General features: G+C 42.3%; 2 protein-coding genes and 1 pseudogene across 3 annotated transcripts; 2 read left to right on the forward strand and 1 right to left on the reverse strand.

The window, feature by feature from the left end:
- The first annotated feature begins 24,946 nt into the window (after positions 1-24,946).
- Positions 24,947-71,374, forward strand: azi2 (5-azacytidine induced 2). Of its 2 annotated transcripts, XR_004561946.1 has the most exons (9): positions 24,947-25,093; positions 28,065-28,295; positions 33,196-33,312; positions 39,607-39,706; positions 40,376-40,509; positions 40,813-40,877; positions 45,669-45,793; positions 69,506-71,094; positions 71,201-71,374. XR_004561946.1 is itself a non-coding variant. In XM_034175283.1 (8 exons), exons 2-8 carry the CDS (start codon positions 28,077-28,079, stop codon positions 69,946-69,948), a joined length of 1,203 nt encoding a protein of 400 aa, XP_034031174.1. In that variant the 5' UTR covers positions 24,947-25,093; positions 28,065-28,076; the 3' UTR covers positions 69,949-71,374. The 2 variants fall into 2 exon arrangements, 1 of the variants encoding a protein (XP_034031174.1); XM_034175283.1 differs by having other exon boundaries at positions 69,506-71,374.
- Positions 71,375-75,644: 4,270 nt separating this feature from the next.
- On the reverse strand, positions 75,645-96,201 carry cmc1 (C-x(9)-C motif containing 1). Its single transcript, XM_034175284.1, has 4 exons — positions 96,104-96,201; positions 85,551-85,640; positions 80,136-80,226; positions 75,645-76,211 (listed from the first exon to the last, which is right to left on the reverse strand). Exons 1-4 carry the CDS (start codon positions 96,120-96,122, stop codon positions 76,091-76,093), a joined length of 321 nt encoding a protein of 106 aa, XP_034031175.1. The 5' UTR covers positions 96,123-96,201; the 3' UTR covers positions 75,645-76,090.
- A 46,605-nt stretch (positions 96,202-142,806) lies between these two features.
- Positions 142,807-144,179, forward strand: part of LOC117514722 — an 8,180-nt pseudogene continuing 6,807 nt past the window's right edge.

The raw sequence follows: 144,179 nt of genomic DNA on the forward strand, positions 1-144,179 counted from the left end.
ATATACAAAGGCACAATTACAAATATTGTATCAATGTAAAAATATTTATATACTTGACCACAAATACCACGGTTTAACAAACCTGATGGAAGCAAAACAGGTCCCTGAAATCCATATAATATGATCTTTGAAATGTAGTCTCTGCGGTGAAAATGCACCAAGCATGTTAAACGTTAGCACAGTACATCTTATTACTAATAATGATTACCGACACTGTCTGTTGCCACTCTCCACTCTGTTTGTAGCCACCCCCCAATTCAGTACCATACCACAAGGACATAGGGTTCAAACTTTCCCTCAGTACTCATCATGTCCCACAGGGTGGCCAGAGGGTAGTATTCAGATCTCAATGCTTACCTCCCTTCCTCCCGTGGGAAGAGAGGGATCTTTCCCCCATGCTTAAAATATACAGCTGTTGTTTACTACAGAGAGCACTTGAAAACAGGATGTAACTGTTGGTATATTACAGGTTAGGCCTTTACTGCTATGGACAGGACCTGCACCTGGATATATGATGCAAAATGGTACATATATAAAAAAAAAATGACTGAAAAATTTAAATAAATAAACAGTGAAGGCGTTCAAGTATCTTGAGGTCTTGTTCATGAGTGAGGGGACAATGGAAAGTGAGATTGGCCGGAGAACCGGCACAGCAGGGACGGTGTTGCATTCGCTCTACCGTACTGTTGTAGCAAAATGGGAGCTGAGCCAAAAGACGAAGCTCTCGATCTACTACCCAATCTTCACTCCTACTCTCACCTATGGTCATGAGGGTTGGGTCATGACCGAAAGAACTAGATCACGGGTACAACCGGCCGAAATGGGCTTTCTCAGGTGGGTGACTGGTGTCTCTCTTAGAGATAGGGTGAGAAGCTCAGTCATTAGTGAGGAGCTTGGAGTAGAGTCACTGCTCCTTTGTGTTGAAAGGAGCCAGCTAAGATTGTTTGGGCATCTCATAAGGATGCCCCCTGGGCACCTCTCCGGGGAGGTGTCCCAGGCACATCCATCTGGAAGGAGCCCCTGGGCAAGAACAAACCAGGACTAGGTGGAGAGATTATATCTCCACACTGGCCTGGGAATGCCTCGGCATCCCCCAGTCAAAGGTAGTTAATGTGGCCCAATAAAGGGAAGTTTGGGGCCCCCTGCTAAAGCTGTTGCTCCCGCAACCGGATCCCGGATAAGTGGTGCATGCACATTGTCATATAACATTGTCACAATATTCTGAAAATGTGTTGATTGTGTGACTCATCACAGTGATATACCGCAAGTTAGATACATATTTCTAATGTCTAGTCTATAAGCTGTGATTTACTTATATATAAACGGGTAAAATATTTAAAGCAACACATGAAACATAACATATTTTTAAGTTCCACCTAGACATGCAGAGTGAAAAGTTAGCTAGGACCTTCAAGGAATTGTAGTCTCATCATCAACCCTTAATATAATGTACTGTACTCCAAATCAATAAGCAAAAGTAGCTTCAGTAGTCACCAGGGCTCTGTGTATAGGAACGAGGCTTCACAAGCAACTTGTCTGTCTTTATTTGATGTTAAGGGCACTGTGCATATGTTTTTAAAAAAATGCCAAAATGGCCCATAATACCACGTTCACCCCTTCTAATCTGTATCTATCACAGCCCAAAATTTCAGGGCTGAATTCACAGTTACTTATGGGAAATTTGCACACCCACTCATTCACTCACCTGCTGGCTGACTGACTCCATTAATTCTATGCCTGCCCTGCTAATCCCAGGGACTACATCACAGGGAACTTCAATTTAAAATTACAACTGTCTTTACATTAGGTTATTACAAGATATAAAGTGTTTTTGAACACTTTATATCATTTGAGAATCTGCAGATACTCTCATGCAGCAGTGCCAAAGTAATTTTAGATGCTCTTGGCTGTAATGCTTTAGAACAATAAGAACAATGGAGTACTTCTGGAGAGCGAGATGATGTACAACAGGGTCCAACCACTGAGAACACAAAGTCATTGTGATGTCCTTATCCACCCTCTTCAGTGTATTGTTCTATATAGAACATTTGACACAGATGTGCCACTTTGTGATTCAAGACAATAATTCAGATTTAAATAAAGTTGATATATCTATGGGCAATATTGTAAAACACAAATGAAATACCGTTCCATTCATATCACATTCCTGCAACTGAAAGATTAACTGCACTATTTTATAATGGAAATATATTGCCCGTAAACTCACATAACAAAACCATATCCTTATTTGTAATAAAGCCCACACAGAAAAATAACACTGGCAACCTGTTCATGTTCAGAATGGTAATTAATCTTGGTAGATTGTGAAAATGTAAAGAAAAAATAAACCTACCAAGGCTAAAGGAAGCTACAAAAGCAACATTGAAATATTTTAAATAAACATGTCTTCAATAAGAAACATGTCTCCTCCTGCCAAGTGGAGGAGTTCAACTATGTTGGGAGTCTTGTTCACTCGTGGGGAGTAAGGTGTAGCAGGAGACTGATAGAAAGAGCAGTGCTGCGTCTGAGGTTCTGTGGATGCTGTACCAGACTGTTGTGGTTAAGAAAGAGCTGAGCCGGGCCTCTCAAATTACCAGTTGATTTATGCTCTTGTCCTCACCTGTGGTCATGAACTTTGGCTGATGACCCAAAGACCAAGGTCGCTGATACAAGCGGTGGAAATGAAGTTCCGCCACAGGGTATCCGGGCTCACACTCAGGGAAGGAAGGAGTTCAAAAATCCAGAAATGTCTTGGAGTTGAGGTATTGCGCATTCACATTGAAACGAGCCAGCAGAGGTGGTTCAGGCATCTGGATGCCCCCTGCTCATCTCTCTAGAGAAGTCTTTCAGGCATGTCCAACTGGGAGGAGACCCCAAGGAAGACCCAGGACACGCTAGAGGGATGACATCTCTCAGGTGACTTGGGAACGCTTGAGAATATCCCAGGTGGAGTTGCAGGACTTGGCCGAGGATAGCGAAGTGTGGGTTGAGCTGCTTGGTCTGTTGCCACTGTGACACGGACCCCCATAAGCAGCAGAGGATGAATGCATGAATGAATGAATGAATGTCGAACAAAAATCATGTTTATTGAATGTTTACAGGCATTGTCTTCAAACTGTTTCCACACTGCTTTATTTCTGTAGCAAGGAGCTACACGTCCATTGTTAGCCTTGTCTGATCACTATAAAGCACATCAGCTTGCTCTCAAACTGCCATTATTACCTCTGCCAGCCATTTGACCTGCTGACCTTGTGTGATGAAATCCCTTCAGCAGCCATCAATCACATGTTGTGTCCAGCAGCAGCGCTCTGAGAGGCCAGCCTGTTCAGATCCTCCAAGCTGGCTGCACTCTCAAACCTGAAGCCCTCAATGATCAAGGTGTCACCATCCTCCTCGATAATACCCTGACATGGCTGCTGAATCGCCTGTCACAAGAACAAGATGACAACATGCACACTGAGCCAAACTGTACATGCTATACCAGAGCAAATAAAATAATAAGGCCACGCAACTCATCCATCCATATTGATAACAGCCACGAATGTGAAGTGTGTGTGGCCTATTGTGTGCAGAAGCACGTGCATTGTCAAAAAGTAACTGAAATTTTGAAATGGCCTTTGCAGTCTCTCTTTAACTATAGAAAGGACAGTTCCAATGGTGATGTTTTTAATTTTTTTGCCAAAATAAATAAAACACTGCCATCTACTGGTGCCCAGACACACACACTTTGAGCGAATAATGCCATGAACACTACTGGCCAGTAGATGGCAGTAGAGACCATGAAAACTTCCATATAATCCGTGTCTGCTACATTTAAGATGTGTGGAATTTCATAAACACAAACTCAATTTCAGACATCTTATACTTGTGTATATATATATATATATATATATATATATATATATATTACTCTTGAACAAAGACGACAGACAGTGTTTGACATAAGCAGGACTCTAAAGTGCAAACAGGAATCGATTACAGTGATTCCAATTGAAAATAACTGAGAAGCAACCTGGGCTTCTTCTGGCATTTTTACATAAAACAAACAATAACAATGTCTATAAACCCAGAGAATATATTCAGGAGAGTTTTAGGCACAATATACAAAGAGTTTAATGCTGTTGTCCGTGTGGAGCCTGATCAGAGCATCTCAAATGCATTTCGTCTGTCATGAATGTACTGAGGTTACCCATAATGCACCTGGACACAGCATGTCCACACTAAAACCTAAATTAGTGCATTACTTTAAAACTAAAACATATATCTGATATTTTCACTTTAGAAAACTTCAGCTGTGACGTTAATTTAAATAACTTGTCCGAAATTAGTTTCGTTAAAATTTTAACCATAAGTTAAAACTGTATGCCTCTGGATGACTTGAGTGATATTGCCAGCGTATCAGTATGGGGTCAAAAGAAATGAGCTTTTTTTCTTTTCTCCTTTGTTTGCAGAAGATAGAGCGTTTTTCCCCCCGAGAACTAGCTCTCCTCTGTTTGCAGAGGATAGAACTCCACATCTACTACAAAACATTTAACAGGTAGGTACTCAACTGATTTTAGACTTCATAAATGTTTGTAACTGTTAAGCTTTGTTCACTACGTCTGCAAAAATATTTTAGTGGTCTAAAAATTATCGGACCAAAACTTTTATTGGAAGATAACTGGTCCGATGATGGTTTTCAAAGTAATCTGAAATGCTAATCTGATAATGAAAACATTATCTTTGATAATTGGCGGTTAGCAGATTAGCGGAACTGTGGAACCACTGTGTAAAGGATCTTACCATGTGGGCTCAGAAACACTTCAGAAAACCATTGTCAGTTAACACATTTTGACACTACATCTACAAGTACAAGTTAAAACTCTACCATGCAAAGCAAAAGCCATACATCAACAACATCCAGAAACACCGCCGCCTTCTCTGGGCCCGAGCTCATTTGAAATGGACAGATGCAAAGTGGAAAAGTGTGCTGTGGTCTGATGAGTCCACATTTCAAATTGTTTTTGGAAATCATGGGCATTGTGTCCTCTGGACAAAAGAGAAAGAAGACCATCCAGATTGTTACCAGTGCTAAGTTCAAAAGCCAGCATCTGTGATGATATGGGGGTGTGATAGTGTCCATGGCATGGGCAACTTACACATCTGTGATGGCACCATCAATGCTAAAAGGTACATCCAGGTTTTGGAGTAACACATGCTGCCATCCAAGCAACGTCTTTTTCAGGGATGTCTCTGCTTATTGCAGCAAGACAATGCCAAGCCACATTCTGCACGTGTAACAGCTTGGCTTCGTAGTAAAAGAGTGCGGGTACTAGACTGGCCTGACTGCAGTCCAGACCTGTCGCCCATTGAAAATGTGGCACATTATGAAGCACAAAATACGACAACAGAGACCCTGGACCATTGAACAACTGAAGTCATACATCAAGGAAGAATGGGAAAGAATTCCACCTACAAAGCTTCAACAATTAGTGTCCTCAGTTCCCAAATGCTTATTGAGTGTTGTTAGAAGGAAAGGTGACGTAACACAGTGGTAAACATACCACTGTCCCAGCTTTTTTGAAATGTGTTGTAGGCATCCATTTCAAACTGAGCAAACGTGCACAAAAACAATAAAGTTTATCAGTTTGAACATTAAATATCTTGTCTTTGTTGCATATTCACTTGAATATAGGTTGAAGAGGATTTGCAAATCATTGTATTCTGTTTTTATTTACATTTTATACAATGTCCCAACTTCACTGGAATTGGGGTTGTACAAAACAGCAAATAGTTCATGGATACTCCAAAAAAACAAAAAACAACATGATGGCATGTTGCTTTAATGCGCAAAACAAACAATTTAACTGATGTACCTGGTCATACTAGAGCAGACCTGGGCAAACTGCGGCCCGGGGGCCACATGCGGCCCTTTGCATGTCTCTGTCCGGCCCTCATGAGGTCTGTGATTATTATTACATATATTAAAAATGTCAAGCTTGTGTGTTGCAAATCATTAGAGAGGTTTATTTAGGTATATTTAAATATTTACATATTATTATTACAATAATAAAAATTACCTATAAAAGCTATTACATAGGTAATTTTTTGTAAAATTTGTAATGGGAGACATGGTGTGGCCCTTGGGCATAATTCAGGTTCCCTATGTGGCCCCTTGTAAAAATTAATTGCCCACCCCTGTACTAGAGTGTACACCTGCGTAGGTACACATACATGTCTCTGCAGATATACACAATGGCAGGTGTAAGATGCAGAAGTACAAAAAGCCAGTGTTGCACAGACCTCCTGACTATCGCTCAATACCTTGTGCATGCTGTGTATCACAACAAGCTGATTGTTTGAACTGTCCATCTTTTAAATTCTTCACCACAAAACCAGTCATTCCTGTTCAATTCTGCTGACATTTGCAATTTTACTTGTGTATCTCATAATAATGACAATTCTTCAGTGGACTTTACAAACATGTAATGCCCTCTACATGCATGTGTCCAATGAAGAAATGCTAAATAAATCCCAGAAATAGCAACAGAGACACAGAAACATATAATAGCTGCCATGAGACAAAACAGAAGCTTAACAACACACTTTCTGACATTTATTTCACAATATTTTCACTACTATAATATTTGTTTATCCTTCCAGTGATGGAGAAACTGGTGATAACTTTCCACTGCCACCCAGTGGATATGTGACCTGTGCATGTCCAAATATGTTCAGATGGAGAAGTGAAAAATCCTCTTAGATGAATGGGAAAATCCTTTTAGGATACTCTGCTGTAAATGAGTCATTTTTTATTAAGCTCTCTGAGAATCATTGTGAACACAGTGGCTTTTAGAGGAGAAAAACTCCCTGGCTCTGACTGTTTTGCAGTTTCACCAAGTTTTCAGTAAAACTAATGCATTCACTTTTTAATACCTCTTGTCATATGCCCATACCCATCAAATCTCAGACTGCTTTACTAACCTTTGATGATGGTTTCATTTGTAAGAAATCATTCGCTGCGCATGTGTTTTCCTTGTGAGTTGATTTCTTAAAACTTAATCATCATCGTCATCGCTGTGGTAATCCTTCTGTGGAAAGGGAGATGGTCTCTTAGTTGATTCCTGGAGGGGACGTGGAGTCGGAGGTGACTGAGCAGGCACAGTCTTGATGCACATGGTTTCTGATAGACACTGCACGTGGTTGCTGTGGGAAGCTTCTGCCAGTCAGGATCTTGCTCTGTCTTCTTCCTCGGTGTTATTCATGCACATTTTTTAGAAGACTTCCACTCCCGTGTTGATCCCTGCTCACCATCAGGCTTGGTCCCTCACGTGTTCTTACCAGGTCTTCCAATTGATGGAGCAGCTCTTGAGGTTGTGCATCAGGAGGTGCATGTAGCTTTTCATGTGCCCTCCTCCGGACCATTTTCCTTCACTCTGCACGGAGTAGAAGTTCGATTTGGGAAGTCAGTTGTCATCCATCCTAACGATGTGACCCACCCACCGAAGTCAGTTCTTGATGATGATACACTCGATACTCTGGAGCCTGGGTTCAGCCAAGACGCTTGTGTTGGTATAGTAGTCTTTCCACCTGACATGGAAGACACTCCCCAGGCAGCATTGGTGGAATCACTCAAGGGTCTTCAGGTGGTCCAGGTCTCAGATCCACAGAGCAGGGATGGCATGATGACAGCTTTGTAGACAAGGATTTTTGTTTCATCTCATGCGATTTATCCCGTATACAATGACAATGAAGGCTTAACTGAATTGAACTGATCTCTGTTGTTGAAAACACGGGTATGAAGGCAGCCAAAGGCAGTTCCTGCACACTTGAGTCAGTGTTGGATCTCGTCGTAAATGTTGTCATTCAATGACACGTGGCTTCCCAGGTATAGAAAGTGCATCATGTTCTCCAAGACCTGTTCATGCAATTTCGCAGCAGGAAGCTTTGGACTGACCATGTTAGGTGGAGTTTGATACAGGATCTGTGAAGACCAAGCTTGGTGTAGGCTTCATTGAAGGTTTCAAGGATTTTCTGAACACCTTCTTCTTTAAAGGATGACATGCTGTTGTCATCAATGTACTGGAAGTCCAAGAGTGAAGTGGTGGTGATTTTCTTCTTGGTTTTCACTCATCTGAGGTTGAAGAGCTTTCAACATGTCCTCTTGCAAGTTTTACTTCCATCAACAAAGTTACAATTTCTACAGTGTCTATCTGTTGGTAGAATTACTCAGATACCTTGTAAACTGCTGACAATAATGACTGCCGACTCTGTCTGTAGCTGCCTTCCAATTCGGTACCATCCAGCAGGGATGCAGAGTTCAAACTTACTTTCAATACCCACCATGTTCCACAGGGTATTTATATCTCAATGCTTGCCTCCCTTCCTCCCATGGGTTAGAGTTAATATAAGACTGTTATTTTTTACAGAGAGCACTGGAAAATGGGATGTAACTGTTATACGAATATGAAAGCTGCTGATCGCTTATAGACAGAGCTCATAGTCAGAGCGGAAGTGAATGCGTTTGCTTCAGCAGCGGAGGTGAAGTTCAACTCCAAAAAAAAAAAAAAAAAGACGTCACCTACACTGCTCACTTCAGAGCTCTGAAGCAGAGTTGAGTAGCGGCTCATCTCAGCTCACCTCCGAGCTTACGGCCGGTGTCCTGACAGAACACCGGAGGAGAGCAGGAACTTGCTAACAGATGGTCCGCTCGTTAGCTGGTAAGCTTTCATTCTGTGTGTTTTTTGAGATGCTGTTTAGATATTTATGGAGTACGTTCATGTCTGACTTGCTTTTTGCAATCGTATTTTTAGATTCTGCTATGTAAAGAAAATACGCGTTTCGGACTGAGTGTCATGGAAACCAGTCCGATATGGGAAAATATCCAACCGGTAATCAGCCAATCAGAGCGTGTGTAGCCATATAATAATACAGCTTATACCCCTCTCACAATGGGCCAACGTAGAGCTGCGTAGAGCAACATACCGACTACGCCGAGTTTATGCAGCGCTGCATGGCAATATGCCGAGGGATGCAAAGGCATGGTGTGCAGTAGCGCATGTTTAATTTTTTTGCAGACTTTTGGCGCAGAGTACTGGACGCAGTGCTCTACGCAAGTCTACGCAACACGATATGGAATTCTATGCGACACTGCGCTACTGCACACCATGTCTCCGCAACTGTACGCTACCTACGCCAGTCAGGCAAAAAATAATTTTCGTTTTTTTATCAGTAAATACCTGCATTGCTAGATTTTAATCATCCCAGTGGACTCTGTTGAACTTTGCTGGCAGTGAAGCTTCAAAACCACGCAAGAAGAGGCAGGCCAAGCTTCCCCCCTGCGCGCAGCCATTCCTGCTTGCGAGGTGTCAGTCCCATCGTTAGGAGGAACAGCTACCCTGTCATTAGGAGGCTGCTAACTAGAGCACAATAGATTCTAATTAGAGCAATTGTTAGTCACTAGCCAATAGCAGTCTGCCTCTCGGTAGGAGGGGTCTGGTTAGGTCTAAAACTCCAGCTTTTGCTGGCTTCTGTTATTCTTCTCTACAAGAGTCAAGACAGACATCAGACTACCAGAGCAAGAATTTTAACTGAGGAAGCTTCTGCGATTGGAAGCGAAACGCCCTTGCGTCAAGCAACCCAGTCCAGTTGAAGATTCAAGCTTCTCTACTATGGAAACCACCTGGACAACTGAGGGCCTTCGCAGAAACATTCCTGCATACTAGATACGCAGCACAATGCAAATGTATGCAAAGGGGCTTTATGTCTTTACTGCTATGGACAAGACCTGCACCTGGTGTTGCAGACAAAACAGTCCCCTCTAAAAATTGGTCCGCCCTGCCTTCACTGCGCATGCGTCATTTGGGACCACAGCAGCACATCTGAGACAGACTCTCTTCACCTAAAGCGATCAAAGGGATTAATGTGATTATTAACCATCAGATGACAAGATAAATCTTAAACCACGATAATCTTAAATCATTCTAAAGTCAGTTCAAGCAGAAACAAGGCCGCTTTAAGCAGAAAATCGGTAAGTTGTTACTGACGCTCTGAAATTACGTAGGTGCTGCAGCAGCTGTGGCGCTCTGATTGGTCCGCCATCTTTTATTATGAAAAGTGCTGAATTTATGTGGAAATGATTGTTGTACAAAAGCTTCAGATATCTGTCGCTGTGATAGATGACTGGAGTGCAGTTTTAAACAGAAACGAGGTGATAATCCGTGAAATGCTGGTGACGTTCAGAATAGATGCTGCTGAGCTCCAAAATGACACGTGTGCAGTGAAGGCAGGTTTAACCAATTTTTAGTGGGGGGCCATTCCGTCGGCGAAACTGGATAACACCCCAGTGTGGGGCTGTACATGTTGAAATCTCAAGTTTCTGTTTACAGCAATTAAATCTTATATTACATAGAATTGTACCAAGAGCTACCAGGCTACAGGCTGGTTACAATAAAAGCCTGATAGACACCATCTCCATGGTATAAGCGAAGGTGAGTCTCTGTGATGAGGCTGTGCAATCACTTATACTGAAATGATTTATGTGAAGTTTCACTGATACAACAAAAACAGTTAGTTAAGGTAGTGAATGAGTGGCCACTAGTCCACAAAACTATGTAGACTGATCAGTCTTCCAAAACTAATAATCCATCCAATCGTTTGCTATATCTGCTTACTGTAATTAAGGGTCAGTGGGGAAAAAAAACAACACACATACATCACTACTGTTCAATTTTGCTGACAACTGCTATGGAGCTATGAGGTAAGAGCAAAGGGGAAGAAACACCAATCAAAACGTCATGATACAATTGTACATGAACAATTACATTCAAAAAAGGTAAATGAGAAGGTCTGGCAAATAAAAGCTCAAGTTGGGAAAAGGATGTGGACTGTGTCATTGTCGCATAACTCCACGAGGTTTGCTTGAGTATTTTTTGCACTCCCATAATTCATTGTGCATACCGTATTGCAGTGTCTCTGGCTGGAGGGTCTAGCTGACTTACACTGGCCAAGCAGCTCCATTATGTCTCTCATCAGACACTGAGCCTCATCCAACACTGCAATAAAAAAAACAAAAAAAAAAACACATAACTTTGAACCTTGTGGAAGTCAGGATCTCTTTTAAGCTTTCTTATTGCTACACGAAAAATGCAAATTTAAAGTCACAGGTTGTCCATGTTGGTCTTACATGCATTGGCCTTTAAGACATTTACATCAAGCTCCTCCTCAGTTGACATATTATTGCTCTTCACCACCTCCGCAGTCACGGCAAAGGACGTTTTTCACACTTGGCCCCGCTATCCTTTACAGTAAATAAGATAGTATATAAAATGTGAAGATATAGCACATTCTATCGAGCATACATTTATTACAGCAGGGTGGACGATCAATGTTTCATGCGCGCATTACACTAGGTTTACAGTCCTTGAAGATGACAGTGTACTGATTGTGTAGTCGTAGTATCAGTAACGTGCAGCTGATTTTCTTTAGCTGAAGACCCTTTTCCAATGTTTTGCTTGAGGTTTGTGCAGAAGCAGAACAAAAGGAAACCAGCCTGGCCCTTTTTCAACAACCCTTGAACATGATGTTTAAAGGATTTATTTGAGACCACTATTGATGAAATCAGGCTTGCCTCTCACAGTGCACTGAACACCATAGTAACTAGCATAAAGGGTAAAACAATGTGTTCTTCAGTGTGTCTCCAAATTCAAGTCAAGGGTATTGCTGTAGGTTAAATGTTCTTTGTTGGTTGCATCAACAACAGTGCTAAAAGTGAAGATGTCTTTACTTTGTCACAAACAAGGCAACTCTGCCAGAAAGAAGTGGAATTGGCTCCAGGTAATGGGGAGAGGTGCTACCCAAGATAACACTAAACTATGATGACCAAAATCAGATTATAACCAGAAGCACTCGGAGAGCGCAAACCTCCGCCAAGGCCATAGGGTCACTGACGTCACATGGAATACCCTTTGACAAACAGACTTATTTCACGTCGTTTCATGCATCTACTGTCATGTTTCAGATTCAGTGGTTAACCCTCTGGGGTCCGAGGGCATTTTTTGGACAGTTCACTCACCTGGCATAAATGTTTTATCATTGCTGTTAACAGCTCTCCCTGCATCCCACAATCAAGATTTATGTCTCTTTTTTCAGGACAACCTGTACTTTCAAAAGATATACAGTGAGGAAAATAAGTATTTGAACACCCTGCAATTTTGCAAGCTCTCCCACTTAGAAATCATGGAGGGGTCTTCATCTTAGGTGCATGTCCACTGTGACAGACATAAACTATAAAAAAAAAAAAAAAAAAAAAAATCGGGAAGTCACATGTATGATTTTTTTAATAATTTATTTGTCTGTTACTGCTGCAAATAAGTATTTGATCCCCTACCAACCAGCAAGAATTCTGGCTCTCACAGACCTGTTAATTTTTCTTTAAGAAGCCCTCTTATTCTTCACTCTTTACCTGTATTAATTGCACCTGCTTGAACTTGTTACCTGTGTAAAAGACACCTGTTCACACCCTCAATCAATCACACTCCAACCTGTCCACAACAGCCAAGACCAAAGAGCTGTCTAAGGACACCAGGGACAAAACTGTAGACCTGCACAAGGCTGGGATGGACTACAGGACAACAGGCAAGCAGCTTGATAGAAGACAACAACCATTATGATTATTTATTAGAAAGTGGAAGAAACACAAGATGACTGTCAATCTCCCTCAGTCTGGGATTCCATGCAAGATCTCACTTTGTGGGGTAAGGATGATTCTGAGAAATCTCAGGACTACACAGGAGGACCTGGTCAATGACCTGAAGAGAGCTGGGAACACAGTCACAAAGATTACATTAGTAACACATGATGCTGTCATGGTTTAAAATCCTGCAGGGCAGCAAGGTCCCCCTTCTCAAGCCAGCACATGTCCAGGCCCGTTTGAAGTTCACCAGTGACCATCTGGATGATCCAGAGGAGGCATGGGAGAAGGTCATGTGGTCAGATGAGACCAGAATAGAGCTTTTTGGAATCAACTCCACTTACCATGTTTAGAGGATGAGAACAACCCCAAGAAAACCATCCCAACCCTAAAGCATGGGGGTGGAAACATCATTCTCTGGGGGTGCTCTTCTGCAAAGGGGACAGGACGACTGCACCGTATTGAAGGGAGGATGGATGGGGTCATGTATTGCAAGATTTTGGCAAACAATCTCCTTCCCTCAGTATGACCCCAAACACACAGCCAGGGCAATTAAGGAGGGGCTCCATAAGAAGAATTTCAAGGTCCTGGAGTGGCCTGGCCAGTCCCCAGACCTGAACTCAATAGAAAATCTTTGGAGGGAACTGAAACTCCAAACCTGTAGATTTGGAGAAGATCTGTATGGAGGAGTGGACCAAAATCCCTGCTGCAGTGTGTGCAAGCCTGGTGGAAAAACTACAGGAAACATTTGACCTCTGTAATTGCAAACAAACTGTACCAAATATTAACATTGATTTTCACAGGTGTTGAAATACTTATTTGCAGCAGTAACATACAAATAAATTATAAAAAAAAAAAATCAGACATTGTGATTTCCGGAATTTTTTTTTTTTTAGATTATGTCTCTCACAGTGGGCATGCACCTAAGATTAAAATTTCAGACCCCTCCAGGATTTCTAAGTGGGTCGTAAGTTGTAGGGTGTTCAAATACTTATTTTCCTCACTGTATGCTATAGTTGTGTTTATAAGTGTAATAAAGGTTTACAATCAGAAATAAGAAAAGAAAAAGTAAAGCGGAAATAATTTTCCACACACATTTATTCAAAACACAAAGCAAACTATAATAAACTAGTAACACATCACTCCTAAAAACAATCTTTGGTGTGTCACGTGAGGTGAATCTGCCCTACGATTGGATTTTGGAAAATCATGCGACGGTGAACCAATTCCGATTGGACACTCACATTGCTCACATCATCACACAGCTTCTATGAGGAATACAAAGATGGTGGACGGTGGCTCAAAAGTCCGCAGAGTTAACTTTTCAGCAAAAAAAAGTAAGTTTCTATCTCATATTATTAAAGAGTTATTTATAATTTAGTAAAGCTTGGTCTCAGCCATCGTATACGACGGCGTCGACTCCAGAGGGTTAAACCCTTTGATCTTCAGCAAATGTATTTATAAAGAGAAACTGCATGAACTACACAAGTTTTTTTCATTTTCTAATAAGTTTATTCAATGAGGAGAAACAAATGCTAAATTATTGCTGTGTCGTAACTTAATTTTTGTTCAGCCTTTGTGACCCGCCTTCATGAAGTTAGATGTGAAAATGTTGAAACTGGCCCTATCCTGCAATGATAAAGAAGCCTTAAAAAAAATTACTGGATCCGGATCATTACCAGAATCTAATGACTTCTAAGTTAGGCCAAGATACACCACTGGTAAAAATTTCATTGAAATCTGTTGAGGATTTTTTGAGTAATCCTGCTAACAAACCAACCAACCAACCAACCAACAAACAGACAAGACCGAAAACATAACCTCCTTGGCGGAGGTAATTATGATTGCTCTTCACATTTTTGAAACGTTATGCTGTTGATTTGCATCCTACCTCTGCTGGTGTAGTACTAATGAATATTTTGACCATTTTAATTAAGTAAAAAAAATACATTTATTTCAATATCTGGGCGTTGGATCACACTAAGTGTGAATGCATTCCAGAGAGCACAATTTTTCATTCAGATAGATCTCACAACAGTCTTAGCTAAAAAACTGTACAAGATTATGGCCTATGCCTCCCAGTGTTATGTGTAATGTATTGCCGATAGTCCACCATAATCAAGAACGTACCGGTTCTTGATTATGGTGACATTATGAATCATATTTGTCTAATAGATTACAGTTTGTTCATGTAAATGGGGAATCTTCTTCACAGACTAAAGTTAATTATGGAGTTCCACAAGGTTCTGTGCTAGGACCAATTTTATTCACTTTATACATGCTTCCCTTAGGCAGTATTATTAGACGGTACTGCTTAAATTTTCATTGTTACGCAGATGATACCCAGCTTTATCTATCCATGAAGCCAGAGGATACACACCAATTAGCTAAACTGCAGGATTGTCTTACACATAAAGACATGGATGACCTCTAATTTCCTGCTTTTAAACTCAGATAAAACTGAAGTTATTGTACTTGGCCCCACAAATCTTAGAAGCATGGTGTCTAACCAGATCGTTACTCTGGATGGCATTTCCCTGATCTCTAGTAATACTGTGAGAAATCTTGGAATCATTTTTGATCAGGATATGTCATTCAAAGCGCATATTAAACAAATATGTAGGACTGCCTTTTTGCATTTACGCAATATCTCTAAAATCAGAAAGGTCTTGTCTCAGAGTGATGCTGAAAAACTAATTCATGCATTTATTTCCTCTAGGCTGGACTATTGTAATTCATTATTATCAGGTTGTACTAAAAGTTCCCTAAAAAGCCTTCAGTTGGTTCAGAATGCTGCAGCTAGAGTACTGACAGGGACTAGCAGGAGAGAGCATATCTCACCCGTGTTGGCCTCTCTTCATTGGCTTCCTGTTAATTCTAGAATAGAATTTAAAATTCTTCTTCTTACTTATAAGGTTTTGAATAATCAGGTCCCATCTTATCTTAGGGACCTCGTAGTACCATATTACCCCATTAGAGCGCTTCGCTCTCAGACTGCGGGCTTACTTGTAGTTCCTAGGGTTTGTAAGAGTAGAATGGGAGGCAGAGCCTTCAGCTTTCAGGCTCCTCTCCTGTGGAACCAGCTCCCAATTCAGATCAGGGAGACAGATACCCTCTCTACTTTTAAGATTAGGCTTAAAACTTTCCTTTTCGCTAAGGCTTATAGTTAGGGCTGGATCGGGTGACCCTGGACCATCCCTTGGTTATGCTGCTTTAGACGTAGATTGTGGGGGGTTCCCATGATGCACTGTTTCTTTCTCTTTTTGCTCCGTATGCATCACTCTGCATTTAATCATTAGTGATCGATCTCTGCCCCCCTTCACGGCATGTCTTTTTCCTGGTTTTTTCCCTCAGCCCCAACCAGTCTCAGCAGAAGACTGCCCCTCCCTGAGCCTGGTTCTGCTGGAGGTTTCTTCCTGTTAAAAGGGAGTTTTTCCTTCCCACTGTTGCCAAGTGCTTGCTCATAGGGGGTCGTTTTGACCGTTGGGGTTTTTCATAATTATTGTATGGCCTTGCCTTTCAATATGGAGCGCCTTGGGGCAACTGTTTGTTGTGATTTGGCGCTATAGAAGAAAAAAGTTGATTGATTGATTGATTGATTGATTATAATGCCTCTGCCAGCTCACTACAGATGTTGGAAACTGTTTACACAGAGCTTTAAGTGGCAGTAAACATCTCACTCACCACTGTACTCTGTATTCTCCGGTCAATTGGTTATCACTAGCCATACGTAGACTTTTGCAGGTACAATTTAATTTACAAGTCAGTCCTTGGACTATTGCCCTCATGTATCTCCTCCTACATGCCCTGCAGACAGTGTGGTCATCATAGCCTGCACTCCCAGGCCTATTACATGCAGCGTTCCTTCAGTACGTACAGAGCTTGCAAAAAAGGCATTTTCTTACTCTGCCCCTTCAACCTGGAACACTCTACAACAGGATCTGAAGTTGTTCAGTTTGATTCCAATGGGAGATTTTATACCTATTTTAAGGGCACTTGAAAAATCCCTGGAAACTTGTTCCTGTTTTTAGTATTTTAATCTGCTTCTGTTTGGCACTTTGATTTTACTGTTTTTACTGTTTTATACTGATACTGTATATTAGTATCTGTCTGTAATTAGATACTGTTTGTATCTAACTCACTCACTCATTACTCATCTTCAACCGCTTATCCGGGATTGGGTAGCGGGGTCAACAGCTCTAGCAAGGGACCCCAGACTTCCCTTTCCCGGGCCACACTGACCACCTCTGAGTGGGAGATCCTGAGGCATTCCCAGGCCACTGTGAAGATATAATCTCTCCACCTAGTCCTGGGTCTTCCCCGGGGTCTCCTCCCAGATGGACGTGCCTGGAACACCTCCCAGGAGGCATCCTTACCAGATGCCCGAACCACCTCAGCTGGCTTCTTTCAATGTGAAGGAGCAGCGGCTCTACTCCGAGCTTCCCACGGATGACTGAGCTTCTCACCTAATCTCTAAGGGAGACACCAGCCACCCTCCTAAGGAAGCCCATTTCGGCCGCTTGTAGCCATGATCTAGTTCTTTTTGGTCATGACCCAACCCTCATGACCATAGGTGAGTGTAGGAACGAAGATTGACCAGTAGATCAAGAGCTTCGCCTTTTGGGTCAGCTCCCATTTCGTCACAACAGCATAGTAGTAATGCAACACCGCCCCTTCTGCACCGATTCTCCAGCCAATCTCACGCTCCATTGTCTCCTCACTCGTTAACAAGACCCCAAAGTACTTGAACTCCTTCACTTGGGACAAGACTACATTCCCTACATGGAGTAGGCAATCCATCAGTTTCCTGCTGAGAACCATGGCCTCAGATTTAGAGGTGCTGATCCTCATCCCAGCCGCTTCACACTCGGCTGCGAACCAATCCAGTGAGTGTTGGAGGTCACAGGCTGATGAATACAACAGAACCACATCATCTTGGTCCACATCAGTCAGTGCGGACCAAGGTAGCTTAGCCGCCGTTAGTTCCCGTTAGATCCCGAGCAGCCGGGAAAGCAGGCCGACTGGGTGACTGTGAGGAGGAAGCGTAGTCCTAAACAGATGCCCCGTGTACACCGCCAACCCGTTCACATCTCTAACCGTTTTTCCCCACTCTGCGACGCACCCGCCGAGGAACAAACTCTGGTTATCAGAGACTCTGTTTTGAGAAATGTGAAGTTAGCGACACCAGCAACCATAGTCAATTGTCTTCCGGGGGGCCAGAGCAGGCGACATTGAAGGAAATTTGAAATTGCTGGCTAAGGCTAAGGCTAAATTTGGTAAGAGTGTAATTCACGTCGGCAGTAATGACACCCGGTTACGCCAATCGGAGGTCACTAAAATTAATATTGAATCGGTGTGTAACTTTGCAAAAACAATGTCGGACTCTGTAGTTTTCTCTGGGCCCCTCCCCAATCGGACCGGGAGTGACATGTTTAGCCGCATGTTCTCCTTGAATTGCTGGCTGTCTGAGTGGTGTCCAAAAAATGAGGTGGGCTTCATAGATAATTGGCAAAGCTTCTGGGGAAAACCTGGTCTTGTTAGGAGAGACGGCATCCATCCCACTTTGGATGGAGCAGCTCTCATTTCTAGAAATCTGGCCAATTTTCTTAAATCCTCCAAACCGTGACTATCCAGGGTTGGGACCAGGAAGCAGAGTTGTAGTCTTACACACCTCTCTGCAGCTTCTCTCCCCCTGCAATCCCCTCATTACGCCATCCCTGTAGAGACGGTGCCTGCTCCCAGACCACCAATAACCAGCAAAAATCTATTTAAGCATAAAAATTCAAAAAGAAAAAATAATATAGCACCTTCAACTGCACCACAGACTAAAACAGTTAAATGTGGTCTATTAAACATTAGTTCTCTCTCTTCTAAGTCCCTGTTAGTAAATGATATAATAATTGATCAACATATTGATTTATTCTGCCTTACAGAAACCTGGTTACAGCAGGATGAATATGTTAGTTTAAATGAGTCAACACCCCCGTGTCACACTGTCAGAATGCTCGAAGCACGGGCCGAGGCGGAGGATTAGCAGCAATCTTCCATTCCAGCTTATTAATTAATAAAAAAACCCAGACAGAGCTTTAATTCATTTGAAAGCTTGACTCTTAGTCTTGTCCATCCAAATTGGAAGTCCCAAAAACCAGTTTTAGTTGTTGTTAACTATCGTCCACCTGGTCGTTACTGTGAGTTTCTCTGTGAATTTTCGGACCTTTTGTCTGACTTAGTGCTTAGCTCAGATAAGATAATTATAGTGGGCGATTTTAACATCCACACAGATGCTGAGAATGACAGCCTCAACACTGCATTTAATCTATTGTTAGACTCGACTGGCTTTGCTCAAAATGTAAATGAGTCCACCCACCACTTTAATCATACCTTAGATCTTGTTCTGACTTATGGTATGGAAATTGAAGACTTAACAGTATTCCCTGAAAACCCCCTTCTGTCTGATAATTTCTTAATAACATTTACATTTACTCTGATGGACTACCCAGCAGTGGGGAATAAGTTTCATTACACTAGAAGTCTTTCAGAAAGTGCTGTAACTAGGTTTAAGGATATGATTCCTTCTTTATGTTCTCTAATGCCATATACCAACACAGGGCAGAGTAGCTACCTAAACTCTGTGAGTGAGATGGATTATCTCGTCAATAGTTTTATATCCTCATTGAGGACAACTTTGGATGCTGTAGCTCCTCTGAAAAAGAGAGCTTTAAATCAGAAGTGCCTGTCTCCGTGGTATAACTCACAAACTCGCAGCTTAAAGCAGATAACCCATAAGTTGGAGAGGAAATGGCGTCTCACTAATTTAGAAGATCTTCACTTAGCCTGGAAAAAGAGTCTGTTGCTGTATAAAAAAGCCCTCCGTAAAGCTAGGACATCTTACTACTCATCACTAATTGAAGAAAATAAGAACAACCCCAGGTTTCTTTTCAGCACTGTAGCCAGGCTGACAAAGATTCAGAGCTCTATTGAGCCGAGTATTCCTTTAACTAGTAATGACTTCATGACTTTCTTTGCTAATAAAATTTTAACTATTAGAGAAAAAATTACTCATAACCATCCTAAAGACATATCGTTGTCTTTGGCTGCTTTCAGTGATGCCGGTATTTGGTTAGACTCTTTCTCTCCGATTGTTCTGTCTGAGTCATTTTCATTAGTTACTTCCTCCAAACCATCAACATGTCTATTAGATTCCTACCAGGCTGCTCAAGGAAGCCCTACCATTAATTAATGCTTCGATCTTAAATATGATCAATCTATCTTTATTAGTTGGCTATGTACCATAGGCTTTTAAGGTGGCAGTAATTAAACCATTACTTAAAAAGCCATCACTTGACCCAGCTATCTTAGCTAATTATAGGCCAGTCTCCAACCTTCCTTTTCTCTCAAAAATTCTTGAAAGGGTAGTTGTAAAACAGCTAACTGATCATCTCCAGAGGAATGACCTATTTGAAGAGTTTCAGTCAGGTTTCAGAATTCATCATAGTACAGAAACAGCATTAGTGAAGGTTACAAATGATCTTCTTATGGCCTTAGACAGGAAACTCATCTCTGTACTTGTTCTGTTAGACCTCAGTGCTGCTTTTGATACTGTTAACCATAAAATTTTATTACAGAGATTAGAGCATGCCATAGGTATTAAAGGCACTGCACTGCAGTGGTTTGAATCATATTTATCTAATAGATTACAATTTGTTTATGTAAATGGGGAATCTTCTTCACAGACTAAGGTTAATTATGGAGTTCCACAAGGTTCTGTGGTAGGACCAATTTTATTCACTTTATACATGCTTCCCTTAGGCAGTATTATTAGACAGCATTGCTTAAATTTTTATTGTTACGCAGATGATACCCAGCTTTATCTATCCATGAAGCCAGAGGACACACACCAATTATCTTACAGACATAAAGACATGGATGACCTCTAATTTCCTGCTTTTAAACTCAGATAAAACTGAAGTTATTGTACTTGGCCCCACAAATCTTAGAAACATGGTGTCTAACCAGATCCTTACTCTGCATGGCATTACCCTGACCTCTAGTAATACTGTGAGAAATCTTGGAGTCATTTTTGATCAGGATATGTCATTCAATGCGCATATTAAACAAATATGTAGGACTGCTTTTTTGCATTTGTGCAATATCTCTAAAATTAGAAAGGTCTTGTCTCAGAGTGATGCTGAAAAACTAATTCATGCATTTATTTCCTCTAGGCTGGACTATTGTAATTCATTATTATCAGGTTGTCCTAAAAGTTCCCTGAAAAGCCTTCAGTTAATTCAAAATGCTGCAGCTAGAGTACTGACAGGGACTAGAAGGAGAGAGCATATCTCACCCATATTGGCCTCTCATCATTGGCTTCCTGTTAATTCTAGAATAGAATTTAAAATTCTTCTTCTTACTTATAAGGTTTTGAATAATCAGGTCCCATCTTATCTTAGGGACCTCATAGTACCACATCACCCCAATAGAGCGCTTCGCTCTCAGACTGCAGGCTTACTTGTAGTTCCTAGGGTTTGTAAGAGTAGAATGGGAGGCAAAGCCTTCAGCTTTCAGGCTCCTCTCCTCTGGAACCAGCTCCCAATTCGGATCAGGGAGACAGACACCCTCTCTACTTTTAAGATTAGGCTTAAAACTTTCCTTTTTGCTAAAGCTTATAGTTAGGGCTGGATCAGGTGACCCTGAACCATCCCTTAGTTATGCTGCTATAGACTTAGACTGCTGGGGGGTTCCCATGATGTACTGAGTGTTTCTTTCTCTTTTTGCTCTGTATGCACCACTCTGCATTTAATCATTAGTGATTGATCTCTGCTCCCCTCCACAGCATGTCTTTTTCTTGGTTCTCTCCCTCAGCCCCAACCAGTCCCAGCAGAAGACTGCCCCTCCCTGAGCCTGGTTCTGCTGGAGGTTTCTTCCTGTTAAAAGGGAGTTTTTCCTTCCCACTGTCGCCAAGTGCTTGCTCACAGGGGGTCGTTTTGACTGTTGGGGTTTTTCCGTAATTATTGTATGACTTTGCCTTACAATATAAAGCGCCTTGGGGCAACTGTTTGTTGTGATTTGGCGCTATATAAATAAAATTGATTTGATTTTATCTGCAAAAAGCAGTGATGAGACCCTGAGCCCACCAAACTGGAAATCCTCCTCCCCCTGACTACGCCTCGATATCCTGTCCATGAATATCATAAACAGGATTGGTGACAAGGCGCACGCAGCCCTGGTGGAGGCCAACCCCCTCTGGAAAGGAGTCCGATTTACTGCCGAGCACCCAAACACAGCTCTCGCTTTGTCGCACTGAGAAGGGACTCCCTCACTCCATACTCCCGCAGCACCTCCCACAGTGTCTCCTGGGGTACCCAATCATACACCTTCTCCAAGTCCACAAAACACATGTCGACAGGATCGGCATACTCCCAGGCACCCTCCAGGATCCTCGTGAGAGTGAAGAGCTGGTCAATTGTTCCACAACCAGGATGAAACCGACATGGTTCCTTTTCAATCAGAGGTTCGACTATCGGCTAAACCCTCCTTTCTAGCACCCTGGAGTAGATTTTACCAGGGAGGCTGAGTAGTGTGATGCCTCTGTAATTGGCACACACTCTCTGGTCTCTCTGGTTCTGTAACTGTTGTTTGTTACATTGTACTGTACGTCTGACTGAAACAGGTCTCTCTCGAGACTTTGTGTCTCAATGAGACTACATGTATAAATTATGGATTAAACTCCCCCCAAAAAACATAGATTTTATTTTCGTAATAGAAACCTGTAAAACTGAATTGCTAGGTAGGTCATGTGACTGTGATGACACAATGTAACACAAAGTATTTGGTCAATCTTTATTAATATGTGTTAATGCATGTTAATTCATGTCTAAACTCTTGAAAAATACCTGTACTCTGAGCTCCTGAACTATGTTTTACCCTTTATAAAACTTTATAAAGGCAATGACACGATGTTGCTTTGGAGGTTACATGACTATGATGACATGCCATCTTTTAATAACAATAATAATACTAATCCAGGTACCACCTCCACTGAAAAAGCCTTCTCTCAGTCCTAATCATGTCAAGAGGTATCGGTTGTCCGGTTGTCTCATTTCTCTCATTCCTATCTAAAGTGCTCGAAAGGACAGTTTTCAACCAGGTGACAACAGATTTCCTCTCACAAAATGACCTTTTTTGATCCAAATCAATTAGGCTTTAAAAGTGACCACTCCACTGAAACGGCTCTGCTATCTGTGAAAGAAGCCTTAAAAATGGCAACACGCCACCTCAGTCTGCTGTAATTACCTTGCTTGACTGATCAACTGCTTTCAACAAGGTTAACCACTACATATTGCCATTCATACTCTCGACCCTGGGCATATCGGGTAAAGGGCATGCTTGAATTCCATCTCACTGGCTTTTATTAATATATCATGGCTGGGACAATCATCAGCATCCCACTGTCTCTCCCCATTGATTGCTGGCCCCTCCTCTTTATCTTATACACCATCTCTCTGCATTCGATTATCCACTTGCATACCTTCTCATATCAATGGTATACAAATGATACCCAATTCTATGTCATTCCCACCACATGACTCCACAGTCTCACCATGGATCGTTATGTCCTTACGGATGAAGGGACAAATGTCTCCAAGACTGAACTGCTGGTACTCCCAGGCAAACAAATTCCATATAACAGTATTAACATAAAACTGTCTCTCTACCTCTCACACCAACCAGAGTAGCAAGAAACCTGGTTGGCATCATTGATGACCAACTATCTTTGTCAAACCATGTTGCCTCTCCTGTTTATGCCACTTCACACTATTTGTCATATGGAAAATCACGCTGTACCAAACAAAATATGCAACTGAACTGCTGGTCCAAGGTTCTCGCCTCAACTACTGTTCATCATTATTCTAAAGTCTCCTTTAAATTGTAAAAATAGCATTTATTCTCATGTTGAAGGCCATTCTTTGAACTGTAGCTCGACTGTCATTCCCCACTTTTGAATTACTTTGGATGAAATGTTTCAACTCAGATGCATAGTGTGATAGGGTGTCATGGACTGAGGTTACCCCACACCACATTTGTATATTTGCTACCTGCGCATACAAAGAGTTTGTTCTGCACTGTTTACCCTTTCTGTGTGCAGAAAGGAATGAGACCTGGTTTCAATTTATGGAGAAAAATAACCTGTCTGTAGAGATTTTGGTTCACACACAGGACCTCAGTCCACAGGGGTAACCTCAGTCTTGCTCAATACTGGCATCTGTTGGATGGGTCAGGAATGTGTATACATATTAATTGATGAATTTCATTTAAAGTCTGCAGTCAGTACAGATTCTGTATGTGGTAAGGTTAGACTTTACTTGTGTGAAGCACCTTGAAGCAACTTTGTTGTGTTTTGGTGCTATATAAACAAAATAAATTGAAATGAATATGTGCACATATGTTGTGGTTTCAGAAAATTAAGATTTAAATGCAAACTCAAACCCACAATCATTTGTGTGTTATGCACCTTGTTCAAGTTTTAAGCTTAGCTGTAGCTGTAGTATGTCCATGCCGTCAACAACAGCATACAAACGTGTTCATTTAACTTACCAAGAGTTATAACTCTAGCAAAGTGCATTGCAAATTTGTATAAAAGGTAAGGAAACTAACAGTTTCAAAAATAAGGAACTCTTAAGAAATGGACAATGGTGACCAAGAGGTACTGGCTATCACTACCTACGCACTGTCACGTGTTAGCAAAAAGAAGCAGCTTTTCCTCTAGTCTACAATGTACAATCTTGTTCAAAACAGTATGAAGTACTTTTAACAGTGTTTCTTGACACTTTCTTTTTCCTGCCATGTTTGTTTAAAGCTGGAGGACAGCTACATTTGTGCTGAGTCACGCTCTGTGTGCTACTTTAGCCAAGGCTAACTAGCTAAAAATGGAAAAGTGCAAAGTCGAAAAATTTTGTAAAAATTAAACTTTCCGATGTAAATGTTAACACCAAAACTTATACTTACTTGACTTCTGTTTCACTCACACCCAAATAGCGTGATTTTAGGCTCTACAGGGCCACCATAAGTCAAACAACAAAGAAACATGCATTTGTATTCTCTCCAAAGGATGGAATAGCGTGATCCTTTTTTGAAGTCTGGAAATCAAATTCTTTGCTTTACTAAGATAAGCCTGTGCTTATTGGTATAATATCTCTCTTTTCCACAAAAATTCTCACCTCAATTCACTTCGTGCTTTTATTCTGAAATGCCTTAAGAAGTCAAGCGACACCCGGAAGTTTTTGTTTTCTTCACCTGTCACCTCGGACAGCTATCAGCACCGTCTCTTTGTTTTTTCTAAGAAACGACTCTCGTGTCTTTTCAAGATTAAATGTTAATCCTGTATGACCTTCGGAGACCTTACTGAAGACGGCGTTTAAGAAGGTCAGTATAATTTTAAATTAAAAGACAGTAGGCTGCAGTTAGCTAAGCGGTTGCTAACAGCTATCACCCTAACAGCGATCATTTTTTGCGTTGCAGGAGGAATTTTGTGTGTTTCGTGGGTTTGTTTCTTGTATTGTGGCGTTTTCCGGGTGTGGTGTTCCTCCTAGTGCGGTGTTCCTCCTAGTGCCTGTTTGAGAAGTCATTGTGGTAGCAATGAGCTATCACCTTCACGTTAGCAACAATGGCCAACACTCATTGTTTACATCTTGTTTTATTTTCCTTTTACAGTTCCAACAAAATAAGGCATACTTGTTTTTGTATTCTCAATTTACTTTTATTTTAAAAAGAAGATTCGACGTCTGTGATTATTGACGATTGCTTTTGTTTACTTTGTGGTTTGCTTTCGATTTCAACCCGTTTTCGAGCTAAAATTGGTATTGAGGGTTGTTGATTTTATCTCTCTTTTTTTTAACATGAATCTGATAATCTGTCAAACTATTTTGTGCAACTTTCTTTTTGCAAATTCTCGAGCCCGTGTGTTTTGAACAATTGGCTCCTCGGTGTTTGCTGCATCATGGCATGCTGACACCATCAGTGTCTGCAGCTGAGTAAAAAAAAAAAGAAACTACTAGAAAGAGACGGTAACTGGACTACATTTATATAACGCTTTTCCATCTATATCAGAAGTTCAAAGTGCTTTACAATGATGCCTTGCATTCACCCATTCACACAGACACAGTCACATACCAAGTCAGGGTGCTGTCATGCAAGGTGCTCACTACACAGCAGGAGCAACTTAGGGATCTTTCCCAAGGGTCCGCAGTGATTATCCACCCAGACTGGGGTTTGAACTAAGGATCCTCTGGTCTAAAGCCCACACTGTTAAACCACAAGACCAGGGGTATTCAACTCATTCCAGAAAGGGCTGAAAGGCTGCAGGTTTTCTTTGCAACCACCCACTCCACCAGGTGGTTTCACTGATTAACTGATTTCATCTGCTCAAAGTGATGTTAATCAGTGAAATCACCTGGTGGAGTGGGTGGTTGCAAAGAAAACCTGCACTCTCTCGACCCTTTCTGGAGTCAGTTGAGTACCCCTGCACCAGACCATCACCTCCCTAAATAACCTAGATCAGATCTCATTAGATTGCATACCTTCAACAGCGTCTCTATGAACTAGCACCTTCTCAACACACACTCCTCACTTGTCAACACATTACCATCTGCCTCTTTTACCACCGTAACCTGCTGTACAGCCTTTCCAGCTCTGTCCATTTCTCTAGCCAGTCAGTAAAAGTCCCTTTTTCCTTCCTTAGTGTTTGACTTCATGTACAGTTTGCTATATGCCTTTTGCTTAGCCTTTGTCACTGCTCTTTTCACTTCACGCTGCATCTGCTTGTACTCTTGTCTATGTTCTTCATCTCTCCAACTATTGCAATTCTTTTTCACCAACCTCTTTCTCCCTATGTTTTCGTGAATATCTAGGTTTCACCACCAAGTCTACGTGTCTTCTTGTCTCTGCCCAGATATCACTCCTGCAGTACTTTTCCAGTTGTCCAAAATGAATTCACCTCCATCCACTGCCCATCTCACATTCTCCCTGAATTTCACACAACAGTCCTCCTGCTTCAGCTTCCACCATTTGTGAAATCTGTCATCTGTCCATCCACATTCCTGTCCTTGATACCATATCTATCCATTACTTCCTCATCACCTCTGTTCCCTTCACAAACATGGCCATTGACCTACATTCTCCACCACTGCACCTAACTCACTTCAAAAATGTTCTTTCTCCTTCCTCTCGCAACCTACCTGGGCATATGCACTGATGATCATCACCCTTTCAATTTCCAACTTCACACTCATCACCCTGTCAGACCTTCACTTAACCTCCAACACACTCTTAATATACTCTTCCCCAGCACTGTTTTTTCCTCCTATCCACACCATGCTACAACAACTTAAACCCACCTCCCATGCACCTGGCCTGATTCCCTTCTACTTGGTTTCTTGTACACACAACTCTCTCCCTTTACCAGTCATACTGCTAACATTCAAAGGCCTGACTCTCACTTCCACCCTTCTGCCGTTCCTCCTCTCCCTCAATCTCTGGACATGTTCTCCTCCTCTTCTTCTTTTTTGTCCAGCGGTAGCCCAATTTTTGCCATCACCCTTCTTGACAACAGCACCAGTGGAGGCTGTTATTAGCCCAGGCCTCAGCCAAGCTGGTATGGAATTTGTGCTTTGCATGGTGATGTGGCTTTTTTACACTGGATTCCCTTCCTGACACAACCCTACTCATTTATGGGGGCTTGTGACCAGCACTCAGAATGAACTGGCTGCACATCTCATGTGGCTGAGTTGAATTGTAAAAAATGGAGGAGGTTGTCCCAACCAATGTCGACATGCAGCGCATACGAACTCTGCAAGCTTTATTGTTTTCACATCTATTTTTATTGTTTCTCTCAACTACTTGTTACTTTACAAAGGAAAGTTCTTGGGTAAATGTATGGTATTGAAATTATAATTGGAGCAAATTTTGATAAGATAAAATATTGCCAGATTTTGCTCTCATTGTAATTCGGCCTAAGAGGTGTGCGAGACTGCAGCTTTTGCTTCAGTGTTTGATATGAGAAATATGTTTTCATATCTCAAAAACATGATGCGATTGGCAAAAACTAACACCAGATTCAGAGTCAGCACCCCCAAATTACCCAAAATCCATTGGAAAAACTCCATGCAAGAAAAATCATGTTGACCAGTGTTACCTTTATTGACATGTTAAAACATAACGGTGCACATACAACATGTAGGTGTACCATTAATTAGTAGTACGAATTTCATATTTCAGTAATGTTTTAGGTACTGATTTCTAAAAAAAAATCATTTTTGATGATTTTTAAATTTTTACAGCGATTTAAATCATAGCTGCCCTGATTTCCTGGTTTTCTTTGTATTGTGCTCCCATGTAGGCCTGTGCAGGGATGGAGCCCCTAGCAGTGGATGATGACATCTGCATCCTGAAACATGAGACAGCCTATGGTACAGCCGGCGAAAGCCCTGTGTCTGTGTGCGCTGGTGATGAGTCCGTCGCATCCCACTTTGCCCTGGTGACAGCCTACGAGGACATCAAGAAAAGGCTGAGAGACACTGAGAGAGAGAACACCTTGCTGAGGAAGAGGGTTAAACAACTAGAAGATAAGGTATATATGTTGACTACCAAAAATATAACCATAGGTTTGATCCTTTTGTCATTTATTAAGTGCCAGAATTTTACATCTGAAGTGAGTATTTGATGCTTTTCTTTGCTTTATGTCATTGATCTCTGAATAACTTTAACCTGTTCAAAGAAACACTGTATCATATTATGGTCTTGGAAATTGTATTAAGATTCTCTCCCCTGTTTGTTATATTTTAGACTAAGCATTTAATCTTAACAATTAACAGATTCATTGATAATGAAGAATAACTGTTTTGTTACACCTCTAGAGAGTACAGAGAAGAGAAAAACTTTTGAGATGAAGGTTAAATTGCCAGACAGCAGAGTTTCAGTATGGACAGAGACAAATGTAAACTTTTTGTTTTTTGTTTTTTTGCCCCCATTATGCAGGTCATCAAATTTATAAACAAATACAAAATGTCCAGTGAAAGTTTGGTGAAAAGTCAGCAAATTCCACTTCACATTGCAAAGTGCTTGCCTGTGGGACATTCTCGAAGCCAACATCATTATTAATGTTGGCCTGTTGTCAAAGGTGTAAAACAATGAGAAATCAGTACTGTCTGAAAAATGAAGAGGATACCTGGAATATTCAGGCATTGTGAGACAATGTGTTGGAACTGTGTGCACAAAGAGAAGAGTCTTTGAGACTTTTTTATGAGCATTTGCAGAGATTTTGAAACAAGAAGGGTCTGAGCACTGATGTCAGCACCCTTTGCAAAATGAGGGGAAAGGGTGCGGTAGTAGAATGAAACCAGTGTATTGGGATTGGGTCACCTGTTACTGGATTATCTGCCAACAACTGGACAAAATTCTAACAAAACAGCAAAGTACAACCCTAATTCCAATGAAGTTGGGATGTTGTGAAAAAATGTAAATAAAAACAGAATACAATGATTTGCAAATCCTCTTCAATCTATATTCAATTGAATACACCACAAAGACAAGATACAGTGGGGCCAGCAAGTATTTAGTCAGTCCCTGATTGTGCAGGTTCTCCTACTTAGAAAGATGAGAGAGGTCTGTAATTTTCATCATAGGTACACTTCAACTATGAGAGACAAAATGAGAAAAAAAAATTCAGGAAATCACATTGTAGGATTTTTAAAGAATTTATTTGTAAATTGTGGTGGAAAATAAGTATTTGGTCACCCACAAACAATCAAGATTTCTGGCTCTCACAGACTTGTAACTACTTTTTTAAGAAGCTCTTCTGTCCTCCACCTGTTACCTCTATTAATGGCATCTGTTGGAACTAGTTATCTGTATAAAGGACACCTATCCACAGCCTCAAACAGTCAGACTCCAAAGTCAACCATGACCAAGAACAAAGAGCTGTCGAAGGACACCAGGAAGAACATTGTAGACCTGCACCAGGCTGGGAAGAGTGAATCTACAGTAGGCAAGCAGGTTGGTGTGAATAAATCAACTGTGGGAGCAATTGTAAGAAAATGGAAGACATACAAGACCATTGATAATCTCCCTCGATCTGGGGCTCCATGCAAGATGTCATCCCGTGGGGTCAAAATGATCATGAGAACGATGAGCAAAAATCCCAGAACTACACGGAGGGACCTGATGAATGACCTGCAGAGAGCTGGGACCAAAGCAACAAAGGCTACACACTATGCAGAGATGGACTACGCAGGACTCAAATCCTGTAGTGCCAGGCCTGTCCCCCTGCTTAAGCCAGTACGTGTCCAAGCCCGTCTGAAGTTTGCCAGAGAGCATATGGATGATCCAGAAGAGGATTGGGAGAATATCACGTGGTCAGATGAAACCAAAATAGTTTTTAGTAAAAACTCAACTAGTCATGTTTGGAGAAAGAAGATGCTGAGTTGCATCCCAAGAATACCATATTTACTGTGAAGCATGGGGGTGGAAACATCATGCTTTGGGGCTGTTTTTCTGCAAAGGGGACAGGACGACTGATCCGTGTTAAGGGAAGAATGAATGTGGCCATGTATAGTGAGATTTTAAGCCAAAACCTCCTTCCATCAGTGAGAGCATTGAAGATGCAACGTGGCTGGGTCTTCGAGCATGACAATGATCCCAAACACAATGCTTGGGCAATGACAGAAGTGGCTCTGTAAAAAGCGTTTCAAGGTCCAGGAGTGGCCAAGCCAGTCTCCAGACCTCAACCCGATAGAAAATTTGTGGAGGGAGTTGAAAGTCCATGTTGCCTAGCGACATCCCCAAAACATCACTGCTCCAGATGAGGTCTGCATGGAGGAATGGGCCAAAATACCAGCTACAGTGTGTGCAAACCTGATGAAGACTTACAGGAAACATTTGACCTCTGTCATTGCCAACAAAGATTATGTTACAAAGTACTGTTGAACTTTTGTTATTGACCAATTAATTATTTTTCACCATAATTTACAAATGAATTCTTTAAAAATCCTACAATGTGATTTCCTGGATTTTTTTTTTTCCTCATTTTGTCTCTCATAGTTGAAGTGTACCTATGATGAAAATTACAGACCTCTCTCATCTTTCTAAGTAGGAGAACTTGCCCAATCAGGGACTGACTAAATACTTGTTGGCCTCACTGTATTTAATGTTCAAACTGGTAAACTTTATTGTTTTTGTGCAAATATTTGCTCATTTTGAAATGGATGCCTGCAACACATTTCAAAAAAGCTGGGACAGTGGCATGTTTACCACTGTGGTACATCACCTTTCCTTGTAACAACACTCAATAAGCATTTGGGAACTGAGGACACTAACTGTTGAAGCTTTGTAGGTGGAATTCTTTCCCATTCTTGTTGATGTACGACTTCAATTGTTCAACAGTCCGGGGTTTCCATTGTCGTATTTTGCGCTTCATAATGCGCCACACATTTTCATTGGGCGACAGGTCTGGACTGCAGGCAGGCCAGTCTAGTACCTGCACTCTTTTACTACAACCCCTGGCAAAAATTATGGAATCACCGGCATCGAAGGATGTTCATTCAGTTGTTTAATTTTGCAGGAAAAAAGCAGATCACAGACATGACACAAAACTAAAGTCATTTCAAATGGCAACGTTCTGGCTTTAAGAAACACTATAAGAAATCAAGAAAAAAAATTATGGCAGTCAGTAACGGTTACTTGTTTAGACAAAGCAGAGGGAAAAAAATATGAACTCACTCAATTCTGAGGAATAAATTATGGAATCACCCTGTAAATTTTCATCTCCAAAACTAACACCTGCATCAAATCAGATCTGCTCGTTAGTCTGCATCGAAAAAGGAGTGATCACACCTTGGAGAGCTGTTGCACCAAGTGGACTGACATGAATCATGGCTCCAACACGAGAGATGTCAATTGAAACAAAGGAGAGGATTATCAAACTCTTAAAAGAGGGTAAATCATCACGCAATGTTGCAAAATATGTTGGTTGTTCACAGTCAGCTGTGTCTAAACTCTGGACCAAATACAAACAACATGGGAAGGTTGTTAAAGGCAAACATACTGGTAGACCAAGGAAGACATCAAAGCGTCAAGACAGAAAACTTAAAGCAATATGTCTCAAAAATCGAAAATGCACAACAAAACAAATGAGGAACGAATGGGAGGAAACTGGAGTGAACGTCTGTGACCGAAATGTAAGATACCGCCTAAAGGAAATGGGATTTACTTACAGAAAAGCTAAACAAAAGCCATCATTAACACCTAAACAGAAAAAAAACAAGGTTACAATGGGCTAAGGAAAAGCAATCATGGACTGTGGATGACTGGATGAAAGTCATATTCAGTGATGAATCTCGAATCTGCATTGAGCAAGGTGATGATGCTGGAACTTTTGTTTGGTGCCGTTCCAATGAAATTTGTAAAGATGACTGCCTGAAGAGGACATGTAAATTTCCGCAGTCATTGATGATATGGGGCTGCATGTCAGGTAAAGGCACTGGGGAGATGGCTGTCATTACATCATCAATAAATGCACAAGTTTGCGTTGATATTTTGGACACGTTTCTTATCCCATCAATTGAAAGGATGCTTGGGGATGATATCATTTTTCAAGATGATAATGCATCTTGCCATAGAGCAAAAACTGTGAAAATATTCCTTGCAAAAAGACACATAGGGTCAATGTCATGGCCTGCAAATAGTCCGGATCTTAATCCAATTGAAAATCTTTGGTGGCAGTTGAAGAAAATGGTCCATGACAAGGCTTCAACCTGCAAAGCTGATCTGGCAACAGCAATCAGCGAAAGTTGGAGCCACATTGATGAAGAGTACTGTTTGTCACTCATTAAGTCCATGCCTCAGAGACTGCAAGCTGTTATAAAAGCCAGAGGTGGTGCAACAAAATACTAGTGATGTGTTGGAGCGTTCTTTGTTTTTCATGATTCCATAATTTTTTCCTCAGAATTGAGTGATTCCATATTTTTTTTTCCCTCTGCTTGGTCTAAAAAAGTAACCGTTACTGACTGACACAATTTTTTTTTTCCTGATTTCTTATAGTGTTTCTTAAAGCCAGAAAGTTGCCATTTGAAATGACTTTAGTTTTGTGTCATGTCTGTGGTTTGCTTTTTTTCTACAAAATTAAACAACTGAATGAACATCCTCCGAGGCCGGTGATTCCATAATTTTTGCCAGGGGTTGTACAAAGCCACGCTGTTGTAATACGTGCAGAATGGTGCTTGCCATTGTCTTGCTGAAATAAGCAGGGACGTCCCTGAAAAAGACATTGCTTGAATGGAGCATGTAAAATTTAAAAAATTCCCAGACTCACTTTTGCAAGTAGACACTTTGCAGCATCCATCTGATGCTGCCTGTTCAAATAAAAAGTTTAGGTTTTTTTTTTATTATTATTTTTTTTTTTATTGTCTCACTTTCATCACTGAATAATGTTGCTTGTCATTGTGTCTTAGCATTTTAATCTGTCTCTGCTGTAGCTCTTCAGGCCAGAAGCCCCTCCATCAGAAGGCCCCCAATATGTCAACAAGGCCTTCAGTGCTTACAGAGGCATCTATATCGAGAAGGAGGACCTGCAGATGGAGCTTAACAAACTGGTATTTTACTCACGCACTCACTCATCTTCAAGCGCTTAATCCAGTTTAGGGTCACGGGGGGCTCACAAACAAACGCAGGCACACCTACGGACAGTTTAAAAGTTTCCAGTCCATCTAACCTGCATGTCTTTAGATGTGGGAGAAAGCCGGAGCACCCAGAGGGAACCCACACAAATACGGGGAGAACATGCACGCTCCTCACAGAATGGCCACAGGTGGGAATTGACCCCATGACCTTCTTGCTGTGAGGCAACAGTGCTAACTACTAAGTACCAGTGCTGCCCACTGGTACTTAATTTTGGTTTTTTGGTTTTTTTTTTTTTTTTTGAGCATGTATCAACATGTATATTAGGAACAATCAGTGCGAATGCATCAATCTGTACTAACCTTTTTTCTTAATAGCCACAGCTAATAGTGATAGAACAGTACAGTAGTGTTCAGAATAATAGTGCTATGTGACTAAAAAGCTTAATCTAGGTTTTGAGTATATTTCTTATTGTTACATGGAAAACAAGGTACCAGTAGATTTAGTAGATTCTTTCACCAAGACATCAAATCTAGGATTGCATCTCAGATGTGCTTTCTGGCAAATTGTACACTCAACAAAAATATAAACGCAACACTTTTGGTTTTGCTCCCATTTTGTATGAGATGAACTCAAAGATCTAAAACTTTTCCACATACGCGATATCACCATTTCCCTCAAATATTGTTCACAAACCAGTCTAAATCTGTGATAGTGAGCACTTCTCCTTTGCTGAGATAATCCATCCCACCTCACAGGTGTGCCATATCAAGATGCTGATTAGACACCATGGTTAGTGCACAGGTGTGCCTTAGACTGCCCACAATAAAAGGCCACTCTGAAAGGTGCAGTTTTGTTTTATTGGGGGGGGGGGATACCAGTCAGTATTTGCCTCATGCAGTGCAACACATCTCCTTCGCATAGAGTTGATCAGGTTGTCAATTGTGGCCTGTGGAATGTTGGTCCACTCCTCTTCAATGGCTGTGCGAAGTTGCTGGATATTGGCAGGAACTGGTACACGCTGTCGTATACGCCGGTCCAGAGCATCCCAAACATGCTCAATGGGTGACATGTCCGGTGAGTATGCCGGCCGTGCAAGAACTGGGACATTTTCAGCTTCCAAGAATTGAGTACAGATCCTTGCAACATGGGGCCGTGCATTATCCTGCTGCAACATGAGGTGATGTTCTTGGATGTATGGCACAACAATGGGCCTCAGGATCTCGTCACGGTATCTCTGTGCATTCAAAATGCCATCAATAAAATGCACCTGTGTTCTTCGTCCATAACAGACGCCTGCCCATACCATAACCCCACCGCCACCATGGGCCGCGCGATCCACAACATTGACATCAGAAAACCGCTCACCCACACGACGCCACTCACGCTGTCTGCCATCTGCCCTGGACAGTGTGAACCATTTGCCCACTCAAGTCGGTTACGACGACGAACTGGAGTCAGGTCGAGACCCCGATGAGGACGACGAGCATGCAGATGAGCTTCCCTGAGACAGTTTCTGACAGTTTGTGCAGAAATTCTTTGGTTATGCAAACCGATTGTTTCAGCAGCTGTCCGAGTTGCTGGTCTCAGACAATCTTGGAGGTGAACATGCTGGATGTGGAGGTCCTGGGCTGGTGTGGTTACACGTGGTCTGCGGTTGTGAGGCTGGTTGAATGTACTGCCAAATTCTCTGAAACGCCTTTGGAGACAGACTATGGTAGAGAAATGAACATTCAATACACGAGCAACAGCTCTGGTTGACATTCCTGCTGTCAGCATGCCAATTGCACACTCCCTCAAATCTTGCGACATCTGTGGCATTGTGCTGTGTGATAAAACTGCACCTTTCAGAGTGGCCTTTTATTGTGGGCAGTCTAAGGCACACCTGTGCACTAATCATGGTGTCTAATCAGCATCTTGATATGGCACACCTGTGAGGTGGGATGGATTATCTCAGCAAAGGAGAAGTGCTCACTATCACAGATTTAGACTGGTTTGTGAACAATATTTGAGGGAAATGGTGATATTGTGTATGTGGAAAAAGTTTTAGATCTTTGAGTTCATCTCATACAAAATGGGAGCAAAACCAAAGTGTTGCGTTTATATTTTTGTGTGTGTGTGTGTGTATATATATATATATGTATGTATATATATATATATATATATATATACGAGGTCTATTAGAGAAGTATCCGACCTTATTATTTTTTCAAAAACCATATGGATTTGAATCACGTGTGATTACATCAGACATGCTTGAACCCTCGTGGGCATGCGAGAGTTTTTTCACGCCTGTCGGTTACGTCATTCGCCTGTGGGCAGTCTTTGAGTGAGGAGTCGTCCACCCGCTCGTCGATTTTTTTTCATTGTTTAGGAATGGCTCAGAGACTGTTGCTTTGTTTGATAAAAATTTTTTCAAAACTGTAAGGCACAACTGAGTGGACACCATTCAATAAATTCAGCTGGTTTTCGGTAAAAATTTTAACGGCTGATGAGAGATTTTGGTCTGGTAGTGTCGCTTTAAGGACGGTCCACGGCGCCTGACGGCAATCTGCGCTTCGAGGCGGCAGCGTCTCGCCGTTTCAAGTTGAAAACTTCCACATTTCAGGCTCTGTTGACGCAGTAAGTCGTCAGAGAACAGAGAACTTTCAGAAGAAGTCGGCATGAGGAGTTTATTCAGACATTCCATTGTTAACGGTCATTTTGTAATGAAAGAACGTGCGGGCAGAGTCGCATGTCGGGCTGGACCCGACCGCGGGGGGTCGCGGCAGGAAAAACACCTCCGTTGGAAATCTTAACGGGCAAGTTGGAACATGCCCAAGCTGTTAAACAATTTCTCAGTTACTCACTTGTTGAAAGCCATTAAAAGCCGCCTGAATTCTACAAATGGTTTTCAACACGGAGGTGTTTTTCCTGTCGCGGCGCACACAGATTTGCCGAGTCGTAACGGAAACGACTCGGCGAATTTGCGCGTACGTCTTTCGTTAAAAAAATGTCCTTAAACAGTGGAATGTCCGCATAAATTCCTCATGCTGGCCTCTTCTGAATCTTCTCTGTTCTCTCACGATGTCCTGGGTAAATTAAGCCTTAAATTAGGATGTTATCAGCTCGAAACAGGACGTCCCGCTCCGTGGGAAGTCCTTACACCGACAGAAACACCCCATAATCTCTCATCAGCCGTTAAACTTTTCACAGAAAACCAGCTTAATTTCTCGAATAGTGTCCACTCGGATATTCCTCACAGGTCCAGAAAAAATTTTGATAAAGCAACGCGCGCCGTCTCGAGCAGCGTGTGAAACAAAGGAATTCAGCCGAGAGGGCGGGACCACATCTCACTCAAGGCCTGCCCACAGGGAAATGACGTCACCGACACGCGTGAAAAAACTCACGCATGCGCACGAGGGTTCAAGCATGATTGGTGTAATCGCATGTCATTCAAATCCATATAGTTAAAAAAAAAATAATAAAAGGGTCGGTTTATTATCTAAGAGACCTCGTATGCTGGTGTTCTAAAGAGGTCTCCCAACCAAGTACTAACCAGATCCTGCTCTGCTTAGCTTCTGAGATCTGACGGGATCAGGCTGACAGAGCAGGCCAGCTGCATAACATATACAGTAGTGTTCAGAATAATAGTAGTGCTATGTGACTAAAAAGATTAATCCAGGTTTTGAGTATATTTCTTATTGTTACATGGTCTGTTAGAAAAGTATCCAACCTTTTTTTTTTTTTTTCCCCCCCCCCAAAAACTTGATGGACTTGAATCAAGCGTGCTTGCATGAGCCAACCTTGAACCTTCGTGTGTTGTTGCTCCAGTCGTTCTGCCATTTTCCTTGCATTGAAAATCCACCAAGAGCACTACACACGACCTCACACAAATGCTGCTTGCCAGCAACTGACGCAATCGACAGGCGTGAAAAAATTCATGCATGCACACGAAGGTTCAGGGTTGGCTCATGCAAGCACACATCAGGTTTTTGCAAAAAAAAAAAAAAAAAAGGGTTGGATACTTTTCTAACAGACCTCGTGTATATATATAAGGCAATCCGAATTAAAGCAGAAATGCCACTTTCAACAGCCTGAACCTCATTTCTGGCATAAAATATGGTCTTTTACTCGCTAATATAACTTTGGTGTCGTTAGGAGCCTATGGTTCAAACGACGTGTTCAGTTCAAATCTGAGTCAAACATCTTTGTTCTTTTACTAAGGTGGATTAGAACTTTTTGTGGTACACAGCACAAACTACTGTACAGGAGGAACCCAGTGGTCAATATGTGTCACCGATTTCAAAATGCAGCTTTTTTTTTCCTCTTTTGGGGGGTGGGGTGGCATGTGCTGTGACATGTCAATCATCTGTGTCCAAACAAATTTCAGGGGAGTCCAGCACAGCCCTGGCCTCTGCTCTAGCACCACCCATGCCAGGAAGTGTTCAACACTTCCTGACATTTCCTGTTTCACTGTGGACTCAAAATTTGGCACTTCCTGTTTCAGTGTGAACTTGACACAGAGTTCCCGCGAGATTCCACAAGATCCCGCCTGGTACTCCAGGAAGTGTCAATCCAGGAAGTGTTCAACATTTGACATTTCCTGTTTCACTGTGGACTCATAATTTCGCCCTTCCTGTTTGGCACTCGGTGTACCATGACCAAGCTTCATGCCGCTGCGCGTCGCTTCGTTCGTATCAACCCCACTTGACAAGTCCATACTTTTACATTAACCAAGGCAACGTATCTCACAATGGTTAACTCATCTTTGTTGGTAACACTGCTCTTACTCCTGAATCAGAGGAAGACTTGCAATACATTCACGGACCAGTTCAAAGGGCTGAAGATGCAGATCTAAGACCACGATTGTAGTGAGTGTTAGATTGACTTATAGATTAACCTTCTAACATAGTTTCAAAGAAAACACTTTCTTGTAAACAACACATTCATCGAAGGTTAGTAAATCATTGTTATGAATGTGTATGAATGACTGTGGTTGTAAAAAAAAAAAAAAAAAAAAAAAAAAAAAAAAAAAAAAAAAATGAATTTAACAAAAATGGCCTTAAAATTTCATAGCTTATCCAATACAGGAACACAAACTGAGGCCAAAACATGAAGGTATTTATATTTTCTTTAATTTTGCTTTTCCATTTTTCAACTTTCTGATGCAGACTGTCATTGTCTCCTATAAAATGTAGTGAGTGAATATATGGATAGATGAATGAATCCATCCACATTATTAACACGATAACTCAAAAATGGTAAATGCTGTCATCTTGCCAAAGCCTGGGTCTGTTGGCCACCAAGGCCACCACTGCCTGTTTTATTACCATAGTTATGCCGCGTTCACACTGGGCGCCACGTGACGCCACAAACTTGTGTCCCTCGCCTGGCGATGGACGTGCCATATCACCCAGTGTGTCGCTCTGCTTGAGCCACGTTCACACCAGACGCCACAAATTCATCATTTGCTGCAGGAGCTGCGTCTGGATGATGGCCGTTTTCAGTGGTACTTCCACTTCTCCAGAACCCAGTTTGAGGACCTCCTGTCCAGTTCGCGCACGCACATGTGAACAAAGAAAAAAAAAAAAAAACTGGTTGCTGCCGCAGTTCCTCGCTCTCCCCTCCAACTCTGTCATAATTGTGTTATAAACTAGTTACCATTTGTTTTATTATATATCTGTGTAGTTAATAAAATTATCTTCATGGATGATTTCTTCGCGTCCGCACGTGAGAAAAAAAAACTGCTGCTGCAGTTCATCACTCTCCCCTCAAACTGTCATAATTGTGTTTAATAAATAAAGGACAAAAGGGACATTAGTCCTGCTCACAGGCTGATTGCCAGAGACAGGACATGTCTACATCAAGTATAAACTCCAGACATGTCACGTCACTACATATCCCGTCCCTGATTGGTCATCGCGGTGCAACAAGATGAAAAAGGTCGGATTTTTCAACTTGGGAAAGAGGGCGACGCGACGTGATGCAATGCGATATTGCACCACAAACGCGCCAATCGGTCACAATCGCTTTATTCATGTCCATTGCGTTGCATTGTGTGGCTTGGACTTTTGTGGCGCCACAACGCGTTCTTCCATAGGGATTACATGGCAACCTCTCGCCGCCGTTGCTTGTGTGGCTTCTGGCGTGAACGCGGCATTACACCCATGGCAGCTAATTATTCAAGATTGTGATATCATCAGAGCTTTGCACAAGTGCAGTAATCCTGCATGCATTCTTGACTTTATTCTTATTCAACATCACTCTTTCCTTCTTGTTCATATCAGAAAAAGGAAAAGAGTGAGAGTGAGAGGCTGCTGACAGAGCAGCTCCAGGCCAAAGAGTTGGAGCTGCTTCAGCTGAAGACTGAGATGGAGACCAGCCAAGGTACAGGTAGAGCACCAATACTGCCTTCTCCTTAGCAATCGTTTCAACATTGTGTCAGCTACAAAGTTTATAATCCGTTCTGTGGTGAAGAGAGTTCATAGTGTGTTTGCTGGTAATAAATTGAGAAAGCACACGTGGAGTAAAGCTCTGCATTTTAGCCGAAGCACAGATTGAGCTCAGAAGAATCCAACTTGTACAGCAGCTGCTTTGCACTGAAGTCCAAACAGTGTCTCTGTGTGTCATAAATACAAGTGTCCTGTCATAAATATCAGCCAAAACCATTTAATAAATGTGATGCACTTGTATGACTATTTTAGATTTTTTTTCTAGTGCAGGTCATTGTGAGGTTTGTGATGCAGTCCAGTAACATTCCAGTGTCTAAAGTTACCTCTACCAAGGCCATACACACCATCACTCACAGTAGAAAAGATTTATTTTTAAATTGCACGGTTCCACCCATTTAAAATGTGTTAATGCCAAAATGTGATTTCAGTAAAAAGTTTCTGTAAATTATCTGGTAGTTGCTTGTGTCTGGCTTTATACATTACCAGAGCTGTCTGCAATTCTACCAGATCTGGGAGTTTTAAGACAGGAGTTTATGAATAAAGTGTTAGTTTGATCATGCAAACCTGCCTTATGAACCATCATCATTTGTCTGTGTGCTTCCAGTAATGAAGAGCATGAACAGCCCTCAGGATTACTGGCAGGTGGACAGAGTCAACACTGAGCTAAAGATCCGCAAACTGCAGGAGGAGCTGGAGAAGGTGACGCTGGAAAACAGCAGACTGCTGGAGAGAAGTGTGGTAAGAGAAGGTGGGAAGGAAGACTTCAAAAGAGTATAAATGGGCAGGGGGGCAAAGACAAAGATGGAGGAGGTGAGATGAAAGGAGATGAATGAAGGAGTGCTGTATAATGGCATAAAATGTGTGGCGTCACCAGAGGAAATATGTTTGTGAAAAGGAGAAGGACTATAAAGCTGAAAAATGGTCTAGTGAAGGAATGGGAGAAGAGTTCAAAAGTTGATGTGCTTCAATTTAAACATTGACCTATTTTACAGTAATGATGATATTAAGCATAAAACTACTGTGAATGTGTTTCTCTTTTAGGAGGAACCCCACGGGCCTAACGGCCCAGGCTTGGACCAGCCCTGTGACCCAAAGTTTAATCCCAGGTATATTCATTTATGATTACTGACAACTGGCTGACAATTATGCCAAAAGACCTTTTCTGAATTGAGTCCACAAAGCAAGCATGTCTGTTATAGTCGGGCCGAGGCCTAGAATGCCTAAATTTCCAGAATGTGGAAAAATTCTTTTGAAATATCCCGAATCTGCCTTAAAATTAAATGGTTAATATTACAGTCCAGAGCTGCCTTTTTCATCACATTTTGGGGTAAAAAGTTGATTATTTTTCAGAAATAAGTTGAAATTTTCAGAAACAGTGGCTTCTCTGATGGCAGCTGTTAAGAAGCCAAGTGAGAAATTGCATGTCTGTATTTATGATTGTCCATGATCAAGACAAAGATCCAGACTTTCAGTGACTTCATGCACTCTGCCATCAGTTGGGGAGACATTCAATTATCTTGGCAGTGACATGTCTCTGGGTTCTTGGACTTTGAGTTTGAGAGACAACTGGGACGATCTTATGGAGTCCTGAGGTCACCAGGCAGAGGTGTTTTGTGAATGAAGGTCCAAATGTTTTGCATCCTGGTGCTTCATGTCTTATTGTATGGCTGTGAGATTTGACAACTAAATGTGTTTGGTACCAAATCTTTTAGGAGGTTCTTGGGTTACCGCTGAAATGACTTTGTGTCAAACAAGTGTTTCCTTCAGGAGACATAGATGAGGAATATCACTTGGACTTTGAGGGAATGTCAGCTACAACATCTTGTCAGTGTGTCACATTTTTCTGGGTACAACACAGCACAACTCAGTGTTGAGGATCCTAACAACTGGAAAAGACCTAGAACATGTCAATATATCACCTGCCTGTGACAGATGGATGGCTGCTTTTGGGAGGTGTGCATGGACCAGTTAGATGCCTGTGTGGTTTCCATCCAGGACTCAAGACTCTTCCGTAGTATGGTGGATATAGCAATGTGCAGTACCAGTACATGCTCCCAGACCTGATCTGTCCTGACCTTATTAATCATCGTAAGACATGTCAGAATATGGAGTGAAAATGACTAACATTTATTAGTCATGTTTTTCCCAATTAAATACTCCAGTCCTGTTCTTCAAAGTGTAAATTGGACCAACTGAGATTTTTCCAAATATCTGTTTTCTCATGACTTGTCTTAAGAATTTGAGACAACTTGCCACATACCTGCCAACATTTGAATTTACCAATGCCCACGCGTGAACGCGAGTGCCAGCAGCATGAAGCGTAGCTAGGGGAGTCCGGTGGTGTGCCACTTCACCTACACAACTGCGGAACTAATGGGCGTCCCACACACACTCATGCAGGACACAGGGGTAAATACCGGAACCGTCCCCCAATGCAGGACAGTTGGCAACTCTGCTTGCCAACACACAACTGATCATGAGCCAGTCGTAGCTCATCTACACTCAACAAAAATATAAACGCATCACTTTTGGTTTTGCTCCCATTTTGTATGAGATGAACTCAAAGATCTAAAACTTTTTCCACATACACAATATCACCATTTCCCTCAAATATTGTTCACAAACCAGTCTAAATCTGTGATAGTGAGCACTTCTCCTTTGCTGAGATAATCCATCCCACCTCACAGGTGTGCCATATCAAGATGCTGATTAGACACCATGATTAGTGCACAGGTGTGCCTTAGACTGCCCACAATAAAAGGCCACTCTGAAAGGTGCAGTTTTGTTTTATTGGGGGGGGGGGGGGATACCAGTCAGTATCTGGTGTGACCACCATTTGCCTCATGCAGTGCAACACATCTCCTTCGCATAGAGTTGATCAGGTTGTCAATTGTGGCCTGTGGAATGTTGGTCCACTCCTCTTCAATGGCTGTGTGAAGTTGCTGGATATTGGCAGAAACTGGTACACGCTGTCGTATACGCCGGTCCAGAGCATCCCAGACATGTTCAATGGGTGACATGTCCGGTGAGTATGCCGGTCATGCAAGAACTGGGACATTTTCAGCTTCCAAGAATTGTGTACAGATCCTTGCAACATGGGGCCGTGCATTATCCTGCTGCAATATGAGGTGATGTTCTTGGATGTATGGCACAACAATGGGCCTCAGGATCTCGTCACGGTATCTCTGTGCATTCAAAATGCCATCAATAAAATGCACCTGTGTTCTTCATCCATAACAGACGCCTGCCCATACCATAACCCCACTGCCACCATGGGCCACTCGATCCACAACATTGACATCAGAAAACCACTCACCCACACGACGCCACACACGCTGTCTACCATCTGCCCTGAACAGTGTGAACCGGGATTCATCCGTGAAGAGAACACCTCTCCAACGTGCCAAATGCCAGCGAATGTGAGCATTTGCCCACTCAAGTCGGTTACGACGACGAACTGGAGTCAGGTCGAGACCCTGATGAGGACGACGAGCATGCAGATGAGCTTCCCTGAGATGGTTTCTGACAGTTTGTTCAGAAATTCTTTGGTTATGCAAACTGATTGTTTCAGCAGCTGTCTGAGTGGCTGGTCTCAGACAATCTTGGAGGTGAACATGCTGGATGTGGAGGTCCTGGGCTGGTGTGGTTACACGTGGTCTGCGGTTGTGAGGCTGGTTGGATGTACTGCCAAATTCTCTGAAACGCCTTTGGAGACGGCTTATGGTAGAGAAATGAACAATTGCACGCTCCCTCAAATCTTGCGACATCTGTGGCATTGTGCTGTGTGATAAAACTGCACCTTTCAGAGTGGCCTTTTATTGTGGGCAGTCTACGGCACACCTGTGCACTAATCATGGTGTCTAATCAGCATCTTGATATGGCACACCTGTGAGGTGGGATGGATTATCTCAGCAACGGAGAAGTGCTCACTATCACAGATTTAGACTGGTTTGTGAACAATATTTGAGGGAAATGGTGATATTGTGTATGTGGAAAAAGTTTTAGATCTTTGAGTTCATCTCATACAAAATGGGAGCAAAACCAAAAGTGTTGCGTTTATATTTTTATTGAGTGTAGTTTTCCACAAGCATTTCAATCTAGCATGTGGATGAACTCGACACAGTCCATGCTTTCATCTTACATAACTGTGACCAAAAAAAAAAAAAAAAAATCCCTAAATGTTAAGTGTTTGTTTGTTTTACGTATGCTTATGTCCTTCTGCGTGAATTTTAAATACTTGGTGCTTTCACAATAGAAAAATAATCTGCAAGAAATATGGAAGAGAAAGTGCAACGAATGACCTTTTTGGAATAGTTGTGTGTAGACAAAGTGGTTAGAATTTCAGTGTCTGCTGGTTTGTGAGTCAGACTGCAGTTATCCTCTTTGGCCACTAGAGGAGGGTGCAGCTTTAGACTTCTTAAACAGATATGTGCATCCAGCTGATGATTTTCACTTCACCTGAAAAGCGAAGGATTCATTCATACAAAAATATTTGCAGTTATGGTTAATATATATTGTATAAATCTGCATTTCAGTGTTTTGAGACACCCAATTCATTTTATTGTTTGTCTGTGTTTCTACAGTGACGTGTGCTATTTTGGGGGGTAAAAAGCCATGCTACTTGTCTCAGTGAAGATAATATCTTAAATTCATTGGGAAATGTGCCATTGTCTCACATTTCATGAAGAAAGATGTAATTGAGATGCACTTGTCAGCAGTCTTCATATGGCATTCACTTTTTAGCAGCACAAAAATCTTCATTTTAGCTGTTTGAGGCATGTGTCTGAAGTTAAGGTGGGCGAAGTGTTGATGAGATTCTGCAGCTTTACTTAAGGTGTGGATAGGAGCGTTTTGTAGGTGTTGCTGGCTCCAAATACCACCAGACATATTTTTTGCATGTGTTTTTGTGATTTTTGGAATACTGCCGATGCCACTGTGAGCTTTAATATTTAATCCATCAGCACGGCCGTTTGATCATTGTACTGTTTCACACAACCCCATAGAGAAACCTTCACACGGTCCAAAATAAAAGCTAACTAGCTAAAAGCTTAGAAGGTTTTAAGAAGCCATCAAAACCCAATGTCATATGTTTTGCTTTCTATTCCTTCAGTGCTTATCAAAAAGTTGCAGATTAAATGTTGTTTATCTGAGTAGCTTTTCAATCCTAAAAGAAGTTGTCGGTTTGTGCAGAAACATTCACGTATGCAACTGCAGTAAAATGTCTTGTGGTTTTGTGATTTTTAGTTTACTTGTTTTTCAGAAGTCTAGCAGGTCCATATTTTAAGTGTGTATAACTAGTTTTCCATGCTGCTACCCTAACATTGTTCAAAATAATCCCCAGTAGAGACGTGACCACATTGCAGGGCAAGCAAAGGATTTATTTAGTCAGTGAGTCTGCAAAATTCCAGAATGAACAATGTCTAAACTACTGCATGTTTGGTTCTGATAGATACAGGTGAGGACCAATGAACCTCCTATTTTGGGCCATGATGGTATCTTTTAACATGCACAGTGACTGTAACATAAGATAAAGACAAATGGGTCACATCCTTTTGCTAATTGCAGGGTCCTGATGGCCACTGGGGGGCAGTGTTGCTTGTGACACAATAAGGCTTCCAAAATTCTATCCCTTACAAATTCTAGGGGGATCATGAAAGGGGAGTAAGAAAAGAGTTACACTAATATGAAGGATGTATCGAGCTACACTGTGCAAAAAGTTTTTGCATGCTCTGACGTGTTAAATACCGATTTTTGATTTTTGCCATTGTAGTGGAATATAGAAGCCTCCCCCACCCCCCAAAAAATGCTTGTAACTAAAGGCTGTCCACATGAACAGAAGTGCATGAAACATAATTTAATTTTTTTTTAATGAAAAACAATGTTGTCTGCACGTGTAGGGGGAGGAGCATACAGCAGGAGTATGAAGCGTTGTGCTGTGAGATCACTCGTGTCCATTCAATGCTGAAGAACCAAACGAGCCTGATTAGGAAACTCGGGCCACTAATCAGTGAGACAAGAAAAGGTGAGACCCGATAACCTTTTTCCACACCTCCTCAGCTTCACTGTCTTCACTGTGAGAGACGCCTGCTCTTGTATTCTTGTATTCTCTTACAGGCTTTTTTCTTTTTGAATACATTGGACATCTTTTTTTTTTTTTTTTTATCATTTAAAACATAGGAACACATTTGCATTTCTGTACTTTGATGCTTTGAGATTCTACAGTTTACAGTACATAGGTCATGGGTTGAAGTCTACCAGTGTCCAGTTCCTTTATGTATAGAGTTTGCATGTTGTTCCCTGTGTTTGTGTCAGTTTCTTCCACCATCATACCATGCGCATTAGGTTCTCTCTCCTAGATGTGGAGTTGTTTCACGAAGAGACACCAACATATATTACGCTCAACAAAAATATAAACGCAACACTTTTGGTTTTGATCCCATTTTGTATGAGATGAACTCAAAGATCTAAAACTTTTTCCACATACACAATATCACCATTTCCCTCAAATATTGTTCACAAACCAGTCTAAATCTGTGATAGTGAGCACTTCTCCTTTGCTGAGATAATCCATCCCACCTCACAGGTGTGCCATATCAAGATGCTGATTAGACACCATGATTAGTGCACAGGTGTGCCTTAGACTGCCCACAATAAAAGGCCACTCTGAAAGGTGCAGTTTTATCACACAGCACAATGCCACAGATGTCGCAATATTTGAGGGAGCGTGCAATTGGCATGCTGACAGCAGGAATGTCAACCAGAGCTGTTGCTTGTGTATTGAATGTTCATTTCTCTACCATAAGCCGTCTCCAAAGGCGTTTCAGAGAATTTGGCAGTACATCCAACCAGCCTCACAACCGCAGACCACGTGTAACCACACCAGCCCAGGACCTCCACATCCAGCATGTTCACCTCCAAGATCGTCTGAGACCAGCCACTCGGACAGCTGCTGAAACAATCGGTTTGCATAACCAAAGAATTTCTGCACAAACTGTCAGAAACCGTCTCAGGGAAGCTCATCTGCATGCTCGTCGTCCTCATCGGGGTCTCGACCTGACTCCAGTTCGTCGTCGTAACCGACTTGAGTGGGCAAATGCTCACATTCGCTGGCGTTTGGCACGTTGGAGAGGTGTTCTCTTCACGGATGAATCCCGGTTCACACTGTTCAGGGCAGATGGCAGACAGCGTGTGTGGTGTCGTGTGGATGAGCGGTTTTCTGATGTCAGTGTTGTGGATCGAGTGGCCCATGGTGGTGGTGGGGTTATGGTATGGGCAGGCGTCTGTTATGGAGGAAGAACACAGGTGCATTTTATTGATGGCATTTTGAATGCACAGAGATACCGTGACGAGATCCTGAGGCCCATTGTTGTGCCATACATCCAAGAACATCACCTCATATTGCAGCAGGATAATGCACGGCCCCATGTTACAAGGATCTGTACACAATTCTTGGAAGCTGAAAATGTCCCAGTTCTTGCATGGCCGGCATACTCACCGGACATGTCACCCATTGAGCGTGTTTGGGATGCTCTGGACCGGCGTATACGACAGCGTGTACCAGTTCCTGCCAATATCCAGCAATTTCGCACAGCCATTGAAGAGGAGTGGACCAACATTCCACAGGCCACAATTGACAACCTGATCAACTCTATGCGAAGGAGATGTGTTGCACTGCATGAGGCAAATGGTGGTCACACCAGATACTGACTGGTATCCCCCCCCAATAAAACAAAACTGCACCTTTCAGAGTGGCCTTTTATTGTGGACAGTCTAAGGCACACCTGTGCACTAATCATGGTGTCTAATCAGCATCTTGATATGGCACACCTGTGAGGTGGGATGGATTATCTCAGCAAAGAAGTGCTCACTATCACAGATTTAGACTGGTTTGTGAACAATATTTGAGGGAAATGGTGATATTGTGTATGTGGAAAAAGTTTTAGATCTTTGAGTTCATCTCATACAAAATGGGAGCAAAACCAAAAGTGATGCGTTTATATTTTTGTTGAGTGTATTAGTGCTTATGCAACATTAACTGTCCAATGGCTGAAAGTTTCACTGGATTAAAATAACTGGCACACAGACTGGTAAGTTGAGAAATAAAACACTTAACACATAAATAAAAATGGCAACAAGAATGCTAATAATCAGCTGTGTTAGTACTCAAAATGCTTGGAAAGATAGCGACAGCTCTGTGTTTTGTTTTGGATTTTTTTTTTTTTTTTTTTTTTTTTTTTTGGTGGGGGGGCTCTCTCTCTCTTCTGCAACTCTCTGCAAAAATTATGCAATCACTTCTTGCCAAGTAGAGACATGGTACAAAACAAATTTGTGCAATAGCTGAACATTCTGGTGTTCTGAAAGATACCTCAAACAAATTAAATGTAAATCCTGTAGTTAATAGTATATGGAATGATGGATCTGCTATGGCGACCCCTAACGGGAGCAGGCAAGAGAAGGAGAATGTTCTATTTCTTTCCAGACTGGGTAGAGGGAAAATATTATATATAATTGCTCAATGTTGATTAAAAGTGATCAAAAACAACAACAACAAAAAGAATCGGCATTAGTATGCTGTTGCGTCTTCTTGGGCCTTTGCAGGGTTCTCTCTCGGGGTTCAAAAACTGTTAGTCACTGTAGCTAATTAGTGTCAGTCTCAGTTAGCCACATGGAAAACTGATTAGCCACACATTGGCAGAATGGGGGGAAAAATGACAATACGCAAGAGTGGACATTTAAAATTTGACAACTCACACTCAACATACTACATAGAACAGTTAACAGTGCGAAGTAAAGTTTGCAATGCACAATAAAAAGTAGATAATAAATGAGCAACAAATACTTAAAGTATTTCTATTAACTGTTTATATGTCCAGTAGATGTAGGCACTGAGATGCTGTCTTCGTGGTAAAGGTAAACAGTTTGTATCTCTTGCCTGTTTCTGGGCTCCCTTACTGTGTGCTCCCTTAAAACACCATTGTAATCACAGAATGCAGGTAAATAGTGCTGAATTAAATTATTATAAACAGCACTTCCTGCCACTTTTACATTTGGGTTTTTGTTTTGTTTTTCATCCCAAGTTTGTGAAAGTAAAAATTTTGCTTGGAGGGTCCTAAAACACTGTGTATGGTTTTCATAATTTTTGCGTTAATAAACTTAAAAATGTTGTCAATTAATAATTTCCAATTATCAGTCAACCCATATTATTTGTATTCATGATATTATGTGTGTTCTTCAAAACATTTTGGTGGACAATAATGTGGGGCCCCATGTCTGAAGACCAGGTAAGCCCCTGCATTAATCCACCCATGGATGTTACTAATTGGATCTAAACATTCCTATAGTTTATTCACAGCTATTGTGCAGCTTTTTTACTCAGTATTTGATAAACTCCCACCCCCCCAAAAATGTAATGTGATTCAAATTCAACACTGCTAGCCAGGTCATTCCAACTACTGGACTCTTTATCCATATGGTTTCCTTAGCTGTCTTTATCCGTTTTTGCATGTTTGACATTTGTTTTATACTTTATTGTTACTATCAAAGTACCTGTTCTTCGAATGGTGAAGAAAGAGTGTACTAATCATGAGTCACTGACCCAGGAAAGTGTGCAGCAGTATACTGAGACCAGTGGTGGGCACAGCTAACCAAAAAGTTAGCTTTGATAACAGCTAATCGGCTAAATGAAATGTTATCTTTTATGAAGCTAAACGATAAACCACCCAAAAAATTATCGGAAGCTACAGCTAACTGATAACTTTCAGTATTGTCTCCGGTACACTTGCAACTACTAACAAGCTGATTTTGAGTTTTAACACCATGATTGCTTCTGGTACCATCAAAGGTGACCACAGTCCCAAACAATAAGTCAGCATTTCTGTCTTTGTGCGCACTGCCCGCTACTGGAAGCTCCTGTATACTACATAGCTTGCAGCAGTGAAGCATCTGAGAGGAGCAGCGAAGCTCAAGTCGACACACACACAAAAAATACGTCATTATTCCTTAACAGAATACAGCAGTGTCGCCGTGAGGCAGAGGTCTTGGACTTATGGTTTGATTGATAAATCAAATGAATATGGATAGAATAACTCCATTAATGTCAATTTTGTCATTTGTACAAAGTTAAAATATAACATATATCTTTTGTGGTTTTCCATTCGGCTGCTCCCGGTTCCGTTTGGGGTCACCACAGCGGATACAGCCAGATCCGCATTGGTAATTGGCACAAGTTTTACGCTGGATGCCCTTCCTGATGCAACTCCAGTTTTACCTGGAGAAACACACACAGCTGCTGGTGTTCCAAAGAGGTCTCCCAACCAAGTACTAACCAGATCCTGCTCTGCTTAGCTTCTGAGATCTGATGGGATCAGGCTGACACAGAGCAGGCCAGCTGCATAACATATACAGTAGTGTTCAGAATAATAGTATTGCTATGTGACTAAAAAGATTAATCCAGGTTTTGAGTATATTTATTATTGTTACATGGGAAACAAGGTACCGGTAGATTCAGTAGATTCTCACAAATCCAACAAGACCAAGCATTCATGATATGCACACTCATAAGGCTATGAAATTGGGCTATTAGTAAAAAAAAAAAAAGTAGAAAAGGGGGTGTTCACAATCATAGTACTGTGGCATTCAGTCAGTGAGTTCGTCAGTTTTGTGGAACAAACAAGGTGTGAATCAGGTGTCCCCTATTTAAGGATGAAGCCAGCACCTGTTGAACATGCTTTTCTCTTTGAAAGCCTGAGGAAAATGGGACGTTCAAGACATTGTTCAGAAGAACAGCGTAGTTTGATTAAAAAGTTGATAGGAGAGGGGAAAACATACGCAGGTGCAAAAAATTATAGGCTGTTCATCTACAGTGATCTCCAGTGCCTTAAAATGGACAAAAAACCAGAGATGCGTGGAAGAAAACGGAAAACAACCATCAAAATGGATAGAAGAATAACCAGAATGGCAAAGGCTTACCCATTGATCAGCTCCAGGATGATCAAAGACAGTCTGGAGTTACCTGTAAGTGCTGTGACAGTTAGAAGACGCCTGTGTGAAGCTAATTTATTTGCAAGAATCCCCCACAAAGTCCCTCTGTTAAATAAAAGACATGTGCAGAAGAGGTTACAAATTGCCAAAGAACTGATCAGCTGGCCTACAGAGAAATGGAGGAATATTTTGTAGACTGAGAGTAAAATTGTTGTTTTTGGGTCCAAGGGCCGCAGACAGTTTGTGAGACGAACCCCAAACTCTGAATTGAAGCCACAGTTCACAGTGAAGACAGTGAAGCATGGTGGTGTAAGCATCATGATATGGGCATGTTTCTCCTACTATGGTGTTGGGCCTATATATCGCAATACCAGGTATCATGGATCAGTTTGGATATGTCAGAATACTTGAAGAGGTCATGTTGCCTTATGCTGAAGAGAACATAGACAATGACACCAAGCACACTAGTAAACGAGCAAAATCCTGGTTCCAAACCAACAAAATTAATGCCTCGCAGATGTGAAGAAATCATGAAAAACTGTGGTTATACAACTAAATACTAGCTTAGTGATTCACAGGATTGCTAAAAAAGCAGTTTGAACATAATAGTTTTGAGTTTGTAGCATCAACAGCTGATGCTACTATTATTGTGAACACCCCCTTCTCTACTTTTTTTACTAATAGCCCAATTTCATAGCCTTAAGAGTGTGCATATCATGAATGCTTGGTCTTGTTGGATTTGTGAGAATCGACTGAATCTACTGGTACCTTGTTTCCCATGTAACAATAAGAAATATACTCAAAACCTGGATTAATCTTTTTAGTCACATACATAGCACTACTATTATTCTGAACACTACTGTATCTTTTAATTTTAAATAATGCACCAATTCTGAAGTTTTGTAACAAACACAGATAGATGTTAAAGGGATTATGGGTAAAATGTGCCTCCACTAACACTGAATGGTTGACTCATTCATTCTATGTAAAAACCAACACGTTAAAGTGAGGTGTGTGTTGGTGTTTACATATAAATGTGCTTTTGTAAAATATGTTTTGTTTTTGTTTTTTGTTTAAAAAAAAATAAATAAAAAAAATAGTTCAATTTATTTTCATTTACATAGCGCCAAATCACAACAGAGTTGCCTCAAGGTGCTTCACACAAGTAAGGTCTAACCTTACTAACCTCCAGAGCAACAGTGATAAGGAAAAACTCCCTGTGAGGAAGAAACCTCAAGCAAACCAGACTCAAAGGGGATGACCCTCTGTTTGGGCCATGCTACAGACATAAATTACAGAACAATTCACAAAACAAATATACAGGAAATGCTGTTGGTGCACAGGACAGGAGGGTCACCAGCACAAATACAACTCCCATCTCTGGATGGAGCTGCACCTTAAACAGAGAGAAAAAACAGAATCAGGCATCAGAAAGAAATGAAATATTGTATAATTTGCCAGCATTAAACAACAAGAAAAACAGGAAATACTAAGGTGATCGCCGGCCACTAGCCCTGAGCTTCACTAAAAGACCCAGAATTTAGATAAAGTTGAGGCCGCGGCATGCTCTGTTTACTAATAAAATGAATTAAAAGAGTAAAAAGCGTAAAACAAAACTATACCAGTATGCTAGCCGTACGAAAGGGAAAATAAGTGCGTCTTAAGTCTGGACTTGAAAGTCTCCACAGAATCTGACTGTTTTATTGATGCAGGGAGGTCATTCCACAGAACAGGGGCACGATCAGACTGCAGACTTCTTATTCACCGTAGGGACACAAAGTAGTCCTGCACCCTGAGAATGCAAAGCCCGGGCCGGTACGTAAGGTTTAATTAGGTCAGCTCAGTAGGGAGGTGCCAGTCCGTGAACAATTTTGTAGACTAGCAGGATAACCTTAAAATCTGATCTCTGGAACAGGAAGCCAGTGAAGGGATGCCAAAATGGGTGTAATGTATTCAAACTTTCTGCTTCGTGTCAAATGTCTGGCTGCAGCATTTTGAACCAATTGGAGAGCCCTCATGCTAGACTGTGGTAAACCAGAAAATAGAACATTGCAGTAGTCCAATCTAGAAGAGATAAATGCATGGATCAGGGTTTCAGTATCAGCCATAGACAGGATGGGACGAATCTTTGCTATACAGTGGGGTAAAAAAGTATTTAGTCAGTCCCTGATTGTGCAAGTTCTCCTACTTAGAAAGATGAGAGAGGTCTGTAATTTTCATTATAGGTACACTTCAACTATGAGAACAAAATGAGAAAAAAAATCCAGAAAATCACATTGTAGGATTTTTAAAGAATTTATTTGTAAATTATTGTGGAAAATAAGTATTTGGTCAATAACAAAAGTTCAGCTCAATACTTTGTAACATAATCTTTGTTGTCAACGACAGAGGTCAAGTCTTCACCAGGTTTGCACACACTGTAGCTGGTATTTTGGCCCATTCCTCCATGCAGATCTCCTCAAGAGCAGTGATGTTATGGGGCTGTCGCTGGGCAACATGGACTTTCAACTCCCTCCACAAATTTTCTGTGGGCTTGAGGTCTGGAGACTGGAATTTTCTATGGGGTTGAGGTCTGGAGACTGGCTAGGCCACTGTAGGACCTTGAAATGCTTTTTACGGAGCCACTCCTTCGTTGCTCCAGCATTGTGTTTGGAATCATTGTCATGCTGGAAGACCCAGCCACATTGCATCTTCAGTGCTCTCACTGATGGAAGGAGGTTTTGGCTTAAAAGCTCACAATACATGGCCGTGTTCATTCTTCCCTTATCACGGATTTGCAGAAAAACGGCCCCAAAGCATGGTTTCCACCCCCATGCTTCACAGTAGATATGATGTTCTTGGAATGCAACTCAGCATTCTTCTTCCTCCAAACACGATGAGTTGAGTTTTTACCAAAATGTTCTATTTTGGTTTCATCTGACCACATGATATTCTCCCAGTCCTCTTCTGGATCATCCATGTGCTCTTTGGCAAACTTCAGATGGGCCTGGACATGTACTGGCTTAAGCAGGGGGACACGCCTGGCGCTGCAGGATTTGAGTCCCTCTCGGCGTAGTGTGTAGCCTTTACTTTGGTCTCAGCTCTCTGCAGTTCATTCATCAGGTCCCTCCGTGTAGTTCTGGGATTTTTGCTCACCGTTCTCATGATCATTTCGACCCTACGGGATGACATCTTGCGTGGAGCCCCAGATGGAGGGAGATTATCAGTGGTCTTGTATGTCTTCCATTTTCTTACAATTGCTCCTACAGTTGATTTATTCACACCAACCTGCTTGACTATTGTAGATTCACTCTTCCCGGCCTGGTGCACATCTACAGTTTTCTTCCTGGTGTCCTTCAACAGCTCTTTGGTCTTGGCCATGGTTGAGTTTGAAGTCGGACTTGTTTGAGGCTGTGGATAGGTGTCTTTTATACAGATAACAAGTTCAAACAGGTGCCATTAATATAGGTATCAGGTGGAGGACAGAAGAGCTTCTTAAAGAAGTTACAGGTCTGTGAGAGCTAGAAATCTTGCTTGTTTGTGGGTGACCAAATACTTATTTTCCACTATAATTTACAAATAAATTCATTAAAAATCCTAGAATGTGATTTCCTGGAATCTTTTTTTTTTCATTTTGTCTCTCATAGTTGAAGTGTACCTATGATGAAAATTACAGACCTCTCTCATCTTTCTAAGTAGGAGAACTTGCACAATTAGGGGCTGACTAAATACTTTTTTGCCCCACTGTATTTCGCAGGTGGAAGAAAGCAGTCCTCATAATATTTCTAATGTGGAGGTCAAAGGACAATGTAGGATCAAAAATTGCCCCAAGGTTCCTCACTTTGTCAGTGTGATGTACGACACACGAGCCTAGGCTAACAGCTAACTGGTCAAATTGATGCTGATGTCTCACTCGACCAAGAACCATCATTTCTTGTTGGATCCTCTTGCTTGCCTCTACTGGTGGTTGGCTCTCACTGCGGTATTGTATCACTTCCTGTTCCGGAGCACAGCAGTGTTTTTCTGTATCTGTTAGCTGTTTAATCTGCGCAGTTAGATTGATCTAGTTATCTAGATTACGATTTGTTTCCCAGTGTAATCTTTACGTGCCTTAACTAAAGCACTCCTTCTGCTGAATCACCTCTAAATTATTTACACATTATTCACTTTGCAGTGTTTTTAGGAATCCGCTAGCTTAGCGTAGCTACTAGCTCTTAGCCGATTTAGCATGGCGGCTTCTCCTGTCTCTCCCGCACTTTTCTGCTCTGGGTGTGAAATGTTTAGTTATTCCTCGGCCTCCTTTAGCAGTAACGGTACTTGTAATAAGTGTAGCTTATTCGTAGCTTTGGAGGCCAGGCTGGGCGAATTGGAGACTCGGCTCCGCACCGTGGAAAATTCTACAGCTAGCCAGGCCCCTGCAGTCGGTGCGGACCAAGGTAGCTTAGCCGCCGTTAGTTCCCCCCTGGCAGATCCCGAGCAGCCGGGAAAGCAGGCTGACTGGGTGACTGTGAGGAGGAAGCGTAGCCCTAAACAGAAGCCCCGTGTACACCGCCAACCCGTTCACATCTCTAACCGTTTTTCCCCACTCGACGACACACCCGCCGAGGATCAAACTCTGGTTATTGGCGACTCTGTTTTGAGAAATGTGAAGTTAGCGACACCAGCAACCATAGTCAATTGTCTTCCGGGGGCCAGAGCAGGCGACATTGAAGGAAATTTGAAACTGCTGGCTAAGGCTAAGCGTAAATTTGGTAAGATTGTAATTCACGTCGGCAGTAATGACACCCGGTTACGCCAATCGGAGGTCACTAAAATTAACATTAAATCGGTGTGTAACTTTGCAAAAACAATGTCGGACTCTGTAGTTTTCTCTGGGCCCCTCCCCAATCGGACCGGGAGTGACATGTTTAGCCGCATGTTCTCCTTGAATTGCTGGCTGTCTGAGTGGTGTCCAAAAAATGAGGTGGGCTTCATAGATAATTGGCAAAGCTTCTGGGGAAAACCTGGTCTTGTTAGGAGAGACGGCATCCATCCCACTTTGGATGGAGCAGCTCTCATTTCTAGAAATCTGGCCAATTTTCTTAAATCCTCCAAACCGTGACTATCCAGGGTTGGGACCAGGAAGCAGAGTTGTAGTCTTACACACCTCTCTGCAGCTTCTCTCCCCCTGCCATCCCCTCATTACCCCATCCCCGTAGAGACGGTGCCTGCTCCCAGACTACCAATAACCAGCAAAAATCTATTTAAGCATAAAAATTCAAAAAGAAAAAATAATATAGCACCTTCAACTGCACCACAGACTAAAACAGTTAAATGTGGTCTATTAAACATTAGGTCTCTCTCTTCTAAGTCCCTGTTAGTAAATGATATAATAATTGATCAACATATTGGAAACTGAAGACTTAACAGTATTCCCTGAAAACTCCCTTCTGTCTGATCATTTCTTAATAACATTTACATTTACTCTGATGGACTACCCAGCAGTGGGGAATAAGTTTCATTACACTAGAAGTCTTTCAGAAAGCGCTGTAACTAGGTTTAAGGATATGATTCCTTCTTTATGTTCTCTAATGCCATATACCAACACAGTGCAGAGTAGCTACCTAAACTCTGTAAGGGAGATAGAGTATCTCATCAATAGTTTTACATCCTCATTGAAGACAACTTTGGATGCTGTAGCTCCTCTGAAAAAGAGAGCTTTAAATCAGAAGTGTCTGACTCCGTGGTATAACTCACAAACTCGTAGCTTAAAGCAGATAACCCGTAAGTTGGAGAGGAAATGGCGTCTCACTAATTTAGAAGATCTTCACTTAGCCTGGAAAAAGAGTCTGTTGCTCTATAAAAAAGCCCTCTGTAAAGCTAGGACATCTTTCTACTCATCACTAATTGAAGAAAATAAGAACAACCCCAGGTTTCTTTTCAGCACTGTAGCCAGGCTGACAAAGAGTCAGAGCTCTATTGAGCTGAGTATTCCATTAACTTTAACTAGTAATGACTTCATGACTTTCTTTGCTAACAAAATTTTAACTATTAGAGAAAAAATTACTCATAACCATCCCAAAGACGTATCGTTATCTTTGGCTGCTTTCAGTGATGCCGGTATTTGGTTAGACTCTTTCTCTCCGATTGTTCTGTCTGAGTTATTTTCATTAGTTACTTCATCCAAACCATCAACATGTTTATTAGACCCCATTCCTACCAGGCTGCTCAAGGAAGCCCTACCATTATTTAATGCTTCGATCTTAAATATGATCAATCTATCTTTGTTAGTTGGCTATGTACCACAGGCTTTTAAGGTGGCAGTAATTAAACCATTACTTAAAAAGCCATCACTTGACCCAGCTATCTTAGCTAATTATAGGCCAATCTCCAACCTTCCTTTTCTCTCAAAAATTCTTGAAAGGGTAGTTGTAAAACAGCTAACTGATCATCTGCAGAGGAATGGTCTATTTGAAGAGTTTCAGTCAGGTTTTAGAATTCATCATAGTACAGAAACAGCATTAGTGAAGGTTACAAATGATCTTCTTATGGCCTCGGACAGTGGACTCATCTCTGTGCTTGTTCTGTTAGACCTCAGTGCTGCTTTTGATACTGTTGACCATAAAATTTTATTACAGAGATTAGAGCATGCCATAGGTATTAAAGGCACTGCGCTGCGGTGGTTTGAATCATATTTGTCTAATAGATTACAATTTGTTCATGTAAATGGGGGATCTTCTTCACAGACTAAGGTTAATTATGGAGTTCCACAAGGTTCTGTGCTAGGACCAATTTTATTCACTTTATACATGCTTCCCTTAGGCAGTATTATTAGACGGTAATGCTTAAATTTTCATTGTTACGCAGATGATACCCAGCTTTATCTATCCATGAAGCCAGAGGACACACACCAATTAGCTAAACTGCAGGATTGTCTTACAGACATAAAGACATGGATGACCTCTAATTTCCTGCTTTTAAACTCAGATAAAACTGAAGTTATTGTACTTGGCCCCACAAATCTTAGAAACATGGTGTCTAACCAGATCCTTACTCTGGATGGCATTACCCTGACCTCTAGTAATACTGTGAGAAATCTTGGAGTCATTTTTGATCAGGATATGTCATTCAAAGCGCATATTAAACAAATATGTAGGACTGCTTTTTTGCATTTGCGCAATATCTCTAAAATCAGAAAGGTCTTGTCTCAGAGTGATGCTGAAAAACTAATTCATGCATTTATTTCCTCTAGGCTGGACTATTGTAATTCATTATTATCAGGTTGTCCTAAAAGTTCCCTAAAAAGCCTTCAGTTAATTCAAAATGCTGCAGCTAGAGTACTGACGGGGACTAGAAGGAGAGAGCATATCTCACCCATATTGGCCTCTCTTCATTGGCTTCCTGTTAATTCTAGAATAGAATTTAAAATTCTTCTTCTTACTTATAAGGTTTTGAATAATCAGGTCCCATCTTATCTTAGGGACCTCGTAGTACCATATCACCCCAATAGAGCGCTTCGCTCTCAGACTGCAGGCTTACTTGTAGTTCCTAGGGTTTGTAAGAGTAGAATGGGAGGCAGAGCCTTCAGCTTTCAGGCTCCTCTCCTGTGGAACCAGCTCCCAATTCAGATCAGGGAGACAGACACCCTCTCTACTTTTAAGATTAGGCTTAAAACGTTCCTTTTTGCTAAAGCTTATAGTTAGGGCTGGATCAGGTGACCCTGAACCATCCCTTAGTTATGCTGCTATAGACGTAGACTGCTGGGGGGTTCCCATGATGCACTGTTTCTTTCTCTTTTTGCTCTGTATGCACCACTCTGCATTTAATCATTAGTGATCGATCTCTGCTCCCCTCCACAGCATGTCTTTTTCCTGGTTCTCTCCCTCAGCCCCAACCAGTCCCAGCAGAAGACTGCCCCTCCCTGAGCCTGGTTCTGCTGGAGGTTTCTTCCTGTTAAAAGGGAGTTTTTCCTTCCCACTGTAGCCAAGTGCTTGCTCACAGGGGGTCGTTTTGACCGTTGGGGTTTTACATAATTATTGTATGGCCTTGCCTTACAATATAAAGTGCCTTGGGGCAACTGTTTGTTGTGATTTGGCGCTATATAAAAAAATTGATTGATTGAATTGATTGATTGATTTCAGTCTTATCAGAGTTTAAAAGTAGGAAGTTTCTAGACATCCGACTCCTCACTGATGCAAGGCAATCTTGAACGAGATTACCAGCAGTTATCGGCATGTATAACTGAGTATCATCAGCATAGCAGTGAAAGGTAATCCCAAAATGCTGTAATATGTGCCCAAGGGGTGCTATATAAAGGGGGAAAAGCAGGGGGCCTAAGACGGACCCCTGTTGAACCCCAAATTTCATGTCACTAAGGTTAGAGGTAGTGTTACTGTACAAAACACAGTGAGAACGAGTGGTCAAGTATGACGTCAGCCATGCAAGGGCACTCCCTGTAATCCCAAAATGATTTTCCAGCCTATCAAGTAGAATATGATGATCCACTGTATCAAATGCAGCACTGAGATCTAACAGCAACAGAACCGTAGTGGTGTCCGAATCTATTGTAAGCAGAAGATCATTCACCACTTTCGTGAGAGCCGTCTCTGTGGAATGATATTTTCTAAAAGCAGACTGCAGTGGCTCAAAGAGATTATTCTCAGAAAGATAGTCCACGAGCTACCATGACATCACTTTTTCCAGAATTTTAGAGCTAAATGATAGACTTGATATCGGCCGATAGTTTTTCAATACACTAGGGTCAAGATTAGGTTTCTTAAGTAATGGTTTAATCACTGCAGATTTGAAACATTTAGGAACAGATCCAGAAGTTAAAGAAAGATTAATAATTTCCAGCACAGTCGGCCCAAGAGTGGGCCACAGGTCCTTAAACAGTTTTGTTGGTATAGGATCAGATAAACAGGTTGTGCTTTTTCTTGACGTTTCGTCAGCATGCCTAGTGAGATACTATCAAGTTCTGTAAATATAGGTAATACCTCAGTAATGGCACCCACCTCAATAGCAGGGTAAGTGTTGCCACCATGTTGAACAAGAGCTTTGAGTTATGCTTGTTTTTGTTGACCGAATCAGAGTATTAGGTCTGCTTTGTAGCCACTAATGCATGCTTATAGTCTAAGATAGCATCACGCCATGCAAGGTGGAATACTTCTAATTTTGAACAATGCAATTTCCGTTCTAGACCTCTTGCCTTATGTTTGAGGTCACGCAGGTAGTCATTGAACCAAGGTGATTGTGATTTGGGGGAGCGCGGTTTTAACATGGGTGGTGCAATCATGTCGCGTGTAGTTTTGAGCACTGAGTTTTAATATTTAATTTATAAAAGGGCATTTGCAAAAGCCAAAACTCAAGTTGTGATTAGACAACTGTCTGGTATAACCGTGGTCAAAATAAATAGAACACTGCTATCTACTGGTGCCCAGACCTTCAGTACGTAGGGTGAATACTGCCATGAACACTACTGGCCAGGAGATGGCAGTAGAGACCCTGAAAACTTGCTAAAACAAATATTTCCAAATAAACCGTCCATGTCTGCTACATTTAAGATGCGTGGAATTTAATAAACGCAAACCGAATTTCAGACATCTTATATATATTACTCTGGAACAAAGAGGACAGACAGTGTTTGACATAAGCAAGATGTTAAAGAGCAAACAGGAAGCGATTGCAGCTCACAATGATTTCAATTGAAAATAATGGAGACGCAACCTGAGCTGCTTCTAGCACTTTTACATAAAACAAACACAATAACAACGTCTATAAACCCAGAGAATATATTCACAAGAGTTTTAGGCACAATATACAAAGAGTTTAATGCTGTTGTCCGTGTGGAGCCTGATCAGAGCGTCGCAAATGCATTTCTCCTGTTGTGAATGTACTGCGATTACCCATAATGTACTGGACACAGCATGTCCACAATAAAACCTTCAAAATTAGTGCCTTACTTTAAAAGTAAAACATATCTGATATTTTCACTTTATAAAACTTCAGAAGTGATGTTAATTTAAATAACTTGTCAGAAATTAGTTTGGTTAAAATTTTAACCAGAAGTTAAAACTGTATGCCTCTGGATGACTTGGGTGATATTGCCAGCGAACTGGTACGGGGTCAAAAGAAATGAGTTGAATTTTTTTTATTTTTTTTTCTGTGAGCAGTTCTCCTTTGTCTGCAGAGGATAGAGCAGTTTCTCCTGGAACTAGCTCTCCTGTTTGCAGAGGATAGAACTGTCCATCTACTATAGTCAAATCTTTGATCTCAGATTTCATAAATGTTAGCTGTCTAAAAATGATCGAACCAAAATTTATTGGAAGATAATTAGTCCGCTGGTGGTTTACAAAATTATTTGAAAAGTTAATCTGATAATGAAACATTAGCTTCGATAATTACCGGTTTGCGGATTAGCGGAACTGTGCCCACCACTGACTGAGACAACGTATTAGCTTCCAAAAGAAAGCTTTCAAAGCATTTTGAAGTGGCAGCTATAACAGACACACTGAGCCCTTATTTAAAAGGTCAAACGTCATCTTTTTTTAAGTCTTAATAATTGGGAAATACCTGAGTGTAGTGTAATGAAAATGCATGTAACTTTAAATTTTTTTCTGATTATGTTATGAAGTTTTAAGAAAATTAATCTATCACAACACCAGGTGGCAGTAAAAGACATTTGCAGTAGTAACAGTGCCACCTAGTGTATACTGAAGTATGATGAGAATGACAGATTATAATAAATTATGAGAATGCATGAAATTCAAGGGGAGACTGGAAAGTGTAATAAAAACATGCTGACATTTGTTTGCAATAAATAAGAGGCAATGCTTTCACAAAACTACTGTTTTTATGCATATGGGGTGCGCCCAAGCGCTATTTTAGGCGTCAAAATGGGGCCTGTAGCGCCCGAACCATGATAGCTGGCGCAAATGTGATGGCAGATTTGGAATCTGTAGATGTTTTTGCCCGAGAAAACATCTTTAGATAATTTTCAGTGACCTGCCTTGATGAAATAAGTATGGAAAAAAAGCAGTGCTCAGTGACAATGCTTTGAATGTCAGACATGGAAGCTAGATGGATTCATATTCGCTAGGCAAAAATGCCATCTGGTGGAAATTGGCGGTATGTCATAGATCAGCAGTTCTAATTAACTGCAAAACGTGGGCAATTAAGGGGATTTGTGAAAGAGACATGATGTGCGTCCATAACTACAGAGGATATGGGAAGATCGAGAGCGTAGAGATGATGTGTGAGGTGAGCAGATCCAGAGAACATTGAGGACAAAAAAATGGGACCTCCACGCTTAGTATATATACAGTAGATTCTGTTATTGGTAGTATGGCCAAAGCAGATGGTCACCCCTCTGAGTCTGGTCTGTTTGAGGTTTCTTCCTGTAGTTAAAAAAAAAAAAAAAAAAAAAAACACTAGAGGGAGTTTTTTCTGACTGGTGCTGCCAATGTGCTTGAGGCGCCAGATAAATATATCGAACGTATTAAGTTGATGCAACTTTCCGGGGGGAAAAAAAAAGATTTATCACTCTGCTGTGTGGCAAGATTCATTATCACCCTGTCCCAACCAGTTTTCTATTGACTGATTGTAAAGTGTAAAATTTGACTGTACCCCTCTGTCCTTTATTTGACATGTTAATGAAAGTGCTGAAACTGCTTCTCATACTGTTTTTTTTTTTTTTTCGTAAGATTTATTGTATGGTGCATTTCAAATGTGGCAGCGGCCATTCAAGGTTTGGTTCTTTACCAAGTTATTCAAGCTACAATCCAGCAAAACAGGAATTACAACTACCTCCGTTCAGTTAGAAGTCCATTCTTAAGGAAGACTGCTGACTGAGAAGATGTCTCTTCTTGTTCTCTTTACTGTAGTAACTCTTATAAGCGTGTGATAAGGCTGTGCATACTGTCAAAGAACTCAATTTGATAAGGGACATCATGAAATGATCTGTCCCTCTCCTCCCACTGCGACGATGTATTCTACCCCAGGAAGACATTGCCCTTTGTTGTCAATTCCCTCAGTGTGTCAGCAGAGAAGACCAGGAGGTGAAAATTAGAATGAAATATGGCAAGAAAATAAATCTTGGCCTATTTATTCCACTGAATAAGAGGGTAATCCTGTAACTCGATGTAAAGAAATAAGAAAAGCAGGAGTGACAAGGAAAGGGCATGTACTTATTCGGTGATTATTATGCATCTGTATTCTTCAAATGCACCTCCTTCGGAATCACTTTTATTCAAATCCAATACTCTGGAGAGCCTCTCTCGTGGCAGAGGAGTGGGAGGGATGGAGGGAATGATGATGAAAAGCAGGAGTAGAAACTCTCATTTAAACTTTGATTCACTCAAGATGATAATTTGGTGTCAAAGCAGCAATGTGTGTTTTGCAATGGTTTTGTTTGATTAGCCCCTTAACGCCTATTGTCGCATATATGCTACAGTATTTGACTCAAATATGCAACATACCAAATTGACCAGTATGCCTGTTGTCGTAAATTTGCAACATAATAGTATTATTATAACATACATTATTACCAAAATACCAAAATTACTATTTTATTTTTTGTGCAAAAGTGAAATTAATAATCTCAACATTATTTACCATCTACTTAAAGGCAAAAACACACACATTTTTTTATATACAGCTATATAAATTCAGGCGTTAAGGGGTTAGGTTTTGTTTGATTGTAGTTGATGTATGAGGTCTGTTAGAAAAGTATCCGACCTTTTTATTTCTTGCAAAAACCATATGGATTTGAATCACTTGTGATTGCATCAGCCAAGCTTGAACCTTCGTGCGCATGCGTGAGTTTTTTCACGCCTGTCGGTTGCGTCATTCGCCTGTGAGCAGGCTTTGTGTGAGCAGTGGTCCACCCCTCTCGTCGGATTTTTATTGCGAATAAATGTCTGAACGATTTAAGGAGCTTTGCTGCATCAATTTTTTCCAGAAACTGTGAGAGGCCTCCAGGTGGACACCATTCGGAAAATTCATATGGCTTTCAGCGACGATTTTATGGGGATTACACAGATTAAGGAGTACTCCAGCCGGTTTAAAGACCGCCCACAGCGTCTGAGAGCGCGGCGCACTCCGAGCGCCGATCGACAGGATGACACCCCGCTGAAACAACCAGATAATTTCCAACATGAAAGCTTTGTTGATCCGGGACGTCGTCTGACTTCCACAAAAAAAGGCAGAAGGCGTGGACATCAGCACTTTTTCGTCACATTCCACTGTTAAAACCGGCTGGAGCACTCCTTAATCTGTGTAATCCCCATAAAATCGTCGCTGAAAGCCATATGAATTTTCCGAATGGTGTCCACCTGGAGGTCTCTCACAGTTTCTGGAAAAATTTGATGCAGCAAAGCTCCAAATCGTTCAGAAATTTATTCGCAATAAAAGTCCGACGAGAGGGGTGGACCACTGCTCACACAAAGCCTGCTCACAGGCGAATGACGCAACCGACAGGCGTGAAAAAACTCACGCATGCACACAAAGGTTCAAGCTTGGCTGATACAATCACACGTGATTCAAATCCATATGGTTTTTGCAAAAAATAAAAAGGTCGGATATTTTTCTAACAGACCTCGTAACTATATGAGGCATGTGTAGGCTGAAACTCTGCATGAGATTTTTAGCTCCCTTAGTCTTAAGATTTGATTTACTGATTACATCACAGTATGTTTTTAATCTTTTCATTCAACCAGAGTTGCATTGTTGCCTGGAATACTCCAGATGAAATTAAAGTAAAAAGTCTGGTACTGTATGATGTCTAATTTGAATTGGCTTCAGAATCTTCTTTTCAAAGTAAAAGCTAAGCATTACTTTCAGCATAAGATGCTCTTATTGTGAAGCACATAGGAGTGGTGAGTTGGCATGGGCAGCATAATCTGTTACAGAATAATTTAAGACCTACAAATTTTGCTTCTTTTTCCAGATCCACTCCAGCATTTAGAGATTTCTTTTTCAGGCTTTTTCAACAAAGCTAATGGAGTAATTAATGTTATTGTCAATAACTTAATAATATAATATTGTCAGTTGTATTGGTAGCATGGCCCAAGCAGAGGGTCACACCTTTGATTCTGGTCTTCTTGAGGTTTCTTCCTCAAATCATCAGAGGGAGTTTTTCATTACCACTGTTGCCTGTGTGCTTGCTCTAGGGGTTGGTAAGGTTAGACCTTACTTGTGTGAAGTGCCTTGAGGCAACTTTGTTGTGATTCGGCGCTATATACAGTGAGGAAAATAAGTATTTGAACACCCTGTGATTTTGCAAGTTCTCCCACTTAGAAATCATGGAGGGGTCTGAAATTTTCATCTTAGGTGCATGTCCACTGTGAGAGACATAATCTTAAAAAAAAAAAAAAAAAAAAAATCCAGAAATCCCAATGTATGATTTAGTTTTTTTTTTTTTATATATAATTTATTTGTATGTTACTGCTGCAAATAAGTACGAGGTCTGTGAGAAAAGTATCGGACCTAACAGTGGAATGTGCCGAAAAAGTGCTGATGTCCACGTCTCCTGCCTTTTTGTGAAAGTCAGACGAGGTCCCGGATCAACAAAGCTTTAACGTTGGAAATGATCTGGTTGTTTCAGCGGGGTTTGAGTCTGTCGATCGGCGCTCGGAGTGCCCCGCGCTCTCAGCAGTTGTGGGCCGTCCTTAAAGGGGCAGTAACACTCCTTAATCTGTATAATCCCCATAAAATCGTCCCTGAAAGCCATATTAATTTTCCGAACGGTGTCCACCTGGAGGTCTCTCACAGTTTCTGGAAAAAAATTGATGCAGCAAAGCTCCAAATCGTTCAGACATTTATTCACAATAAAAATCCAACGAGAGGGTGGACCAGTGCTCACACAAAGCCTGCTCACAGGCAAATGACGCAACCGACAGGCGTGAAAAAACTCACGCATGCGCACGAAGGTTCAAGCTTGGCTGATGCAATCACACGATTCAAATCCATATGGTTTTTGAAAAAAATAAAAAAGGTCCGATACTTTTCTCACAGACCTCGTATTTGATCCCCTACCAATCACCAATTCTGGCTCACACAGACTGTTAATTTTTTTTTTTAAGAAGCCCTCTTATTCTGCACTCTTTACCTGTATTAATTGCACCTGTTTGAACTTGTTAAAAGACACCTGTTCACACAATCAATCACACTCCAGCCTGTCCACCATAGCCAAGACCAAAGAGCTGTCTAAGGACACCAGGGACAAAACTGTAGACCTGCACAAGGCTGGGATGGACTACAGGACAACAGGCAAGCAGCTTGATAGAAGACAAAAACTGTTATGATTATTTATTAGAAAGTGGAAGAAACACAAGATGACTGTCACTCTCCCTCGGTCTGGGATTCCGTGCAAGATCTCACTTTGTGGGGTAAGGATGATTCTGAGAAAGCTCAGAACTACACAGGAGGACCTGGTCAATGACCTGAAGAGAGCTGGGACCACAGTCACAAAGATTACATTAGTAACGCATGATGCTGTCATGGTTTAAAATCCTGCAGGGCAGCAAGGTCCCCCTTCTCAAGCCAACACATGTCCAGGCACATTTGAAGTTCACCAGTAACCATCTGGATGATCCAGAGGAGGCATGGGAGAAGGTCATGTGGTCAAATGAGACCAGAATAGAGCTTTTTGGAATCAACTCCACTTACCATGTTTAGAGGATGAGAACAACCCCAAGAAAACCATGCCAACCGTGAAGCATGGGGGTGGAAACATCATACTCTGGGGGTGCTCTTCTGCAAAGGGGACAGGATGACTGCACCGTATTGAAGGGAAGATGGATGGGGTCATGTATTTCAATTTTAGCAAACAACCTCCTTCCCTCAGTAAGAGCATTGAAGATGGGTCATGGCTGGGTCTTCCACCATGACAGTGACCCCAAACACACAGCCAGGACAACTAAGGAGGGGCTCCGTAAGAAGCATTTCAAGGTGCTGGAGTGGTGTGGTCAGTCTCCAGACCTGAACTCAATAGAAAATCCTTTGAGGGAACTGAAACTCCAAACCTGAAAGATTTGGAGAAGATCTGTGTGGAGGAGTGGACCAAAATCCCTGCTGCAATGTGTGCAAACCTGGTGAAAAACTACAGGAAACGTTTGACCTCTGTAATTGCAAACAAAGGCTATTGTCAATGGTACAAACAGGCAAGGGACTCATAATTTCCTTGAAAGTGTTCATAAATTCTTTGTTCTTCTGGACAGAGTTACTGAATAAATTGATTCAGTTGCAGTGTGCTCATATTGACCTGTTTATGGTGCATCTGGAAAGTATTCACAGCACTTCACCTTTTCCACATTTTATGTTACAGCCTTATTCCAAAATGGAGTAAATGAATTTTTCCCCCTCAAAATTGTACTCCCAATACCCCTAAATGTTTTTGGGTTTTTGTTGTTTTTGTTTTGTTGTTTTTTTTTTTTTGCTTGTTTGGTTGGTTTTGTTGTTGTTGTTTTTGTCAAAAAAAAAAAATCAAAGAAATCACGTGTACATACGTATTCACACCCTTTGCTCAGTACTTTGCTGTTGCACCTTTGGCAGCAGTTACAGCCTCAAGTCTTCTTGAATATGATGCCATAAGCTTGGTGCACCTATCTTTGGGCAGTTTTGTCCATTCCTCTTTGCAGTCGGTGCACAGCCATTTTCAGAGATGTTCAATCAGATTGAGGTCTGGGCTCTGCCTGGGCCACTCAAGGACATTCACAGAGTTTTCCTGAAGCCACTCCTTTTTATATCTTGGCTGTGTGTTTAGGGTCATTGTCCTGCTGAAAGATGAACCGTCGCCCCAGTCTGAGCTCAAGAGCGCTCTGGAGCAGGTTTTCATCCAGGATGTCTCTGTACATTGCTACGTTCATCTTTCCCTCAATCCTGACTAGTCTCCCAGTTCCTGCCGCTGAAAAACATCCCCACAGCATGATGCTGCCATGCTGCACTGTAGGCATGGTGCCTGGTTTCCTTCAAACACTGCACTGTCAACTGTGGGACAGCTGTTGGACCTTATATGTAGACAGGTGTGTGTCTTTCCAAATCATGTCCAATCAACTGAATTTACCGCAGGTGGAAACCAGTTAAGCTGTAGAAACATCTCAAAGATGAAGAGTGGAAACAGGATGCACCTGAGCTCAATTTTGAGCTTCATTCCAAAGGCTGTGAAAACTTATGTACATGTGAAATCTTGTGTTTTTATTTTTTAATAAGTTTGCAAAAATCTAAAACAACAAAAAAAAAAACACTTTTTCACATTCTCATTATAAGGTATTGTATGTGGAAATGGTACTGTTTTCACTCATGGTAACAACAACACAAGACTTATCTAAACTGACTAAACCAATTGAACTACAAAAACACAATAACACTAACAACACTGTTAAACTAACATGAACCACAATAACATTTAAAACTACAAAACCCTGAGCTCCCATGGTGCATTGGCATATTTAGAGGGACAAGGAAGGCCCTTTAAAAGCCCATAATGCAAAGGATTTCTGGGGCTTCGCTCCGCTGGGCCCCCACCGGGGCACTCCCTAAGCGGGCCCCGAACCCTCAGCTTTTTAAGGTGATTTTTTTTTTTTTTTCCATCCCATTACTCTACTAAAACATCCTGGTGAGAACCCTGTAAAGTGGGATTTATTTTCTTAGTCATGTTTCCTCTCTGTGCGAAAGGAATGTTGAGATTTTTTTTTTTTACCTCCGCCAAGGAGGTTATGTTTTCGGTCGAATTTGTTTGTTTCTCAGCAGGATAACTCAAAATGTTTTGAACGGATTTTGATGAAATTTTGTGGAGTGGTTGGAAATGACAAGAGGAATAAGTGATTACATTTTAGGGGTGATCCGGATCACGATCCGGATCCAGGAATTTTTTTTAAAGGATTCTTCACCATTGCGGGATAACGGGAATTTTGACATTCTAGTTTCTAACTCGGCAAAAACAAGGCAGAAAGGCTTGAAAAAAAAATAAGGGTGTAACATAGTCAAATGTTCTATCAAACAACAAAGTTTGGTGATGATCGGATCCGGATTCCGGATCTGGTGATCCAGAATATGCAAAAATATAGGGAAAATAGAAAATGTCAGTGTGAGGTGACAAATGAAGCTAGAGATGCACAACTAACACCACTTTGTAGCTGAATCTGTACTGATTCAGTAAGGTGTCATCAGATTTGATGTAGCTTCAAATGTTATGGAGCTAGAGCCAGAAGAAAACCGCCATTACCGAAAAATCGTTTTTATACAATAACTTTTGAACTAATAAAGACATAAGTGATTCCAAGTTCTAGTGGTATGTTTTCATGGTCAAGGATGTCAAATATACAGGTGTATGTATCATAGTTTTGGCTGTAACACTGAATTGTTGAATAGATCACTGTGCCAAGGAGGGAATCTCTTTAGGGTCAGTGACCCTATGGCCTTGGCGGAGGTTTGCACTCTGAGTGCTTCTAGTTTATTTATTTGATCAGCTGTTAAAATGTGTGTTTTACACAGTGGCAGACATCTTGCATAAATTATACAGTCTTTTAAAATATTTTTGTCAGGTAGGATATAAACAGATGATTAGTAAACAAAATCATTTTCTGATCCCCAATCAGTGAGTCGAGTTGGATTTGGCAGCACATGTAAATGTCACGCTAATAAACCTTACTGCATTGAACTGAGTGCAATACGATCATTAAAGTCCAACTCCTTAAAATGCCCTTCATTAGTGGCACAAGTACAAACGTGTGTTGTGTGACCAGTGTCTTTTGTCATTTCTCAAATGTCCTCTGTCTGTCCATTTCTCCGGCTCCAGCTGCCTCAACCGTTCCAATCCAGTGTCTGGATGATGTGGAGAAGAACAACAACCACCCACTTCCCCGTACATCAGTGCCTCGTCCTCCTAGCGCTCCAGCAGTGCCCTCATGTTCTGGTCGGCCCTGCCCACCTGCTGGGGTCCCGTCGGGCCTCGTGCTGCTGGACGGTCTGAGAGAGGACTGTTGGTACAGTGGGCTCTGGTCCACCCAGCACTGCTCCGGAGAAGCTTTGGGTGTGAGCGACACCTGTTCAGTCATCCTGCCCCCACCTCCCCTCAACCAGGCCTCCCTGGATGACAGCTCGAGGTCTTTCCCCAGCCCTCCCAAGCCAAGTGACGCCATGTTCTGGGAAGGTCACTCTGCCGTCTCTAACTCCTCATCCTCAATGGGAAACTGCAGTCCCAGGAGCCCGCCCAACACTGAGTGGACCAAGCCGTATTGAGAGGAAATGTAACGGGGAATAAATTGAACTCAAACCCTGCGACATAGCTACCACCTAACTTGCCTTAAGTAGAATAAGACCACTCCCCTGGGCTGGACTGGGCCTATGTGTCAAGAGAACCAGTCCAGACTAGAACAGGCCTTTGCGAGGTACAGACACCTTAATTTGATGTCTGTGCAGCCTGCACTGCTGAATATATTTGACTTTGCAGAGGATAAAGCTGAGAGACCATCGAACGAACCGATAGTGTCTCCTTATGTGTGCACATGCATAAATGTGCTGGCATACAAGCAATTTTGTGTGTGTGTGTGTGTGTGTGTGTGTGTGTATATATATGCACATTAAGAGTGTGCCTGTGCAGATCAGTGTGTGAGCATCTTCTGCCTGCTCTGTACCTCTTTTATTATAAATTGAATACAGCTGTGGGGCCTCTTTTGTTTTGTTTTTTTGTTCACTGTGGCCGCTGATTACCGAGGCCACAGCTGAGGAATGGAATTTGTGAAGCTCGACTCCCTCCAATGCAAGACTTCTTATGTTTGAGTGCTGTACTGTACACAAGGTATATATAACCCTATCTTTGTCTCATGGTCGTGTGAAGGACATGTCTAGGTATGACAATGTGTTCGTTTTTGTACTGTGAAGGGGGGAGAAGAGTTTTTGTTCATCAAAACGAAAACTTCATGGCAGGTATTTCCTGAGGGCCACACAATACAAATAAATTGTACATCTATCTCTGCTTGAGCTTGGCCTTTTTCAGTTTAAAAAAAGAGAGGCATTTTTATATCTGGTCCCACAGTGCTGTTGGTCCTAGTCAATGGGTTTGTGACGAGTTGCACAGGAAAATTAGAAATGATAGAAAATCAACTAATTGAAGTTGAGACAAAGGCAATACTGACACAAACCTGCTTCATTAAACCCAGTCTTGAACTTTTGCAAGGTATGATCTACAGCAGCAAGTTTCATCACAATCTATGAAGTTGTTGTGGCATTATCGTATACGCTAGGTTTACGTTAGATTTAAGCCCTTGATCGCCATAATTGTAACCGAATCGTGCCGTATCAAATGTTGCTGAGATAATGAGATTACTTTCTGTACGCAGTTTCACCTGTACCAGGTTTCTTTGTAAAGATATCTTTGTATATAAGGTTTGAGATTCTGCCCCCTGGTGACCAAGGTCTTAGCGAGGTGACTTCTGGTGCCAAGTTTCTCCTTGATACATTTAGTCTTTGTAAAGCTATCTGTGTATACAAGGGTTCAGAGATTCTGCCCCCTGGTGGCCAAGGTCTTTGTGAGGTGACCTCTGGTGTCACGTTTTTCGTTGATACAACCCCTGGCAAAAATTATGGAATCACCGGCCTCGGAGGATGTTCATTCAGTTGTTTAATTTTGTAGGAAAAAAGCAGATCACAGACATGACACAAAACTAAAGTCATTTCAAATGGCAACTTTCTGGCTTTAAGAAACACTATAAGAAATCAAGAAAAAAAATTGTGGCAGTCAGTAACGGTTACTTGTTAGACCAAGCAGAGGAAAAAAATATGGAATCACTCAATTCTGAGGAAAAAATTATGGAATCACCCTGTAAATTTTCATCCCCAAAACTAACACCTGCATCATATCAGATCTGCTCGTTAGTCTGCATCTAAAAAGGAGTGAACACACTTTGGAGAGCTGTTGCACCAAGTGGACGGACATGAATCATGGCTCCAACACGAGAGATGTCAATTGAAACAAAGGAGAGGATTATCAAACTCTTAAAAGAGGGTAAATCATCACGCAATGTTGCAAAAGATGTTGGTTGTTCACAGTCAGCTGTGTCTAAACTCTGGACCAAATACAAACAACATGGGAAGGTTGTTAAAGGCAAACATACTGGTAGACCAAGGAAGACATCAAAGCGTCAAGACAGAAAACTTAAAGCAATATGTCTCAAAAATCGAAAAATGTACAACAAAACAAATGAGGAACGAATCGGAGGAAACTGGAGTCAACGTCTGACCGAACTGTAAGAAACCGCCTAAAGGAAATGGGATTTACATACAGAAAAGCTAAAGGAAAGGCATCATTAACACCTAAACAGAAAAAAACAAGGTTACAATGGGCTAAGGAAAAGCAATTGTGGACTGTGGATAACGATGAAAATCATATTCAGTGATGAATCTCGAATCTGCATTGGGCAAGGTGATGATGCTGGAACTTTTGTTTGGTGCCTTTCCAATGAGATTTATAAAGATGACTGCCTGAAGAAAACATGTAAATTTCCAGTCATTGATGATATGGGGCTGCATGTCAGGTAAAGGCACTGGGGAGATGGCTGTCATTACATCATCAATAAATGCACAAGTTTATGTTGATATTTTGGACAATTGAAAGGATGTTTGGGGATGATATCATTTTTCAAGATGATAATGCATCTTGCCATACAGCAAAAACTGCAAAAACATTCCTTGCAAAAAGACACATAGGGTCAATGTCAATGAGCAGATCTGATTTGATGCGGGTGTTAATTTGGGGGATGAAAATTTACAGGGTGATTCCATAATTTTTTCCTCTGCTTGGTCTAAAAAAGTAACCGTTACTGACTGCCACAATCTTTTTTTCTTGATTTCTTATAGTGTTTCTTAAAGCCAGAAAGTTGCCATTTGAAATGACTTTAGTTTTGTGTCATGTCTGTGATCTGCTTTTTTTCTACAAAATTAAACAACTGAATGAACATCCTCTGAGGCCGGTGATTCCATAATTTTTGCCAGGGGTTGTACATGATGTCGTCAAACAAATCCTGGATCGGAGATTCGATGAAAAAATTTGAAAATATAAAATTTTATAAATTCTGAACACGACTGGGCTTTGTTGAATTGTCTCCTGGGCTAGGTCAGGACCCAACTTCAGCATTGTGAGACCCCTACTTCATACATTATTAGCTATCAACCAACCAAAATGCCAAATTACATATTTGAAAAATACATTATCATTAAATAACTATAAGGTAATGCGTTAAATTTGCATATTTTTCTGAAATTACATTTTATCCTCACTGGAACCAAAAACAAATTTTTCAGTGGTTTACTCTTTGACACAAAAGTCCACCTTTCAACACTTTTTTTTTTTTTTTTTTTTACTTGATGCAGAATTACTGTAAGTGCGATTTTCTGTTGGGGAATCCTTAAGCATAAAGGTTATGTGGGAGATTGAAATTTAAGGACTTATAAATACACTCTGCACACTCCACTGATTAAGTTGGAAATTACATTTACTGAAATGTTAAATGATTGAAAATGTACCTAAATGTGTCAGTGTTGATGTACTCGTATATGATGCACTTGTTTTGCAGTAAGAGGTTTGTGGAATGAAGGATGTTTCTCTTCAGTTCTGTTGAACGTCACACAAGTAAAAAATGGATCAATGTACAGAAAACTGGTTGATTATGAACAGAGGGAACATATCTGTATTTAATATGTAAATGATGGGCTTTCAGTACTTTGCTAAACATGGATTTGCATTTGAAGCCATGTTTTGTTTTGGTATTTTATTATTTTTTAATTTTCCCCAGTCCTCAGACATTTCAAATGCATTTAACAGTCAACAAGACAGTACCTGTATAACCTGAAGAAATGTGAGCTGATTTGTGGCATCAGTGCACACACACACACACACTTCCTTCTCTCTGTCTTCATGATGACTGTGGTCATTTAAGAAATGTTACTTTACAGTTGTAGTTTCATACTTCTGTAAACTATCTGCAAACCAAAATGCAATGTACAGTAGATATGGATTATATTTTAGATTTACTGCACTTCAGACTGTTTGTAAATATGATTAATTAAATGAATGACTGTGGGGCTGAAACCTTTTTTCTCCTCTCTGTGCTGTTAATGTGAACATGAGCTTCAATGAGTTTGATCAAATGGAAAAGCCAATGTAAATTACTTTTCAGCTTTATTAGCATGTTTTTTTTTTTTTAAGTAATCAAAATACAAACTGAGTTTTCATAAACTGCACACACAAGGGCTTCATTAATACAAACGACATATTGATGCGCTGGAACCACTTCCTTTCTGCATCGAGCACAGGACGCCAAAAAAATTAAACAGGTTTAAGCCCCTTTCACACCGGGCTTGCTCCCGGTTGCGCCGTGCGTCATTATGACGACGCCACGTGGAAGCACCTCAGTGCAGAGACAATGCAGCTTGGTGCCACAACAGCACGAGGGCGCAAAGGAGGAAGCAAGTCGGGCGCCGAAAAATTAAACCTGTTTAATTTTTTTGGTGTCCTGTGCTCGACGCAGAAAGGAAGTGGTTCCAGCGCAAGCGGGGGCAAAGAGGCGTTACCCGGCGTGACTCGGAGCCAATTTATGATTCCTGCTGTGTTCCGTTGTTCCCGCAGTATAAATCACACAGGATTGTTTTTATACCGTGTACTCAATGCAGTAAAAACTACATGCTGAAGAAAAAAAAAATGAAGACTGATTGCCAGAAATATCCAGTAAAAAGTCCGGACATCTCTAGTCCACTCATGGACGTTCGTTCACGCGTGCACATGTGAACAATTAAAAGAAAAAAAGTCTGGCTTCAGGCATTAGTTCCTTGTTTTCTGCTCAAACTCTCACATCACAGTTAAAAAAAGACATAAGTCTTGAGACAGGACATGTCAACATCAAGTAGAACTCCAGACATCTCCGCATTGCTTGACAGTTCGCTCGCGCGCATCTCGCGGTCAAAGGAGGAAAGAAAAAAAAATGCAGGCAGTTAGTTCCTTTCTCTCCTCACTCTCTCATCAGTTAAAAACGGACATAAGTCCAGGACATGTCAACATCAAGTAGAACTCCAACAATCTCCACATTTGCCCAAGGACGGTCCGTGCGCGCGCGCATCTTGCGGTCAAGAGAGGAAAGATAAACTATAACAGAACTCAGAGTGCAGCCCTGCAGCTCAGCACAAGCAGAAGAGAAATCAGAGTGCACAGTCTTGCTGCAGCCAAACTGTGCACTCTTACTTCTCTGTGCAGAGAACCTGCAGGCTGCGTTCTCACCTCCTCTCTGCCCCCTGCTGCGTGCACCTGACGCAGAAATTCCTGCGTCGTTATGACGCCACAGGGAGCAACTGGGAGCAGCCCCGGTGTGAAAGGGGCTTTAATTTTTCGGCGCCCGACTTGCTTCCTCCTTTGCGCCCTCGCGCTGTTGTGGCGCCGAGCTGCATCGTCTCTGCACTGAGTTGCTTCCACGTGGCGTCGTCATAATGACGCACAGCGCAACCGGGAGCAGCCCCGGTGTGAAAGGGGCTTAACCAGTTACTGAAAAGAAGTTCTATATCTGTCCTGAGGCACATTGCACCGGTGCACATCCCCACATTCTGTTATGTAAAGCGGATGGCAGTGTATAACTCAGGACAGGACACCAGTCCGTCACAGGTTACTTCCCCTGCTAAGATCAGTACTCATTTACAGTTGAATGGACTGGGATCATACAAATGTCTTCTCTTCAGACACAGGTAGTGTGAAATGGAATCAAGGTCACATCTACCCATATTGGTATTCTAACTCCATTCCATTCAGCTACCTGCTCTGCCTTTTTATTTAAGGTTGACTGTATAATTGCTATAGTTAATTGAGTCAATTCAGATGAATAACATTTTATTGACGTAGATTAACAGCACAAAGGGTGGTGCAACAAAAAAGTACAGGTATCTTTATTCATGTGCACAGGAAACAATCATGGTGAATATAATACATTTACCCAACAATTGAAGCTCCTTTTCATTATTACATAAGTTGGTTTGTCATCACCAAAGCTTAACTGATCCTTAACATGTTAAACCAGAAAATGCATTTCAGTTTCCACTGAATTTACAGAATTGGCAGAATGAGCTTCCCAATAGTATAATGAGACAATTTAAAGTACAATCATACCTGACTGTGAGCACAACTGTTGCCATTATTCAACAGCGTCCTTCTGTTGAATAAGTGAGTCTCACAAAGGGCGTTCAGAACGTACGTAGATTTACACCAAGAGAGACGTGAGAATGGCTTTATTCTGTCACACTGCTGTCATGTGTCATGAAGGTCCTGGACTTAGTGCCGAATGTGGACAGTCCCGTTCTCCACAACCTCAAAAAGAGGGAAGATGTTCAGGTGTAATCTTCCTGGTTACATGCTGGTTGGGAGTCTTTGTGATCTGTTCTTGGCTGAGATCCCCGTCCTCAGATATTCTTCTTTTTCCTGGATGTACTCCTGCTTACACTCCTCAAAGAAGGTGGGGTCCTTGTAGCTGGGGAAACAGTTTTCTTGTTGAATTAATATATGATGTGAGAGTATGCTGTGCTGACAAACTGTACGTAAATTTTCACTTGACTATGTCAAATTATATTTGGGCATGTTTTGACAAATGATCTTGGGAGATACCTAATTGGAAGCCTTAAAGAGAAAGCCACCTAACGTGCAAAGGCTGTTTTTGAAGTGTGATCAAAAGATGCCGAAAAACACTACTCACAGCTACTTGCTGATTTCAAGGTAATGTTATTTTGAAGTTAACATCATGAGGTAGCCAAAGAGCTGCTGGACCCCCAAGCACTATGGGAGCCAGGGCTTACAACTCTGGAACTCTCTGCTGCTTCATTGTCATTAGATAGACTATTATACTTTTTAAATCTCAACTCATTACATCTGTTTAGATCTGCTTAGCCACCATAACTTGCTGTGTATGCATTTCTTTTATTTTAACTTAGTAATTTTAATTATCGGTGGTACACTGGCTTAGTGGTTAGCTCTGTTGCCTCGCAGCAACAAGGTCTGGGGATCACTTCCCACCTGGTTCCTTTCTGTGTGGAGTTTACAGGTTCTCCTCATGTTCACATGTGTACCCTCAAGGTGCTCTCGCTTCCTGCCACTTCCAAAGACATGCACATTAGGTGAATTTTGAAACTTTAAAGCCTCGTTTCCATCAAGCAGTCCACGTCGGTACAGCACATTACAGTACAGTTCGCAACAGTTAAGCATGGCTGGCCAGTATCCTTTGTTTGGTAGGTAGCACATGCTAGACGTCAACATGCATGTCATCGGGTGCGTGTGAACTGTTGCACAGCCCTGCCCTTCCACAAGGTTTAAACACAGTATAATTTAACATTACTATTATTATTTGTCTTGGTGAATGCTGACAAGATGACGGATACGGTTGTGGTGAATGCTGGTGTGAATAAATGGAGCGCTGTGACACTTTCATCTTTTAAAATAAATTATTTTTTCTTCTTGTTGGTGGGACAAAGTCCTGACGTCCTCTGGTTCACACTGAGAAACACACCCAGAGCAGACAAACACTGAGGAACTTCTTTAAAAACACTGTGTTTTTTCAGTAATTTCCATGATAAGGAATTAAAGTATTTCAGGAGGCCATCTTCAAAAACAAGGCCGTCTTATGTGGCTAACAGTTTTCGTCAGGCTATGATTATGAATCCGGTTGAAACCACACAACAGGTAAGGTTAAGACTTTATATTTACTGTGTGTGAATGGTTTTAATATTTTAAACAATATAAGTTGGAACTGTATGAATCGTCTCGTGAAGACTGTAGCTTTCGCTTTTGCTTCTGAGCCAATCAATGGACAGCACTGGCTTAGCGCCTCCCTTTTGTAACTGGTCCAATATTATGGACCAAGCAGTATGGCTCGGTTATTTTTGTACCTGCTCCTAAATGTGTGGAAACACACAGCACAGTGTTCCATACCGACCCAGACTGCTCTGTGGAAAAGAGGCTTAAGTCGGGTGAATGAGTGTGAATATGAATGAGTTTGTCTTTCTATATCTGGCCCTGTGAAACAGTGGCATCCCATCCTCCAGGGTGTACCCCACCTCTCGCCCTATGACAGCTGGAATAGGCTCCAGCCCCCCTGTGACTTTTGATTGGAGTAAGCAGGTAAATAAAAAATATATATTTAATTGTGTGGATATATGATACACAAAGGGCAAGGTGTCCTTGGGTGTTTTGAATGGTGCCAGTAAATATTTATTTAGCTGTTAGCAAATCTGTCTAATTAGCAAATTAACATGATTTTGATCACTGTGCAAAAGAGTCAGCAAGGTGTGTAACAAAATCATGAAAGTCTCCTCTAACCTGCCAGTGGAAAATTATCTGTCTGATGTGCAGTTGGTGAATGTTTGAGAGAAAAATAAATTGCATCAAAAGCATGGCATAAGTAAAGGATGTGTGTTTTGTGAATTAATTTCAACAATTTGCAGTGATTAAAGTGTGCACATTGAAATGTGTCCATGTGCACCATAGTATTTTTGCCCAAGGTTATCACACCATCCAAATACTCTTCATCTCCAGTTGTATTTTGACTAAACTGAGTATAAACCAAATATCTGAAAATGCATTCTGACTACTCAGAATGACAACTGACAACACTTCCCTCTCATCAGAACTGCTTACAGTAGTGATCAGAATAATAGTAGTGCTATGTGACTAAAAAGATTAATCCAGGTTTTGAGTATATATTTCTTATTGTTACATGGGAAACAAGGTACCAGTAGATTCAGTAGATTCTCACAAATCCAACAAGACCAAGCATTCATGATATGCACACTCTTAAGGCTATGAAATTAAGCTATTAGTAAAAAAAAGGTAGAAAAGGGGGTGTTCACAATAATAGTAGTGTGGCATTCAGTCAGTGAGTTCGTCAATTTTGTGGAAAAAAAGAGGTGTGAATCAGGTGTCCCCTATTTAAGGATGAAGCCAGCACCTATTGAACATGCTTTTCTCTTTGAAAGCCTGAGGAAAATGGGACGTTCAAGACATTGTTCAGAAGAACAGTGTAGTTTGATTAAAAAGTTGATTGGAGAGGGGAAAACTTATACACAGGTGCAAAAAATTATAGGCTGTTCATCTACAATGACCTCCAATGCTTTAAAATGGACAAAAAAACAGAGACGCGTGGAAGAAAATGGAAAACAACCATCAAAATGGATAGAAGAATAACCAGAATGGCAAAGGCTCACCCATTGATCAGCTCCAGGATGATCAAAGACAGTCTGGAGTTACCTGTAAGTGCTGTGACAGTTAGAAGACGCCTGTGTGAAGCTAATTTATTTGCAAGAATCCCCCGCAAAGTCCCTCTGTTAAATAAAAGACATGTGCAGAAGAGGTTACAATTTGCCAAAGAACACATCAACTGGCCTAAAGAGACATGGAGGAATATTTTGTGGACTGATGAGAGTAAAACTGTTCTTTTTGGGTCCAAGGGCCGCAGACAGTTTGTGAGACGACCCCCAAACTCTGAATTCAAGCCACAGTTCACAGTGAAGACAGTGAAGATGGTGGTGCAAGCATCATGATATGGGCATGTTTCTCCTACTATGGTGTTGGGCCTATATATCGCATACCAGGTATCATGGATCAGTGTGGATATGTCAAAATACCTGAAGAGGTCATGTTGCCTTATGCTGAAGAGGACATGCCCTTGAAATTGGTGTTTCAACAAGACAATGACCTCAAGCACACTAGTAAACAAGCAAAATCTTGGTTCCAAATCAACAAAATTAATGCCTCGCAGATGTGAAGAAATCATGAAAAACTGTGGTTATACAACTAAATACTAGTTTAGTGATTCACAGGATTGCTAAAAAAGCAGTTTAAACATAATAGTTTTGAGTTTGAAGCGTCAACAGCAGATGCTACTATTATTGTGAACACCCCTTTTTCTACTATTTTTTACTAATAGCCCAATGTCATAGCCTTAAGAGTGTGCATATCATGAATGCTTGGTCTTGTTGGATTTGTGAGAATCTACTGAATCTACTGGTACCTTGTTTCCCATGTACCAATAAGAAATATACTCAAAACCTGGATTAATCTTTTTAGTCACATAGCACTATTATTATTCTGAACACTACTGTATCTAAAATGTCTTTCCAACCATTTTACAGCAAAATAAATTAACTAGAAACAAGAAAAATTCAAGATGACTCCACAAGTAAAATCATTTTGTTTTAGATCTACTAAATTACCTGTGAGAAATTAAAGATATAATCAAAATTGTGGTTCATCCTAACTGCCTTATTTGGACCGTTTGCATGCATTTCTTTGCTAATCAATGTCGGCTGACTCAGGAGGATGAGAGACAGGTGGGAAAACAGCGCAATAATAACAGATGAAGTCACTTTTATGGGAGTGATACTCAGAAAAACTACACAATACTCACTATTTTGTCAGGCATTCCTTCAGCGCTGAATTCTCTTCACGACATTTTAAAACCATTAACAAGCCGGATTCCTTACAGCAGTGAGTGAAGGCTGAAGGAAGGAAGAAAAAGAAGGTGGAAGAGAAAGATTAGCAGGGGGTAAATGGAACAAGATGAAAGTAAAATTACTAATAAAACCTGCTTGAAAGCCGTTGTGGAATACATGCGCAGATACAAAAACAGCTAAAGTCAGACCAAGATGGGCCTTGTGTTGGCATTCTACCACAAGGAGGAAAAACCCCTGTCAACTGTCAAACTGGAACCAATGTTCTCTTGTTCACACAAGGACTGCACTCCAAGTTCTGACCACAAAGTGGTTGCACTAGTTGCCCTGCACCTACACTGGCTGTGTAACAACCAGCTGACTGTAAGAAATGTAAAAAGGCCTCAAGAATGAAGTATACTGTAGGTTACACCTCAGCTCTGGAGACAACCATGATTACTAACAATAACCTGCTCTGAGAAAGATACAGAAAAACCCAAGGTAGACAACAAACCCCACATTATTAGGAATGGGCGATGTGTGACGTTTAAGCTGGTAGAAGATAAACATGGAAGACATCTTTCTAATAGTGCGAATTACAGAGAAAGTAAATTCTACAAATTTTAACAGTTCTAAGCTCACAAATCCCCCCCCCCCCCCCCCACTTTACCATATTAGTTGGTTGCATGCATTAAATATGATGCATTAAAATAAAAAAGGTCTAATTATCTCCCCTTCAAGACGATGGACAAGAAACTGTTTCCTTCTTCCACATCTTCATATGGTGGGTCAGGTAGCTCAACTGGGATACCAATATGTAGACCTGGGTTCAATTCAAAGACATGCTACCGGTACGAGTCCTTGGACAAGTCACTTCATCTGCATTGTCCCAATTTACCCAGCTGTAAATGGGTAACGGCCTTGGATGGGGAACTAACCTACACTCCATTCAACGCTGTTACCAACAGTCAACAACAGCAACTGTCAGCAAAGCTGACAGTCTGAATCCTGGTACACTGCAAATTATTTGGTTCTTTCCAAGATATAAAAAAAACTTTAGATTTAGAAGTGTTATTTATCTTGTCTTAAGGGTTAATTTGTTATTTTAAGTGTTCAGCGTGTTTATTTCTAGATGTAACAATCTTAATTCAAGACATCTAGTCAAGTGAAATTATATGTCCATGCAACAAGATAATTTCCCTCAGACTATGTGTTTTTATATTGTTTTTAGACACCCCTTTTTTGCAGTGTAGCTGCTTCTTCACATCGAAAGAAGCCAGTTGAGGTTGTTTGAGCATCTGGTAAGGATGCCCCAGCCGTCTTCATAGTCTTTCAGGCACATACAACTGGAAAATTTTTGATACTACATTGTCCTTTGACCCCCACATTAGAGATATTATGAGGACTGTTTTCTTCCACCTGCAAAATATAGCAAAGATTCATCCCATCCTGTCTATGGCTGATGAGACCCCCGGGAAGACCCAGGACATGATGGAGGGATTATATTTCCCAGCAGGCTTGGGAACACCTTGGAATACCCCGAGAAGAGTTACAGGAATTGGCCAAGTGATACTTCTCATCTTAGTCTCCCCAAGTAACCCCCTATTTGGTCCTATTTCCACCTCCGTTCAAAAATTTTCTGATTAAAAACAAAAATTCAACACAACGCAATGGCACTTCCAAAGGTAACATTGTTGTTTGCACTCTGGCTAGTGTTGCATTCTACATTAAAAGAACCAATCCTCATTGTAAAGAAGGTGCTGAAGACTCCCCCGTCTTCGCCTTGTTAGCGAGTGCTTTCTCAAAGCTTTAATTAAAAATACTGGCCTCACATGCCCTCTCTGAACAACTAACATCATAATTACCTTCATCCAAAGCATCAGTATGGTTATCACACAGACACTTTCATCAGGAAGCTGGATGGGGGTGGGGGGGGGGGGGGGGGGGGGGGGGCTTGCAAAACCAATTTGGAGAAGCAGAACAGTGCAACTAATCTAATCAAGAAATGCCTCGTTGCTGTCCCAGGGTACTAATAGAGGCTGCAAAGGCTTTCCTTTCTGATCGCACATCAACAGCTACACAAAAACAAAACCTATGAGACCAGCATTATCAGTGGAGGCCCTTCTACACAAACATGAGGTGCCACCTTCAGGTTAACCCGTTTAGTTTCCCAACATTCTAAAAAAGCACAAGTGCATCTGGTGGAAACGCAAATGTTAACTGAATGAAATGTGCAGGATTTTTGTGATCAAGACACCGAAATGTGCCATCATTCAGAAGAGTCATAGCACCCAACTTGGTAGTGATGCCAAGCTGTATGAGGAGCTGTGAAAAGCGTGCAGTGAAGGTAGACACAGCACTAAAGGCACAATTGGATGCACAGCAATCCATGTTAGGATTTCACTCGGCCTCCCCATATAAAGCCGGTCTCACACAAATAAGTGATGCAATAAGGGATTTAACAATCAATCATACTACATGCAAAAGGTTTTCATGGAGACAGAAAGAAATATTTGCAGCTTTGCCCCCTGACCATGACTCATGTTCATTAATAAGGTGAGAACCAAACCAGTTTTTAATGTTACTGAGTGAATTGAAGACAGCAAGTACTAATAACATGATCAATTTTTAAACCGACCAGTCGTCTCAGTGACATCAATGCATGTGCGTGTTAGCGTTCACATGGCAGTCACACTCCACAGAAAAATTGACTCATCAGTATTTTATTGGGATTTTGTTAGTCAGGGGGGTGTGGTCCCAGCTGGACTGCACCACAGAACACTTCTGCAAATTGGGACAGAACAGCAGAGACCAGCAGGTTGACACTGGTCACAGTCCAGAACGCACAAATTACTTAACAAACTGGACTTTGGCGGTGTAACATGCAAATTATATGATAAAAGCTGTTATTTTGGGCAGCGGTGTGCCTTCTGTCATGAAGTCATGTCGTATCCATGATGCGATTTTTTTAAACTTCCAACCTCGTCGTCATAGTAATCCCTTGGTGGTGAGGAAGATAGTCTCTTGGCCGATTCACGCATGGGACATCAACATTCAGGGTCGAGCTTTGTGGGAATGTCACTGCACGCTAGGGCTGCAGCTATCAATTATTTTAGTAATCGAGTATTCTATTGATTATTCTGGCGATTAATCGAGTAATTGGATAAAAAGTACTTTTGCACTTTTAAACAACATCAATAGTCCGGGGCTCTCCCTAAGCAATGGCACAATGTTGCCGTGCCAAAGTCTTGACATTTTGCTGAAATGGTGATGGAATGTGGCGTTCTGTCCCCCCCTCCCCCACTTGTAAAATTTAACCATTTTGATTTTTTTTTTTTTTTTTTTTTTTTTTTTTTTTAAGGCTGGTGGACTGGGTCCCTATGTGATTTTTTTTAATCCCTCTTTCAGCAGATGCATTTTAGCTGGAGGTTGAACACGCAAGCCTCGCAGTCACTTTTTTTTTTTAAGTTACCGTGTTTGTGAAGCGTTGTGTGTTACCCAAAAAAGCGAAAAATATTAAGCGAAACACTCAGTGCGAGTCTGAACAAAACAGACAGCAGCCAGCTTCGACTGTGGGTACCCGGTCGTCGGGTCAATAGTCACCACGTCGAGCAGACCGTGTGTTTTTTAAAACAGACAAACACACTGCTTCACTTTAAATGCGCAGTAAGTCTATTTCAGTTGATCAGTGTGGACCCTCTTTCTCTAAAAGGCCTTATATTACTCTGTGTTTTCAGGCATGGGCCCAATTGGTTTTTGAGACACAGCTCAGCAAGTTTGATGATGCTCAGTGAGCACAGACAATATCCCGACAACAACAATACTTACACATCATTAATCTTGTAGGAATCTAGCAGCAAATGTCCAATGCTACAGTTAGGTGCCTGTTACTACAAAAACCACACCTGTCACTTACTGCATTGGAAAAAAAAAACGGTTTACAATACAAGTTAGCTTTTACCAAATTAAAGTAGTAGAGCATGCAGGAATTTTGTTTTCCTGGGTTGAGCTGCAATGATTAATTGATTAAAGTAATTGCCAATTATGTTAGTTGTCTGTCCTTTTTTTATGTCAAGACACTAACACCCCCCCCCCCCCACCCCCACCCCACCCCCCAGTGTCTTCAATGTCAATGTTTTATGACTTTTAAATTTTTGTAGCCTTTTTCTGGCAGTAAACTCAATATATTTGGCTTATAGACAAAACAAAATATTTGAAGGCGGTATCTTGACATTTGTTTTAACCATTTTGTGACATTTTACTGACCAAACGACTAATCGATTAATCATAATGAGGTTAATCTGATCTGGTGATGGTCTAGGGGGAAAACTGTTGGGCTTGAGACCAGAGGATCCTCTGTTCAAATCCCAGCCTGACCGGAAAATCACTAAAGGCCCTTGGGCAAGGTCCTTAATCCCCTAGTTGCTCCCGGTGTGTAGTGAGCACCTTGTGTGGCAGCACCCTGACATCGGAGTGAATGTGAGGCATTATTGTAAAGCGCTTTGAGCATCCAATGTAGACGGAAAAGCGCTATATACATGCAGTCCGGTTAAAATTAGCTGAATTTCTATCTATAGTGAATGCTCGCTAATGCCTCTGTGCCAAATGCAAACAGACATTTCTTATATTTATGGTAATTCTGCAAAATGTCCAGTAAACTGCATGTCTGATTATGCACCACCAAATGTTCCATTGGTTCCCTGTGTCAACACAGATGTTGTAATCGCGACAGGAAGCCAGTCTCAGTGCAAACTCGGACATCCGTGGGAAATTCTCATGCGTGTCATAGAGAATGTGGGTTGTTCTACATGTGGCTCGTAAAGATGCCCATGTGATCGCTTATATGAATCATCGACAAAAACGAAAATAAAAATCACATCAGGCGTGAACCTGCACAGAACAGGTAGCTGTAACGTTGACCTCGAAGTACACAATGTACAAACATGATGCTTAGACGCACGTAGGCAGTAAAGAGGTAACAGGAAACCCAAGCTTCACATTATTGTTTTTCTGCGTTAAAGAAGTGTAAATGCAGAAGCCAAGCCCAGTGACGACAGTGAGAAAAATATTGTCACGTGTGGGCAGAGGTGTGAAAATGAGTGGGATGCTAAGCTTGGGAGGGAGTTTCCACTAGCCACACGCCCAGTGTCTGTCCCATGACCACAGGCTGCATGTGCAGTCTCACAGGGCCCCTCATCAGATTAATACAAACCACATAAACCAATCACTATACGGCTGACATGTTACTACTGTGCACTGGGCAAAGCTGCACCAAGTGTTTCCATGTAGATGAAGTGACACCTGCCGTGGGCCACTCCTCACTTCAGAGAACTCAAGACAACTTCAAGCATTCCATTTAACAAAGTGCTTGAAGGACTTTCTCATAAACTCACCTTCAACTTTCTCAGCACAGCGCTCCTTGGCTTTCTCCCTCATTATTTTGGGGATCAGGACATCTTTCTCCACATGCCTCAAATGCTCATCTGAGGAAAAACAGACATGCAGGTCAACCATCACGTCTACCATCAGCACCATGAGCATAACGTGAAGGAGAACAGGAGCTCCACCTCGGGTTTCAGATGGCGCTAAAAAAGCAGACAAATAATACATATTCAGAAAAAAATGTTTATATAAAAATGCATATTGTCTTAGTTGTTTTAGCTACTGAACTAAGCACTATTAATATAATACTAGACTAAGTATACACTTTACTGCACCATGTAAGATTTCACCTGCTTTGAGACAGAAACCCCCATCCTGATAAATATATTTTACTTCGAGAAAGTAAATTCTGAAATATCAAAATTATCTCTCAATTTACTCTCGGAGTACAGCTCTTCAAAACGTAACAAAATTGCATTGATGACTGAATTGCTAATTTTATGATGCCATGAAAGAAAAAAATAAGCTCAGTAATCTGTCTTTCAAAATTGATCCATTATTTTGTGATGCCAAATATTGTAAATATCAAATTTGAGCTTTATGCTTCCATTCAGAGCTGATATATTGCTTTCTGAATACACAAATACAGTACAGGTTCAAAATTGGTTCCCGCCATGTTACGGTACCCTACTTTGCAATTCTTTTTCACTATGAGGGTATTTGAGCGAGATTAAAAAAAATTGACAAAGTTGGTATATCAATATGCTCTCCACAAAAAAATTATGAAGTGGCTGAGCACTATTTTTGACATTCTACGATCACGTTCGATTTCCAAGCGTCAATAATTCACAAACCCTTCAAGTTATGATCACGTTTTACACACATGTAACTAGTACCCCAGATATGAGTATTCTACAATATGAATGTTAACCATTGAATCCCTTATTTAGTACAGCAGTACAGTTTGAAATTTGCAATTTTTTGCGAGAATGGACAAAGTGCCATTTTTGTGATGCTACAGAATGAAAAATTATCTCTGTATCCCATTTCTGAAATTTACTACTGTATCTGGGTTGCCCAAATAGGGTGTATTCCAAATTTGAGCTTTTATTTGCATTTTTAGCTGAGATAATGCCTTTTAAAAATGAAAAAATCTCAAAATGAATTTGCAAGTGGAAAATAGCATTGTGGGTACCCTTAAAAAAAAAATATATATATATATATATCTAAAACTACTTGGAATTAAGCAGAAATATTTTGCATGTGTTCATCAGACATATGTAGGTACTTGCAAAAAAAAAAAATCATGAGAATCCGAGTTGGGGACCTGGGAGGCGCCTGATGATTTCACACGGAATGACCCTTAAGCCTCAGCCCCACCGAGTGAAGAAGGAGCCACGCACCCTGTTTTTTTTTGTTTCGTGAGCTATCGTGGCATTATAGTGGCTCAGAGTGGATCTTAGAGGCATTATCTTCAGTTAACGAGGCTCCTCTCTGAGCGTGGTGCTAATTTCAAGATGTTCAAAATTTAGCAACAACAGCGTGGCGCAGTTTGTGTTCGAGTTACTGCGACGGCTTAAAGGCATTTGCGTGGTCCTTACGAGTCTGCAAAAAGTCCATTATCCGTGCGCCTGGCACCTTCGCAGGACCTGAGAGGCTATTTTTGGAGCGGCTCCTCCTCTTGCGCACACAATTGCACCTGCTCTGTGTGCTGGACTATATTTTGTAGTGGATTAATCATTTTCTGCCAAACCTTGGATGTTGAAAACACTTCTAATCACTTCTGGCATCACAGAGGACTGTTTCATCTGGACACTTTTTTTCCCTCTCTTTCCTGCTCCATGTGGGATGTATTTTGAACAGCTTAAGGTAATTATTTTTAATGTTTTTTATAGCTTGATAAAAGAGTTCCTTGCTGTAAAAGTATGTCTGTATGTTGATGTCTGTTGTATGTAAAAGTATGTTCATTTAATATCTTGTTAATGGATCACATGAGCTCCGCTGTGTGCGCACTGAGGCAAGACCTGAGAGGCTATTTTTGGAGCGGCTGTCTTGCGCACACAATTCCACCGGCTCTGTGCGCTGGACTCTATATAAAATAATTATTTTGTAGCGGATTAATCATTTTCTGTCAAACCTTGGATGCCGAAAATACCTCTCATCACTTCTGGAGTTAATGGATCACATCAGCTCCGCTGTGTGCGCACTGAGGCAGTGACTCATCATCACGCTTCAAACGAGCATTTAGGCAGAATGCCAGCTCACAAAAGAGTGCTATTTCAGTCAATATTTGACTAACACAAAGTTAAAATTTGGGTGACTGCGTGAAAGTGGATGTGTGTTTAAAGCCATGGAAGATAATAACTCCAGTGGCGCAGCTAAGAGCAGGAGCTGTGCGGCAACACAGGTGGAGAGCACGCAAAAGACTGATTTTGAAGACATAACACAAAGAGTTGTATCATGGTGACTTGTAAGCTGCGGAAGAAATAAAGAAATATATATATATATATATATATATATATATATAAAATGATCCACAGGTGTGTATAGAATAAAACGGCCACCTCATTCTGTATGCAGAACGGCACCGCGCGCAAAAGAGTGCTTTTGCAGAAATAAACGGACGAACACAAAGTTAAAGTGGATTCACGTTGTAAAAATGATTGTGCTTAAAGCCAGGGAAAAAATAAAGCCAGCAAGCCACGGATGGAATGGAAGCCAGAAAGAGCAGAGAGGCGGCTGTCCATAAAAGGACAACAGCAGCGCACGCGCAAAAGAGCGATTTTGCAGAAATAAACGAACAAACATAAAGTTTTGTGTGTTTAAAGCCGCAAAAAAAAAAAAAAAAAAAAAGCCAGAGAGCTGCGGAGCCAGCGAGGAGCACAGAGGCAGCTCGCCAGGAACCTGTGGTTTGGGTCTAGCTGGTCTGGTGCATTACAGGTGGACAGCAGCCTGGCGCACAGCGCACAACTGCGGAACTGTGATGGCGTGTCTATTTTTGGACTGCGTTTAAAAAAAAAGAAGGGACATCTTTAAATGCTGCTGTGAATCTGTGAATTCAAAACCCACACTTTAAAGGAACCAGGTGTGGGAGGGCTGGAGGTTTGGACCAAACTCATGCCTAAACGTGCGCCAACATGGCATTATCATGGCACTATCATGGCACTACGTGGCTTAGCGTGGCTGATGCGAGCCTATCGAGGCTGTAATGACAGGTCGGTCGTGGCTCACTAGAGGCTGCTACGTGGCACGTGGGGTACAGAGAGTCACATAGTGGCACCTTCATAGTGGATACGTGATAGATGAAAATGTGGGTCATTCTTCAAATAATCACCCCACACCCATGCGTGGCTCCTTCTTCAGCCTTCATTATTCGGTGGGACCGAGGCGTAGGTACACCATGCTAGTACTGGTTGGACCCCTTTTGCCTTCAGAACTGCCTTCATTCTTCATGGCATAGATTCAACAAGTTGTTGGAATCATTCCTCACAGATGTTGGATCATATTGACACGAAGGCATCACACAGTCGCCCATTCAACCAGTCTGCCGATTCTCCTCTGACCTCTGACATCAACAACACATTTTCATCTACACAACTGTCACTCACTGGACATCTTCTCTCTTTCTGTAAACTCCAGAGATGGTTGTGTGTGAACATTGCAGTAGATCAGCAGTTTCTAAAATACTCAGACCAGCCCATCTGCCACCAACAACCATGTCACGTTTAAAGTCACTTAAATCTCCTTTCTTCCCCATTCTGATGCTCAGTTTGAACTTCAGCAAGTCGTCTTCGCCACATCTAGATGTCTAAATGCACTGAGTTTACGAGGTCTATTAGAAAAGTATCCGACATTATTTTTTTCAAAAACCATATGGATTTGAATCACGTGTGATTGCGTCAGACAAGCTTGAACCCTCGTGCGCATGCGTGAGTTTTTCCACGCCTGTCGGTTGCGTCATTCGCCTGTGAGCAGGCTTTGAGTGAAGAGTGGTCCACCCCCTCGGCGGATTTTCATTGTCAGGAAATGGCGGAATGATTTGGGCTTTTTTTCCATCAGAGACTGGCAGCTGGAAACAATTAGAAAAATTTATCTGGCTTTCGGTGAAAATTTTACGGGCTTCACAGAGAATAAGGAGTGTTACTACAGCTCCAAGAAGCCTGCGCTCCTCTTTCCATGACAAAAACTCCTGTTAACAGTGGAATGTGCCATTCATTTCCAAACTGGACGCTGTGTTTTATCCGGGACGTCGTCTGACTAGCACAGGAATTGTGAAAAGACGTGGACATCAGCACTTTTTCGGCACATTGAGACAGACGTGCGGCGGAATTCCGCGCGTCGCGGCGGTGCCGCATGGCGCAAAGCAACGCCGTGATGAAGCCTCACGGGACATGTTCTGGCATGTTCAGGCACATCCACAATTTCTTGGATAATCACTCGATGGAAAAACCACAGACAGCTGTCTGAACGCCATCTCAAAGCCGTCCTGTGAGACCAAAACGGAGGTGTTCCTTTGCCTCGCTCCATCAGCAAATCGGTCGTGACGCGCGAAGCCTCCACTCGGCTTTCCATGACAAAATTTCTTGTTAAAAGTGAAATCTGCCGGAAAATGGTTGATGTCCAGCTCTTGTGATAACCAGAGAAAGTGCACACAACGGTCTCGGATCCACAGAGCCATCTGTTTAGAAATTATCCGGTGGTTTGTGGCTCTCGATGGCGGCACGGAGCGCAGCGCGCCGAGCATCCTTCAAGCCGTCCTTAAAGCTGTAGTAACAGTCCTTATTCTCTGTGAAGCCCGTAAAATTTTCACCGAAAGCCAGATAAATTTTTCGAATGGTTTCCAGGTGCCAGTCTCTAACAGTTTCTGAAAAAATTCTGATCGAAAAAAAGCCCAAATCATTCCGGCATTTCCTGACAATGAAAACCCTCCGAGGGGGTGGACCACTCCTCACTCAAAGCCTGCTCACAGGCGAATGACGCAACCGACAGGCGTAGAAAAACTCAGGCATGCACACGAGGGTTCAAGCTTATCTGACACAATCACACGTGATTCAAATCCATATGGTTTTTGAAAAAAATAATAAGGTCGGATACTTTTCTAATAGACCTCGTATGCCATGTGATTGGCTGATTAACTATTTGTGTTAAGCAACTGAACAGGTGTACCTAATAAAGTGTGTGTATCACCTCAGGCTGGTGTATATATGATCTGTGTATACGAGGGCTGTATAAAGTAACGGTCCTTTTTATTTTTTTCAAAAACTATATGGATTTCATTCATATGTTTTTACGTCAGACATGCTTGAACCCTCGTATGCATGCGTGAGTTTTTCCAAGCCTGTTGGTGACGTCATTCGCCTGTGAGCACTCCTTGTGGGAGGAGTCGTCCAGCCCCTCGTCGGAATTCCTTTGTCTGAGAAGTTGCTGAGAGACTGGCGCTTTGTTTGATCAAAATTTTTTCTAAACCTGTGAGACACATCGAAGTGGACACGGTTCGAAAAATTAAGCTGGTTTTCGGTGAAAATTTTAACGGCTGATGAGAGATTTTGAGGTGATACTGTCGCTTTAAGGACTTCCCATGGAGCGAGACGTCGTGCAGCACTCCCAGGCGCCGTCATCAGCCTGTTTCAAGCTGAAAACCTCCACATTTCAGGCTCTATTGATCCAGGACATCGTGAGAGAACAGAGAAGTTTCAGAAGAAGTCAGTTTCAGCATTTTATCCGAATATTCCACTGTTAAAGGAGATTTTTTTAATGAAAGACGTGCGGGCGGATTGCAGCGTCGGCTCGCAGCCACCACGACGCTCCGCCACAGGAAAAACACCTCCGTTGGAAGCCTTAAGGACAAGTTGGAACATGTCCAGCTGTTAAACAATTTCTCATATACTCACTCCACTGAAAGCCATCAAAAGCCGCCTGGATTTTACAAATGGTTATCAACACGGAGGTGTTTTTCCTGTGCCGCCGACTGCGCTGGCTGCGTCCCGACGCGCGGACCCATCTGCAGATCTTTCATTAAAAAAAATCTCCTTTAACAGTGGAATATCCGGATAAAATGCTGAAACCGACTTCTTCTGAAACTTCTCTGTTCTCTCACGACGTCCTGGATCAATAGAGCCTGAAATGTGGAGGTTTTCAGCTTGAAACAGGCTGACGACGGCGCCTGGGACCGCTGCGCAACGTCTCGCTCCGTGGGAACCGACAGGCGTGGAAAAACTCATGCATGAGGGTTCAAGCATGTCTGATGTAAAAACATATGAATGAAATCCATACAGTTTTTGAAAAAAATAAAAAGGACCTATACTTTATGGACAGCCCTCGTATATGTATAAATGTGGTTTACTTTGAAATTGGAAAGTGGAGCAGGTTTCTATGAATCTATAAAGAAACTGAAGCTGAAAACATTTGCTGACCTACAGAAAGTAACAACTGTGAAACAGGAGACAAAGAGGTAGTCCTCAAACAGTGGTGAGCACAGTTCAGCCAATCCTATAACCGATAATGATCGAAGTTAATGTTTTTGCTAGCGGATTAGCTTTTCAGATAACTTTTAAAACCATCAGCGGACCAATCATCTTCCGATAACTTTCAGTCCAATTACATTTTTTTTTGCTGGTAAAGTGAGCAAAGTTTAACGGTCAAAAACATTTGTAAACCCTAAAATCAAACATTTTAGTCCGTCTGTTGTGTGTTTGTGGCTGTCGCTTGCTAATGACATCATCATTAAGCGCAAAATGTATTTGGCCGGTCGACGAAGGGAGCATTGTGGGTAGTGTAGTTCAGCTTCTCTTTGGACGTTACAGTGAGTGTTACCGTTTGCTCCACACAAACAAAATGGACTAATTTTAACATTATTTTATTTCTTTGTGGCTGACGTCATAATTTAATCGGCAAGACTCGGTGGGAGAGAAGAGATTTCACAGCGCAGCTGTGTTACAGAGGGACTTTTATTAGACACCGTTTTGGATAATCAGGGTGTTGTGAAAAGTGTGATGACACGGACCCACAACAGGGGGCGTAAATGAATGGTCAATGGGAATGCAAGAATAACAATTTAATGTTGTGAAATGTGCACAACGAATACAGATACAATCAATACTACAGTCAATCTCAAGTTGGTGTAGTGTGGGCAGGCTCGAGGATAGGAGATGCCCGTCCAGAGAGGAGTCGGAACCCACACGATTTCCACCGCCAACGGATCTGGAACACCCCGGAGCCGCCAATCCTGAGTCCCCAGGTGGCCACCGTCTCCAGCTGTCAGATCGGGTACTGCTGGCAGGAAACAGAAACAGTTAAGAGTGAGTGTGAGTGAACACACCCAGCAAACAGTCAGCAAATGACTCCTTTTTGGGAGGAGAAGAACGCCTCCACCTCCTGCTTTCACAAGTCCTGTGAGTTACCATGCAGACCCAGTATACACTTGAGTGCTGGAGTGCAGAGCGGAAACGCCGGCTTCAACCAACTCCCTCAGACTCAGACACAAGTGGAATAAGCTGCAAACTCAAAAAGTCACTGATTATCAGCTACCAGCTCAGATGCAATGAATGTCAAAAGCTTAGCTGCGAAGACGGCTGAGAGTCTACCTGTACGGGTCGACGATTTCTCGGCGTGGGTGTGGTGTCTTCTCCAGGCTTTTGTGGGTGCGCCATGATGAGTGGATGATGAGTGGATGAGCGACAGCTGTCAATCCGAGTTCCAGATGCTCCTGGCGGCGACTGCGCCCTCTGGTGCCTGAAGCCTGCCTTCAGGCAGGGCACCCTCTGGTGTTGGCCAGCAGTCCCTCCTCTTCGGGCAGCCCACACAACACAGGGTGCTTTATGTGGATTATTTGTTCAGAATGTGATGAACCCCACTGAAACTAACAGGTAAGAATTTATATTTACTACGTGTCTCTTACTCTGCCAATCAATGCATTAATGGATGTATTTCGGTTGTTTAAGCTGCAGGGTTCAAAGTCTGTGAAAAAAGCAACAGCTTTTAGTTCATAAATGACGTATATAATACTGAGATAAGCTGTGACTTCTAATACTATGTTTTACTGCTTTTGAAAGATGATGACAGTGTTTGGGGTTTTATTTTTTTATTCATTCATTTTTCATGCGTTCTTTTTGTGTTTGTGATCCTTGAATTTACCCAGCGGCCCCTGCGGCGTTTAAAGTGAAACTGGTTTATCAGAAGCCAACAGTGTAATCTGATGTGGCCGCGTCCGAATCAATACTAATAGTTATCGGTAATCAGTTATCTGTAATAAAGATACATTTTTTAGCAGTTTATCGGTTTAGCGTCATAAAACATAACATTTCAGTTATCAAATCAATGGTTATCAAAGCTAAATTTTTGGTTAGCTGTGCCCACCACTGTCCTGAAAGCAGACAACCAGCTCTTTGGTAAAATGATCCTTATTTCTGAAAACAGAAAGCTGGATATGAGAGACGTTCTTTCGTATCTTCTAGGACCAATACCATGGTCACTGCCAAATTGGGATGGCACATTAAAAAAGATTCCCAATATTCAATATTACACAATATTCAGAAACATGAAAGCTGTCGGAGAGTGTTCTCTGACATTGCTAAAGACTGGGAGCTCAGTGATGAAACATTTCCTCTTGTTCAGGTGTACACATGCAAAATGGATTCATCGAAGACAGAGATCAAAGAAGTCAATGCACTTAGATATGAACTGTTCAGGTCCAAACAGGGTGAAGTAACAACAGGACAATTGCCACCTTGTCAGGATGCACTGTATCAGCACACCAGAAGGGCTAATTATCAGGCTTCCATATGGAGAAGTCTGGAGAAGCCAGATGTTCCAAAGCCAACCGATGGACATGGTTGGACCATCACTGAAGGGAATGTAGCAATTCAATGGCTTACCATCCAACCTGCACCAGATGTTGTCTTGTCACTGCTGCTAAGAGTGCAAGAAAGGCACATCTTCATGCATAGACAATGGTTTATTGTGCACACCGGCTTGCAAGTTAAAGGAGTGTGCTAATAGGAAAGAAGATGAGGATGAAGATAATTTCATGCAAGACCTAGATGACAGTGATGATGGTGGTTAGTGATTTGAGATGACTGTTTACTGCTACACCTCGGTTGTACTGCGACCCAACAAAACTGTCTCTTAATTCACACTAAAGTGGACTTTTGGTCAAGCTTTCAATTCATGGCTTGTTATAAGTATTTTCAAGAATGTTTCATGAAAACTTTTTTGGATATATTTGTAATTTTTTTTTTTTTTTTTTTTTAACAGAAAACGACCTGTAGAAACTATTTTTAATTACACAAGAGGAATTTGTATGTAACTTTGAGCAAAATAATCCCAAATAAAAGGTTTTAATTCATTCAAATGATGAGCTATTACACTTTAGTTATCTTTCCCAGTTTGGTCGGAGGGAATGGTGGCCATCTTTGAAAATGGATGCCGTAGGGGTATTAAGCTACTGATATGAAACATCCGCTTGACATTTTCTGACATCTGAGATGTCAAGCTACCTAAAAATCACAATGGCATTTATTCAGTCGCTTGATACCCACTTTTCACCTGGCTCATGGACTAGGAGTGCACAAAAACATATTTGTCGGTCAAGCTGAGGTTTTATTTCAGTAAGTGTGGGTCCCAACTCCCAACAGTGATATTTCAAGTGAGACTATGAAATTTCAATGAGAGCTCACAGTGGATATTCTTTACTTCAGGGTCACATGATCCTTTACAAGCATGGGGGTTTCAGGTCCCATAATAGCATAGCGTTGCACGTAGATTCTTGGTTTCCTTGCTTGCTTGTTATCAGGAAACAAGGGCCTTCTGGAACAGGAATATCTATGGCACGTAATCCTGGTGTGAGTCATTGTGATTTGATACAAAAAATAAAAACTTAAAAAAAAATCTATATAAATATTTACTTGAATTTGAATACCTTTGTTGACCACATTTTACGGACATTTTCTTTTTTTTTTTTCCTCGTGCATGACGAGCGGTGATGCCATCTTCATTGTTTACAATAGTTGAGTTAAACCGGAATCCCCTCCCACACACATGCAAAGGATCATGGGTCTGCATAAAATAATATATATGTGTGTGTGTGTGTGTATACACTCAATAAATAATCATTTCAGCATTGTATCATTTGGAGAATGACGTCAAAAAACGTACTGCCAACTTTCTGAGTTGCAAATCTGACTTCTGATGGCGTTTTCTTTTATTTTTTCCTAGTTGGTCTCTGAAATTCCGAGTTTCCCCTAAATGCAGCACCACGCTGTAGTCCGACGTTCTCAAATCATCTTACATGTAGCTGCGCACTTGAGTTAATCCTTGTTATAACAACTTTTTAAGGACGATTATCACTGTTATTCTCGTAACAGTCACGCATTTAAAGTGAATGACGTGAGAAGCGACGTGAACATGTTTACGGTCACAAGGAGCGAAGTGAGCTGCGGATTTCAGCTAACCCAGGATTTACACATTATTTACAGCAAGCTCCTGATGCGTTTCACCTTCACTCATGCACACAATGAGCACGTTTTGATACCACATGTAAGTATTTTCGAGTAAACGTGATTACTACCTGTTTTAGTCGCTTCCATTGTGACGATATTTCTCAAAACATTACAGAAACCACCCAATGTGACCTCAGCTCACAGTGCTTCCGCTACCGGTTAGCGAAAAAAACTACAAATCCCACAGCCAACAGCGCGAGCCGGTATATTATGTAATCATTATTTTACACTATGTTAAAGAGACGTTGTATAAGACAATTTTCTACAGATGTTTATATTATATTATATTATATTATAGTAGACAGTGGGAAAAGTAGAATATTATACATTTTATTATGTGTTTTTATTGTGAATACACCAGTAATTAAGTGTAAAATACGCCGTTACAAGATCAGCCTTCTGGTATCAATTCAGGCATTACTTTTTTATCTGAAGTTTTTGGGGGTTTTTTTGTTTGTTTGTTTGTTTGTTTGTTTTTTGCTTGTTGTTTGTTTGTTTTCAAATAGGTATTTATATTTATATTTCTTATATTTATTTATATTTCTTGATCATTTTTATATTTCTGACATTTTTTTTAGATTCCTGTTGTGTTTTCCCACATATAATTAAAATTTGGGTCATCATCTTATATCCAGAATCCACGTTACTGCTCTCTGTTCATGGTCTTTAAATTTAATAACATTGGCGGACACGTCCAGATCCTTGTGTTTCGTGTCCTCTTTGCACACTCTGCACCCACTGTCAAGAAAGACCCCGATGTGTCTGTGAGGAGTGCTGTAAATACATTATTTTTATGCAGAAATAGAATCTAAGTCAGTATGTTTGTTTTACACACCAGGGGCGGATCTAGCTGCGGGTGAAGGGGGGGGGGGGGGGGGGCAATTTGATTGATTTTGCCAGTGTCATTACCCCTAGAAAATTTTAAAACTCTATTGAGGCTTTTCGGGTTTCAAATCCCGCAAAACTTCGGAGAGGTCGCTGCGCTGCGAGATCTCAGTAACATTAAGAACTGCATTGATACGCTCTGATCACGCTGCACTTTAACCTCTGCACACAGACAACACAATTAACATCGCAACATAAAACTGTTTTTATATTGTGCCTAAAACTCTTGTGAATATATTCTCTGGGTTTTTAGACATTGTTATTGCGTTTGTTTTATGTAAACATGCAAGAATCACAGTCTGTCTCTCCGTTATTTTCAATCGGAGCAGCTGTGAGCTCCGCTTGCTTCCTGATGATGTCGTTCTGGGGAAAGTGAAGTTTGCTCTTTAACGTCTTGATTATTGTTCTTTACAACACTGTTTGTCCTCTTTGTTCCAGACTAATATATAATATGTCTGAAATTCGGTTTTCGCTTATTAAATTCCACGCAGATTAAACGTAGCAGACACGGATTTTTTTGTCATCGTGTGGATTCTCTGTTGTTTTGACTGCAGCGACTCTCTGGCGCGCAAGGGATTATGGGATACATGAAAACTCCGAATAGCCTTTTTCCTGCATTCTAAGGCAAAGCTAAATACTGATTGTTGAGTTATCATTATTAATACACAGTGTGTATTTGAAGCACGGGATGTCTTCTGAGGACGGTGACATCAGTCGAATGAGCTGAGCTGTGCACTGGAGTAATTAATTCTGCTTGCAGCAGTGTTCATCGGTCAGCCTTTGCTTATGCAAGCCCTTTCTCATATTTTATCACACCTTTGGTCAGCGACTCAAGGGTGGGTTGCAGCCCCCTCTACCCAACTCTCTAGATCCACCACTCATCCTGATGTGAAAGTGCATTTAATCACATTTTGGGGTTTACCATTTTTTAGCATCTTGGTCAAAGTCAAGTTAAGTCTAAGAGCGTACGCTCACATACACTGCAGTGTTCAACCACAGTGTATGTGAGCGTACAGAAGAGACTGTGTGTTGTGCACGCTGCACCTGACCACAGTCAGCTGTGTGGTGGCGGGTCTGTCTCGATCCCATAGAAAGAGACACCACCTGTTCAGTCAAACTGAAAGATACGCACTCAGACTCACATCCAGCAGCAGCAGCAAAAAAAAGGACAGTTCACACATTTCTAAGGTATGGATGAGAAAAGTAAACAAGTGCAAGCCCACACGTGCACACCCAGCTCGCCTGCACAGCTCACATCTACCCACACACATGCCACAACCAGAGGGGATGCAGTCCCCCTCGTGCCCTGTCTGCCTTCAGTTCTCACAGCTCTGACCTTCGAGTGCGAAGGCTTTTTTTTTTTTTTTTTTTAGCTTTCTCTGTGGAGGACCGCAATCTTTTCATTTAGCAAACAAAGGCAGGAAGAAAAAGCAGTGACATCTGCAATATAACAAAGAAAGGCTCTATGCAGAGAGACCACAGGCCATCGCCTGAGTGTTTCTCAGAAACATGCAGATGTGGACATGCACAGACACCCGGGGACTTCAACCAGACAGCACGGTTTGAATCCCACTTCAGAGCAGATAAACATTGTGTGGTGGGGATCGGCCATACAGCTCTCTGGGGAGGGCAGATCTCTTCATTTCAGCAGGAGCCAGTTTTATCCAGCAGGGATAAATGTATTTTAGAACTCTATAAATAAAAAAAGACTGGATTCCTGTCCAGGGTGTACCCAGCTTCACACCCTATGACTACTAAGATAGGCTCCATGGGCATGAAGGCTCCATGACCATAATCCAAGACTTATGGTAGATAGGTTGGGTAGGTGTAGCATCAGTAAGGATCTGGGCAATGTTTTTAAAATACAGTTTCCTGAAAGCACCATGATTTATTGCCTGGTGTAGAAATTGGCAAAGGACCTCAAAGCCGACAAACACAAATACACAACCCTGACCTTGACCCCAAAAAATTTAGCTTTGTTAAAGTTGACCTTACCTGGGCAATTCTGGAACCCATGTATTGTGTATATGCATGTCCAATTAGGTGCAAATCAGAATAAAATTTTAAAAAAATATGACCGTTGAGCCCAATGACTTTGACTCCAATAATTTATCTTTGGCAAATTTAACCTTGTGTGGACAATTTTTGAAGCCAACCTGCATGACTACATGTACATACATCTGGTGGAAACTGGAGCTACAATCAATTTTTTTTTGTCTTTTTTTTTTCTTTACATTTAGCCACACTGACATTGACCTTTTCTAAAAGAAACCCTTTAAGGGTAGTTTTGTCTTCAGTTTTCATCCACATGTCAACTTTGGTAGAAAACAGTCTTGGAGGAGTAGAGGAACAAACAAACACTGATTAAATAGTAGTACAATTTTTTTTTTTTATCATACTAGGAGGCTAATAACAAGAGTTGCATTTCAATTATCATAACAATCCTTAACCTTTTTATTTATTTAAGTGAAAGATCCGTCGCCACCCCATTAATTTGTGTGCAAATTGATTATGGTCCTTAGAACATTCAGTGAAATATATTCCATATATTTGTTTATTTGTTGCTTTTCCAGGAACACTCTTTCTCAGAGGTGAAAACTGATTTATTTGATTGTTTGATTGATTGATTTTGAATTGGCAATAAAATACACAACATATTTGTCAAAACATAAAACCACCAATGTGCTCTGTTGTATTACTGGTATTGTATTAGTAAGGTATTTATTTAATAAGATATAAGGTTTTGTTTTGTTTGTTTTTTACCTAAAGCCCTCTTAAGTAAAAATTTTGTATGATTGGGTGTGTTTTTATAAAAATATTTGTTTATTTATGCATTTAATTTGTATTATATACAGTGCATCCAGAAAGTATTCACAGCATACCCTTATTCCAAAATGAAGTAAATTCTTTTTTTTAACCTCAAAATTCTACTTACAAGACCCCATAATGACAACATGAAAAATGTTTTTTTGAATTTTTTGCAAATTTATTAAAAATAAAAATAATAAGAAATTACATGCACATAGTAGAAAACTGTTGCATTACACAATCTTTTCTGATATTTCCAACAACAGCCACTAATGTCAAAACATTTCAAATCTGGGTGCTCATAGTGGCTCAGATGCAGTTTTAAAATCACACCATAGGTGTACACTCCTGTATTTTGACAGACAAAAGAGCGACAGAAATTCTGTGTTTGGAGAAAAGTCCTGATGAGCTCTGTTGGCACAACTGTGATATTGCTCAGTACTCCAGGTTAGCATGCTGGCTGATATGGCAGGAGCATGGGCTCCCAACACTGATCCAATATTACCCGAGCAGCAGGGCTCCGTGAACCTGGCAGAAGGGAGGTTAGCAAAGTTAAACCCTCTTACCACATGCCTCACTGCTCTGAGCCGACCACCATCTCCTCCAACTGTCCACAAAACAAGTCCGCTGTCAGAGAATGTTAAAGATCAGTGATACGGACACATCTCCTGCTTGAAATACAGTTTACGGCTCTTACTTCAATAATGCTGCTATGCAGAACGAGTTAAATGTTGATGCACGTGGGAGAAAATCAAATAAAGGGAGAGTTTTCTGCTCAAAGCCCTGCAGAGGGTTTTATCTTCCATCACAACAACAAGTGTATATAAAACTGACAACAAGACAAAACCCCCTGTGTTCTGGTTTCCTTCTCTCCTCTTGTACAGCGCTCTTCCACTCTTCCAAAACGATGCTTGACCGGCAGATGGGGTGCGGAGATTTTTTAGCGTGTTTAAGTCCAATCCACAGGGAACCTCTTCAGGGTCGACGGAGAGCAGATAATTCAACGGTTTGGGGTGAGCGGATTACAAAGCTGCCGGCAGACCACTACTGCTGACTCCTGCCGGGGGGCACCAGCCACAGGTCACCCCTGTAACGTTTGCCAGTGATTACTGTCACTCAGTGAAGACTAGTATTTGTCGGAGCTCATCCGACACTTGGTGCTGATTTACTGGACATGATTGCAAATATTTCAGGAAAAACTGTACGGGTGGGTGTTTGATGGATTGTTTTTTATTATTAAATACTGTATAATATGCAGAAACAACTTAGCTTTAAGTAGATGTGATATTGTGCAGTTTCTTCCATATATATGTTGTTAGCAGCACAGCTCATCTGTGTTGAAAGCAAATAATGAATACTAACGTGTTGCCCGTGGGGATCCACGGGCTCTAGATTAGGTAGTGTTTATAAAATAGGTAGCTGACATTTTTCAAGGGTGGTAATAAATTATGCACTGAGTTAATGGTGTGTGAGTCCAAAATGTTTTTTGAATCTTAGACCTCAACAATTTTTAGACGAGGAACTCAACCCTTTTATTTCCTGTTAATTATGTCATTTTTAATGTTAATTTACTGTCTTAATGTATTTATAAATTGTTTAGGTTCTTCTTACCATATACACACACTATTATTATTATTTTATTTTTACTTCTGTTTTGTCATTTGATTTTTAAATGTACCACAATTGAAATAAGTGTTTTCACTTTCTTATGTCATCCATGTATTTTTAACATATGTACAATTATATACTCTTGTCGTGGCCCTGTTCTGTGGAATGATCTCCCTGCGTCAATAAAACAGTCAGATTCTGTGGAGATTTTCAAGTCCAGACTTAAGACGCACTTATTTTCCCTTTCATATGGCTAGCATACTGGTACAGTTTTGTTTTATGCTTTTTACTCTTTTAATTCATTTTATTAGTAATTGGAGCGGGCCGCGGCCTCAGCTTTACCTAAATTCTGGGCCTTTTAGTGAAGTTTAGGGCTTGCGGCTGGCGATCACCTTAGTATTTCTCTGTTTTACTTGTTGTTTAATGCTGACAAATTATACATTATTTCTTGTCTTTCTGATGCCTGATTCTGTTTTTTCTCTCTGGTTAAGTGCAGCTCCATCCAGAGATGGGAGTTGTGTTCGTGTTGGCGATCCTCCTGTCCTGTGCGCTAATTGCATTTCTTGTATATTCATCCGTAAATTGTTCTGTAATTTATGTTTTGTAGCATGGCTCAAGCAGAGGGTCACCCCTTTGAATCTGGTCTGCTTGAGGTTTCTTCCTCAGAGGGAGTTTTTCCTTACCACTGTTGCTCTGGGGGTTGGTAAGGTTAGACCTTACCTGTGTGAAGCGCTTTGAGGCAACTCTGTTGTGATTTGGCGCTATATAAATTAAAATAAATTGAAATTGAAATTGAAATATGCACTTACACTCACGCTTTTAAAATAAAGATGATTTACTGCCCCCTGCTGGAAAGGTGTGTGAGTCCAAAATGTAATTAGCAACCTTAGCTAATATTCATAGCTTCTCCAAAACTATTAGTCCTATCAGTGTTGCGTTTTGGTGCCATTCAACCTTGATCCAAAATACATAAGCACACCAAACAGCAAATGTCAGCTGTGCTCTGTTTGTCCCTGATCGAAGTTGCATGCACACACAGCTGCTGTAAGCAGCTGGTTTTAATCTGACAAAGACAGTGGCTGAAGACATTAAAACCATTGAACATTTCACTCATAGTACCAACATGAAACTTAAGTCAGGCATGGTAATAGCAACATGAGACTTATTTAAACTGACAAAGCCAATTGAGCTACAAAAATACAATAAATAACACTAACAACACTTAAACTAAAATAAACCATAATAACATTTAAAACCTCGAACTCCCATGGTGAATCGCAGCACAGCATCCATTGTTTATCAGTGAACTACAATTGCTAATTTCTCCAAATATATTTGTCCTGTCAATTTTCCATTCTTGCAGCATTCATCCTTGACCCAAAATACATGAGCATGCCAAACAGCAAATGTCAGCTCTCCTTGGTTTTTGTGTGATCGAAGCCATACACACACATACACACAGAGGCCACCTTGTTGTTATAATATAATTCTAATAATTATATATTATTATAATATTAATAATAATATAGATGAGCTCATATTGAGAACCGTCATCTTTGATTTGTTAGTATTATGTCTAAATCAGATGATTCCTATGGCTCATTTTATCAGCATTTATTTGTGTAATCTTAACATTTTCAACAGATGGAAAGTATTGGGTCAATGGGTTGTACCATCTGTTCTGAATGGCCTGTAGACATCGCCGAAGTGGTACTGTCAAGTGGAGATACAGTTACTCGGGCAAGGTAGGCCAAGGTCTATACCTTCTGATCACACACGAAACGGCCGTGAGATGAAATTCTATCCCAAATCTATTTGGTCTGCAAAGATTTGGTGTCAAGTACATGAGAGAGCTGTGAGATGAACATCTGCCCCCAAATTTGTTGGGTTTGTAACCATTTGGTTTTGAATAATTGCATGGTGAGGGTCTGTTTTATGAGATGACCTAGACATGACACAGAAGAAGTAAGTCAAGGTTAAAGCCCTTTGACTGATGAACCTGTACCCCAAATCTATTGATCCTGCAATGATTTGTTGTTGAGTAATTGCACAGCAAGGGTCTATTTTTATCCAGTGGCTTGGATCTGAGCTAGAAAATGTAGATCAAAGTCAGCATGTGCCCTTAATACCCACATTGTGATATGAATTTATATCCCAAATATCTCGGGGATATGCCATTTTGGTCATTGTGCCGTGAAGACACACACTGACAGTTGGACCCATATTATATCTATACTTTCTACACTGTGGCAGGTAGCATAGGTGTTGGCCTAATTTGCTCTTAAATTTTGTACACCATGGCAAACAGCTAAAATAACAGAACCTCTGTAAATACACAAATATATATATATATATATATATATATATATATATATATGGACCTACTTGGGTGTCAAACAAAGAGCTCAGCTGGCTTAGTCTTAGTTTAGTTTGCAACAGATCACCTGGTTCAGGTCAGGATTATAAATATCACAGTCAAATGACAGATTATAGTGTTTTGCATATTGCACTAATATGGATCAACTTAAAATCCTCAAATTTAAACAAGTAAAGAATTAAATTTTCTCTGGACCCTTTCCAAACTGTACCATATTATGGTCTTTGAATATTGTTTTAAAAAAAAAATAGGGTTTTCTTTATCAGGGGTGGGGATAATCTGGCTCTGCTTGTGTTGGCACCACCCGAGCAATGTCAGGATGTATTTCCTTTCAAGCAAGTGAAGGGTTGTGCCACTGTGCTGCAATCTGCACCCGCTTCTCAGGCAGGCTAAACCCTTTGACACCACAGTTTTTAATTAAAATTACATTAGGAGTAATCAGCCGGAAGAGTTGGGGATGGAAGTCGGATGGATTGAAGGAGGGATGGGTGAGAGGAGGAAGTGTTTGCATGGAAGGGGAAGAATTGGGTGGGGGGGGTGGGGGGGTCGTGTTTGACCCTAAAGCAGTGAGGTCTGATGCCAAGTTTGGAAGGGGGGAGCTGCTGCCCAACATGGTTACCTTGTGGAAAGATGTGTCCTGTTATTGATTTTAGAGCACTTTTAAAGCAGCACATTTGATCGGAGTAATGGACATGAACACAATACGTTAAAATACTAGCGACTGATTTCTGCAATTTCCTAATCCTTTTGATCAAATTTTCATTGTTGTCTCATGCATCTTCAGAAGAAATAATGTGTTCGTTTTAGATACTTCTTGAACTCTCGATCTTTTGTATGGGACATAGATGCTCTAGCAAGGCTAAAACCAAACAGTTCTAGTATCCATCATGAGAACATTTCTTCATTTGGGGAGTGAGGTTTACTCTCTGCACAACACTGTACCGCTGGCTTCCTTGACCTATGTTCAGAGCCTAAAAGAAAATAAAGGGCCACTGCTGTGAGGATTTGACCCTTTTCTGTTTGTATTGTAAATATTTTACCTTTTTTCTGTTTCTCTTGTGAGTGTTAGGCTTGGCATGCCTGAGCTACTTGCCTCTGGCACCTGCAATCATCATCTACTCTACTGCATTTTAAAAGACCGGCTCATTTATCCATTCCTTGCCAGTTTGTTGACACACCTCCTGTGCCCGCTGAGTCCAGCCTCACCAGCTGTCTTGCCCATGTCTGTGGTACACTTTGGACTGTTTGGACAGTTCCCTAGTTTATGGAGTTTGACTCTTCTCTTTCGGTAAATAAAATCAGTTATTTCACCTAGTCAGTGTCTTGTCTGCATTTTAGGGTCCAATTTATTCATGTGCAGTTGTTATTTGTAACAATTGCACACCTGGTCAATCAGATATTGATAGTGGTATGACTGTTGAAGTCATCTGAAACTGTGAGTTAATGAGGTTGACTAAAAAAACTTAAAATCATCTTACCATGCCATATTACAATAGTTTCAATCATTTGAAGTGTGATTCTTACCTGGATGGTGATGATTTCTTGATCTGGAGTGGGTTTGGGATACTCTTCTTCCTCTTAGGGTTGCTACACTTCAGCAATGAGCGCTTCGTCAGTACAGATGATTCTGGACAATGATTTTTTTTTTTTCATCTGGAGTGGGTTTGGGATCTGCTTCTTCCTCCTCGGGCTGCTGCACTTCAGTGATGAGGGCTTGATAATTTGATATTTTCATTAACGGATCTGAATGTGACCTTCCTATTTTGATCCTTCCCGCAAGTTTAGATTAGGCTGGAATTTATACACACACCTGAGGCCCGCGCGTGGGGCTGGAGCGAATTTATACTCACACCCGCCCCTCCAAAAAATGGTAAAATTTGATGAAAATGTTGACTTTTTGTACAGTAGTCTAAAATTTCGAGGTCCACAAATTGAATGCGAGTTAAGCCGAAACATGAGTTACGCATACGCGAGTTAACAGGGTTCACCTGTATATGTTTTATCCTTGGATAGAAACTTTGACCACTTCTTCTCTAAATCAAATTACATTGTCCCTGGTTGGCAATTTTTTCAGAGTCTGATCAAAGCTGTTTACACAAACACGTAGATGAACAGGTGTGAAAACAATACCACTGTCCCATTACCACGCACAGGTGTACCAAACGTCAGTACAAATGTCTCACTTTTGTTGTACATGCAAAGACCGTGTTAGCATCTCACATATTTTTTTGCTCAATGAACTGGTCTTAGTAAATACAATAAACGGCTTATGTCCTTTTCTGTCATGCAAAAACACGATCTGGGTTTTTAAATATGAGACACATCTGGTTTTCTCAGTTCATCTGTAAAAGGGAAAAACTCTTAATATGAGTTCCTTCTTCTCCAAAACAGGAGAGAGGTGAAGAGAGGACAGGACAAAGACCCCATTCGTTCACACTCAGGGGTCTCGAGCCAAGATAATTATAAGCTTCATGAAAGTACCCAGAAAAAAAGTGGAAGAAGCCCCCAAAAAAGAATGGATAGACGGGAGAAGAAAATTACTTTTCCCCTCTGCCTTTGCTTCATGCCCCTTTTAACAAGAGACCAAAATGGATGGAAGAGGCCTTCTTCAGGAGGCATCCCAAAGCTTTTGCAGCAAGGTAAACAAGAAGAAGGGAGAAAATTCAGCCCTTCTTGTGTTTCTTCTATTCATTAAACCCGCGAACCTTTGACCATTCTACAATGACTGGAGCCTTCCCTTATTACATGATTCATCACGATGAAAAGATGAAGAGGACAGAGACGAGGATGATGAGAGCAGAAATGAAGACCGCACCATTTGAATAGGAGTTTGGTATAGAATCCACTACTACTAAACAACACCAAAGAGAACATCTTGTCTTTTGATCAAGTTTTTTTTCTATCTACTTCCACATTCTCTGTGCTTCTCCCCGCCCCCCCAACAATATGATCCTCACGAGGCTCTATACCCACATCGCCTACAGTGCGCTGAGCTTCTGAATGCGGTTAATTATCTAAAAGGAAAAGTTTGTACCTGTTGAAAAGCTATCTCTGGCTGCTTGGCTTGTTAATGCCAACAAAAAGCCGCCATAGTGGATGGTCAGAGGACACCACATGCTGCGGAGAGCCTTTCAGACATGTCCCTATTAAGAATGCAGTGGTGAGAGCAGCTCTGAATGTACGCGGGGGAGAGGAAGATAGATAGGAAGGAGAAAAGAAAGGAGAAAAAACATCTTTTACCTCTCCTCCTATAATTACTCCAAATGAAGAATAGGCTGAAGAAATGGCCGGGGAGACTTTCCATTATGACAGCAAAAAAAGCCCATCAAGTACAGAAGGCAAAGCACAAGATCAATAGTTTTTAATGGATAAAAGAGAAATTTCTCGAACATCTAAGAAATGACATATGTGCATCAGCCAGCGTGTGCATGTGCACATGCCCACACGTGTGTGTGTGAAATCTCAAATAGAATCATGCATGTAAATCCTGAAAAGTTAATCCAGCTCAAACAGTTTGAGGAAATTTATTCATTTAAACCAATCAAATTAAAAGTGAACTTTGATATTTTTTTTTGGCCTAGGCTCTATTTGGAGGAACCGGGTCTTGCAGAATGAGTGTCTCATGGACAGCTGACTTGTAATCATTCAGTGGACAGCAGCAACATGAGAGGATGGCTAGGCTAAGGTGAGGTTTATTTACATTTATGAAAATAAATCATGCTCACATTTACCTCCGCAGTGACATTGCCCATGCAACCGGACCATTCTAATGATATTTTTACCTTTTAAACGGTGATAAGAAGAGCTTTATTATGAGTGTTTATTATTGGCTCAACCAGTAACATTAATTAGCCAGTTAGTCTACAGTGGGGTTTGTGCTCTAAATCAATAATACACCAATTAAATTATTTTGTGTCCCATGTAAAAAGATGATACCTCCTCCAAATCATCTAAGAAAAAGAGCGCAGGTTAAAAAATGTCAAACCTGTTATGTGTCGACGCGGGTTGAGGAGCGGACCTGCGTCTGACAGAACGCAGCGCTAAAAATAACCAGAAAAGCGGTTCCAAAAACAATATATTTATTCCACCCGCTGTGCATAAAAAGTGTAACAACAAAAATAGCGTCCTTCTGGTGGAGTGAAGGCTGGCACGCTCTCCAGCGCCCGTAAGGATCAAAGCCCGGCGCTCCTGGACCCACTACCACCGCCAAACACCCCCCAGATGGACACGACAAACTGACTCTCTGTGAAGCAAAGAAGAGGTGAGGTAAGTCAGCAGTTACAACAATATCTTTCAAAAGACACACGCTATCAGCAACACATTCAGGTCTGAATCTTTTTAACTTTATGCAAATGAGCAGCTTCTCACAACAGGAGGAGGATCACTTATCCGCATGCCACAGCAGTGAGAAGCAAGCTGCACAATTCTCATCACAATTCAAGTATACTGTGTAACAAAATACCAAGTTACTATCAACAATTAGTCAAACACTTAATCACCTTTGATGTGTGCTGACAGCATGTGTCCCTCACCCTTCCTTGCTTCACGGGCTCGATGTGTCAAACCCAGGCGCGGTCCTCAGCGTCTCACAAATGAACATCACAAGGTCGAGTTCCCGGCAGTTCTGCTTGAATCATACATGACTTAAATGCAGAACGCCATCCAATTATCTGCTTCAGCTGAAAGTCTTTAAGGTTGCATGTGAGCACCAGTCACAGGTGCTACACATGATGTTGATGAGGGTGAGGGATTCTTCAGCCAGCACCTTCTCCACAGACAAATCAGCTCTCATGCCACCTGGAGAGCAAAGAAAAGAAAAGAACACCAAAATATCCAGCCACACCCCCCAACACACAACACCTGTCTTTTAACTCAAACAATTCAAGGTTCTCTACTAATTTGAATTAAATAGAATAAACAGAGTAGATTAGTGTTTAGTACAAAATTAACCATACAAAGTCAACAGCAATGACTTCACTGTCTTGCTGAAACTTTTTTTAACATATAATTCAAATTATATTTCAGCTACACCTCCTCTAGTTAACCTGCTCAACTTGGGAGAACGTGTCATCATTATAATCGCCCGTGAACTCGCTGGATCAACGGCATCCACGCCCTCGCTAGCCATTGTTTACATGCACTGTGAGACACCAGAACTCTGCTGGCGCTGCGGTGCATTCTGGGAAGTGCAGGGGGCTGCCAGGGGGATTATGGGAAACGTTAAAGTACTGCATGCTGTGGTTTGTGTAGACTTTGGGCAGACGGGGTGGGGTGGTGAGGTGTAGGGGGGCCTCCAAGTCCATTATGCTTGGGGCCCCAAATGCCTTGAAATGGCCCTGGTTGGTCATCCTCCCAAGAACTTTCTAATAACTTTCTAAAAAGCTGGTCCACTGTTCTATATGACTAGGGTGGAACCTGCATTGTCCCTCCTGTATCTGAGGTTGGATTCTTCATCTTGTATCGTGGTACAGGCTTTCTCAGGGAGGCTGAGAAGTGTGATTCCTTTGTAAGTGGAACACACTCTCCAGTCCCCTTTTTTAAACTCCTATACGTACTTACTTATTTATTTATTCCTTTTTTCCCCTAATTAGTACTTTCCTAGCTGTAATGTGGTTGGGACGTGGAGCTGGTTTTATCCCCCTGTCAACCCTGAGGCCAGAAGAGGTAGAATTACTTTCTGTGTTTGTGAGTAAGTCAGTTGTACTTGACACAAAAACTTGAATGAAATGTATATGATTTTCACAAAACTGCACATTGAATTGACTGTAATTTTTTGGACAAATCCGGTTTAAGTCTTATTGGGTTTTGCCACATTAGCAGGTTGTACAGTGGGATAAGGAGCTGAACTACCATTATGTGGACCTGGCTTCATTTCCTGGTCACGCTATCTGCTACCTGTCCGTCTCCTTGGACATAGACACGAAGCATCCTATTGTTGTTGGCCTTTTTCATTTTAAGAACACCTTCAGTTGCTACGCCACATTCTTTTTCATTTATTCACTTTGTTTTGCCTTATGAACTGAATCTCCAAGGATAGACCTCCTCTTTTTGATTTCTCCTGTCATCAAGACACTTTACTTGTCCATGGAGTTATGAGAGAGCCGTGTGTGTGTGTGTGTGTGTGTGTGTGTGTGTGTGCGTGCGTGCGTGCGTGCGTGCGTGCGTGCGTGCGAGAGAGAGAGAGAGAGAGAGAGAGAGAGAGAGAGAGAGAGAGAGCTCTGCTGACCTGTGAGAACGTGTCATCTCGGGCTGAAACTGTCTATGAATCCATTCTCTCTCTCTCACACATATAGGCGGCAGAGGCGGTCAGGTTTGTCCCACAGTACTTCTTCTTATCAGACCCTTCACACCTTCAAATATAGTGCGTCCAGAAAGTATTCACAGCACTTCACTATTTCCACATTTTGTTATGTTACAGCCTTATTCCAAAATGGATGAAATTCAATTTTTTTTCCCCCAAAATTCTACACACAATACCCCGTAATGACAATGTGGAAAAAAGGGTGTTTTTTTTGTTTTTTTGTTATTTTTAGATTTTTGAAAATTTATTTAGAATAAAAAAAACTGTCTACATATAAGGTCCCACAGTTCTCTGGTCTAATGAGACAAAGATTGAACTCTGGTGGTGGCAGCATCATGCTGTGGGGATGTTTTTCAGCAGCAGAAAATGGGAGACTAGAGTGAAAGATGAATGCAGCAATGTACAGAGACATCCTGGATGAAAACCTACCCCAGAGCACTCTTGACCTCAGACTGGGGCAACGGTTCATCTTTCAACAGGACAATGACCCTAAACACACAGAGCCAAGATATGAAAGGAGTGGCTTCAGGATAATTCTGTGAATGTCTTTGAGTGGCCCAGCCAGAGCCCAGACCTGAATCTGATTGAACATCTCTGAAGAGAGTAGAGAAGCTTGAATCTTTGACTGGACTGGGTTTACCAGTCCAGTCAAAGATTCAAGCTTCTCTACTATGGAAACTACCTGTACAACTGAGAGCCTTCACAGAAACATCTCTGAAGAGATCTGAAAATGTCTGTGCACCAACACTCCCACCTCTAACCTGATGGAGCTTGAGAGGTACTGCAAAGAGGAATGGACCAAACTGCCTAAATATAGGTGCACCAAACTTGTGGCATCATATTCAAGAAGATGTGAGCTTGTAATTGCTGCCAAAGGTGCCGGAACAAAGTATTGAGCAAAGGGTGTGAATACTTATGTACTCATGATTTCTTAGTTTTTTAATTTTAATAAATTTGCAAAACTTTAATTTTTTTTCATGTTGTCATTATGGGAGTGGAATTTTGAGGAGAAAAATGAATTTACTCCATTTCGGAATAAAGCTGTAACATAACAAAATGTGGAAAAAGTGACTAGTTTTCGGACGCACTGTATTACACACAACTCTCACTCACACATGCAGTCACAGTTCCACACTGACGAGATACTTTTGAGATGGTTCAACATGAAATCGGTGCCATCAAGCCAACACCATGGAATGATCTTGGTTCTTGGATGGGAACCACCCAGGCAGACAACAGGTCCATCCCCACCTCTTCAAAGTAGCCATTTAACTGTCACAACCAGGTGAAACACGGGCCTCCCTTTGTCCTTCTCCAGCTGCTGAAGTCCTCACCACTGAGGCACCAGAGTGCTAGATCATGTCCAGAGAAATGCGCCATGTGGCCGAATGTCATAGCTCACATTCCTTCACCATGCAAATGATACCAAGAATCCTCCAAAAGACGTACTATCAAAGACATCTCTTTATTGTTTCATATCTCACAATAATAGAATAAGACAGGAAACAACAAGACCCTAAAGACTTGGACCAAGACCCTAAAGACTTGGACCAACCTAATCCTTGGTTGGATCCTCTTGCTTGCCTCTACTGGTGGTTGGCTCTCACTGTGGTATTGTATCACTTCCTGTTCCGGAGCACAGCAGTGTTTTTCTGTATCTGTTAGCTGTTTAATCTGCGCAGTTAGATTGATCTAGTTATCTAGATTACGATTTGTTTCCCAGTGTAATCTTTACATGCCTTAACTAAAGCACTCCTTCTGCTGAATCACCTCTAAATTATTTACACATTATTCACTTTGCGTGTTTTTAGGAAACCGCTAGCTTAGCGTAGCTACTAGCTCTTAGCCGATTTAGCATGGCGGCTTCTCCTGTCTCTCCCGCACTTTTCTGCTCTGGGTGTGAAATGTTTAGTTATTCCTCGGCCTCCTTTAGCAGTAACGGTACTTGTAATAAGTGTAGCTTATTCGTAGCTTTGGAGGCCAGCCTGGGCGAATTGGAGACACCGTGGAAAATTCTACAGCTAGCCAGGCCCCTGTAGTCGGTGCGGACCAAGGTAGCTTAGCCGCCGTTAGTTCCCCCCTAACAGATCCCGAGCAGCCGGGAAAGCAGGCTGACTGGGTGACTGTGAGGAGGAAGCGTAGCCCTAAACAGAAGCCCCGTGTACACCGCCAACCCGTTCACATCTCTAACCGTTTTTCCCCACTCGACGACACACCCGCCGAGGATCAAACTCTGGTTATTGGCGACTCTGTTTTGAGAAATGTGAAGTTAGCGACACCAGCAACCATAGTCAATTGTCTTCCGGGGGCCAGAGCAGGCGACATTGAAGGAAATTTGAAACTGCTGGCTAAGGCTAAGCGTAAATTTGGTAAGATTGTAATTCACGTCGGCAGTAATGACACCCGGTTACGCCAATCGGAGGTCACTAAAATTAACATTAAATCGGTGTGTAACTTTGCAAAAACAATGTCGGACTCTGTAGTTTTCTCTGGCCCCTCCCCAATCGGACTGGGAGTGACATGTTTAGCCGCATGTTCTCCTTGAATTGCTGGCTGTCTGAGTGGTGTCCAAAAAATGAGGTGGGCTTCATAGATAATTGGCAAAGCTTCTGGGGAAAACCTGGTCTTGTTAGGAGAGACGGCATCCATCCCACTTTGGATGGAGCAGCTCTCATTTCTAGAAATCTGGCCAATTTTCTTAAATCCTCCAAACCGTGACTATCCAGGGTTGGGACCAGGAAGCAGAGTTGTAGTCTTACACACCTCTCTGCAGCTTCTCTCCCCCTGCCATCCCTTCATTACCCCATCCCCGTAGAGACGGTGCCTGCTCCCAGACTACCAATAACCAGCAAAAATCTATTTAAGCATAAAAATTCAAAAAGAAAAAATAATATAGCACCTTCAACTGCACCACAGACTAAAACAGTTAAATGTGGTCTATTAAACATTAGGTCTCTCTCTTCTAAGTCCCTGTTGGTAAATGATATAATAATTGATCAACATATTGATTTATTCTGCCTAACAGAAACCTGGTTACAGCAGGATGAATATGTTAGTTTAAATGAGTCAACACCCCCGAGTCACACTAACTGTCAGAATGCTCGTAGCACGGGCCGGGGCGGAGGATTAGCAGCAATCTTCCATTCCAGCTTATTAATTAATCAAAAACCCAGACAGAGCTTTAATTCATTTGAAAGCTTGTCTCTTAGTCTTGTCCATCCAAATTGGAAGTCCCAAAAACCAGTTTTATTTGTTATTATCTATCATCCACCTGGTCATTACTGTGAGTTTCTCTGTGAATTTTCAGACCTTTTGTCTGACTTAGTGCTTAGCTCAGATAAGATAATTATAGTGGGCGATTTTAACATCCACACAGATGCTGAGAATGACAGCCTCAACACTGCATTTAATCTATTATTAGACTCTATTGGCTTTGCTCAAAAAGTAAATGAGTCCACCCACCACTTTAATCATATCTTAGATCTTGTTCTGACTTATGGTATGGAAATAGAAGACTTAACAGTATTCCCTGAAAACTCCCTTCTGTCTGATCATTTCTTAATAACATTTACATTTACTCTGATGGACTACCCTGCAGTAGGGAATAAGTTTCATTACACTAGAAGTCTTTCAGAAAGCGCTGTAACTAGGTTTAAGGATATGATTCCTTCTTTATGTTCTCTAATGCCATATACCAACACAGTGCAGAGTAGCTACCTAAACTCTGTAAGGGAGATATCTCGTCAATAGTTTTACATCCTCATTGAAGACAACTTTGGATGCTGTAGCTCCTCTGAAAAAGAGAGCTTTAAATCAGAAGTGTCTGACTCCGTGGTATAACTCGCAAACTCGTAGCTTAAAGCAGATAACCCGTAAGTTGGAGAGGAAATGGCGTCTCACTAATTTAGAAGATCTTCACTTAGCCTGGAAAAAGAGTCTGTTGCTCTATAAAAAAGCCCTCCGTAAAGCTAGGACATCTTTCTACTCATCACTAATTGAAGAAAATAAGAACAACCCCAGGTTTCTTTTCAGCACTGTAGCCAGGCTGACAAAGAGTCAGAGCTCTATTGAGCTGAGTATTCCATTAACTTTAACTAGTAATGACTTCATGACTTTCTTTGCTAACAAAATTTTAACTATTAGAGAAAAAATTACTCATAACCATCCCAAAGACGTATCGTTATCTTTGGCTGCTTTCAGTGATGCCGGTATTTGGTTAGACTCTTTCTCTCCGATTGTTCTGTCTGAGTTATTTTCATTAGTTACTTCATCCAAACCATCAACATGTTTATTAGACCCCATTCCTACCAGGCTGCTCAAGGAAGCCCTACCATTATTTAATGCTTCGATCTTAAATATGATCAATCTATCTTTGTTAGTTGGCTATGTACCACAGGCTTTTAAGGTGGCAGTAATTAAACCATTACTTAAAAAGCCATCACTTGACCCAGCTATCTTAGCTAATTATAGGCCAATCTCCAACCTTCCTTTTCTCTCAAAAATTCTTGAAAGGGTAGTTGTAAAACAGCTAACTGATCATCTGCAGAGGAATGGTCTATTTGAAGAGTTTCAGTCAGGTTTTAGAATTCATCATAGTACAGAAACAGCATTAGTGAAGGTTACAAATGATCTTCTTATGGCCTCGGACAATGGACTCATCTCTGTGCTTGTTCTGTTAGACCTCAGTGCTGCTTTTGATACTGTTGACCATAAAATTTTATTACAGAGATTAGAGCATGCCATAGGTATTAAAGGCACTGCGCTGCGGTGGTTTGAATCATATTTGTCTAATAGATTACAATTTGTTCATGTAAATGGGGAATCTTCTTCACAGACTAAGGTTAATTATGGAGTTCCACAAGGTTCTGTGCTAGGACCAATTTTATTCACTTTATACATGCTTCCCTTAGGCAGTATTATTAGACGGTAATGCTTAAATTTTCATTGTTACGCAGATGATACCCAGCTTTATCTATCCATGAAGCCAGAGGACACACACCAATTAGCTAAACTGCAGGATTGTCTTACAGACATAAAGACATGGATGACCTCTAATTTCCTGCTTTTAAACTCAGATAAAACTGAAGTTATTGTACTTGGCCCCACAAATCTTAGAAACATGGTGTCTAACCAGATCCTTACTCTGGATGGCATTACCCTGATCTCTAGTAATACTGTGAGAAATCTTGGAGTCATTTTTGATCAGGATATGTCATTCAAAGCGCATATTAAACAAATATGTAGGACTGCTTTTTTGCATTTACGCAATATCTCTAAAATCAGAAAGGTCTTGTCTCAGAGTGATGCTGAAAAACTAATTCATGCATTTATTTCCTCTAGGCTGGACTATTGTAATTCATTATTATCAGGTTGTCCTAAAAGTTCCCTAAAAAGCCTTCAGTTAATTCAAAATGCTGCAGCTAGAGTACTGACGGGGACTAGAAGGAGAGAGCATATCTCACCCATATTGGCCTCTCTTCATTGGCTTCCTGTTAATTCTAGAATAGAATTTAAAATTCTTCTTCTTACTTATAAGGTTTTGAATAATCAGGTCCCATCTTATCTTAGGGACCTCGTAGTACCATATCACCCCAATAGAGCGCTTCGCTCTCAGACTGCAGGCTTACTTGTAGTTCCTAGGGTTTGTAAGAGTAGAATGGGAGGCAGAGCCTTCAGCTTTCAGGCTCCTCTCCTGTGGAACCAGCTCCCAATTCAGATCAGGGAGACAGACACCCTCTCTACTTTTAAGATTAGGCTTAAAACTTTCCTTTTTGCTAAAGCTTACAGTTAGGGCTGGATCAGGTGACCCTGAACCATCCCTTAGTTATGCTGCTATAGACGTAGACTGCTGGGGGGTTCCCATGATGCACTGTTTCTTTCTCTTTTTGCTCTGTATGTACCACTCTGCATTTAATCATTAGTGATCGATCTCTGCTCCCCTCCACAGCATGTCTTTTTCCTGGTTCTCTCCCTCAGCCCCAACCAGTCCCAGCAGAAGACTGCCCCTCCCTGAGCCTGGTTCTGCTGGAGGTTTCTTCCTGTTAAAAGGGAGTTTTTCCTTCCCACTGTAGCCAAGTGCTTGCTCACAGGGGGTCGTTTTGACCGTTGGGGTTTTACATAATTATTGTATGGCCTTGCCTTACAATATAAAGCGCCTTGGGGCAACTGTTTGTTGTGATTTGGCGCTATATAAAAAAATTGATTGATTGATTGACCTTCATTTTTCTGCAAAGAAATCTGCCCAGCAATGCCATGACTGCATAAGCTATTTTCCTGATATCAAAAGATGGGTAGACAGAGACACGAATGTGACAAGTGTGACACTTTCTGATTGCTGAGTGCAGGAAGTCATCTAAAGCCTGGATCTTAGCATTGATCCCAACCATCAGAAACCCAGAAACTCTGAATCCTCACTCAGCTTCTTAAGGGCAACAATCAGGATATCCATTGATTCTGCAAAGATCACAGCATTGTATGCAATGTCAAGGTCAGTAAGCCTTTCCTCACCAACAAAGTTATGTAAACCATTTGTTTCCGCAACCCTACTCAACACCCAGTCCATACAAGCAGTAAACTGTACAGGAGCCAGAAAACATCCCTCGTGAACATCAGCTTCAATGGGAAAAATTCATAGATTCTGCCTCCACTCCATATGGCACTCAAAGGGCCTGACTTACTTAGGTTTCCATGTTTCAACAGCTTGGGACTCCGACGAGGGCGGTCGCATCTCCTCCACTCTCCCTTATCTCTGCTTTCTGCTTTAACCTTCAAGTCTCTACTTCACCAGACTGTGAATTCCTCAAATTATTTTGGTAGCTGCGGCAGGTCCCTGTTCCCCCCAAGCTGGTGGCAGCACGACTCCAGTTGCAGCGGCTACCACACACTCACATCGCCTCAATTTGGAAAACAGACTGTTTCAAGTTTAGTACATAAACAATGTCAAATGTATATGTGTTGTCTTAATTCTGATGTGTGTCATATTACAGTAAACAAGTAATAATTGTGGATTAATTGATGTTTGTCTGTGGAATGTGAGTGTGGAAATCTCGTTGTTGTAATGACAATGATAATAAAGCTATCCATCCATCATCCATCCATCCATCCATCCATCCATAAAATGTGTGCAAACTTCATATCACCCACAAGCAAATGTACCACCTGATCTACTAACAGTGCACACTCAGAATTGAATTGAACTGAATGTTTCAAATGAGCAAAATAACCCATATTGTCCATTTAATGTGTTTGCCTTATTGAACATTCACGCAATACTGGATGGTGCACATGCAAATATATGTTATCAGAAAGCCAGGAAGCAATTTCAGGGGATTGTGATTGCATCTGTATTGTGCATGTTTGAAAGCAGGATGTTAACTTATCTCGTGAGTTTGATTGCCGACATGCATGAATCTGATTCAACTTCATTTCTTGTGGGCTGTTCAGGGTATGCATTTCTTTATTTTCACTCACTCAACTTTAACATCAAAAACACCACAATTAAACATTAATTTATAGTGGCCAATTTTTGACTAAAGGAAACTAAACATTCAAGACATAAAGAATGTAAAATTGTATGAAATTGGTGAGAAATCTGTGTTTCAATGCTTTTAACTGGGGTGTATGTAAATATATGGGATCAACTGTAAGACTAAAACTGAGAAGGGATGTGCTTCAAAAAGAAAAATCTTAATTTGGAATCTTAATATTAATTTCCTGAGCCTCCTTCACACCAGCAAAATATAAAGTGGGAGGGATTTGTTTTTGTTTAGTTGTTTTTATTATTATTGTAATTGTCATATTCTCACTGAGTGTTGTTTGTTTTTATTTTTGTCAGCTTTCTTTAAAAAAAATTTTTAATTAATTATTTATTTGTTTATTTTTGTGGCCGTGGGGGGACAATAATTGCTTTGAAAAATTGAGCAGCACTGTGGGCTTTTGTAAGATTATGTGTATGCTTATAACAAATTACACTGTAAATGGTGAAAAATACACTAAGGTTTGATGCAAAACAACACCTCATGTAAAAGCATTTTATTTATTTAATGCAGTCTGATTTAGTTGTTGCCCCATGCATGTTTGTTTCTGACAGGGACGAAGGAGAGAGTGGGGGTATGGAGCTACACAGGCTTCACACAGGGTACAGGTGCTAAAATATACAGTGAGAAAAACTCAGTGTGTGACAGCTGAGCAATAGAGAGAAATGGGGCAAGTGTGTGCTGCTCTCTGTGGTATAGTTCATAAATATACAAATGCATGGTGGAATATAACAAAATGTTTCTTTTATTACATTCATTTTTTTTCTTGGTTCTGAAAAATCAGACAATTATAACTGAACGAAAAGAAAACATTTTTAAAACATGGAATCTCAAAAAACACATTTTGTAAAAATACAATGTTTCAGAAAACTGCATTTCAGACAGCATAGACAAATTTCAAAAACTGGAAAGGACATCATTCTCATTGTTTGGTCATCTTGGATGTTGATGATGTGATCTAACATCAATGTGTTCTCGAAAATAGTATCGTTTTTCAAAAATGTTCTTGTATTTTTTGTAAAATGTTGATTTTTTTTCTTTTGTTAACTTGTTTTGTGCTGTGTTTTCTAAAACATTGTAGTGTATTTCAAAATGTCTGTTTTTAATTTTGTTAGCTTGTTTTGTATTATTGTGGTCGCTGTGATACTGATTTTTTTACAAAATCAGTATCACACTATCAGTATCAAAAATCAGTATGCCATATTGTGTTCTCTAAAATACTGTTCTATTCTCAAAATGTTTTTGTCTTTAGGTTTGTTTGCTTTTTTGTGTAATATTGTTGTGTTCTATAAAATTGTGTTATGTTTTTCATTCCATTAACTTATTATTGTAAAGGTGTGTTCTCTAAAATACTGCTGTTTTTCAAAGTGTGCTTTTAGTTTGATTAGCTTTTGTGTAATATCTCTATGTTCTCCAAAAAGTGTAAACTTTGTAAACTTTTATTTTTAGTTTTGTTAACGTGATTTGTGTGGGATTGTCAAAAATATTGCTGTTTTTCAAAATGTTTTTGTATTTACTCATTTTTCTGGGTCTAAAATTATGTTTTGGAAAACAGAGTTGTGCTTTTGGAAATTATTTTGTAAAAAAAAAAAAAAAAAAAATAGACAAAATTTTTGTTTGAATTAAACTTGAGCTGTGATGTCGACTTGTTTCTTCCTGTTAAAAGGGAGTTTTTCCTTCCCACTGTTGCCAAGTGCTTGCTCACAGGGGGTCGTTTTGACCGTTGGGGTTTTACATAATTATTGTATGGCCTTGCCTTACAATATAAAGCGCCTTGGGGCAACTGTTTGTTGTGATTTGGCGCTATATAAATAAAATTGATTTGATTTGTTTTGTGAAATGTTTTTTTTTAAAACAAAATATTTTCCAAAAATGTTTTATTTTTAGTTTTAACTTGTTTTTTGAAATGTTGTAGTGTTCTATAAAACACTGTTCTGTTTATTTAAAAAAAGGGTTTTTTGGGGGGGTTTTTGTTAGTTTGTTTTGTGTAAAGTTGTGTTCACTAACTGTAGTGTTTTGTAAAAAGTTTTATTTTTGTTTTTGTTAATTTGTTTAGAGAAATGTCACATTTTCTATAATACTAGTGTTTTTCCAAAGTAGTGTCTTTCCATTTACAAAGTAGAAGAAGCATCAACATTCCAAAGGTTTTGAACTGTTCCCTGTTCCATACCCACATCCTTCACATACAGCCCTGGGAGCACGAAGCAGCTCCTCAATTATCAAGCTCTCTTCACTCCTCTCAACACCTCATGTTTCTCTGTTAATGACTGGATTAAAGCTCTGATTAAGATTCACTTAACCCAGAAGAAGTAGTTCCCATTTGCATGTCACTGAAAAGCCAATTAAACCAAGCAGTGACTTCAATTAATTCCGACAAAGGCCACTAGATCTGGGGTCAGGCTGAAAGGAAATATTATACATTCGGCAAACTTTCCCATCTTAAAACTCAAGAACCGCAACACTATCAAAATTTAAATATTTATACATTGATACTGGGAATGTACCAGATGCCCTGAAATGTTCACATCACCCGCTAGATGGCAACAAACGCTGGTCAAATGTGCGGCAAGGTTAACTTTTGGCAAAAATAAGATGGGCTGTCAACCAAAAATCAACTAGTGTGGATATATATTTACTAAATAGAAATAACTTTACATGGAAATGATGTAGACATTATAACTGGCTTAACGCATGTTGTTTCAAAGAATGTAAAATGTGTAATCAGAGAAAACTGAGTTTGAAAGACTTTAGCCAGGGTGTATGTAAACTTATTTTGGCAAATTCATCTCTTGATTGCAGAAGTAATACCACTGCACAGAGCTGCAATAATTCAACATATTTATTTTTTATTGTAGTGAGAAGAGTTGCCAGTGGCTATATTTTATTTCACAATTGACAAAGTTGAAGCAAAAGAAAAGGTAGAACATTCAGTATGCCTACATTTGTTTAACATGCAGATGTCCACTGCTGAGTTTGCAACTTCTGTGTGTGATCTGGACATGGGAGCACAGATGTGTGTGATCTGGACGTGGGAGCGCGGGTGTGTGATCTGGACATGGGAGCACAGATGTGTGTGATCTGGACGTGGGAGCGCAGGTGTGTGTGATCTGGACGTGGGAGCGCAGGTGTGTGTGATCTGGATGCGGGAGCGCGGGTGTGTGATCTGGACATGGGAGCACAGATGTGTGTGATCTGGACGCGGGAGCGCGGGTGTGTGATCTGGACATGGGAGCGCAGGTGTGTGTGATCTGGATGCGGGAGCGCAGATGTGTGTGATCTGGACGCGGGAGCGCAGGTGTGTGTGATCTGGACGCGGGAGCGCAGGTGTGTATGATCTGGACGCGGGAGCTCAGGTTGTGTGATCTGGACGCGGGAGCACAGGTGTGTGTGATCTGGTCACGGGAGCACAGGTGTGTGTGATCTGGATGCGGGAGCACAGATGTGTGTGATCTGGACGCGGGAGCACAGATGTGTGTGATCTGTACGCGGGAGCACAGGTGTGTGTGATCTGGAGGGGGAGCACAGATGTGTGTGATCTGGACGCGGCATAGGAGCACAGATGTGTGTGATCTGGACGCGGGAGCACAGGTGTGTGTGATCTGGACGCGGGAGCGCAGGTGTGTGTGATCTGGACATGGGAGCACAGATGTGTGTGATCTGGAGTGGGAGCGCGGGAGTGTGATCTGGATGTGGGGGCACAGGTGTGTGTGATCTGGACGCGGGAGCGCAGGTGTGTGTGATCTGGACGCGGGAGCTCAGGTGTGTGTGATCTGGACGCGGGAGCGCAGGTGTGTGTGATCTGGACGCGGGAGCTCAGGTGTGTGTGATCTGGACGCGGGAGCACAGGTGTGTGTGATCTGGATGCGGGAGCACAGGTGTGTGTGATCTGGACGCGGGAGCACAGGTGTGTGTGATCTGGAGTGGGAGCACAGATGTGTGTGATCTGGACGCGGCATAGGAGCACAGATGTGTGTGATCTGGACGTGGGAGCACAGATGTGTGTGATCTGGACGCGGGAGCACAGGTGTGTGTGATCTGGACGCGGGAGCACAGATGTGTGTGATCTGGATGTGTGAGCACAGGTGTGTGTGATCTGGACGCGGGAGCACAGGTGTGTGTGATCTGGAGTGGGAGCACAGATGTGTGTGATCTGGACGCGGCATAGGAGCACAGATGTGTGTGATCTGGACGCGGGAGTGCAGGTGTGTGTGATCTGGACGCGGGAGCGCAGGTGTGTGTGATCTGGACATGGGAGCACAGATGTGTGTGATCTGGAGTGGGAGCACGGGTGTGTGATCTGGACATGGGAGCACAGATGTGTGTGATCTGGAGTGGGGGCACAGGTGTGTGATCTAGACATGGGAGCGCAGGTGTGTGTGATCTGGACGCGGGAGCGCAGGTGTGTGTGATCTGGACGCGGGAGCTCAAGTGTGTGTGATCTGGATGCGGGAGCTCAGGTGTGTGTGATCTGGACGCGGGAGCACAGATGTGTGTGATCTGGACGCGGGAGCACAGGTGTGTGTGATCTGGATGTGGGGGCGCAGGTGTGTGTGATCTGGACGTGGGAGCTCAGGTGTGTGTGATCTAGACGTGGGAGCGCAGGTGTGTGTGATCTGGACGCAGCATAGGAGCACAGATGTGTGTGATCTGGACGCGGGAGCACAGGTGTGTGTGATCTGGACGCGGGAGCACAGGTGTGTGTGATCTGGACGCGGGAGCACAGATGTGTGTGATCTGGACGCGGGAGCACAGGTGTGTGTGATCTGGAGTGGGAGCACAGATGTGTGTGATCTGGACGCGGCATAGGAGCACAGATGTGTGTGATCTGGACGCGGGAGTGCAGGTGTGTGTGATCTGGACGCGGGAGCGCAGGTGTGTGTGATCTGGACATGGGAGCACAGATGTGTGTGATCTGGAGTGAGAGCACGGGTGTGTGATCTGGACATGGGAGCACAGGTGTGTGTGATCTGGACGCGGGAGCTCAGGTGTGTGTGATCTGGACGCGGGAGCTCAGGTGTGTGTGATCTGGACGCGGGAGCACAGATGTGTGTGATCTGGACGCGGGAGCACAGGTGTGTGTGATCTGGATGTGGGGGCACAGGTGTGTGTGATCTGGACGCGGGAGCGCAGGTGTGTGTGATCTGGACGCGGGAGCTCAGGTGTGTGTGATCTGGACGCGGGAGCGCAGGTGTGTGTGATCTGGACGCGGGAGCGCAGGTGTGTGTGATCTGGACGCGGGAGCACAGATGTGTGTGATCTGGATGCGGGAGCACAGGTCTGTGTGATCTGGATGTGGGGGCACAGGTGTGTGTGATCTGGACGCGGGAGCGCAGATGTGTGTGATCTGGATGCGGGAGCTCAGGTGTGTGTGATCTGGAGTGGGAGCACAGATGTGTGTGATCTGGACGCGGGAGCTCAGGTGTGTGTGATCTGGACGCGGGAGCTCAGGTGTGTGTGATCTGGACGCGGGAGCGCAGGTGTGTGTGATCTGGACGCGGGAGCACAGATGTGTGTGATCTGGACGCGGGAGCGCAGGTGTGTGTGATCTGGACGCGGGAGCACAGGTGTGTGTGATCTGGACGCGGGAGCGCAGGTGTGTGTGATCTGGAGTGGGAGCACAGATGTGTGTGATCTGGACGCGGCATAGGAGCACAGATGTGTGTGATCTGGACGCGGGAGTGCAGGTGTGTGTGATCTGGACGCGGCATAGGAGCACAGATGTGTGTGATCTGGACGCGGGAGTGCAGGTGTGTGTGATCTGGACGCGGGAGCGCAGGTGTGTGTGATCTGGACATGGGAGCGCAGATGTGTGTGATCTGGAGTGGGAGCACGGGTGTGTGATCTGGACATGGGAGCACAGGTGTGTGTGATCTGGACGCGGGAGCTCAGGTGTGTGTGATCTGGACGCGGGAGCTCAGGTGTGTGTGATCTGGACGCGGGAGCACAGATGTGTGTGATCTGGACGCGGGAGCACAGGTGTGTGTGATCTGGATGCGGGGGCACAGGTGTGTGTGATCTGGACGCGGGAGCGCAGGTGTGTGTGATCTGGACGCACCTGTGCCCCCACATCCAGATCACACTCCCGCGCTCCCACTCCAGATCACACACATCTGTGCTCCCATGTCCAGATCACACACCCGTGCTCCCACTCCAGATCACACACATCTGTACTCCCATGTCCAGATCACACACACCTGCGCTCCCGCGTCCAGATCACACACACCTGCACTCCCGCGTCCAGATCACATACATCTGTGCTCCTATGCCGCGTCCAGATCACACACATCTGTGCTCCCACTCCAGATCACACACACCTGTGCTCCCGCGTCCAGATCACACACACCTGTGCTCCCACATCCAGATCACACACATCTGTGCTCCCGCGTCCAGATCACACACACCTGTGCTCCCGCGTCCAGATCACACACACCTGAGCTCCCGCGTCCAGATCACACACACCTGTGCTCCCATGTCCAGATCACACACCCGTGCTCTCACTCCAGATCACACAGACCTGTGCTCCCGCGTCCAGATCACATACATCTGTGCTCCTATGCCGCATCCAGATCACACACATCTGTGCTCCCACTCCAGATCACACACACCTGAGCTCCCGCGTCCAGATCACACACACCTGCTCTCCCGCGTCCAGATCACACACACCTGTGCCCCCACATCCAGATCACACAGACCTGTGCTCCCGCATCCAGATCACACACATCTGTGCTCCCGCGTCCAGATCACACACGCCTGTGCTCCCGCGTCCAGATCACACACACCTGCGCTCCCGCGTCCAGATCACACACACCTGTGCTCCCGCATCCAGATCACACACATCTGTGCTCCCGCGTCCAGATCACACACACCTGTGCTCCCGCGTCCAGATCACACACACCTGAGCTCCCGCGTCCAGATCACACACACCTGCGCTCCCGCGTTCAGATCACACACACCTGCGCTCCCGCGTCCAGATCACACACACCTGCACTCCCGCGTCCAGATCACACACACCTGTGCTCCCATGTCCAGATCACACACCCGTGCTCTCACTCCAGATCACACAGACCTGTGCTCCCGCGTCCAGATCACATACATCTGTGCTCCTATGCCGCATCCAGATCACACACATCTGTGCTCCCACTCCAGATCACACACACCTGAGCTCCCGCGTCCAGATCACACACACCTGCGCTCCCGCGTCCAGATCACACACACCTGTGCCCCCACATCCAGATCACACAGACCTGTGCTCCCACATCCAGATCACACACATCTGTGCTCCCGCGTCCAGATCACACACACCTGTGCTCCCGCGTCCAGATCACACACACCTGAGCTCCAGCGTCCAGATCACACACACCTGCGCTCCCGCGTTCAGATCACACACACCTGCGCTCCCGCGTCCAGATCACACACACCTGCACTCCCGCGTCCAGATCACACACATCTGTGCTCCTATGGACGCGGGAGCGCAGGTGTGTGTGATCTGGACGCGGGAGCACAGATGTGTGTGATCTGGACGCGGGAGCGCAGGTGTGTGTGATCTGGAGTGGGAGCAGGAGATGTGTGTGATCTGGACGCGGCATAGGAGCACAGATGTGTGTGATCTGGACGCGGGAGTGCAGGTGTGTGTGATCTGGACGCGGCATAGGAGCACAGATGTGTGTGATCTGGACGCGGCATAGGAGCACAGATGTGTGTGATCTGGACGCGGCATAGGAGCACAGATGTGTGTGATCTGGACGCGGGAGCACAGGTGTGTGTGATCTGGACGCGGGAGCACAGGTGTGTGTGATCTGGAGTGGGAGCACAGATGTGTGTGATCTGGACGCGGCATAGGAGCACAGATGTGTGTGATCTGGACGCGGGAGTGCAGGTGTGTGTGATCTGGACGCGGGAGCGCAGGTGTGTGTGATCTGGACATGGGAGCACAGATGTGTGTGATCTGGAGTGGGAGCACGGGTGTGTGATCTGGACAGGGGAGCACAGATGTGTGTGATCTGGATGTGAGAGTGCGGGTGTGTGATCTGGACATGGGAGCACAGATGTGTGTGATCTGGAGTGGGAGCGCAGGAGTGTGATCTGGATGTGGGGGCACAGGTGTGTGTGATCTGGACGCGGGAGCGCAGGTGTGTGTGATCTGGACGCGGGAGCACAGATGTGTGTGATCTAGACGCGGGAGCTCAGGTGTGTGTGATCTGGACGCGGGATCTCAGGTGTGTGTGATCTGGAAGCGGGAGCACAGATGTGTGTGATCTGGACGCTGGAGCACAGGTGTGTGTGATCTGGATGTGGGGGCACAGGTGTGTGTGATCTGGACGCGGGAGCGCAGGTGTGTGTGATCTGGACGCGGGGGCACAGGTGTGTGTGATCTGGACGCGGGAGCGCAGGTGTGTGTGATCTGGACGCGGGAGCGCAGGTGTGTGTGATCTGGACGCGGGAGCTCAGGTGTGTGTGATCTGGACGCGGGAGCACAGGTGTGTGTGATCTGGATGCGGGAGCACAGGTGTGTGTGATCTGGACGCGGGAGCACAGGTGTGTGTGATCTGGAGTGGGAGCACAGATGTGTGTGATCTGGACGCGGCATAGGAGCACAGATGTGTGTGATCTGGACGCGGGAGCACAGATGTGTGTGATCTGGACGCGGGAGCACAGGTGTGTGTGATCTGGACGCGGGAGCACAGATGTGTGTGATCTGGACGCGGGAGCACAGGTGTGTGTGATCTGGACGCGGGAGCACAGATGTGTGTGATCTGGATGTGGGAGCACAGGTGTGTGTGATCTGGACGCGGGAGCACAGGTGTGTGTGATCTGGAGTGGGAGCACAGATGTGTGTGATCTGGACGCGGCATAGGAGCACAGATGTGTGTGATCTGGACGCGGGAGTGCAGGTGTGTGTGATCTGGACGCGGGAGCGCAGGTGTGTGTGATCTGGACATGGGAGCACAGATGTGTGTGATCTGGAGTGGGAGCACGGGTGTGTGATCTGGACATGGGAGCAGAGATGTGTGTGATCTGGAGTGGGGGCACAGGTGTGTGATCTAGACATGGGAGCGCAGGTGTGTGTGATCTGGACGCGGGAGCGCAGGTGTGTGTGATCTGGACGCGGGAGCTCAAGTGTGTGTGATCTGGATGCGGGAGCTCAGGTGTGTGTGATCTGGACGCGGGAGCACAGATGTGTGTGATCTGGACGCGGGAGCACAGGTGTGTGTGATCTGGATGTGGGGGCGCAGGTGTGTGTGATCTGGACGTGGGAGCTCAGGTGTGTGTGATCTAGACGTGGGAGCGCAGGTGTGTGTGATCTGGACGCAGCATAGGAGCACAGATGTGTGTGATCTGGACGCGGGAGCACAGGTGTGTGTGATCTGGACGCGGGAGCACAGGTGTGTGTGATCTGGAGTGGGAGCACAGATGTGTGTGATCTGGACGCGGCATAGGAGCACAGATGTGTGTGATCTGGACGCGGGAGTGCAGGTGTGTGTGATCTGGACGCGGGAGCGCAGGTGTGTGTGATCTGGACATGGGAGCACAGATGTGTGTGATCTGGAGTGAGAGCACGGGTGTGTGATCTGGACATGGGAGCACAGGTGTGTGTGATCTGGACGCGGGAGCTCAGGTGTGTGTGATCTGGACATGGGAGCACAGGTGTGTGTCATCTGGACGCGGGAGCTCAGGTGTGTGTGATCTGGACGCGGGAGCTCAGGTGTGTGTGATCTGGACGCGGGAGCGCAGGTGTGTGTGATCTGGACATGGGAGCACAGATGTGTGTGATCTGGAGTGAGAGCACGGGTGTGTGATCTGGACATGGGAGCACAGGTGTGTGTGATCTGGACGCGGGAGCTCAGGTGTGTGTGATCTGGACATGGGAGCACAGGTGTGTGTGATCTGGACGCGGGAGCTCAGGTGTGTGTGATCTGGACGCGGGAGCTCAGGTGTGTGTGATCTGGACGCGGGAGCACAGATGTGTGTGATCTGGACGCGGGAGCACAGGTGTGTGTGATCTGGATGTGGGGGCACAGGTGTGTGTGATCTGGACGCGGGAGCGCAGGTGTGTGTGATCTGGACGCGGGAGCTCAGGTGTGTGTGAGCTGGACGCGGGAGCGCAGGTGTGTGTGATGTGGACACGGGAGCACAGATGTGTGTGATCTGGACGCGGGAGCGCAGGTGTGTGTGATCTGGACGCGGGAGCGCAGGTGTGTGTGATCTGGACGCGGGAGCTCAGGTGTGTGTGATCTGGACGCGGGAGCACAGGTGTGTGTGATCTGGACGCGGGAGCACAGATGTGTGTGATCTGGATGCGGGAGCACAGGTCTGTGTGATCTGGATGTGGGGGCACAGGTGTGTGTGATCTGGACGCGGGAGCGCAGATGTGTGTGATCTGGACGCGGGAGCGCAGATGTGTGTGATCTGGACGCGGGAGCTCAGGTGTGTGTGATCTGGAGTGGGAGCACAGATGTGTGTGATCTGGACGCGGGAGCTCAGGTGTGTGTGAGCTGGACGCGGGAGCGCAGGTGTGTGTGATCTGGACGCGGGAGCTCAGGTGTGTGTGAGCTGGACGCGGGAGCGCAGGTGTGTGTGATCTGGACGCGGGAGCACAGGTGTGTGTGATCTGGACGCGGGAGCGCAGGTGTGTGTGATCTGGACGCGGGAGCACAGGTGTGTGTGATCTGGACGCGGGAGCGCAGGTGTGTGTGATCTGGAGTGGGAGCACAGATGTGTGTGATCTGGACGCGGCATAGGAGCACAGATGTGTGTGATCTGGACGCGGGAGTGCAGGTGTGTGTGATCTGGACGCGGCATAGGAGCACAGATGTGTGTGATCTGGACGCGGGAGTGCAGGTGTGTGTGATCTGGACGCGGGAGCGCAGGTGTGTGTGATCTGGACATGGGAGCACAGATGTGTGTGATCTGGAGTGGGAGCACTGGTGTGTGATCTGGCCATGGGAGCACAGGTGTGTGTGATCTGGACGCGGGAGCTCAGGTGTGTGTGATCTGGACGCGGGAGCTCAGGTGTGTGTGATCTGGACGCGGGAGCACAGATGTGTGTGATCTGGACGCGGGAGCACAGGTGTGTGTGATCTGGACGCGGGAGCACAGGTGTGTGTGATCTGGAGTGGGAGCACAGATGTGTGTGATCTGGACGCGGCATAGGAGCACAGATGTGTGTGATCTGGACGCGGGAGTGCAGGTGTGTGTGATCTGGACGCGGGAGCGCAGGTGTGTGTGATCTGGACATGGGAGCACAGATGTGTGTTATCTGGAGTGGGAGCGCAGGTGTGTGATCTGGACAGGGGAGCACAGATGTGTGTGATCTGGATGTGAGAGTGCGGGTGTGTGATCTGGACATGGGAGCACAGATGTGTGTGATCTGGAGTGGGAGCGCAGGAGTGTGATCTGGATGTGGGGGCACAGATGTGTGTGATCTGGACGTGGGAATGTGGGTGTGTGACATGTGGAAGGGAAAGTATCTTGGTAAGAAGGCATCACAGAGGAAGAGGTTTTCTTGCTGTCCTTGCCATTGTCGCTACCAGACCCGGCACCACGAGGGGGCATTTGGGGGCAACGCCCCCTCACGTCATCAACCCCGCCCCCTCGGATGTGAGAGTTATCAAAAAAGAAAAGAAAAAAGAAAGAAAAAGGAATACTGGAAAATATAGCAAAATATTGGTTATTCAATAATATCACGTATTTAACAAATAAACCAAATTAATTAACTAAAGTAAATAATTTTAAAACAAATGGATATGGCGTGTGTCTGTGTTCAAGCGATTTGATGGGTTGAGGGTTGCGCTTGTCAGTGTGGCAGAGGGCAAGGATCCTGAGTCCAGCAATTATGGCAAGGTGGACGAACTAAAGCATGCTCGATTTATTCAAGCAATGTCAGAGCTGGAGTTCCTGGGATTCATCAAGTCCACCAAGCAAAAGGCAGATCATGCAGCACGACTCACTTGGGGAGGGTGATAATGCTGCGTTTACACATAACGATGACAAGTCACGAATGCCACGAAGTACATTCTTGGCCGCTGATCACGAATGTGATGATTCGGGGCAGAGGCGTCAGGCAAGCCCGGCGCCAGAAAAAAAATAGTAAGGGGGTGATGAGTTTATCACAGGGGGCGGGGTCGCCCCCCCCCCCCCCCCCCAAAAAAAGTGCGCACCAGAGGGGACATGCCTCTGAGCGTGCGTAATGAATTGGGTACGCTCCTGGAAAGCTCATGTGTTTAGGCTACACCGTTGTAAGAGACTGACTAAGAGTAAAGAGTGATGACTATTTTTTGAATTATTATTTGAACGTATAGACCCTCGGTCAAGTGATCTCCTGCATACCACAAAACCAAACCAACAACTGATCTGAGAAACGACACGAGACAGTAGATTAACCCCACATACAGCCCTCCATCAAACACAGCGCAATTGGGCATGTGCGCCACTCCATGGCACAGAGCCCAACTACGCATGCAGTCACAAAGTTCTTGTGAAAAACTGGAGCGATCTGAATTCGGTTGGATAAATATGGGTGTGTGTGTGGAGACAATTCACCTCGTTCATAACGTGACAGAACTTAACGATGTGCTGTTACGTGCAATAGCGCACAACAACACGGAACACTATTCTTGACCGTGCGTAATGGTTCCTGATAATTCTCCAGCAACACCTGCCATTAATCGTAACGGGTGGTAACAGGTTGCAGCAGTTCCTGAGGACACCTGACGCCTCTGCCCCAAATCGTCACATTCCTGATCAGCGGCCAAGAATGTGTACTTCGTGGCATTCGTGACTTGTCGTCGTTATGTGTAAACGCAGCATTAACACCCTCCCCAAGTGAGTCGTGCTGCATGATCTGCCTTTTGCTTGGTGGACTTGACGAATCCCAGGAACTCCAGCTCTGACACTCCTTGAATAAATCAAGCATGCTTTAGTTCGCCCACCTTGCCATAATTGCTGGACTCAGGATCCTTGCCCTCTGCCGCACTGACAAGCGCAGCCCTCAACCCATCAAATTGCTTGAACACAGACACACACCATATCCGTTTGTTTATAATTAATTACTTTAGTTAATTAATTTGGTTTATTTGTTAAATACGTGATATTATTGAATAACTAACATTTTGCTATATTTTCCAGTATTTCTTTTTCTTTCTTTTTTATTTTTATTTTTTGATAACTCTCACATCCGAGGGGGTGGGGCTGATGACGTGAGGGGGCGTCGCCCCCAAATGCCCCCTCATGGCGCCGGGTCTGGCGTCAGGTGTCCTCAGGAACTGCTGCAACCTGTTACCACCCGTTACGATTAATGGCACGTGTAACGGAGGCCAGCAGGTGTCGCTGTGCAGATGTAGTTAGTAAACCTCACTCCCAACATCTCAAAAGGATTCTCTGGTCACAAGGCCAGAGCCCTGGGTTTTAGCCTTCTGGTTAGAGAGTCCGACTCCCATGCCGGAGCTCGTGAGTTCGCGTCCCGAGGGGAGCGAATGGGCAGAGTCATAACAACACAACGCACAGTGCAGCTGCTACAATGGTGCCGTGACCCGGATGGGAGTGAGTTTAAGGGGGTGAGTGTAACGGAGGCCAACAGGTGTCGCTATGCAGATGTTACTAAACCTCACTCCCAAGAGCTCAAAAAGGATTCTCCGGTCACAGGGCCAGAGCCCTGGGTTTTAGCCTTCTGGTTAGAGAGTCCGACTCCCATGCCGGAGCTCATGAGTTCGCGTCCCGAGGCGAGTGAGTTTAAGGGGAAGAGTGTAACGGAGGCCAGCAGGTGTCGCTGTGCAGATGTAGTTAGTAAACCTCACTCCCAACATCTCAAAAGGATTCTCTGGTCACAAGGCCAGAGCCCTGGGTTTTAGCCTTCTGGTTAGAGAGTCCGACTCCCATGCCGGAGCTCGTGAGTTTGCGTCCCGAGGGGAGCGAATGGGCGGAGTCATAACAACACAACGCAGAGTGCAGCCGCTACACATGTGTTGCTGGAGAATTATCAGGAACCATTACGCACGGTCAAGAATAGTGTTGCGTGCTATTGCGCGTAACAGCACATTAAGTTCTGTCATGTTGTGAACAAGGTGAATTGTCTCCACACACACACACCCATATTTATCCAACCGAATTCAGATCGCTCCAGTTTTTCACAAGAACTTTGGGATTGCATGCGTAGTTGGGCTCTGTGCCATGGAGTGGCGCACATGCCCAATTGCGCTGTGTTTGCGCATGTGATGGAGGGCTGTATGTGGGGTTAATCTACTGTCTCGTGTCGTTTCTCACATCAGTTGTTGGTTTGGTTTTGTGGTATGCAGGAGATCACTTGACCGAGGGTCTATACATTCAAATAATAATTCAAAAAATACTGTCATCACTCTTTACTCTTAGTCAGTCTCTTACAACGGTGTAGCCTAAATACATGAGCTTTCCAGGAGCGCACCCAATTCATTACGCACGCTCAGAGGCATGTCCCCTCCGGTGCGCACTTTTTTTGGGGGGGGGGGGCGGCGCGACCCCACCCCCTGTGATAAACTCATCGCCCCCTTAATATTTTTTTCTGGCACTGGGCTTGGATGCTACACTGAGCACCACCACAGTATAGAGGACACTGTGGACACATGGATGTCATGAGGAAGTTTGATGTCACAAATCCCGATGGATTCTGGCCACATTTGCCTTCACATTTATGTCTATGTGTTGCTTTTGTGATTTTATTATTTTCAACTAACTGTTTGCAGTCTGACCACTTTATGTGGAATAAACATCCGCAGATTTGTTGCTAGTCACTAGATCGGATTTTTAGTCACTAGGGAACATCAAAAAGTCATTAAATCTAGCGACAAAGTCGCTAAATTGGCAGCACTGCTTGAAAGATTGACTGCTTTTGAAGTACACAGGTGCCTTTCTGTAAAATCAAATCAACTGTTACCTTCTGAGCAGTTACCAATTCAGACAGGCATTTCGTCTTCCAAACTTTGAAACAAAGCTGATTAATTAACTCTCAGTCTTATACCTCTGAACCATAAAGAGCTTACAGATTACCTTGGGGAAGTAATTACAACCATGGAAAACAATAAATCAGGCAATGAATCTAATGACGCCTGCATGCCATCGCTGGCATTTAGCTCTTTTCTCAGTCATCTGTGGAATAACAATGAGAATGAAGGGGATCATAGTTAAATTGTTAATCAGAATGTGATACTGCTGTCAGCAGAATCCCCATATGTGAAAACGATGCTCGTCGTCCTGCCTGTCTCTTCAGAAAGGAGACATAATGTAGAAAATATTCATTCCACCCCACTTGGTGGACATTCTTCTAAATAACACCAAGAATGCTTTTGTTCCTTTGCTTCTTCTTGGTTATTATACAAATGTTTTTCTATTGCTGTTTGCTATTGTAGCTGTTATATATGTATTTATTCTGTGCAAGAAAAGGTGTCCACCACAGGACTTATACTTTACTGCAACGATATTAGGATTTTTCATTGTCAAAATAAAGCCAATGTGTTAAAAGTGTGCTTTGCCATTCAACATTAAAGATGATCTTAAAGTAATTCACATTACAGGGTTATAGCAGCGACAAACACTACTGGCAACACTCATTTTGGGGTTCCATTATGAAAGGATCAAGACACTTCAGTCCACCCAGTTGTAAATGAGTATCAGCCTCCATCTGGGAAAGACACCTGCATCAGACTGGTGTCCCGTCCAGGGGGAGTTCCAGACTCTCATCCGTTTAACGCTATAGAATCCGGAGATAAGTGCTGGCACCAACGGGCCTCAGGGCCTATTATGAAGGGATGACTCATCCACATTTGATAATGGACCTCCCTATGACTCCACAGTTTCTTTAAGCTATCCATTTCTAATGACTGCTCTGTGGTTTACTTTGATTCTAGTTTGCAGTCTACTGGAGTTGCCACTCAGACTAAAAAAATCTTGCATGAGACTATCAATTTTCAGAAGCTTTGCACCGTAAGTCCTGGACCTACAGTACAACTGTTCTGATTTCTTCCATCTCAGTGCACTTTCCTTCATCATGTATTAACTACATTCCTCAGGGACAATAAGAATGACCTCGGGCCACATCTTGGCACGTTTTTGGCTGTAGACACTAGCAGATTGGTGAGTAGAAATTCTTAACAGTACAGATTGGGTGATAACGAGGACACACTCTAAACAAGCTCCGCTGGCATTGGCCTGAGGCATCTATAACTTCCCATTAACTGGTTTTTGGGAGTCATGGTTCTTGGCTGAAGAAAGCTTCTAGGAAGATGGTGTACTGTGTGAAGTTGTGATTTGGGTGAACTGATGAGGACTGAAGGAGTGAAATGGTTTCTGGTCTGGTTCGACAAATTTGCAAAGCTAGAGAATTCCACAATGGTTGTTGAATGCCGGAGTTATCACCTCTACTGCTGTGGATGCGAAACAGTTGAATCCTTTACGTTTTTACGTTGAGGTTACTAGACTGTTGCTGTATTGATATTGTCAGGCACTAAAGTAAAATGTAGAGTGATTGATAACTAACTCATCTAGGGTTGAATTATAATGTGATGCCGCACAAATACCTGCAATCTCATTGTTACCGACATGATATGTTACAATTTGCAATTTATTTACCGTTTTGTGTGCAACTATTGCATTACCATGAAGGAATTCTGTTGGTGAAGTTTCTCCTCAAAAAAGAGAGATGCTTAAGCTTATCTCTACTCAGTGCTAAATAAGATTTCTGCAGCCTCCTATATTTGTAAAGGGATATTCAGTGAGATAGTCTCCCCATATAAAGTCATGCAAACAGGATCTCATTAGCAAATGCAAATGAGAAAACACCAAATCTTCGTGGAGAGGCAGAAGTGTATCTCCATGGGATAGCTGGAACATGACAGCTCACCAACAGCCCCCACGCTGAGCACCAAATGTGATGGTCTGCTCCTGCTGCTACTCTTAACAGGATGTAGGACCAAACCATAAATGTAAGTACGGGGGAAGATATGAGGAAGAGGGTCACAAGTGGCCTCCACCTTCTGCCCTCTGTTTGGCGGCTCCTTTGACCAATTTGAGGAATATGTATTTCTGCCATCATCTTCACAGTTCTTTTCCTCGAAAGTGTATTTCAGCATCCATTATTACACTTTTTAACTGTTACCAAAGTTTCAGCATTTATAACTAATTAAGAAAAGGAATTAAAAGATGGGTTGTGAAAATTTCATTTTAATTACAGATTTTATCATACAGAAGTGAGTGTTTCACAAAACTCACACAATCATCCAGTAGATTTGAGGGAGCATATTTCTGGTGAAGGTACCTGATCAGCTACGAGGGCAGAACAGTGAGGTTTCAATCACTTAAAGTGATGATTAATTAAGGTTTCATGTCTGCACTGGTGGTTAAAGGGGGCATTTCCAAGGAAGTGAGAAAGACAAACCTGCAGACCCAAGAGTGATTTGGTTGTGATGTCACAAGCTGACATGGCTTTGGACCAACAGACCTTCTGCTCCCGGCAGGGTGGAGATGGCCTAGGGCAGGGTGGCGATGGCCAGGTCACCAGCTTTTTCCTCCTGCCTGGCACGAGCACTGCAGGAGGCGCTGGCCGGCAGGATGGCAAGATGTCAGAAACAGCCCTTTAGACGTGTCAAAAAGCAGGCACAGCCAGAGGAAGCTGCTCACGGAGCATGACCGAGAGGAGCCAGACCACTCCACACACATACAACCAAACAAAAAGACACGGTTTGCTTCTCATTTTGGCAAAAAAATTGTGTTACCCCATGCCAAAATCAAATGCATTGACCGAGCAATGGGTCAATACTTGCATGCATTTGAATGGGAGACCAACTATGAAAAGTTTTGAAAGATTCAGTTAAGAGAACAATAATGCACCAAACTACTGTTACAGAACATTTGCCACCAATTTTGTGCAAACTCCCTGGGAAATACAGAAACTTTTTAATAGAAGGTGTTTTAACACTTCATGTTCTCACTTCTGACTCATTGGATTTACCATCAAAGCACGTGTTTGTGTTCGATGGCGAAGCAAAGAAGCAGCTTGAGAAACTCAAACATGACACACTAAAATATATATAGTTTTCACAGCTTATATACTGTCAATAGTACCTGTTAGGACTAGACAAGTCCTCATTAAAATGCTTTTCATGCACTGCACTCTGGGTACAATTCTTTATCGAGACATGCCCTCACGTTTCGTGGTTCAGATTTCGGCACGTAGTTGATATTGGCAGCTCAGCTACCATCATATTGTTTATTGACACATCTGACAATGTAGCCAAACATTCCGAATAATGTAACAGAGCAGGTTTTAAATATCATTTATACTCAAGTGGCTTCTTTCATAAGCTAAAATGAATTTGTTATTGTATATTCTAAGGTGGATTGTTAGCCTTTCAGGCATTTCCCTGTGATGATATTAAGGTAATGCATGAGCAAAGCCTTTGCAAGTTGTGTTTCATGGCAGCATAATTATGCATTGTGAGAAAGATAAAATGAAATTCAAAAATATAAGCTCAAATCAGAAAATGTTGAGACAGTATGGAAAATGCAAATAAATAAAACCCAATAGTACTTCTTACATTTACTTTTATTTCTATTTCATTGCAGACAGTATCAAGCCATGATATTTTATGTGTGGTCAACTACATTTCATTTATTAATTTACATTCATTCCTGCATTTCAGGCCTGCACTACCTCCCAGAAAAAAAAAGGATTGTATAGAGGCAATTTAAGGCCATAATGAGGTAAAAATAAATACATAAATTTAAATAATAATGTGACTTGAAACAGGTGATCTCAACAGGTGATTGTAGTTGTGATTTGGTGCAGAACCAATGTCCACAAAAGGCTAAATCTGGAAGGAGTTGGCATGTTTCTCCCTCTGCCACTATATCATTAAACAGTTCAAGGAATTTGGAAGAATTTCCCCTCAGATGATAATACATCAAGAACCGGCATTCATCAATAACTGACATAACCACATGGACAAGAAATTACTTTGGGAAGCCTTTGTTAAGCACTACAGAACAGAGTTACATTTACAAATACAAAACATTACTGGGCAAAAAAGAAGCCTTATATTAACCTTCTCCAGAAGTATTGGCATTTCTGGGCTCAGAGGCATTTAGGGTGGATCATTACACAGTAAAAATGTGTATTATGGTCACGTGAAACAGTATTTAAGATTTTTTTTTTCTTTTGAAGTAATGGATGCCGTATGCTCTGGACCAAAAAAAAAAAAAAAAAGACCATCCAGACTGTTATCAGCAGTAAGTCTAAAAGCCAGGGTCTGTCATGGTATGGGGTTTTGTCAGTGCACTTGGCAAAGGTGATTTTTACTTCTGTGATGTAGCATTAATGCAGAAAAGTACACTGTGATTTTAGAGTGTCATATGCTGCCTTTATGATGACATCTTCTCCAGGGACACCCTTGCATGATCCAATAAGACAATGCAAAACCACATTCTGCACACTTTACAAAGGCACTGCTGCAGAAAAAGTGGGTATACAGATGATGAACTAGCCTACCTGCCAATCCTGTCCTGTTCCCAATGGAGAATGCGTGAAAAATTTTGAAACTAAACTAATGCAACAACAATGACCTCATAACTGTTTCACACCTTAAGATGTGGTTGCAGGACATGGGACAAAATAATGGGACAAAATAACACCTGAAATTCATGGCTTGGTATCCACAATGCCGATATGTCAATTAAGAGTAAGTAGAAATGGCAACATTACAAAGTGATAGTGCTTTTTTGTCCCAACTTTTTTTTTAATGTGTTGCAGGCCTTAAATGCAGGAATAGAAGTACATTAGATACCTGTGTCTGCATGGGTTTCCTCCCACAATAAAAAAAAAACATGCTTATTTAGCATCTGCTCCTTTCTCTGCTCTTGAGCAAGGCAGCGTCTCTACCTCTGGAGTTGGTCCCAGACTGTGGCTGCCCACTGCTCCTAGTGGTTGGATTGTGTCTAACTCCAATTAGGATGGTTAAATGCAAAGAACAAATTTCTATTCTATTAAACCTCGGGTGTCCAGAGACATGAATAAATAAATAAATAAAAATAAAAAACATGTATTTGGATTCGCCTGTTGTGACATGGTTGGCTTGGAAATCTATTAAAAAACTAAAGTTTTTTTTTCCTGCATTCTAGGGTAGTCTGGGAAACTAAATACTGACTCTTGAGGAACTGTTTCTAATACACAATTTTTATTTTAAATACTGGACATTCTGAATACAGCAGTGCTCATCTATCAGCCTTTGTTTGTCATTGGGTATATGATTACCCATATTTTATCACACCTTTGGTCAGTGGCTCAGTGGGGGGTTGCAACCTCTCAAATCCCCCTCTGGATCCACCACTTCATATACAACTCTGTGACCGTGACACAGAATGGAACCATAGTTTGTCTGAGCATTATGTGGCTTTCTGAGTATTTGTATTTATCATCTCTTGATCATCCATCCATCCATTTTCTATACCTGCTTACTCCAATTAAGGGTCACGGTGGGGTGGAGCCTATCCCAGCAGTCATAGGGCATGAGGCGGGGATCACCATAGACAGGACGTCAGTCTGTCGCAGGGCCACATACAGACAAACAAACACATTCACACCCGCACGCACACCTACGGACAATTTAAAGTTTCCAGTCCACCTAACCTGCATGTGGGAGGAAGCCGTAACATCCGGAGGGAACTCACGCAAACACGGGGAGAACATACAAACTCCACACAGAAAGGCCACTGGTGGGAATCAATCCCATGACCTTGCTGTGAGGCAATATGCTAACCACTAAGCTACCATGCTGTCATCTCTTGACCAATTGCAACCAAAAAAGATGATACAAATTTATAAAAACTTTAATCATAAGCTGCCTTTTTACTGCTTGGCTCACTGTGTTGAAGCATATTTCACACTAGGGTCACATGATTGGTGATGCTAAGTGAAAACTCAGCATTTAGAAAGACTATTTCAAGTCAGTTCACTAGGGGTTTTTTTCCCACAGACACACCATCATTTCCAAAATAAATTTAGTTATAATACACTTATTGTGTACTCCAAAAATGGAATTGCTTGTATTCTAGGCTCATGTCCAGCCTTTCTTCCAAGGTTCCTGATCATTAGTTCTTGTGTGATTCGGCGGCCTGTAGTCACACTACCTGTATTCTTGGACAAGAGACTTCATCTGCATTGTGCCAGTCCACTGAGCAGTAAATGGGTTCCAGACTCACCTGGGAATGGAACCTGTGATGGACTGGTGCCACATCCACTTCATTCTATGGAATTCAAAGGATAAAACCAACACAAATGTTTTCCGGGTATGCAGGGGGAAACCAGGTTCAAAGTAAATTTCGAACCTTCAGACACACCAGGACATCTGTGAATTCTCACTCTATATTCATGACTTCCTAAAACAATCAACTTGCTCATATCAATGCAATCAGTGGAAGTGCATTAGCTCAGACTGTTTGCTGTTCAAATAGTTGACCCAAATACTTGATTTGTCTTGTTTGATGATCGCTGTGTTTATTTCAGAGGTTGCTAATCTCCTCACCATCTTTCTCATGTAAACGTTCCTCCGGTGAGCAGCGATAGCTGAGCATCGTCTGGCCCAGAGTGGGTCTTTAAGCTCTTAAAAGGTGTCCAATTAGCACATTAATGCAGCATAATTTAAAGTCTGGGTTTGGTTTCTTTTGAACTGAAGAAAGTCAGGGAGGAAGTAGCTGAAGCATTTTATGAGCGTAAAGTGATCATTGAGTTTTATTGAACTTTTTGTTCCAACACATACTTTTGGTGTAACTGATTGCATGTAATGGGACAGAGTACAAAAAAAAAACCTTTATTCTGAGAAAATAATGCAATCTGATTGTGCATTTTTATAAAAATGGAGATTATATTCTGCATGCATGCCACAGTTCTCATTATTTTGTTGCTTGGTGAACAGGATGCTGCTGAAGACCGACTACTTACAAACATCTTCACAGTGGAGTTCTGCAAATTGGAGACCACATGTGTATCCTCTCTGAAGACACGTCTGCAGATTCATGACTAGATGAGTTCCTCATTCAATGAGTAAGTGCGGTTTGCTTCAATCCAAAAGTAGATATGTGTATTGTACTTTTTTTTAAAAAAGCACCATACCATTATTAGGTCAATGTTTGCAGGAGCTGCACTGAACTGCAGTGAGACAGTTTTATTTATTTATTTATTTATTTATTTATTGCTAATACTCTAATGCTATCTGCTGACAAACAGAAAAAAAACCCTGGATAATCACACTTGTCTCTGAAGGCAGCTAACCGTGTAAAACTTGATCACATAGAGCAATATTGTTCTTGTATTCTACATGAAACTACATATCTGTTGCACTGTGATACATAATGCAAATGCAATATAATAGACACAAAAACAGCTGTGAGCAGGTAAAATGAGATGCATAGTAAACAGCCATGACTGAAAGTCAAAACTCACAACCAAAGTCAGAATAGTAAAATGCACAAGTTTGTTCCATTATGTTATGTGCTGGGTTACGGATGGAATCAAGCAGGCATAAAAACAGGAAGAAGAAAAAAGGAGGCTTTGGCAGCCGTGTCACTCTGTACAAATCTGATTTCATCAGATCTTCAGAGTTCGTGATGGTGTTTGGCTGGAAGACGGATTAGGACCACCAGGAGTTGTTTCAAGAAGGGCACCCGGTGTAATACTTGTGCCAAATCCCACAGTAGATCTGTACTGGATTTGCTGTGGCGATCCCAAGCAAGTGGGGACAGCCAAAAAAAAAAAAAAAACTAAGAAAAAAAATAAGATAATAAATAAAGGAAGCTTTGCATGTTTATGTGCTTTGACAGAATTGAATGAGAGTATTATTTTTGAGATACAATTTTTCAAAACAAAAATGTGTCTACTGGATATACAGTATATATCAGCCAAAATGAGATGTGGAATTGATTTTTACAGAGAACTGAAAATACTTTGCCATGAACAGAATCAAAAAGTAACAGAAAGTAATCATATTGCATTATTCTCTAACTCTGACATTGGGATAATATTACTGATTTTTTTTTCCCTAAATGTATATATATATTTTTTAAGTAACCCTCACAGGGATGATGACCTCAGATGGAGAAGTGCTGCTGTTCATTTGGGGATTCCCCTGTTAACTGAATGATTAGGTCTACAACAGTGATGATGTCATTGAAAACATGCACTTTAATACACATCTTTCTAGTTTGTCAAACATTTCAGTAATCTGTCAGAGCCACAGCTGCAAAGCTCCTGTATTCATGATCCACCCCAATTTAATTGTTAGCAGACAAAATACTATGGAGAAGTGTTTTGTGTATTTTTTCATAATGCCACATTTTGTTGCCATTGTTTTTGAATTTATTATTTCTTTATTTTTTACTTTGTTTTTGTCTCCTGATCAGTTTGGCAATAGAGTCCAGCTTGGTATGTGACCAAGCATTGTTTACCAGACGCTTATCCAACTTATTTTACAGGAAAATCTGCGGGAGGTCACCGTGAACTCACTCTTGACCTCCGCTGATGTGACGTCTTTTTCTTTTCTTGTTTGAGGCTGTTTTGGATGAATGGATTTGGGAAGTGGTCTCTCTTGACGAGGATCCCCTGCTCCTCCCCTGGAGATCAGAATATTGTGAAAGCAGGCTGCTCGGCGTGCGTCAGTGCGCAGCGCTCAAAGCAGGAGCAGTGCGCGCGTTGCGCTCCCATCACTCCACATGGCGCAGCCGTCCAACGACACGCACCGGGACGCTGCTGTTGGCAGGTCTGTCCCTGCTTTACACTGATTTTTTTTTTTTTTTTTAATTTTATGTTTAACTTGATTTGCAAAAGGATCCCCATTGAGAAACTTCTTGGTAAGTTAATTTATTTTCACTTTTTTCCTAACTCTAAAATGATAAATCTGTTTGATTTGCGCGTAAAAAAGTGGATTAAAAACTTTATTTTAAATTTAAATGACAATTAACGTCTAATTTAAGGGGTTATTTACAACGGATTAAATTTAATTAAACAATCCAAAGCATCCAAGATTTTTTTTTTCGTATTTTTTATTCCCCCACCCCCTAATATCATTTATATTTATTTCTTGCATCGAAACTGTCTGCTCAAAGAAACATTACAGATTTCTTCCAACGGAAAAATAATTGGGTTTGTCACGTCACGCGTCCCTTTGGGAGAGAGAAACGCGCCAGAAATGAATAAATGCAAATTGGTTATCTTGTGAATAACGGCACTGGATTAACGGTGCCACATGCACGGGATTGAAAACGCGTAATATTTGAGTGTAATTTATTATTTAAAAATCTGACAGGCGAAAATAAAGTACAGTTTCAAAAATGATAATGTTCATAATTATAAATAATGCAACAAACATCCTTTCTAAGCGCCGTCGATTTGAAACTTTGTGGGCGAACTTTCACTTTAGTTTTCCGCCACAAATATGAGTAATAAAAATAATCAGTGCGTTTCTGCAAATTTGTCAGATGATTTACAAGAAATCCGAAATGAAAATGATTAAATCCGATTTCTGACACAATTGGAATAAGTAAAATAAAGGGAGAAAAAAGTAGGCCCACCGTGTTTTGACTCCTATCTGAAAATATCAAAAAATGCACAACAGCCTGCAGATTTGTTGATAAAATATAATAATTACTGAAGTTAAATATTCAGTGAAATGTCACAGTCAATCTTAAATTCATCTACATTTTTTTCTTTTAAAATCAGCTTCGCTTTTCTTAACTGACCTGATTGTATTTTTCTTTTACGCACAAATTTTGTGTGTCTGGAACGTACTGGGCCTTGTGTTTCAGTCTTCCTAGTGACCTAAACTCTCTTTAACAGTCACGTGTTTCTGTCTCAGACGTGAGGGGATGCTGACAGAAGAAGTTTTGATCACATTAAATCTGATAAAAACAGTTTGTCGTAACTGCTGAGGCGGAGGAGGAGGAGGAGGGCGCCCGGAAAAGAGTCCTCTGAACTGGGATCAAGAAGGCAATCAACACCTGTGACAAGTAGCAGGAAAAGGTGAGAAGAGGAGGAGGCATGCTCGGCGGAGAAGGAGACAGCAGCAACAGCTTCTCCTCCAAAGACGCGGCGGAGGAAAGGTGCAAGTCTCCCGCTGTGGATGGAGGACGATCCGGCCTCAGGCGCCGTTACGCAGAGCACGCGATGGCCACCGACCGCTACTACATCCCCACCCAGTGTTTGCAAGCAAGCCCCCGGACCCGGTGAGCCCGTGTCCGTTCATCCCCTACACTCCCAGCGGCTCGGTTTACCCGCCGTCCAGCGCAGGCAGGTACGCGTCTTCTCTCCACCTGGGCTCCGTGTTGCCTCCCTCTGGGTTTTTCTCCCTCCGCTGCCTCCCGGACGCACTTCAGTCCGCCAGCCTACCAGCTGGGACAGAGCCACGGCTGCATCTGTCCGTCCTACACCGGCTCAGGCTCCGGGCTGAGCGGCATGGCGCTGCCCGGTGCCGCCAGCGCCGTTGCCGCCGGTCCGGGCGTCAGGGCCCAGGTTACCCTGTGCAACCGACCCCTGTGGGTCAAGTTTCACCGACACCAGACAGAGATGATCATCACCAAGCAGGGCAGGTAATATATTTATGGCATGTGTTAATCAGGTAACTTTGTCCGTGCACGTGGTTATGTGTCATTGTATATTCTGCAGGCGGATGTTCCCGTTTCTCAGCTTTAACATCGCGGGGATGAACATGACGCGCACTACAACGTGTTCGTGGAGGTGGTTCTGGCCGATCCAACCACTGGAGATTTCAAGGAGGCAAATGGGTCACCTGTGGAACAGCGGACAACAGCAGTCAAGGTCTGAGGAAAAAGAAAAATCAATCAACTATAAAATTATTGCGCACTCAGGCATCAAATCTACATTCCTGCAGTTTAAGGTCTATGATTTTGGGGACTGTTTTCTCACCAGCAGCTGAATTAATCAAAGCAGCAGTTGCAGTAGTTAAATTCTAATAATTATTTGTGTTTCTAGGGAATAAGGTGTACATCCATCCCGAGTCTCCCAATACAGGAGCCACTGGATGAGACAAGAACTCTCCTTCAGCAAACTGAAACTCACAAATAACAAAGGAACAAACCACAGTACGTCACAGGTAAAACAAACAAATATACAAAGGAATTAGAGTAATCCTCACCATGGACTAAAAAAAAAAAAAATCTATAGTCACTGAAAAAAGAGAATTGTTGGACCAACCTAATAAAGTGCTTTGGATCAACTTAATTAGCTGAACCAAATGAACAAGTCATATTTATGGCATATATATATATATGGAGAGAGAGCACAACCAGAAACCTGAGGAAATTGTATTATTTTAGCACATTCTGATCATGTGCAATTCATGTACATATTTAAATCTTGTAATCCAACTTTTTTCAGTTTATATATATTTAAGGGTTACTAAATACCTGTAATTGCCAATTTTTATTTACGTTTTTATGTTCCGATTTTATAGAAAACAATTTTACAGCTGTCTTACATGACTTACCTTATACTTCCAGCTGTCACAGTCGGTGTGGCCTTAAATTCAAGGTGCTGCCGTCAGTGTCTGAACCTTTTATGTGCAGTTTAGAAAATTATATTCTAATATTCAGGACTTCCTACA

This window comes from Thalassophryne amazonica, chromosome 7 (genome assembly GCF_902500255.1).
Source record: "Thalassophryne amazonica chromosome 7, fThaAma1.1, whole genome shotgun sequence".
In the NCBI taxonomy this organism is placed as follows: domain Eukaryota; kingdom Metazoa; phylum Chordata; class Actinopteri; order Batrachoidiformes; family Batrachoididae; genus Thalassophryne; species Thalassophryne amazonica.

What these genes read in the sequence shown, in the direction of transcription:
- azi2 (XM_034175283.1), top strand. Translation starts at nt 28,077, where the DNA reads ATGGAGCCCCTAGCAGTGGATGATGACATCTGCATCCTGAAACATGAG. An exon ending in AGATGGAGCTTAACAAACTG is followed by an intron (nt 33,313 to 39,606) that starts GTATTTTACTCA and finishes TGTTCATATCAG; the next exon opens with AAAAAGGAAAAGAGTGAGAG. An exon ending in AATCAGTGAGACAAGAAAAG is followed by an intron (nt 45,794 to 69,505) that starts GTGAGACCCGAT and finishes CTCCGGCTCCAG; the next exon opens with CTGCCTCAACCGTTCCAATC.
- cmc1 (XM_034175284.1), bottom strand. An exon ending in CTGTGCTGAGAAAGTTGAAG is followed by an intron (nt 80,227 to 85,550) that starts GTGAGTTTATGA and finishes TCCTTCCTTCAG; the next exon opens with CCTTCACTCACTGCTGTAAG. An exon ending in AAGGAATGCCTGACAAAATA is followed by an intron (nt 76,212 to 80,135) that starts GTGAGTATTGTG and finishes CTGTTTCCCCAG; the next exon opens with CTACAAGGACCCCACCTTCT.